Source organism: Sander lucioperca, chromosome 15 (assembly GCF_008315115.2).
Source record: "Sander lucioperca isolate FBNREF2018 chromosome 15, SLUC_FBN_1.2, whole genome shotgun sequence".
NCBI classification, from domain to species: Eukaryota; Metazoa; Chordata; class Actinopteri; order Perciformes; family Percidae; genus Sander; species Sander lucioperca.
In genome coordinates this window covers 1,336,081-1,480,259 of record NC_050187.1, presented here as the reverse complement: position 1 = coordinate 1,480,259, position 144,179 = coordinate 1,336,081, and the positions used below count along the sequence as shown (strand labels likewise).

Here is a 144,179-nt window from a genome sequence, read left to right as displayed (position 1 = left end):
TATCTTTCAAAGATTTATTCTCTCTCTCTCTCTCTCTCTCTCTCTCTCTCTCTCTGTCCCTCCCTTGTTGTCTCTCTCGCATATATCATATAAACAAAGGACAAAAAAACACACATTCAATAGCTGTATGGTAAAACCGCCAAATGTTTAATTAAAGTAAAAAGAGAGGCATTATCAGCATGCTGGATAGTTTAAGAAATAATAATGCATCATATTTTATTTGTGATATTTTGAGTAGAATCTGGATCTGCAAGGTTCTCTGTCAGGTAACTGTAGTAGTACAATGTTTTCCTTTGAAGTACAAGTACACAGTAAGGAAGTAGTATACAGTTAGTTGCATATTAAGTGCTTTGGGGTCCTTCTGTAAGTGATTTCGGGGTAAAATGATTCTGGAGTAAGCTACAAGCAGCAATACAGGAGGCCAAGCAATCAGCCCATTCCAAACATTATGCACTAGTTGAAATAAAACCTTACATGAAGAGCATTACATTTTTAACCAAACATTAGTTCAAGGTGGTGTATTTTACCATGTGTGTGCATGTGTTTGTTTGTGTGTGTGTGTGTGTGTGTGTTCGTGTGTGTGACTTAAACAGTTGCACTGGAATGAGACTGCAGTCAGCTCAGTTCTGGAGGGTCTCACTTAACTAAATGATATGCGTTAGTGGGCGTTGTATTGCTTAAGTTCTCTTGGAGTGCATTAGTGCAGGTTGACTGACTGTCAATGAGTGGTTACAGCTGGGAAAAGACACAGTCTGTCACTCAATTATGATATCATTAAAATGAAGAAAGATACTGGCCATCCAGTCCTTAATGGCAGACAGAAACCCCTGTAAAGGTTTAAAAGATAAATACAATTGAATATCATCCACGTAGCAGTGATACGAAATACCTTTAAATGTACTGATAATGTTTCCAAGAGGATAAAATTGGTCCCAGAACCGAGCCCCGGGACACCCAATATGATAAGGCAGCACACTCAGACATACAGGGCCCACAGCCATTAACACAACAAGGTCTGCAACTGCTTTGTGAAAGGCAAAGTGACTGACACACTGGTGTCTGGGCAGGCAGGTTTGAATCACTCAGGGACACTGGCCATGTGTTCCCAGTGAGGGCAATCAGAGCAATCACACCTCAGCTCAATTAGACCTCAGCTCCACCCAGCAACAGCCTGGCTCCGCCCTCCTACGTACTTCCGCTCAATTTTCATTTTCCTTCAGTACATCATCTGGGTTTGTGGTATATTCTGGGGTTTTCTCCAGCCAAATCTTAACCGGGCCAATCAGTGAACAGATGGAGTGGCTGAGAACGATGACGTTGAGATTGTGCGCTAGTTTGAGTTGTAGTTACGTAATGGCGGCGGAGAAAGATGTGAGCGAAGCCATTCGGTCCGTTGTGGCAACGCTGCCGAATATCCAGAAGTTAAAGCCCGAGCAAGAACAGTCTTTGCTGAGTTGTGTTGGTGGCCATGATGTTGTGGCCCTCCTCCCCACAGGGTTCGGGAACAGTTTGATTTTCCAGCTCGCTCCGTTAGTGGTGAAGGAGTTGGCTAACGCTAACGCTAGCGATGCTAAGCCGACGTCACGACCAAACGTTAGCCACGGTGCCTCTGCTAAATAGTCTCAGGAAGGAACTTGTTTTGGTGGAACATGTACGTTCAAAAGTAGTTTTAGTCGTGCAACAGAAAACTCAGATTGGACAGATAGTCTAGCTAGATGTCTGGATTTACCCTGCAGAGATCTGAGGAGCAGTCAACCATAGTCCTCAGAAATCCACCGGAGGTTAGAACGCCAACACAAAGAAAGCGGAAGGTAACGGACATCCGGACAAAATGAGGGACATCCAGAGGAACCTGAACAATCCGGGAAATGAAACGTCGTTGATATAGACTACCACACCAGTGACTCAGGAAAGCAGGAGGATTTTCCAGTTCTGTTATTTTTCTTTTTTTCTTGTCAGCGCCGATAGGCTACAATGGGTCGTGGGTCAGTGTTATGTCGTCGTTTTTCTCTGGACGTCCACGTGTAGATGGGGATGGAGAAAGAAAGAAATACTGTGGGAATCACCGGTCCTTTTGATTTTGAAAAATGCTTTGATGTGTTTTCTCTGTATTAGTTTTACTGTCTGTACATTAGTGATCTATGCGTCTTCGGTATCATTACTGACAGACATTTTACTGGATGCATATATTGCATCCTGTTAGGTGACCAATAATAAGATAATATGATACTGTGAGGTTGAGTGAGTTATCTGTAGAGGTCTGATCCAAGTTCTATATTTTCTGTGATGACATGGCTGTATTATCTTTATTTTACATCCTTGTGAATGCTAAGCATTCATTCTCTGTCTTGGAGGATATCCAAATGTAGGCAGGGTATTTACATAGCACTTCAAAAATTTGGAAAGTTAAACAAAAGTTTTTCAAGTTGTTACACATGTGTACTTGTAGTGGTCATAACCAAGTCCACATGGAATTGGTTATGGCAGATCCAGAGTGGCTCTGGTCAGATCCAATAGTTTTAAACTTCAACAGAGTACCCGCCTTCAAGGAAGTTAACACTTGTCAAAGGAGAGTGGCCAGACTCTCTGGACCAATGAAATGGACCAGAGTCTGGTAGGACCAGGCTAATGGACCAGAGTCTGGTAGGACCAGAGTCTGGTAGGACCAGGCTAACCCAGCAAAGGACCTGCAAGAAAAACAAGCACACGCAGTACTAAGGCAATATATATCAAGTAATTAATTAAACAAAAAATACCAAAATGTCTGGTAACATGATAATTGTGAATAGAATAATGGTAGTTTGTAGTGATGACAGATTTTCTGACTGTGAAATATAGTAGTACTTCCTGAAGGTCAATAATTCCAATAAGGCAGTTTATTGTTTGTGTTCACAGAGAGATACACTGCAGGTTTTCACACACACACACACACACACACACACACACACACACTGTGTACTGTGTGCATGCAACCTGCCAGGTCTCAGCAATAGGAGCTTGCTGCAGCTGTAATCCAATTACAAGAGCATAAGCGATTTGTTAGACACGTCCCATAATGTAGCAGTTTCCCAATAAGCTGAGCCTGTAATAACTGCAGTGAGCCAGGGCATATATGTGACAGGTTTGGGGAATACATGTATGTGTGTAATTTACAGTCTGCTGCTTCTGAGGCATATTCTCAGTCAGAGACAGTGGTCTGGTAACATCCCCGCTACTTTGGCAGTTTATCAGTATTTTATTTTTATACAGTTTAGTGTAAATTCCATTAAATTAATAAGGAATACTTTGCTGATATAGGAAAGGTTGTACAAGGAATAGGCAATCCAGATGATTTTAATTGTGTATATTGTCTTCACCAGGGTGCTACAGTATATCACCAAGTGCGTTATGCAGTTATCTTTCGGATTCACTTAGGGTTTTCTGAAATCACGAAGCTGACTCACATTTAACTGGTGTATTTTACAATGGTAACAGATGCTACACAGCAAACCTGCTCTGGAACAGGTACTGTTGAGAGGATCCCATTAAAAATGGTGAGTCCATTTTTTGTTTTTTATATATATAATTCTGTAGTTTCCCAGTAGTGTTCCTTATGAATTCAAATCCAAACATTAACATTTTGGTCGAAGTAAGTATGTTTTGTATGACTTCTTTGCCGGCTGGTAAAGAAGTCTGCCACCTGAGGCATCCAGAGCACGCCATCTGTATTTAAGCAGGCTGATGGCACGCGCACGAGAATGGACCTCGTTGCAGCGCATTTCCTCTGCGCTCTGCGGGTTCAAAAATGGGGTAGGGAGCAAGCGTCTGAGGGGGTAGCCACTGTCACCTACAGGTTATAATTAATACATAATTATAGTCAACATCAGGACAAATTGTTACAATTTCTACATGTTAACTCACCAAGAAGCCAGCCATCACGTCCTGCGCCTGCCTGTAGTCTGTTCCCTACACTGCTATTTATCAGGATAAAGGAATGTGTTGAGCCAGGCCAGCGTGCCACAATGTTTGTGAGTGTTAGAGTCACATATGACTTGCACATTAATAGAATGCACATGCTTTCAATTAACATAAACAAATTTGTTTTCATATGGAGCCCTTATAGCAATATAAGTACAGTCAATTGCGCCGATTACATTCGGGAAACCGGACATTGCTGCAAATTGCATTTTAATTTTGGCCTGTTCTCGCACAGTGTAAGGAAACCTGATGTATCTTCTACCTATATTAAATATACCTTCCAAAATGGCAGGCATTATAGTAGTCAGGGACGGCTGCGATATACCAGACCTATAGGATGAGATTTAACAGAATTAGATTATATCGAGACAAGGCTTTGTGATTAAGTTGAAGATTGTATATAATTATATAAAACACTTACCTGTCTGCCAATTCCCACTGGAAACAGCCAGTTGCCAGGAACGCCAGAGTGGTGAGGACCTGGATTTGGACTGGGATGGCAGTTTACGGCGTGTTGCCTTCTTTAGTACTGGACCCAATCAGTACATAGATCCAAGAGCACAGCTGTAGGGAATCTAAATTGGCATATTAGCCAGTCATCAACATGGGCCAATAAATCGTCATGGTCCCTGAAGTCTCTTTCTCTCCTGATTCTGCCATTGGCGTAGTCCTCCTGCAGTTCCAGCAGTGCCATCATGCAGCGTTACACACGGGGGTCACGGAAGTATTTATATGTTTACAACAATTAGAGTGATTGTTAACACCTTGCCAAAATCACAGCATCAATTAGTGGTATCCCCCACCCAGAGATACAATTTGAAAACAAAAGTGTAATAGGCAAACACATGTTTCTTTATACAGGTTTTGTTATGAACATGAAAGGATTTAGAACGAATTTTGATTTTAAATTTGAGTTGGATTTTTCAAGCGGTTTATGGAACAATTATCACTCAGTACAAGCCCAAATAGCAATGCTGGATGTAATCTTCATGATAACGTAGAAGATATAGATTGAAAAAAATGTCTGTGAGGCATCAATACTTATATTTATACTTACTAAATATTACGAGTAATCGTTCTTTCCACATTTACTTTTTATTCCATTTTTTTTTTTTTAAACCATTATTTATCCAGGTAAGTCGATTGAGAACAACTTCTCATTTGCAACGACGACCTGTCACATTCACACAGTTCCACATTCATACCTGGAAGCTGCCCAGTACTACCACAGTCTGATCTGATCACATTCATACCTGGAAGCTGCCCAGGACAACCACAGTCTGATCTGATCACATTCATACCTGGAAGCTGCCCAGTACAACCACAGTCTGATCTGATCACATTCACACCTGGAAGCTGCCCAGTACAACCACAGTCTGATCTGATCACATTCACACCTGGAAGCTGCCCAGTACAACCACAGTGATCTGCTGGCCACTGAGCAGCTCCACTGGAGCGGTTGGGGTTAAGGGCCTTGCTCAAGGGCACCTCAGTGGTGGTGATGAGGGAGGGACAAGCGCTGCACTTTCACTTTCCCCACCCAGATTTTTTTTATCCTGTCGGTCTGGGGATACGGCGACCTCCCGGTCACAAGCTCGCTTCTTTAACCTTTAGGCCACCACTGTCCCCTGCGTCACCAAAATGTGCTTACGCATGGGTCAGAGTTTGCGTGGAGGACCGCGCATTCTCCCTTCAAGTTTGTTTTTTATAAATCTCAAACTTTGGGTGGGAAGTGGCGTACACACATTTTCAGCCCCGTTTTGTGTGTACGCCATGTTTATATTGTTCACATCTAGTGTCCTGTGTGAACTTGGGGCTTGGTGTTTTGGACTGATAGGTCGGGTGAGTCTCTCAGCTCGACTACAAGCCTCACCTTCTGTTTATAGCCCAAGCTGATGGATTTCACTGGAAGCTTTAAGGAGGTTCTCCCAAACAGTGCTGTATTGGAAAGACATCGGAGAAGGCCCAGCCATTTGCGGATGTAATTGTTGGCTTTGTGTCCATCTTCAGACCTGTTGTTGCGGTGATGTCACATAACTTTAGGGGCCACATCAGCTGATGGTATAAGGTGAACTGGTAACACCAGACCTTGAATTTCCCAGGTAGAAAGCTTTGGTCGATTTTGCTCATACCCTCCAAAAGCTGGGATGTGACAAAGGCAGCAATGTGCTTGTCTGACAAGTTGGCTGTATAAAACCTTTTCAAGGCTTCACACAGGTTGGTTCATTAATAGCGGGATTTTCTCATCATTGACTGATTGAGAAAAATATGTTGTCATTCCGGACTCCTTTCTTGATCGAGAGGCTGCGGGACTTGGCTGGTTTTATTTTCATCCAGGCCCACGTTAGCAGCTCCCCAAACCTTTTCAGGACTCTGGTGGTGCATGCTGCATGTAGCTCCATAGGGCCAGGAGTTGCTGACCTGACTGGGATCTGACTCCACGGACCATCTGTCTTCCACCAATTAGGATGATCTCAAACACGTATGAAAAGGATGGGAGAGATAGAGCAACCCATTGCTTTCCCTTTCTCCAGCCAGTGCCAACCCGTTGAGATCTCCTGGGTTATAGAGCAAAGGTGGAAGTTGTTGAAGTAGTTTGCTGTAAGGCTCTGTTTGCACGATGGTATGTGGAAGAACTCAAGCAAAAGTGATAAGTTTGTGGGGAACAGACCCAAACTATGTGGAGATCTGATTTGCTGCGCTTAGCTGTCTGGATTTACTCCCAGATCGTGACCGAGTGCTCGAAGCAGCCTGGAAACCCTGGGACTCCTGCCTTCTGACAGCTGGTGTTGATGCAGTTATTTGCCAGAAGGTAGTTGGTCATGCGCTTTGCCACCCCCGAGAAGAATCTTCCCTTCCACATTTAGCAGGAAGGGATGGCTCTAAATTGGTTGAAGTTGCGGGAGACTTTTTGCTTTAGGATGAATAATTAATAATTTATGATAATTTATACTTTTTTTTATCCCCAGTGGGAATATAAAAATGTACAGGTCTGAAATACACACACATGCTCAGGTGCTATACAGTACATGCACAAATGGAGAGATGTCAGAGTGAGTGGGCTGCGACTGCTGGACAGGCGCCCTGAGTGATTGGGGGGGGGTTCAGTGCCTTGCTCAAGAGCGCTTTGGCAGTGCCCAGGAGGTGAACTGGCATCTCTCCAGCTACCAGTCCACAGTCCATACTTTGGTCCGTACGGTCCCAACTCCCTACAGACTGAGCTACTGCCACCCCATGAAGGTGGTGAGCATCCTGCTCCACTGGTGGGATTGATAGGGGTTTCCAGGAAACGTCCATCAGCTTCAACAAAAGCTTTAGGAGCCTGGGGCGGTTGTTGTAAACACTATAGCTCTACCACCTACTTGACCTTAGACCATTTGGGGGCAGTGATGTCAAACTGCGAGGAAGGCTCGGGTGGTTGAGGTACGTGCCCTGGTGATCCAAGGTCGCTCTCCTTTTGGTTGTCACGAGCTGGTCTTTGATGTATTCCCACAGCTCCTGCTCGGTGGTCTGCAGTGTCCAGGGCTTCTTCTCTTCCAGCAGGCATTGGGTGTACTTGAAGGGGTCCCACAAGCCTTGCGGCTTCTGTGTTTTCTGATCCTTTCTGCTCACCACCAGGTATGTGTCTTGCTTTGATCTGGTTCTTCAAGCCCTCCTTTTCCTGGTCCTTGGCTTTCCTCCATGATTTCTGCAAGAGGCGACGCTCCTTTACTTGCTGGAGGATCTCCCTTTCCTGTCTTCTGCGCTGTTTAAAAAAGGACGAACTAAAAAAATATATTTCCAGTGCTTACACTGCTACCTTGCCGCCAGACAGCCCTTTCCGATGAGGAACTGAAGTGGTTATATCACTCTCTTGAAATCCACCGGGCTCCATTGACATAAACAGTTATTTCACCTCGCAGAACACAGGAGTCGTCCACAATAATAACGTTATATTGCTTAGCTTCTGGGCCATTATTTCCAAATTTAACACAGCTAATGTTGACTTAGCTAATGCTGGCATTCACATCATTCATAGCTTTAATTATTAGTTTACTGTGGTAACCCACGTCACTGCTTTTTGCTGATGCTGAGTGGGCATTTCCATTTGAAAAACCCATAAATGAATGATAAATGGACTCTACCTTTAAAATGTGTCATGAGCCTGATTAAAATGTGTCAAGACTACTGACCAATCAGCTCACTGAGAAAATGCAGTCATCATTTCTACAGGATGGTTATGTGGAAATCACTACTGACTTTATAATAAAATGACAAGTACTCAAGAGGAAAAGAGACATTTTTATACATTATTATAGAATATCTTTGCTACTGTCATAATTATGTCAGGGATTCAAGATAGCATTTCTTTTTTTGTGCGACTGAGGTCTGGTAAGCTCACAAGTGGCATCATACCAGTTGTTGTTTTGGGTTTGTTTGTTTGTTTGTTTTCACCAAACTTTATCTTGGGTTGTTGATTATTGTTAATTTTAGTAATTGTTCTACATGTTCAGTTAACTGGTTTGCAAGTAAATGACCAACATTGATTCTGCTTAGGACATGATATCAGACCTCATACAAACATTACTTTAGAACTCTATTAGGATGTAATGTGGAAATCAAAAGTGAACCTTCAAAGGATGTCTAAAACACTGTTGTAGACACATATAACTAGTAAGTTCACTATTGATTATAAATTGATAATCCAATTTTTTTTAAAGATATTTTTTGGGCATTTTTATGCCTTTATTTTCACAGGACAGATGAAGACATGAAAGGGGAGAGGGGGGAATGACATGCAGCAAAGGGTCGCAGTCGAACCCGCGACCCATTGCGTCGAGGAGTAAACTTCTATATACGTGCGCCTGCTCTACCAACTGAGCTAACCCGGCCACCAATTTAGTTTTTCATACTCACTAAAAACTACTGTGCTGAAATTTCCAACCATATAAACATGCTTAGGTAATAATTCTGACACTTATTTAGAGCCTTAGCCTTATGCTTCATATTTGGACATTTTCAACTGTTTCTATAGCTTCTTACTCTACCCTGGTTGTGTGGTTGTATTAAATATGTTTTTAACTTGTGACTATCACTTTTTGCTGCCACGTAACCTTATTCCCTGTGGATATCACCATTTTATTTCTGCCCTGATTATGATTACGTTGGATATGATTTTGCGTGTGCCTCTGTCACATGGACATGCTCATTACTGGACCGGAAACCAAGAGTTAAATGAGCCAGTTGATAACCAGACTGTGACAATGGTTATCCAAAATCATCGATCTCTGGCTCAGTGACGCCAGGTAACTCAAGGAGAGCCAGACTGTGCTGAACATCTTTGTTTATGTCATGGTATTGCAGTAATTATTGTTTCAGAGAGGAAAACTTCTGTGTTCATGGAGCATATGGCAAAACAAGCCAAATGGAAAATGATTTAAATGTATCCTTAAATTGAAAATTAAATATGAACAAATTCACATTTTATTGTATCTGTTTGAAGCAATGTATGGCAGTCTTGTGTGCAGCAGTCAGAAGGCCAGTGTGCTGTCTTAGGCTGGAGGCTGTTCTCTAATGAACAGAGAGCAGCTCCCAGCACTACCAGTAGAGAGGGGACTGCCGTCCATATGGGAGCAGCGGTCAAGGGTGGAGGAGAGCAGGGTGGGGTTAATGAAGAAATGGTTGGTTGACGGTGCAAGACACACACACCTTTGTTTCCTTATATGACTATTGCTGCACCTGATGCGTGATTCAGAGCCACATGCTGGAACACAGACATGGGTAAGTAATAGTGCCATCACCTGCATGCACAAGGGACTGCTGTAGTGGGATGCAACAAACTATGCTAGAGTCAGCAGGAGCTATTGCATGTTAACCAGCATCTGAAATATGGGGCTCCCATTTGTATTTTATTATTAATTATTATTGCATTTATCTATACTGTGAAAATTGCTTATGTAATCATAATAACATGTTATTGTCAAAGTTTCATTCTTTTCAAAATAAGTTTTTAATCAAATCAGAGCGCATGTTAGTAATGTTTATGGTTGACAATAGCTATTCAATGTATTTATTTTGTGTTCTTCTTCATTGTTGATGGCAGAGTCTGTCATTCCTGCACTGGATATGCAGTATTTGCAGTAGGAAGAGTGCAATTTATTGGGCCTCCACTGTGGTGCTTTCTGCAAGTTTATAAAGTGCTACACAACCACAGGGACTATATATTTTATTATAGATATAATACCAGCACCACACGTGCAAGCTAAATTAAACTACATGTTGTCGCTGTTGGGTGCTGTCTGTTCCTTTTCAGGAAATGAAAAAAGGCTAAATTTGTTCTAAAAAGCTATTTACCTTTCGACAAAGTCAGATCAAATGGCCTCGCCACTGTTTAAATATTTGTAAAACCCACAATAGGGTGACATTTAGCTTTGATTGAGGAAAATAATTAAAATGACAAAATATAGAGATTTAAGATTTCTGCCTGCCAGCGACGATGTGCTTTTCATGGTGGAGCCCAAAAATGTACAGCTACCCCTAGCAGCACAATAAAGGGTAACTTCGTTTTATTTTTTCAACCTGGACCCTATTTTCCTGTGTGTGTGTCTAAGTGACTGATCATGTTTAACAATCTTTAAAATGGCTCCAGTATTAAGCAGGACCACTGCAGTTGGCAGAGGCAAAACAATGCTACGATGTAACGTTGATCGGCAATTGTGCTCCTTCAATTTACGTACACAAAAATGCTCGTTTTGCCACTGACATGCTTAGATTATTATTTTAAGTGTCTGACAACATTATTGAAAGGATCCCTACAGAGGTCGACCTTTTTGTGAAAGAGAGAGATCCTTTTTGTTTAACATGAAACATACCTGAAATCGCTATCGCGATAAACCCACCAGACTCCATTTAAATAAACAGTAATTTTATCGTTGAATAACACACTATATTAAAAGGTGACAAAAACAGAAGTAAAACTATTAATAGCTGTCTTGGTTCATCTTTCCACTATTCCAACAATCACCACTCTGGTTTGGTTGAAGTAAACCCTTAATTCACCCATTTACATGTGGAAATATGCTGGCTCTATACTAGAGCCTGGATCGGGCCGAATTTTTCCGTCCGAACCCGGCCTAAGCTCGACAGAGCCGTGACCGAACCTGGCTCAAGCCCGACAGGCATTATGATATTTATATCCGAGCCCGACCCGAGCCCGACACAATTTTCACATTTTTCTTATACTAATGACACATGTACGTTTGTTTGTGTGGAAAGCCCGCTTTTATTAAGCAACTGGAAGGCATTCAGAAATGTCAACAGATGAGCTCATCAGCACACACGGGGGAACAAGCGCAAGTTAATAAGCGTTTTTTTCCTGCTTGCTTCGATTGCGACCGTGATCAGAAAACCAGGGGTGACTCGTTACCTCCAGGGTTAAAATCCCGTTTCTGGTGAGCAGATGAATGAACTTGGGTTTCAGTCTAGGGTTTATCTCTCACACCACACACACTGTGTACAAAACTTAAACTGATTCCACCAACTCTGCTCCGGTCGCATCTACACGTCTGCTTCCTCTTTTCTCTATCTCTCTTCTGCCCACTTTACACACACACTGAGCTCTCTTAAAGGAGCCGCAGCACCATTTTACAACAAATGCCTTATCGCGTTGATGTGACCGAGCCCGGCCCGAACCCGACCATTATTTCTAAATATCTGTCCGAACCCGGCCCGGCCCGTCGGGTACCGTCGGGACCCGTCGGGACCCGTCGGGCTTGGGTCGGGTATCCATGCCTTACTCTATACACACTTAAATTATTGTTTATTTAAATGGAGTCTGGTGAGTTTGGCAATGGTGATTTCGGAGCTGTTTCTGATTAAACATAAAGGATTTTACTCTTTAACAAAAAGGTCTATCTCTGTAGGGATTATTTCCATAATGTTGTCAGACACTTAGAATAAAAACCTGAGTCTGTCAATGGCAAAATCAGCACTTTTAGTGGACAGAAATGACGATGCACATTTGCCCTATAGGATTACATTGCGACTTGGTCCGCAGCTGCTGGTAACAGCATTCTCTGACTGCTTCCTTGTCAGTTTTTTGGAGGCTATGTTTGGTCCAGCGAATCCGACCATATTCACTGGGAGCTCCCAGGCCGGCAGAGTCGGCAAAACCGCTAGCATGATGGCGATGTGTATACTGTATTCTCTGTCATCAAACTGGCCTTAAAACATTCAATGGCACTAATGACGATTCCAAATGGTTCCACTTTACTTGAGGTCAATGGAATTATCCACGACACCGTTATAAGAGCATTTGACAGTGTAATCAAACTTTGTGACATGTTTATGAAAAGTCAAAATTGTTTCACTTTACTTGAAGCCAGGAAAATGATTCATATTTCATATCACAATTATAATGGTCTTGTGACAGCCAATGTTGATATTCAATTCAATTTTATTTTTTAATCATCATGTGTCAACTCAAAACAGAAGTTATCTCAAGACACTGAGATCAACTCATTACAGAAGTTATAGGGTGGGGGGAGATAGTGAAATGCCTACATATATACATAATATATAGAGGTTAATGTCAAGTTGTCAGAACACACTGTAGCCTACTTATACAAAAAAAGTCAAATTGAATGCACTTTTTAATTTACTCAAAAGGCTCAAGACATGAGAAGTGCTGACAAATGGCTTAACTATTTTATCATCCCATCCAAATCATCAGCCAGTTTTTCCACAGCTTCTACACGCATATTTAACAGAATGAGGGCTAGAGATCATCTAACAGGATCAGATGTGGCCTGTCCAAAACCCACCAGAAGGTGATTTATCAATGTATTCATCAAGCACTGTGCGTCGATGGGTTCATTACCATCAAATTAGTGCTAGGAGTCATGGTGAAGCCTTGAAATGATGTGGAAAGACAGCACTGATGAGATTAATGATAAATACATTATCCAGTGCTAGCATAGTGCCAGGGTGATTGATCGTGTTGGCATTAGCTACATGCTAGCATGTAACATTGCTAAGGGGATCGATGGGTGTGTTAGCAACATTAGCAAAAAAAGCTGATCTTCATAAAGTGATGACACTTATTTGTCTTTAGAAGTGAAATAAAAAGCATTTTGTCTAATTAAGAAATGTTTGGTAAAAGACAAGGTATTTTTCTTGTCAGATTAAAAGGGATCAATCCCGATAAGAGCCGTCAAGCAGCATTTAACCTCTTTAGCTGTGCAGCTGTGTATGGAGAAAATGGAGGGTAAAAGTGGGGACAAAGCTAGATTTCACAGTCCAAAGGGTTTCACTGCCATGGCGGTTCATTGCTGTCATGGGGGGGAGAGAAAAATGAAACAGTAACAAAGGCTCTCTGCTTCACATAGCGGGAGAAGCTGCCCCAGGCCTCGTTCATCTGCCACCAAGACGGATCCAGAGAAAGCAAGGAGAAGGAGGGGGAGAACGCCAACAGAGACAGAGGATGTACAGATGAAGGGAATTGTTGCCCTTGGATTAGGGAACAGAAAATATTAAGACATTGATAACATTAAGAGTTCAAAATTTGATCTTTCATGGCTGTATTATGCCGCTATTTTACCTTTATTAGAGAAAAAGCATGACAAGTCTAAGGAGGAGTTTAGGAGAAGTTTTGAAGCCGGTAACAGATGCTTTAGTCGTAAGTGGTAAAGTTTAGTGTTGCTGCAAATAGTGTGCACGGTAATTATAGTTGAGGTCTAGTGAAATCACAGGAGCAGCAGGAGGGTGATAGCCTCTCTGCCCTCATCTCTTCTATTTCCCAGCCAGTGCTGATATACCTCACCACACAGGCACACAGGCGAGAAATTAAGAGCAGGGAGATGCTGATAGCTCTTGCTAATGTTAAAGGCCAAGAGGTTACGGACAACACACGCACATACCCTTTGCACATACTACTAGTAGTAGTATATTCTTGCAACAATGCAGTGCATTGGGATAGGGCATATGGATTTAAGAGCTCTTTTAGGAGCTTCTTTCTTCATAAATCTCAATGTGTCACACATGAAAGTTGCATACAAAATGACCAACTGGTCACCAGTTACAGCACTTACAGCTTGTACAGGAAGATGTGGAGTCGAAGTGTGGGCCAGTTAGCAAAGAGGATGTCATCAGCGTAATGGCCAGTCATTGTGACACTCTGTCTCTGGCCCATTGGCTTCTGTGGTCAGATTCAATTTCAGCCGAAGACTGTGGGCTGCTCTGCCATTAGCCGACAGCTACATCTCGCTGCAGACTTTGGGGGTCTGGCCAAATTTTAAGGCCAATTGACTTTTAATATGAATCACGCTGGGATGCCAAGGACTCATCCCATTGCTGGAAATTAACACCCTGGAGCACACACACACTTTTACAAATGGGCATGTGATGCACATAGACACATGCATACTGACGCAAACAGTTATTAATGGCTTGACTGAGTACTGTGATTGTTTTCCTTGCAACTAGACAGCCATCATGCAGTGCTGCCTATGACACTTGTGGTGTAGTTTACAGTAGAGTCAGGCCTTTCCATTTAGGGCTGTCTGCCCTGTACACTGCATGGTTCTAGCCTCTGGCTTCACCCTCCTGCTCTTTTGTTTTTAATGGCCTCTCTTCCAATGCCTCCTTGTCAGAATTATTAACCTTTTGATTCCATCTTTTCATCTCACAAGCCAGTTCTTGTTTTCTCATCTCGCTCAATGGAGATAGATTCTACCAAACCTAAAAAACCTCGGCATGTCCCTAACAGTTGCAGACCGGGAGCCCTTTTCAGAAAGCAGGTTTAGTGAAAACTCTGAGTTTGTTAACCCTGAGATGAGGGGAACTCTGGGTTTTACGTTTCAGAAAGGGAGGTTAATCAAACCTGAGAGAGAGCAGCCCAGTCTCATGGCAGTTCGTGAAATGGTGACGTTATTTAATCTATTGATTTGTGTACAGGGACACGTTTTTCTGTGTTTTATCGTGTTGGTGAGCACAAATTTTAAACTAATGTATTTAAATGGGAAGCATATTACGTGATAACAGCACGATTATGGTAGCGATTAGTATTGAAAAGCCGAAAATCTGCGTAAGGAGATTGGTTGGGGGGGTGGTGGATGGGTCAAAAAACACAGGACTTTCACCCCGGAGACCGGGGATCACGTCACATGTGTGGCAGTTCCTTTCCTTCTTCTCCTAACCACAACCTTTCCCCGTCTTTCTTTTCTTAACCACAACCGTCCCGTTGTTGTAGCGCGTCCCGTTGTTGTCGGCGTTGTTGTCGCCGTTGTTGTCGGCGTTATTGTCGCCAGTGTGCAGCGTTTAACTTCCCCGTTGTTGCGTCCCCCAGAGACCACAGATCGTGTCCCGGCGGCCGTTGTTGTCACCGTCTACCGCGTGTGGCTGCCCTTGTTGTTGCATCCCCCAGAGCAGCCCCATGTCATGGCAGTTGTCGCCGGTGTTTAATTTCCCTGTTGTTGTGTCCCCCAGAGACCGCGGATCGTGTTGTCACCATCTCCCCCAGAGCCATGACATGTCATGGCAGTTCGTGAAATAGTAACGTTCCAATTTCGTAGTGACCAGCACGAAATAAAGTAGAAAATCGTTTCCCTGTACACGAATCAATAGATCAAAATAACGTCACCATTTCACGAACTGCCGTGAGACCGGGTTGGAGAGAGGGGTAACTCCAGCCTAACCTGGTCGGGAGCAGGTTTTCTTCAATAAACCTCGAGTTTCTCTCAGTCTCCTCCCACAGACACAGCACTCTTTCATTTCCACATTCATTCATTCAGTCTGTATCAGGCACATTTTAGTTCAATCTTGTCATCTGCATGAATAATGAATTTATTTACTCTGTTTGGTAACGTTTTTTTTTGCAAACGGCAGTTTTCTTAACAACATTGGTGATGCGGAGCATATTAGTAAAGCCACTGTATGCAGAGCCTTCAGAAGAGTGTGCCTCGCTCTGAAAGTTTTTTTTTTGACGTTTTTGTAGTGTTTCCTGGACACAAACCAGTGAGAGACATTAAAAAGGAGTTCCAAAGGATTGCAGGTGAATGATGACCCTTTGAAATGAATAATTACTCAAATGCACATTCAGGAGCGAGGATCAAGGAGCCAGAGGGCTCCCTGGAAGAGCTATAATCAAGGATACACCGATGTATCCTCTGTGGAAGTCTTTTCACCCATTGCATGTAAACAAAGAGGCGTCACAGAAAGAGAGAGAGGAGAAGAGGGGGAGAGAGAGAGCGAGAGTGAGATAATATTGTTATATCTGCGGGCCGTAGATCGGCATATCAATTAACATTCTGATTAATAGCAGGTGGGTGAAATAACACATAATTGTCGAGGAAAATATTATGAATGTTCTCTAAAATGTGAACATAGCAGAGCTGCTGTCAGACAGACAGCTTCATTTGTAAGTGCATCCCCAGGGAGACAGCAGCTTAAATTAATTGATTTTAAAAGCTAAAGGTCTAGTAGTTGTTTCCTCTGTCGAGTTGATGACTACAGTTAGTTTTGCTGCTTAAATGTCCGACGATAGCTACAGTGACATCTCTGATTATTTAATAAACGTTATAGAATACACCCAAACTTAATGCAACACATCATTTAAAAAGCAAATTAGCCCATGGGGAGTGTAGAGGGGCATTGAAGTGTCCATGTGGGTCTTTAAATCGGAGAAAATTATTCATTCAGGTGGGTGGATTTTAAATAAAGAGTCGATCCATGCATTAATAATAGATAGATAGTTTGTTTGTACATAATATACTGTATATATTTGTTCTATATATATATATATATAGTTATATGTATGTAGTTCTTTTCATACAAACATTTGTAGTGCCTATAAGGCTATATGTACTGTATAAAGCATATATACATACTGTGTATGTACACTCACCCAAAGGATTATTAGGAACACCATAGTAATACCGTGTTTGACTCCTTTTTGCCTTCAGAACTGCCTTAATTCTTTGTGGCATTGATTCAACAAGGTGCTGGAAGCATTCTTTAGAAAGGTTAGCCCATATTGATAGGATAGCATCCCCCACACCATTACACCACCACCACCACCAGCCTGCACAGTGGTAACAAGGCATGATGGATCCATGTTCTCATTCTGTTTATGCCAAACTCTGACTCTACCATCTGAATGTCTCAACAGAAATCGAGACTCATCTGACCAGGCAGCATTTTTCCAGTCTTCAAATGTCCAATTTTGGTGAGCTCGTGCAAACTGTAGCCTCATGTTCTTTTTTTAGTGGAGATGAGTGGTACACGGTGGGGTCTTCTGCTGATGTAGCCCATCCGCCTCAAGGTTGTGCGTGTTGTGGCTTCACAAATGCTTTGCTACATACCTTGGTTGTAACGAGTGGTTATTTGAGTCAAAGTTGATCTTCAATCAGCTTGAATCACTTGGCCCATTCTCCTCTGATCTCTAGCATCAACAAGGCATTGCGTGAAAATCCCAGTAACTGAGCAGATTGTGAAATACTCAGACCAGCCTGTCTGGCACCAACAACCATGCCATGCTCAAAGTTGCTTAGATCAGCTTTCTTTCCCATTCTGACATTCATTTCGGAGTTCAGGGGATTGTCTAGACCTGGCCAACACCCCTTAATGCATTGAAGCAGCTGCCATGATTGGTTGATTAGATAATTGCATTAACGAGAAATTTAACAGGTGTTCCTAATAATCCTTTAGGTGAGTGTATATTATAAATATGTGTGTCGGTTAAATACAAACAAATAAAGCAAAAATGTTACAATGTACAACATACGTACATTCTTATCACACATGCAACGTTGTGAATTGAAATCAAAGTAAATATAGAAGTTGTCATGAACACTGTTCTGCTCATGAGACAGAGATCATAATATAAAGCATATGACAAAAAATTAACAGCTGATGCAGCTGTGCCGCATGTCATATTTAATTGACGTCGCTTTTAAACAACGGCTTTGCGGCAAAGATGTCTCACGTTTGTTAAATACCTGTTGCCTCGACAGTCTCTTCCTCGACACCTCGTCTTGACTCTCCTGTGGGCAGGACTAAGACCTGAGGAGAGGAATTGAGGAGAGGAATCGGGGATGCACAAACTGGGAATTAGGAAAGGGCTTATGTGTATGTGTATGTGTGCCAGGTGTAATAGTGCCAGCAGGATTTTAATGATGTATTTTTATCATGCTTTCTGTTGGTGTGCTTTAGAGTCAGAGTATTTTCAGTGAACAGTACTGAGTAGAAAAAAAAAAACAACCTGTGGAGCTCAGTTTGGGATTTAAGGCTAAACGTTTGGATTAGTGAGGGAATTAATGCTCAATCCCTTTATAATCCATACTGTACATGGGCTGATATTATATACCCCTCAATGGGCGCTTTCATCTAAAAGCTTGTAGAGCGTCATGACTACATGCTGAACATGATTCTGGTTCTCTGGCCTGCTGGGACATTAGTACCAGCCGGTATCCATAAAAGACCTGACTGCTGAGTTGGTCTGTGGGGTTACTTTCAATATGAAACCCCAAACATAGCTTATTACTGATGACCTGATTGTGTGGCTTTTTAGTCAAATCAAGTATCTCTGTTATCCTCTCCAATTTCGATTAGCCAGTATAACCTTTAGGGAGTTGACTGTGCACCTGGAAATAGTCATGCCATGCATTTAGGTTACTAGATTGGCATACACAGAGACACACACACACACACACACACACACACACACACACACACACACACACACACACCAGTATGCATGACATCTATCTATCTATAACAGTTTTGAGCTGATCTTGTTATCACACGGGTCCAATGAAGAGACACAGCATGGAATAAGCTCTTGCCAGACTTGGGTCAAGTCATTGTTTTCCAAGCCACAATAAGCTCTCAAGTCTCACTTTTATTAGAAAAAGGGATTTAAAAGACATTCTAGTCCAGGGCCTTCATTACAGTAATTAAAAAGTAGTATTCTTTTGTCTGTTAAGATGGTTTGTGTGTCAGATTAGGTTAATATAGCCATACATTCTTGCCCTGACTTAGACCATTCATGTAAAGTAAATTTGTGCAATAACAGACACATTAGTGGCTAATTAATGTCAATGTATTAACTCATGTCTGACAGTGTCCCCATGTGTGTTACTGACTGACATATGAACTAAATATCTTGGCGGAAAGACTTGCGTGTCGTCCGTGTGTGGCCTTCTCCCGATTTCTTCACATTCCCATGTTGCAGTTGAGAGGCCAAGCTGCATAGGAATGGTCGCAGTTGGAGGCACTGGAATCTCCAGCCAACAACTTTTAATCCCAGCTCGTAAAGTGGAGTGACAGCAGAGATATGTTTGGACGTGAATGAGGCCAACCAAGTGGCCTGAGGTCTATGTGTTGACAAAGCAGTTGGCTCATTTTAACTTCGAGCCTTTGTGACACCAGCAATAAGAGAAGCATCCTTTGTGTGTGTTGAAAGAAGTTTGAGCCAAATGCTGATGGACTTAATTGACTGTAATGATGCTGTGTTCTTGATGACAGCAGTTGCACAGTAGTAAAAGTACTTGTTAGACATGTGGAAAGAGGTGTAAATAGACCAGTAAGTGAGCTATGACCTACAGTAGGTGATTATGACACCTCCATTAACATAAAGAAAAATAAACTGAAGTAGGAAAACTGAGCCGAGATAAATTTCCAATACCACGCTGACACCTACAAGTAAACACTGAAAAGATTTTCTCCATTCCTCCAACTTTCTCAGAACCCAGAGCTTTTCCTTTGCGTGCGCAGTGAAAATGTTTTTTTCCGACCTCTCTCGGCTGTTAAGCGTTAAGCTGAACCATCAATGCCAAACTCCTGCACCTGTTCGAGGGACACAAGATCGGATAAACTTTCCCTGCCTGCAGTGACTCGAGCTCTCCGGAAGCACGGATTGCTGTAGCTATTGTAATGTGACAGTATCTGCATGGTATGCACAAAGGGTTAACACCAGGCCAGGTGTCAGATCATGTTTAAGTCCAAATGTCAACTTCTGAAGCATCCAATTGCTTGTGAACAAAACACCAAAACAAACTTGTTCTGAGATGAGTTTGATAACTAGTTACAAAGACTGGCTACCATGTCCTGTTTAGACTTCATGCAGGAAACAGAAAGGTCTTGTCTTTAGTTGTGGTGTTGGGCAGAGAGCTCTGGTACCAGGCTACAGTCTCTCTCCCTCTATGTGTTTATAAAAAAACAGTGCAGCAGATTTTAAACCTGCTTTTTAAGTGGCAATCCTTAAAGGAAAATTCCGGCGCAAAATGAACCTAGGGGTTAATAACACGTGTTCTCTGGGATATGTTTTCATGCTAATCGAATGTGACCAGTTTTAGCGCTAACCGCTACATAGCTTGTAATGCTAGTAGTCGGGGCACTGATAAAGTAAAAAGAAATCACTATTTCTATACCACTAACAAGGCTCAAAATAGCACCACACTTCAACAGTAGCATAATGAGGGTCCCTACATGTAAACCGAAGCATTGAGAACTTTGTAAGTGTACAGACAGTTTATTAAAAAGATAGTTTATAAAGACAGTACCGTTTGCGTATACAGGCAGTTAGCGCTAAAACTGGTCACATTCGATTAGCATGAAAACATATCCCAGAGAAGGGTCAACTTGACCTTTCGGGTAAAATTTGCCCCATTTTCAAAGTTTCTATATCAGTTACTATGGCTTTCTTTCAACCAAATTTCCCAAAAATAACATGGATGATCCTAACTATTTGTCAAAACAATTCATAATGTTTGCTTATTTTACTCAAAAATTAGGCATAATTTCATGTAAATGAGGTTTATTGGCCATCAATTCCAAAAATAAGTGTAAAACTAGTGGTAATGAGTTATAAAGTTGGCTAAGAAGATATAACACAGAATTGAGTGATAATTTATAGGCTACTTTATGCTTTATAAACAGGCAAACCAAAACGGAAGACAAGTGCATTGTCGTCAACAGCAAGACAATACAAGGGTTAAATTACACAACACAAATATCCATTATGAGATTAACGTGAGCCTGTGGTTATCTGCCTTTTTATATATATATATATATATATATATATATATATATGCCTTTTATGGCATATATTATGTAGACTTAACTGCTTTGTTCATGTAACTGAAAAAGTTTGAGCAAATGTTAGTAGTATAAGTGGGAGAGCTAAATCACGCAGCATCTTATAAAGTAAACATACATTGGTCATAAACAAAAAATTCAAAGCTTAATAAGTGGCGTGAGTTCATTTTTTGTCCAGAGCTTTAAGAGCTTAATCAAAGGCTCAGCCTGGCCTAGTATACTGTGGAATAAATCGATTTAACTGCATACTACTGATGAATGCATACTGCATTTGTCTGTAGTATGTCTTAGGGTATTACGAAAACGGCCATTCTCCTGTGTCATGTCTTCTTTTACTTCCTGCCTTGTGTATTTTCCCGCCTTTGTGATTATCTGCCCTGCCCGGATGTGTTTCACCTGTTCATCAGCCCTCATGTCACCTGTGTCTCGTTACTACCCTCGTTACCTTACTGTATTTGGTGTGCTTTCTTTGTCTGTTTTCAGATTGTTGTCATTCCCTGCGTCTCTCCGTCCTTGTGGTTTTGCTTTTCAGAATCTTCAGTTTTCTGAGTGGTTTTTGGATTTTGTGTTGGGTATGCCTGCCTGCCTGCCTCAGGACACTATATGTACAGACGGATTACGGCCTGGGCAAAGTGGGCACTTGCCCAGGGCCCTGACGCTCCAGGGGGGCCCCTAACGATCTGATGAATTGAAATTTGACTATGATTGTGCGACGCCAAGAATTCATTCACGGTATGATCAGAGCCGCCACTTGTCAACAGGCAAAACCAGGCAACTGCTTGGGGGGCGGGGTGGGCCCATGTCATTCCCTAGAAACACGATAACCAAACTTTTGAATTTATTTAACGTTAAAGTCAAACTTAAATGAAGAGGAATTATCCTTCTGGGAGTGAAAAAGGGAAGAGAAAAAAGGAGGATGATGAGAAAAGAAAGCAAGACAGTGGTAATTAGAGCAGATAGTGAAGATAACGTTGTATAACAGTAACTGTCTGAATGCTGTAATTTAGCCTTAACTAGTCTATGGGGGAGACACTTGAATAACTTTAGCTAGCTAGCATTAACGTTAGACTTATGGCGTTCACGTTTTTGTTAACTAGTTAACCTAGCAAGCAGTCCGCAGCTATGCTTGCTAGCTCCCCAGTTTCTTTTACCATACTAGAGGCCTATATCAGAGGGGGGCTGATGAAAACTCTTGGTGTGAGACTGTTACAGTGTGGGGAAATCTATCCAGTGAAAAAGTAAAAAACGATTCTCGTTGAAAGAGGGGCCTCCTCGTTTCACAACAGAGGAGCTAAATACCCCGCATCAGCAAGAGACTGTGGAGTAGGTGGTTGAGTTCGCTTGTTTAATAATGACATGTTGTGCAGCTGATTGCCTAATAGACTAGTGGCACCACGAGAATGGCTGTTATATACATTATCGACCTTTATAAATTGAAGGTAGGATATTTGTTTTCACACTTTTTCAAAATGGTAATCCACCACGTTTAATGTATTGGTTAGCATACATATCTGTACCCTATTAGATTGTGTGTTTCCCTGTGATGTGCTGTAAAGCACTGTGTGCTCTTTGCAATATTGGACGTGTAGGATACTACTTGCAGGTGCGTGCGTGCGTGCGTGTGTGCGTGTGTGTGTGTGTGTGTGTGTGTGTGTAGGGGATGGAGGGGGACCCATTCCGATTTTGTGTCCAGGGCCCGTGGTCATGATAATCCGTCGTTGACTATATGTAACTTTTTAATGTTTCTGAAACTGTGTAATTTTTCATCTAATGATCATAAATGACATGATACTGGGGCGGGGCCGTCACAGGTATGTAATATGTCTATTTCATTCATAAAATAACTTTACAAAGTGCAATGTGGTTGTAGTCAGTAGCCAACATTAAATCACGTCCCTCTTCCATTTAGCGCGGACGTTTTATTCCTTTTACTCTGTTTGTGTTGGCCTACTATTTTCTTTTCCCTTGTCCCCTGTACCTGTGTAAAGCGTCCTTTGGTTTCATGAAATGCGCTATATTAATCTAAGTTATTATTACGTTGGTTGCTACAACAATCTCGTAATGCTTTGGCTTGTGACACAGTGACAGTGATACCCGGTTTATCTCATGATACATCCAAAGTAGGCTAAGTTACCGTATGCAACACTTGAAATGCAACAATGCATTATAGAGTTCTCCTATCTCTATTCAAGAGCGCGTTCTTTCAATTTGAGAGCACTTCTCATTGATTTTTTTTAAAACTTTCACGCAAAACCTTGCTCTCACATTCAAATAGCAACTGCTCGCGCTTGGATTTGCTGTGCTTCTGCTCAAAGTTTCTGCTTGGACTCAGGTTTTTTGTTGCTTGGACAGATTTCCTGCTCTGAGCAACAGCCCTTCTCCTCGCCTTCAGGATGCTTCTGTGCGCTTGCAAATCATCTCTCAGATTTCTCCTGCACTCTCTGATTTTTTGTGTTACAACCTTGTGCAAATACCCCTCACCAATAGAATGCCAGATGTAGTGTTGACCAATAAAATGATCCCTGCCCAGTTGAGGGTGCGTTCGCTTTATGTTAGAACGTCCCTTGCGGGCGGCTACTCTGTAACCGGGTTTATTTAACCCCGCCGTTCAATGCTTTATGATCAGTGTTGCCACAGTTACTTTGAAAAAGTAACTTAGTTACTTTACAGATTACTTGATTTTAAAAGTAATTTAGTTACTTTACAGATTACTTGATTTTAAAAGTAACTAAGTTAGATTACAAGTTACTTTATTAGTTACATTCAGCAGCTGCTGACAACACCCCGCCGCCTCAACATAAAAATGACAACCGTGACAAAGCTGTTCTGTGAGGCAACTCGGCATTGACAGTAGTAGGGTTCTTTATTATCGCACGAAACAAAGGCGAGTCAACCGTGTTTAAGGGCAGCATTTCCTCTACAACATACTGCCCGACCAACTTCTTCAACTCTCCCCCACTTACTGGTTTTGCACTGACCTTCTTCTCTCTGCTTTGCACCACCTGGTGGGACTTGCTCTGTAAGTTTGACTGTAGTGCTGCGACTCCAAATGTTTCTTCAAATTTGACGTAGTGTTTTTGTAGCTAGATAGCACTTTGTCGCCACCAGCACAGAGTGTACCACGAACTTTAATATTGCCATCTTTAGCTGACACAAACTCAAAATAGTGACTGTATTTCCAGCTAGAAAACGCGCATCTCTCTTGTGTTTGTGTCGCTGGATGGTACACGTTAACTGTCCACATGCTGAAAACGTGACCTGTCCACATGCTAAAAACGTGACTTGTCGTCGCATACGTGACTTCACTCCCCGAGACGCAAGAAGTTAAAGCAAAAACAATATATAATTTTACTAAGGAAAATGACAAAAATAGTAACGCACAGTGAATTGGATACATAACTTTAATCTGATTACTGGTTTGGAAATAGTAACGCGTTAGATTACTCGTTACTGAAAAAAGTGATCAGATTAGAGTAACGCGTTACAAGTAACGCGTTACCTGGCATCACTGTTTATGATAAGTACATAATGTCAACAATGTGCACAGAATGGTCGACACGCTTTCACCTGCACCCACCAGCAAAAGGGAGAAAAGTTTGAAGTGGAACACATCAAGTTACGTCCACAATTACGAGGGTGAGTAACATAAATTAAGCATAAAGCATATAGCGTTAGCATATAGCCTAGCTTGATGTCTATAAACAAAGTTTTTCTTTATAGAGTTTAGCTAGATTGAATGACAGATGATGGACAGTATGTATATTTAATGAACCCACTTTGTATTTTTTTCTCATTTGGTTAACCCTGGGGATTTGGCTAATTTCAGACATGTTAGAGCCAATAGTAATATAACTGAAAGAACACAAGAAACTGGATTGTTTGTGTTGGATTTTGCATCACTGTTGTGTGTTTATCAGTTATTATTCTTCATTCATATAACATTAGTATGAAAATAATGAATTATAACAGTCTGTATAAAACATTGTAACGTTATCCTACAGTTTCACTAACGTTACTAAAATAAAACAGATCTAGAAATGTAATATATGCGTTTTTATTTGCTCCTTAAATAGCAGTTTAATACAAAGCAAACTGAACAGAAAACCAACTATTTTGTGTCACTTTCTTTTCTTCCAGATGGGGCTGAAGGACTTGACCAATGTTGAGCTGCTGCACCATAGCTGCACAGTGTCATATTACCAACCCATGAAGGCTAGAGGCCAAGAACACTGCTGCCCCCCCCCATGACCCTCCAGCAGGCCCAGATCTATCTATGGCTGGCTACAGACTACAGCCATCTGCAAGTTTTGTTTGTAGTGAACATCAATAGCTGCACTTAAAGTCTCTTGGGGTCATATGGGACTCAGTTGTTCACCATACTGCATCATGAATAATTTTTCTGTTTTGCTATATTAATACTGACAACATTAAGTATCATTACTTAATCACAGTATATTATTCTGGTGCATACTGTTGACATGACTCACTATTTATTATTCATCACTTTAACTTGCCACTACCTCATAACTTAAACTTTGCCTTAATTGCTCTTGTATAGTTAATTTATGTTCTACTCTTATACTAGTTGTATATACCTCCTATGTAAAGGTCCCATGGCATGAAAAGTTCACTTTATGAGGTTTTTTAACATTAGTATGAGTTCCCCCAGCCTGCCTATGGTCCCCCCAGTGGCTAGAAATGGTGATAGGTGTAAACCGAGCCCTGGGTATCCTGCTCTGCCTTTGAGAAAATGAAAGCTCAGATGGACCAATCTGGAATCTTCCCTTTATGACGTCATAAGGGGACAGGTTACCTCCCCTTTCTCTGCTTTGCCCACCCAGAGAATTTTGCCCACCCATGAGAAAGAGAGAGACATCATGGCTTGAAAACAAGGGAAGCATGACAGTTGGTCAAGGCCACACCCCCACCCTCCACCTTGCCCCCCCCCTCTCTCCTCCTCAATAGCATTTAAAGCTCAAAGGAAAGGAAAGCTCATTGTGGGACTGGCTCTAGTGGCTGTAATTCTGCACCAAGGCTGAATTCCGGGAAAATATATAAAATAGACTTTAGATACAGTATTAGGGGACCACTAAGGCCTATATAAAAGAGACTTCAGATACAGTTTTAGGGGACCACTAAGGTCTATATAAAGAGACTTCAGATACAGTATTAGGGGACCACTAAGGTCTATATAAAGAGACTTCAGATACAGTATTAGGGGACCACTAAGGTCTATATAAAAGAGACTTCAGATACAGTATTAGGGGACCACTAAGGTCTATATAAAGAGACTTCAGATACAGTATTAGGGGACCACTAAGGTCTATATAAAAGAGACTTCAGATACAGTATTAGGGGACCACTAAGGTCTATATAAAAGAGACTTCAGATACAGTATTAGGGGACCACTAAGGCCTATATAAAGAGACTTCAGATACAGTATTAGGGGACCACTAAGGTCTATATAAAGAGACTTCAGATACAGTATTAGGGGACCACTAAGGTCTATATAAAAGAGACTTCAGATACAGTATTAGGGGACCACTAAGGTCTATATAAAATAGACTTTAGATACAGTATTAGGGGACCACTAAGGCCTATATAAAGAGACTTCAGATACAGTATTAGGGGACCACTAAGGCCTATATAAAGAGACTTCAGATACAGTATTAGGGGACCACTAAGGCCTATATAAAAGAGACTTCAGATACAGTATTAGGGGCACCACTAAGGCCTATATAAAAGAGACTTCAGATACAGTATTAGGGGACCACTAAGGCCTATATAAAAGAGACTTCAGATACAGTATTAGGGGACCACTAAGGTCTATATAAAAGAGACTTCAGATACAGTATTAGGGGACCACTAAGGTCTATATAAAGAGACTTCAGATACAGTATTAGGGGACCACTAAGGTCTATATAAAAGAGACTTCAGATACAGTATTAGGGGACCACTAAGGTCTATATAAAATAGACTTCAGATACAGTATTAGGGGACCACTAAGGCCTATATAAGAGAGACTTCAGATACAGTATTAGGGGACCACTAAGGCCTATATAAAGAGACTTCAGATACAGTATTAGGGGACCACTAAGGCCTATATAAAGAGACTTCAGATACAGTATTAGGGGACCACTAAGGTCTATATAAAAGAGACTTCAGATAGAGTATTAGGGGACCACTAAGGTCTATATAAAATAGACTTTAGATACAGTATTAGGGGACCACTAAGGCCTATATAAAAGAGACTTCAGATACAGTATTAGGGGACCACTAAGGCCTATATAAGAGAGACTTCAGATACAGTATTAGGGGACCACTAAGGCCTATATAAGAGAGACTTCAGATACAGTATTAGGGGACCACTAAGGCCTATATAAAATAGACTTTAGATACAGTATTAGGGGACCACTAAGGCCTATAAAAAGAGACTTCAGATACAGTATTAGGGGACCACTAAGGTCTATATAAAAGAGACTTCAGATACAGTATTAGGGGACCACTAAGGTCTATATAAAATAGACTTTAGATACAGTATTAGGGGACCACTAAGGCCTATATAAAAGAGACTTCAGATACAGTATTAGGGGACCACTAAGGCCTATATAAGAGAGACTTCAGATACAGTATTAGGGGACCACTAAGGCCTATATAAAATAGACTTTAGATACAGTATTAGGGGACCACTAAGGCCTATATAAAAGAGACTTCAGATACAGTATTAGGGGACCACTAAGACCTATATAAAAGAGACTTCAGATACAGTATTAGGGGACCACTAAGGTCTATATAAAAGAGACTTCAGATACAGTATTAGGGGACCACTAAGGCCTATATAAAAGAGACTTCAGATACAGTATTAGGGGACCACTAAGGTCTATATAAAAGAGACTTCAGATACAGTATTAGGGGACCACTAAGGTCTATATAAAGAGACTTCAGATACAGTATTAGGGGACCACTAAGGTCTATATAAAAGAGACTTCAGATACAGTATTAGGGGACCACTAAGGTCTATATAAAATAGACTTTAGATACAGTATTAGGGGACCACTAAGGCCTATATAAGAGAGACTTCAGATACAGTATTAGGGGACCACTAAGGCCTATATAAGAGAGACTTCAGATACAGTATTAGGGGACCACTAAGGCCTATATAAAATAGACTTTAGATACAGTATTAGGGGACCACTAAGGCCTATATAAAAGAGACTTCAGATACAGTTTTAGGGGACCACTAAGACCTATATAAAAGAGACTTCAGATACAGTATCAGGGGACCACTAAGGTCTATATAAAAGAGACTTCAGATACAGTATTAGGGGACCACTAAGGTCTATATAAAATAGACTTTAGATACAGTATTAGGGGACCACTAAGGCCTATATAAAAGAGACTTCAGATACAGTATTAGGGGACCACTAAGGCCTATATAAGAGAGACTTCAGATACAGTATTAGGGGACCACTAAGGCCTATATAAAATAGACTTTAGATACAGTATTAGGGGACCACTAAGGCCTATATAAAAGAGACTTCAGATACAGTTTTAGGGGACCACTAAGACCTATATAAAGAGACTTCAGATACAGTATTAGGGGACCACTAAGGTCTATATAAAAGAGACTTCAGATACAGTATTAGGGGACCACTAAGGCCTATATAAAAGAGACTTCAGATACAGTATTAGGGGACCACTAAGGTCTATATAAAGAGACTTCAGATACAGTATTAGGGGACCACTAAGGTCTATATAAAATAGACTTTAGATACAGTATTAGGGGACCACTAAGGCCTATATAAGAGAGACTTCAGATACAGTATTAGGGGACCACTAAGGCCTATATAAGAGAGACTTCAGATACAGTATTAGGGGACCACTAAGGCCTATATAAAATAGACTTTAGATACAGTATTAGGGGACCACTAAGGCCTATATAAAAGAGACTTCAGATACAGTTTTAGGGGACCACTAAGACCTATATAAAAGAGACTTCAGATACAGTATCAGGGGACCACTAAGGTCTATATAAAAGAGACTTCAGCTACAGTATTAGGGGACCACTAAGGCCTATATAAAAGAGACTTCAGATACAGTATTAGGGGACCACTAAGGTCTATATAAAAGAGACTTCAGATACAGTATTAGGGGACCACTAAGGCCTATATAAAAGAGACTTCAGATACAGTATTAGGGGACCACTAAGGTCTATATAAAATAGACTTTAGATACAGTATTAGGGAACCACTAAGGCCTATATAAAAGAGACTTCAGATACAGTTTTAGGGGACCACTAAGACCTATATAAAAGAGACTTCAGATACAGTATTAGGGGACCACTGAGGTCTATATAAAAGAGACTTCAGATACAGTATTAGGGGACCACTAAGGTCTATATAAAATAGTCTTTAGATACAGTATTAGGGGACCACTAAGGCCTATATAAAAGCATCCAAAAAGCAGCATGTCATAGGACCTTTAATAATTCTCATTTTGTGTTGCAATACCTGAATTTCCCATCTTGTGAACACTAGGCTTATCTTTATTTTAGTTCATATCATAACCCTGCTCACCAACTCACCTGTACCTGGGTCATCTGTTTGCCAATATCAATGTTCCTGCTACAGTAAATCCTACAGGCAAAGCGTACTGCTTCACAGGAGTATGAACTACATGCTTTTTAGGTTTTTGTGTTAGATATTGGGCAGTTTGTTATGAATTACTCACTTGTTTTGACAAGATAAATTAAAGCCTTAACAACCTGCAAGTGTCAGCTTTGGTAAATTTAATTGTACAGCATTTTTTTAAAGGTTACAGACACGGGCGTAAATCTCATTTAACAGTTGGGGGGGACAATAAACATAACGTTTCTGAAGAGCAATTTCTGAAGGGGAAACAAATAATACAGCCACAATTATACTTGTAGAGGATATGTGTACACAGAGGAAAGCCTTAATACTATCATTAGTGTAGCATGGAGACTGTACCATTATCCTTATTTTCAGTGTTTCTCTTGATTCAATGAAAAAGCTGACTAAATTGACCAAAATATTCTTTTTTAAAACCATTTATTTTTAAGTTGTTTACAATCAACCCACAAAAATACCTTAAAACATAATCACTTATTTTGAAAAAGTGCCCCCATATAAAAGAAATGCAATGCTTTTGTAAGAAATACATGTATTAGGTTATAGTCACTGCTCTAGAAGTAGAAATAAAAAAATAGCTTTAATTTAAAGCAAACTTACATGACGGGACAGGCACTAAACAAAAGTAAAATGAATTATTTCTGTCATTTTATCTGGACAACAACACAAATCTTTAACATCAGATGTTTATGAGTTAGGGTCATAGGTTCACCACAAAATCCACATAAATATTAGGTTTCGTCTGGCACAGAGGATATATATTTAACTGCAGCAAACCCACAACTGTAGATCTTCAATATTAACCCTAGTATCAGTTCACACACAACGTTAGTCTTATCGCTGTGTTAAAGTTAGTTGTAGTGGGTGCAATTCTATCCAACAAGCTATTAAACAAGCTAGGTAACATTACATTATATTACACTAACATAGCAAACTTTTTTGTCATGACTAATTTATGACTTACTCAGCATCATTTCTATTTGAGAAAAGAAAACTTTCATCCGGTGTTTAATATGAATAAAATAGCCTTGAACAGCCTACTTACTACAATCCACAACTAACGTTACTGTAGCAAATCCAACTACCAGTTATGTTCTCTCATTGTCTCCTGTGGTCAATGGACCAACAGATCCCGTTGCTCCGGACGGAGACCACTGAAGTCTATACATGGATTTCTCGGCAACGTCATTGCTGCTTGCGCACGCAACCGGGGGCAGAAAGAAGACGTGTTTCGTGTAGCTAGTAGTAGTAGCAGCATAGCGTAAGTCAAAATGCCAAGGAGTTGTTGCGTGGTTAATTGTACAAACAGAGCCAGTGATGGGTGCCTGATGTTTAACATACCTAGGGGGAAGCATGCTTTTGCCAAAAACCGGCGGAGGTTATGGCTTCAAGCTATAAGAAGGGCAGATTGGGGTCATATACAAGAGTCAGGCTCCCATTGTATCAATCAGAAAAGTTGCAGCTTGTTCAGTTGTTCAGCTAAGTGATATCTACCTGTCAGGGCTGTAGTACTCGAGTCCGGACCATAGCAGTTAAAGGTCCGGACTCGAGACAAGTTTAGACTGCTAGCTAAAGCTACGCCGATGTTTTGCTAACGCAACAGCGTTAGCCTAGCCTGCTGGGTAAATATTACAACTGCCTTCGGAGTTTCTTATATCTGCGTCCACGTTGTCAACATAAGACCTGTGGCGTTAGTGCTCCTTTTGTACCATAATTTTATTGAATGAAATATTAAGCTTCGCTCCTACGAGATGGTTGGGTTTTTATTACGTTACACACAAAGCTAACTGGCTATAGTTAGCCTGTACGTATGCTAGTGGACATTAGCTAACGTTGCCGAGACAGCGGCAGTAGAGTTTCGGCGAGCTAACCACGACAGTGTTGTCGCCCTCTCACCCACAATCAACCTCTGCTGCTACCTTTTCTTTTTACAAAATAAATTGTATAGAACGACTTACATGTCCCTGTTCTGCAGGTATTCCACACAAAGTTGGAAGTGCGCCCTTGTTTAGAAGAAGTCTCTCGGCTAATCCAGCCTTGTACAGGCCAAAGTTGGAGAAACAGCTAGCTAGCTCATGTAATCCTTACCTAGCTACTGAGCATGTGCGCCTCCCAACAAAGATGTTACAGAAGTTGAGAAGTCTCACTCTGTAGCTAAAACAGAGACCTGAACACAAAAAGGAGAAAAAACCTGAAAAGAGGAGCTGCAGCAGTGTGCAGTACAACAAAAATATGGTGTTTTTTGAAAATGAAACCATGTAAACCTACTCTGATATAACCTCTAAATACAATTATGAACCTGAAAATGAGCATAATATGGCCACTTTAACCATTTTTTGTCACAAATTGACAAATTGATTTAATATAATACAATGAACTATGAGAATTATGATTAACTATGACCCTTACAAATAATAATGTCAGTATTTATTTTTTTAACCTTTATTTATCCAGGTAAGTCGATTGAGAACAATTTCTCATTTGCAATGACGAACTGTCACAGTCACACAGTTCCACATTCATACCTGGAAGCTGCCCAGTACAACCACAGTCTGATCTGATCACATTCATACCTGGAAGCTGCCCAGTACAACCACAGTCTGATCTGATCACATTCATACCTGGAAGCTGCCCAGTACAACCACAGTCTGATCTGCTGCCACTGAGCAGCTCCACTGGAGCGGTTGGGGTTAAGGGCCTTGCTCAAGGGCACCTCAGTGGTGGTGATGAGGGAGGCAGCTCAGCCCAGCCAGATTTTATCCTGCCGGTCTGGGGATCGAACTGGCGACCTCCTGGTCCCAAGCTTGCTTCTTTAACCTTCATGCCACCGCTGCCCCGTGTTAAAGGAGCTCAGTCAAATAATGTTAGGTACTGAGGTGGTTTAACCCAGAGTGATCTGGCTGATGCCTTGCCCTGATGTTAACATTGCTGTGTAGCGTTAAAAAATCTCCAGGGGTTTGTTGTGTTGCAGAATAACAATAAGTTTATTTTGTTTTACCGTACAGCATGAAAATGTCCACATTCTCTCAGTGTTCGGCAGTAAATCCATAAACTGTAAGAAAGCATTTTAAAGAAAGGTTCGGTGCCAATGCGCCACAGCCTTACAGTGTTACAGCGGTCAAAAACCCTTTGGCCTTCCCAACACGTTCTCACACCCATCTCGTAAAATATGGACGCTTGGTCAGGTGCCTTTGTCATTCTTATTGACGCTAAAAGTCTCCTTTAGCGCTTTAAGTAAACGCGCTTGGTCGGGAGTATTGCCATCCCTTTTGACGCAGTTATGTTAAGGAAAAGGTTGTAGGTGGGCGTACGGTTCTGTGACTCGTGGGAGGAAAGAAAAAAACAACTATAGCAAGCATGACAAGCAGGACGCGAACCCCGCTCTCCTGGGTGAAAGTCCTGTGTTTGTTTGACCCATCCACCACAACAAACAACCTCCTTACATACTACTCTCTAAATCCTATTTAACAGCTGCTCACCCCGGTGCATTAGACAAACACTCTGAAAGACGCCTTTTTCGTCGCATCAGACGCTGACAGCCACTGTCCAAACATCCTTATTTTACGAGTTCGGAATGAGAACGGATTGGCCTTCCGGACCAAACACCTGCCGACAACAATTTGGATCCCCCTTTATAACCTTTCCCCAGGTAAATGAATAGTGACACCCAGTGTACACACAAGAAACAACACCTAATGTCTAAATACTCAAAATAACATATTTGGCTCCTACAGTCAGTGAATGACTGGTAATTATGAAATATTATGCTACTTGACCGTATAAGTCATTATACAATTTCTTAAAATGTGTTATTAATATGGTTTTAATGCATTATAAAAGAGTTATACATGCTTATAACTAATTACGAGGTGAAATGTGCAACATTATAGCCCATTATAAGTATGTTTACTTACATGCGGTGTTATAAATAATTATAAATAATTGAGTGCTTATAACTATACTTATACAGCGCTATAAACAGATTGTAACACATTATGCATTATGTGTTTATAATGTATTATAGACATGGACAATAGAAACTGTTACCACAATATTCAACTCAGTCTTAAGTTACACTGACAAGAAATCCACTACTGCTTACAGTGTTCTGGTATCATGGCCAGCTATGAGGTCACCGAGGCCTGGACCGCGGTAATTATTTACTAAAAAACCCACTCTCTCCCTGCATCTGAATAACGTAAAACCGCTTGAAACTGACAGCTATTAATAAGTCAGCTATCCGTGCGGGAGAGACTGGCCATGCCACATTGCCTGAGCGTGTGAACCTCTTCCTTTTTTCATTTCGGTGTCCATGTTAACAGGTTAGAGCAGCCACACACCCTGCACATGAGCAGACGCGCGCACACACACACACACACACACACACACACACACACACACATACACACACACACACACACACACACACATATACACACACACACACACACACACACACACACATATACACACACACACACACACACACACACAAGTATACTGTATTCCCAGTTTTTGGACCCCACAAATGTAATTAAACAAGAACACACACACACACACACACACACACACACACACACTCTCAGGTTTGTGGCACTATCTTTGTGGGGACCCGTCATTGACATAATGCATTCCCTAGCCCCTTACCCTAACCTTTACCATCACAACTAAATGCCTAACCTTAACCCTTACCCTCACCCTAACCATAACCTAATTCTAACCCTAATCCTACAACCCAGTCTTAATCCTCAAACAGCCCTTTAAACTTGTGGGGTCCAGCATTTTGGCCCCACAAAGCTGTCGGGACCCCACAAGTATACTGGACTCCCGCTTTTTGGACCCCACGAATATAGTTAAACAAGCCCACACACACACACACACACACACACACACACACACACACACTCACACTCTCTTAAAGGCTGTCTCCCAGCATAACTAATTGGAACATTTCATGGTGGTGACCGCGAGTGGCATGTGTGTCTGTCTGAGCATTATGGCTGTTATGATAATAATGAGAACAAATGAGAGCCATCCATTTCCTTTCTGGCAGCTGATTGGTCCTGATGGCCAATATGCGCTGGGTAATCCATCTTCGAGCCCCTCCCCCTATTAACTGACTGGCGACCCACTGGGAGATCATCAGCCAGTGGAACAGCAGTACTGAGAGGAGGGGTTAGGGCATAGAATATAATAAGTGAAAACACAACAACTTAACATAGCACTGAAATGACCTCATTATACCATCATCAATGCTATTTCTGCTACAACTACTACCAGTGTTGGGCAAGTTACTTTTAAAAAGTAATTAGTTACAGTTACTAGTTACTTCTTCCAAAAAGTAACTAAATTACTTATTCAGTTACAAATTATGAAAGTAACTAGTTACTTCAGAAAGTAACTATTACGTTACTTTCAAGTACATTTTTAAATGCTCAAATGTGACCCCACCTCCACCCCTCTTTAATGGAACATAAAATACATGTGCATGTTCAATTATTTATGATAAATCTGAATATTATAATGAAATGGAACCTTAATACAATACATTATTAACAGAAACAATGTACACAAATCTAAACTATTTTAATGTTGCTGTGGGACAAAGTGAGACTAGCCTCCAATCAAAAGCCATGTATGTAGATATTATGTTTATATAGTGGATCAATACAAATAACACAACACCTCAACAAGCCACAACTGGGAAAAATTCAATTATGCTTGTTAAGCACTATACCAAAAATAAATAACAAATATATACACTCTTTGTAGTGCAAATAACGTAAGTGGCCTGATGTTTATACTTGTGCGCTGGGGTGTGCGTCGAGCCGGATTCCTGTGTGTGTGTGTGTGTGTGTGTGTGTGTGTGTGTGTGTGTGTGTGTGTGTGTGGGGAGTAGGTGATAGAGCGAGGGAGAAGTGAGAGAGTGACGGCGATTAGCTTCGGAGCGAGTAGTGACTCTAGAGTCATATAGTAAGAGAAATAAAGTGTCTCCCCTGTTCTTTCTGACCACAGTGGGAGATCTGGAGCAGGAAAGGTTAACCCTCTCCTTGATTTCATAACGCCATACCTGTCTCTCTCTCTCGTTGACTGACTCGCTTGTGTTGTTCTTGTGTGTCTGACTATGCGTGCTTTCGAACATCCGCCCAACTCTGCCTCTGATTGGCTTAACATGACATTTTACTCAACCTCAGCCAATCGTCAGCATTTATGCGCTTGTGTCGTGCACTGCACACTAAACAAAGAAGAACAGTAAAAAAAGTCTTTGCCTCTCGGCTCAGACTCAGAGATCTAGTTGGTCTGATGAAAAAAACAGCTTCAAATATAGTAATGCGCCGCATTTTTTGGCAGTAACGGTAACAGCGTTATTAAAATGGGAAGAGTAATCAATTAGATTACTCGTTACTGAAAAAAAGTAACGTTAGTAACGCCGTTATTTATAACGCCGTTATTCCCATCACTGACTACTACTACTACTACTGTCACAACAACTGCTACTACTGTGACGATAGTTACGTATTGTAACTCCAGATTCTATGAGTATAGACATAGCTCTCTAACAGCTGTTGCTGTTGGGTTTATCCTTCGCGCATGCACAGTCATAAAGATTTCTTTCATGCCCAGCACGTGCCTCCCTTACATCCGCATATTACAGCTGCGAGACCAGAGATCTGCTCCCAACATCAACATTTTTCTTCAGCCAATGTTAGTGAAGCAGGTGGCCTGGATCTTAGAGGGCTATGCCTATACTCATAGAATCTGGAGTTACAATACGTAACTATCGTTCTATTTCGTATAGGCTTCACCCTCTAAGAGCTGTTGCTATTGGGTTAAGGGTGAAGCTGATGTAGTCAATGCCACCTTTTTTTAATGTAACAAAATCATATTGTTTGTTTGAAAATCTGATAGTGTATCTCCATGACTGGCCTGCTTAATGTTGTGAGGCCCTGCCGCATGGATTCTGAAGGTGCTCCATAATTAAGATTAAAATCATCATTAACTAATGCAAAGCACATTCCTCACGGCACTCTGGTGCAGGAGGATGGAGACATGGCATACCAGATCTAAAAGTGCGGATAAGACCGAGTGAATCATGGAGACACATCGCGCAATGAAAACGGATGAAAAAAGGCACGGAGATGCCCAAGACGCCTTTGCGCAGATGTCAGCCACTGTCATACCTCTGAGGAGTGCCGTGGGTGCTGATAATGCTCTCGTGGAGTGTGCCCGGATGCCACTCCCTTTACACTAAAAGCATGGGTGGTAACCTCACACAGCCGGTGAGACAGCTGCTGTTTCGAAAGAACAGCGTGAGTGTCATATAGTGAATGAACAGCTGCTCCGCCTGATGTCTGCCGTGCGTAAAACATACTGAGATACCACACACACTGGGCAAACTGGGTGATACGTTTATTCCACTTCTCTGTTATGAGGCGGAAGGAAGAAACCCTCAAGGTAAGAAATTCACGGCCGAAAATAGTTCATTTCGACTTTCGGCATGAATGAGATCCGTGTATTCACATACAGCATATTGGCTCACACAGTGGGCTCTACTGTTACAGATCAACATACCCAATTTAACCACAGGGTGGAGCTGTTGCCTAAGTAGCCCAACGAGACACCCTAACCTCTCCAAGCGCTCCCGTTCAGCGGCCAGTGCAACAGTTGTTGGCTTATCACTGATGACATCCCCCCAAATTGGAAAACATGGTGCGTTTGTGTGTTCTAATGCCACTAGAATGGCTGCCAGGCTCTCTTCCTAAATGCGAGCCAGGAGACGAGGAGTCAGGGGGACAGGGGTAAAAGTGAGACCTGTTTTGCACCTTCATAGAGGAACCATAGTGTGCACTGTGCATTCTCTCGTGAGGCGAACAGATCCACTTTCGCCCTCCCAACCTGTTCCACAGCATCTGAACAAGAGTGGGATCTAACTTCCACTCGTTGTGAGAGGGACCCCCGCGACATCAGGTCTGCCGCGCGGCTTAGTAACCCCGGAGTGTACGCCGCTCTGATTAAGAACAGGTGTCTGGGTGACCACGGGCTGAGTGCACCTGTCACGTTGTCTGTTCTTATCAACACGTCTACCTGACAGACAAAGTGTTTCAGCACTTTAGCACCGTGGCAGGCTCCAGGCAATGTGGAGAGATGGAGGATTTCCCCATCTCCCTCCCACAGCCTGGGACTCAGACTTGCCCTGCCATCCAACAAGAGAGGTGTCTGTGTCTGTTACGTGTGACGTCACCCTCCCAAGGGGAACCCCCGACGATAGAGCACGGGGGTTTCCGCTAGGCCAGGTTTGACACGTGTGTGTTTACTCTTGTCCTAGAGGAGCCACTACGTGACTCGCGGGCTTTAACACCAGCAGACGCGTCACTGACAGCGCTGACACCACCCTGTGAGGCGCAATCTGTGACAGCAGAGAGTTTAATGCATCCATCCTGGTTTTCATAGTGGCGGAGTTTATGTCCACACCAGATAAACTACCAACTGTGAGGGGATGGCGAACCCTTTGCCAGTTTATATTAGTATAATAGTAATTCAGTGTTTGTAGATGCTGCACAGCCTCCACGGTGTGGAGTGCAGCTCGCTCTGAGGCTGTCGTAAGGATTAGGTCGTCTAACAGAAACATGATCCCCTCTGCGTAATATTGGAAAAAAACGCCTTGATACATTTGGAGGGCGTACGATGGGCCAGAGAGTAGCCAAATGTCTATTGAACTCCCAGGAATGAGAAGCACAGGAAGTTTCTGTGTTTGAAGATGACCGGAATGTGAACGTGCCCTCAGATCGATGGAAGTGAACCAATTGCAGGGCGCACGCACTGCGACGCATGTACAGCAGCAACATGTGGATCGGTCACTCCAGGATGCACCGGTTGAACAAAGACAGGTCCAGCATTGGACTCATCCCTCCTGTTTGAGGAAATAACGGGAGTAAAACCCGTTGTTCTCCTCCTCTGGAGGGGCGCGGGAGATTAGGCTATAGCATATTTTTCCAGCAGCTCCGCCAGCTCTGACGTCAGAGCAGTTATCTGAACTTGAGATAGCATGATAGTATTTATCACGCTGGTGAACCAGGGGAGGGCTGGCGAATCAAAGCGTATAGCCATTTGTGATTAGCTTCAACATCCATGTGCTCATCATGGGTAAAATGCTTTTCCACACAGCACAGCGTTTCGAGAGCATGTCTGTGTGTTGTCTGTTTACATAGCAGTATCGTGCCCTCCCCGCCACTGTGTGAAGCAACTTGTTCGTTTCTCACAAGCCTTGGTAGGCAGAGTCCATAGTGCGGCTGCCGCCCGATATATGCTGGGAATGCATGGCAGGGTCAGCAAACGAAATGTGTATTCGGATCAGAGTACCGAAAACAAGGCCCGCTAAGGGGGGGATTCAGGACTCTCACCAATCCGCATAATCAGCTGGGAGGTGGAGAATAACTGAGTAGGCTACGCATTTTGAATGGGTGTTTGCGTCTGTTAATTCTGACACAGTGTGGCTGGGCTTCGCCTTCGTTACTGCATGGGAGCGAGCTTGTCTGTGTGTCTGTGTGTGTGTGTGTGTGTGTGTGTGTGTGTGTGTGTGTGTGTGTGTGTGTGTGTGTGTGAGGGGAACGTGTGTCTCAATGGACGCAAGATGCTCAGAAGGGACAAAAGCGGACTGACTGAGAGGAAACTGCTCTTTAGGAGAAACTGAGTGGCCCATAAAAGAGCCGTTATGTTTTCCAACTCTCAGCTGGCGTGAGACATGCGTTCCCGGTGCCCCGTCACTGTCACTGCCACTGACGCGGCTGTTTGCGAGTCGGCTCAGGGGTGGATTGGACCAGGTGGATGCTGCCCGCAGGGCCTTATGGCCCCGTCGGTTTGATGTTTGGCGGGGGATACCGCCGCGGGGGAGGAGGGCGGTACAGTGGATCTGGAGCCGGGGCTTGGGGAGGCACAGCCGCAGCCTGCGGGGCGCCGTCTCCTCGAGCTGACATCTTGGTGCGGCTGTTGTGTCCTCGAGAATGCGGAGACACAAAGAGTGGATTGGCTTGGAATATAAAGGCTGGTCGGTGATTAGAGGTGTGGTTGAGGCGTGGCCCTGCTCCTGAACATTAATTCATTAACTTCATGAAAAAAATGTGGCAAAACAAAGGCATCAGGGGAGATTATAAGCTTGCAACAAGTGAGGAAAGCAGAGACATCAGGAGAGACTGAGAGCTGGCATCAAGAAGGCAAAGCGGAGACATTAAAGACAAAACGTTTGCATCAAAGAGGAAAATCTGAGATATCAGGACAGACTAAAAGATTAGGAGAGAATAAAAGCTTGCATCAAGGAGGCAAAGCAGAGACATCAAGAGAGACTGAAAGCTGGCATCAAGGAGGAAAAGGAGAGACATGAGGAAAGACTTTAAGCTTGAATCAGGGAGGCAAAGCAAAGATATCAGGAGAGACTGAAAGTTGGCATTAGGAAGGGAAAGCAGAGCCATAAGAAGAGAATAAAAGCTTGCATCAAGGAGGCAAGGCAGAGAAATCAGGACAGCCTGAAAGCTAGCATCAAAGAGGAAAAGCGGACACATCGGTAGAGACTGAAAGCTGGCATCAAGGAGACAAAGAGGAGACGTCAGGATAGATGGAAAACTGGCATCAATGAGGCAAAACAGAGGCATCATGAGAGACTGAAAGCTGGCATCAAGGGGCAAAGCAGAAAAGAGACTGAAAACTGGTATCAAGGAGGCAAAGCTGAGGCATCTGGAGAGAGAAATCTGGCATCAAGAAGGCAAAGCAGAGATATCAGGAAAGGCTGAAAGCTGGCATTAAGGATACAAAGCGGAGACATGACGAGAGACTGAAACCTGGCATCAAGGATGCAAAGGTAAGGCATCAGAAGCGACTGAAAGCCGGCATCAAGGAGGCAAAGCAGAAGAGAGACTGAAAGCTGGCATCAAGGAGGCAAAGCGGAGGCATCAGGAGAGACTGAAAGCTGGCATCAAAAAGAAGGCAAAGCGGACATATCAGGAGGGACTGAAAACTGGCATTATGGGGGCAAAACAGAGACATCAGAAGAGACCGAAAGCTTGCACCAAGGAGGCAAAGTTGAGACATCTGGAGAGATTTAACTCTGGCGCACGGCACAGGACAGAAGAGCATCAGTGCTTGCACAGAGCCCAAAGAATATTAGAAGACAATGCCCTCCCACCCAGCAACAGCCTGTTCACCCTGCTGCCATCTGACAAGAGATACTCAAGTATCCGCTGCCGTACCACCAGACACAGAGCAGCTTCTTTCTTCAGGCTATGAGCGTCCTTGACTCCACCTCATCCTCCACTCTCCACCGTGAAACATATTTGTTCTTGTTTGTGTAGTATAAAGGGACTACAAATGCATTTTGTTGTGAAACCCTGTTTTTTTTTTTTTTATTATTTTTTGGGCATTTCCGCCTTTAATAGATAGGACAGCTAAATATGAAAGGGCAGAGAGAGGGGGAGGACATGCAGGAAATTGTCACAGGCCGGACTCGAAACCTGGACCTTCTGCGTCGAGGAATAAACCTCTCTCACTAACCTGGCCACGTGCAACCCTGCATTGTAGAAACTAACAATGAACTTAAAGTACCACTAATACTACTATACGTGGTACTATGTGTGGATATTCTCCACAGCCCCATCAGCCTTCAGCCAGACCAGCTGCTCTTATTAGAGTCTAATTATGACGCCAAAGGGCTGGAAGCAAGTCCCAAGAGCGTCAAATAGTGACGCCAAGAGTCCCGACCCAGAGCGTCAAAAAGTGCAATAGCAATATAAACCAGCTAAAACAACAATATTACAATATATTTCACATGCTTTGCAGTAATGTTATCTTACCTGTCCAGTAGGATGAAAGCCAGCTCTGGGCCCCTTCATGAATCAAATGCCCTGCCAATATTAAGCCTAATTTTCCTCTGACGTCGGTCACGTTCCCATTTCAGTAGATACAACTTGTATCTTTTTTTGTGCTTACATCGACTTTGTGTTGGACTCTGTGTCATGGTGGGTACCGGTTGTTTGCTGACATTAGTAAACTCAATTTCTTCTAAGCTAACACTAACTTGTGTTGCATACTGTTGGCGCTGCAGGGGAGCTGAAGACAGGCAATGCACTCGGGCAACCCAGAATATCAGGGAAGGACTTCTTATGTTACAATCCGTTCACATATTCTCACTGTAGATTTAAAGGGGGAGGCAAGTCCAGGTTTCCAGGGTGGAGAACAGGTCAGGTGAATTCCGGGAAGGAGCGGGTCTGTCAGAGAGAGACAGTAGGTCGGCTAGCGGCAGGGGTCCAGTGGTGGTTCCGGTTCGGTGTAAGGCAGGAGTGGAGCGGTAGCAGGAGTCAGGTTCCAATTGCAGCTGGAGGCACGAGAAAAGGAATCAGGACAGGCAAACATACAAGTAGGCTTAAACAGAAAGGCCTAGGCAAAGGTTAGTCTGGAGCGAGACTAACTGTGGCAGTATTGTCTATGATCTGACGCAGAGTGGAGGAATGATATATTGGTATATGAAGCAGAGGTTGATTGTGGTAGATGAGAGGCAGCTGGAACCCTGACTCCTGCACACCTGACTCCACTCCTGCAATCAGGACAGACAGAGGGAGGGAGAGAAGAGAACAGAGAAGCTACCTAACAATAGTGGGCCTAACAATAACACGTAACAAAAAAACAATGAGGCAACATGAACAGTTTTCAACACCCGCTGTAGAACCTTGCAGTTAATGGGAGTGCAACTGCCATACCAGGCGGTGATGCAGCCAGCCAGCCAGGGTACTCTTGATGGTGCACCTGTAGAAGTTACAGAGTATCCTGGGTCCATATTGAACATCCTCAACCTGCGGATGAAGAAGAGCCGCTGTCGTAGCAGTCTATATGCTGTCTAGCAGTTTTTGTGATGGGGTCGATGTGGTGAGTCCAGGTCAGATCCTCACTGACGTGAACCCCCGAGGAACCTGAAGCTGCCGACTCACAATTAGCTTTGTTTTGCTTACATTGAGATGGCGGGTTGTTGTTTTGGCACTAGATGTCAGGGCTCTGACCTCCTCCCTTTGGGCCGTCTCCTAGCTGTCGGTGATCAGGCCGATGACGTTTGTGTCGTCAGCACACTTTACGATGGTGTTGGAGCTGTGTGTGGCCACACAGTCGTGCATGAAGAGGGAGTACAGGAGAGGGCTGAGAACGCAGCTCTGGGGGGCACCGGTGTTGAAGGTCAGGTGGAGGATATTTGTGGAGCCAATCCGCACTGCCTGGGGTCTCCCCCATCAGAAAAACTTAGCATCCAATCACAGAGGGCAGTGTTGAGTCCCAAGTCTCTGAGCTTGGTGATGAGCTTGGGAGGCAGAATGGTGTTTAATGCTAAACTATTGTCTATGAAAAGGATATTCACATATGACATGAGACATACAGGATTGAATGTCTCAGGCCAGCTCATGGAATTTACAAATGTATAGTTATGTTGTAATAACCAAGTGTATAGTGTGATTAATTGTAGGCTAGTACAGAGAATATTAGTGCCAAAGGGCAGGATTTTCTGAACAAAACCAACCTTTCATTAAGCAGCATTGGAGGTAAAGTCTTTGGATTAAGGAATGTGTAATGCTAGTCGGGTGATTGTTCCCAATAATTAGTCACAAAAACCCACTGCTCTGCTTCTGTCAACTGCGACTCGACAAACGATCAGTGTTTGAGTCATCTTTTTCCCTCCTTTTCACCCCTATTCTTCTCCTTGTTCATTTCTTCTCTTCTCTTCTCCTCTCCTCTCCTCTCTTTCTTTGTAAATTCACTTAGAGTTAATTGCTTCCAGCAGGCTTTTCTCTCAGTCTGTCACGCTGCTATCCGTCATGTGAGGACAGTGTGTAGGCTTGTTATCGGGGCCTGTGGATTGCTGCTGTGAGGAGGAGAAGCCTGGCACACAACACATAATTTGGCTTGTCCATTTTATCGTGGAGTTTCGTGGACCTTGTGTGTTGCTGCTACAGCCATGAGATCCTTTGCAGTGTAGAGATTTTCTGCTGTTTGCTGTTTGGGACTGGATGACAGATTTCTTAAATGGCTGAGGAGGTTTTAATTCCATCATCAGGGAAAATCACATCGGTAAGTTTAGACTGACTGCATAAATCAGGTCAGCCAGGGCTGTCAGCTGACTGTTTCCCTGTTGTTTTAGACAAACCTTAAAATCATCAAATGTATTATGGTAAGCGGAACCCACACTGTAAAAACTTACTTTGATTTTACTTGAAATATGAGGCAAGTTTTCAGTAGGGTGAATAATATACAATAAACTGTAATTTCAGTACAGCCTACATGAAAAAGTAGTGTAATTTGAATTAAATCAGACTTAATTAAACTTTGAAACTTGCTAATAAAATAAATTGTACTAACTGTAACAGTCAATGTTTAATATTTTTCCCCAAATCTTTTGTGCGTTGTGTCATATCTATTTTAAATAATTAGTTATTATTAAATATATATATATATATATATATATATATATATATATATATAATATATATATTTACCCACTACACTAGCATGTATAAAAGCCTGTTGTAGCTAGCACAAAGCTGAATGGCTTAACATGGAATACAGCCAAACACTTAATCATGGTTAAGTGTTGAAAGGTGAAAATGAGCTGCAGGTCTGTGTAGGGCCCTAAAACTGGTCTCCTGAAGAAAAATCTGACAGGCTACAGTCCCATCCACCAACCTGACCTCACCCATACTTTTAGATAGACAGAGATAGATGCATAAAGCGCACATTACTTTCTCTATTCGCACTGAACGTCAGTATACAACATCAATAAAGAGGTGCAGAATAATCCAGTACAGATGTAATTGGGATACTGAGCCTAGCTGGTCGTTTAGGCCAGGGGTCTTCAACGTTTTTTTAAGCCAAGGACCCCTTAACTGAGAGAGAGAGACGGAGCAGGGACCCCCTACTACATATTAAGTTTCATAATAAACTGGGCCTACAATAACGTGTCGGCTGCCTAAAGCCTTCATACGTACCTTTTTAGTACATTGACTAATAAGCTATTCAAATAATAATTGTTGGCGTGATTTTATAAATCATGTTTTAATGTTAAACATACATATGGCACAGTGAATCCTTAATATTAACTGTATGGCTGTCTTAAAGATTTTCTTACCTATAGGCCAGTAAACCTTTTATCCATGTTTTTTTTTTTAAATAGGCTGATTTATATTTGATAATAATGTGTTGGATTCATGTTAAGACATTTTAATTTTTTTAAAAAAATTAACAATAACTTGGTGGCCCCTCTGCAGTAACTCTGAGGACCCCCTAGGGGCCCCGGACCCCCTGTTGAAGATCTCTGGTCTAGGTGTCAGCTAATGGGGATCCTTATAATAAACTCAACTAAACTAGTACTGGGCTGTCATCTTTTAGTTAGGTAATCTGAGGGGCACAAACTGGTAATTAACATCTACAGCATTACCATAACATTCAAAAGAAAGTCCAATAATTCAACCGTGTAAGATATGCTAATGTGAAGTATTATGACTATCTTCCATTAGTGCATGTTTAAATGCTAGCATAGAGAGTGCATTTCTATAGCGTATAGCATAGAGATATGCTGTATACTGTCCGCAATGAGTTTCGGATTTTTTTTAGTGCACGCTTCCAAATTGCCCCACGTTGGGCCACTAACAAAATCCTCTATGTCAAACTCCATCTTAGGCAAACCAAGCAGTAGTAACAATAATACAGCAACTCCCTACACCAATAACAGCACTTTTCAACAACAGCCCTCTGGAAGGCATCTCCACACAACGCCACAAACCAAGTATACACCAAATCAAAACCACACTCCAGCGTGTTACATACCAGACTGTTTGACGAGCCCCCCAAATATGTTACGGCCACAGCAAACAAACACAACTGAAACGTGACCGTCAACATATCGAAGAACACCAAACCTGAGGATTAGTTAATGTAGATTAAAGTTTATTCACAACTTAACTATTATTGATTAAACCAAAACTATGAGATTCTGGAGATCTGGCCAAAAAGAACAAAATAAGGGAAGAAGCCTGATCCAAGTATTATGACTATCTTCCATTAGTGCATGTTTAAATGCTAGCATAGAGAGTGCATTTCTATAGTGTATAGCATAGAGATATGCTGTAAGATTTGCTATGCTATTATAGAAATCTGTATACTACAGCATTAGTGTGAACCATGGAGATGAGCTACTGTCCAACAGTATTTTAAAGGTGCAATATGTAACACTGACAGCTAGTGTTCAAAATAGCTACTGCAGTACAAATTCAAAATACTGGAGAGAGTCGTCTCCCCCGCTAAGTCCTCCCCAGACTCAAAGTTCACGGAGGTTGCCAGGCTGAGACCCCAGCATCCATAGTTTCGCTTTGTCAGACCCTTTTCAAAGTGCGCTGAAGGAGCATTCACAACAATGTTGCTTTCATTACTTCACAGCACAGTGGAGCAGCTAACGTTATATATATATTGACAGTCATAGAAGCCCGTACTCACGCAGAGATCTTTACCCAACTGACAGACACTTTTTTGGCTTAGAATTACAATAGGAACCGCTAAAAACACAACAACCTCGCCGTCCTCTCCACACGACGGACAGACGCACTTCCTAGGCTTAGAATTACGATAGGAACCGCTAAAAATAACACTACCTTGCTGTCCTCTCCACCCGACTGAACACACTTTATTGGCTTAGAATTACAGCAATAATAGCTAAACACACTGCAAACTCACGATCCTCTCTTTCCGGTTAACAGCCCCCCTCTCTTGGCTTCAAATAACTCACCGTCATTAGCCTGAGGCTAATGCTTAGCTACCTGTTCAAGAGGAAATTAGCCAACTCGGCGTCCTTTTGGTTTCTAAGATGTATCCATCTTTCAGCTACATCTCCAATAGTCACCCGGGGTTTGTTACGTCTCTGGTCACGCAACTGTTAGAAACATGCCGGGGTTTTTAAGGTTGGGTAGAATTTATCTCTGTTGATCCTGTTTGTTTGAGTGCTGATTTCATGGCTGTACTAATGTTACAGCTGTAGCACGCTGGGTTTAGGTTTTTACAGGTATATCTGGCAACCCGGCCTGGCTGTCAAACTGGGCAGTTGATAACAACACACAGGCCAAAACACAAAACAGACATTCTGTCACGGAACGGAAATTTCAAGAGAAAATACTAGCTTTAGCATTGTAGATATTATTTCAACTTAGCATGTTTCCTTAATATCTGACGACGCATTGGGGTCATTTTGGGATTTATTACAGTAAATATATTGCATATTGGACCTTTAAAGTAAACCATGGTGCATTTTGATATATTATTTTTGATAACTTCCCATGTAATGAAAATTAACTTGATCATTTCATTTAGTCACTTGGATTTCATGTCATTCATGTCATGTCATATGTCTTTCTTTGCCTGGCATCACTTTCAATCAGCCAATATTCAAATAGTTTCCCAATGCAGACATTTTAAAGTTTAGCTGGATATTACTTTCTTGAGATACTGGTCACACTGTTAGGGAAAGCTTCTGTCTTTGACTCTCAGCTCCCTCAGAATTGGCAGCCAGCCACGCGCTCTGATTTGCTTACAGCAAGGAATGTGAACAATGCAAACAAGACATTTTAGACTGGAGAATTAAGAGCTTAATTTAAATAAAGACCCAGGGGTGGATCCCTGTGGACAATGTAAACATTCGGGGCTCAGCCCAAACCTAGGGTGGTCTGGGGGGATTCTTTTCCCATTTACAGAAGCTATAAGCACTTTTTCAAGCCATTAGATAATAGAATTTCTAAAAAGCTATACCTCATTTGGGGAAATTGTTCCCCAACTGTCTTCATCATTTTGAAACCAGATCCCAACACATATTAGGTATGACAAATTTTCATTCCCGCCATATAAAAAGCGGCAACAATTGTCTGATGTCACTATTTTTAAATTAAATTACATTGGTAGGGTAAGAATTTGGCATAAACAGCATTAGTCATCTTGAAACCTATTTTTGTTATGCTAGAGTAGAGTTCAAGGAATTTATGTTTAGCTGACAAATCTACTATATTTGAATTCATCCAATAATAATCTGGGCTGGACTAACTGCAAAAAAGATCCCCAACAATGCCAAGTAAATGTGGTTTTGTGAATTGAATATTAAGCAAACAGAAGAACATTCATTTAATCATACTAGATTTTTTTAAGGAATGCATTGGTTGACATGACATGGCCTTTTTGTGGTCCTGAGTGTCAAACATAAGTAAAGGAATGTCTAATCTGCAAATAAATGTGGTTATATTGTTCAGAAAAAGCTGTTTTATATTAGCATATAGACAATTCATGCCATTCATGTTCCTGTTTTTCACAATTTTCAGCCAAACCAGGAAAAGCTCATATGGCATGTCCCAAGTCCATTTCATAAAGTTTGATTTTGAATAAAACTAATAAAATTTATATATTTTCCCCTTATTTAAGTACATATTAATACCACAGATGTCTACTTGTAAGTCTGCTGTTTTAAAAGTCCAGGCATAATATTTTGAACCAGCCCTGAACAAAAAGATTTTGTCCCAAAATCGATATCATATGGTGTGACCCTAAATACTGTTTTTTAAATATGCCATTGTCTGGAGACCTTTGGGGATAGGGGGGGTCCTTCTTCATGCAGGAAGTATAACAACATATCAGAAGGACATTGAAAGTTTTCCAGGTGAGTTATCTCTCATATTTCTTTCAGGTATTTCTAACACTCCTACTTCAGTACCCCTTTTCACTGTCTTTTGGTGTGACCCATTTTACAGGAAAATGTCAAAAGTAAATTATGTTTTGTCAATATTACCTTTAAATCTATGTTACCATGCTGCAGTGAGCATATCATTTTGTGCTAGCACATAGCCACAAGACTCATTGTTCTGCTAAGTGCATGAAACTTCATATGTTGTGACCCCATATCATATTGTGTGACCGGGTTTTCTCGTCACACTATATGATTTATTTGTCACACTATATGGTATAAACTGCACATATTTGACATTCTAAATATCAGTAGTAGTCTGAGAAAATAAATCCTGGTGTAATTGCAACAATTTAATCTGATTATAATGCAGGATATGTTTTTTAAATATCTGAATACATTGTTGAATTTGTCTTTTAACAGATATGAAGAGAATAAACTCAAAGGGGAACTACAAACATTCAGATTGAAGCCCACCATTGAGAAGAGAAAAACTCAAGTGCTATACAATATTTTAGCCCAGTCTCATGGCAGTTCCTGAAATGGTCACGTTATTGAATCTATTGATTCGTGTACTGAACACGTTAATGTCGTTATTTTCGTGTGGTGAGCACGAATTTTAAAGTAATGTATTTCATGGCATGGCAGTTTGTGAAATGGTCACATTCGAAAATCGTGACCTGTACACGAAATAAATGAGAAAATCGTGACCTGTACACAAATCTATAAATCTAAATAACGTGACCATTTCACGAACTGGCGTGAGACCAGGTTGAATATTTGCTGGCATTCTGTTTTACACAGTTGTGATTTTTAACAGTGAACCTTTATGTGATATACCTGTCTTAAACTGTCTTTTGTTGTTTGTGAAATACATATAATACACATTTTTGCATTAACAGATTGTTATGTGGTGTGGTTTATCATATGGCGTGAAACCATATCATTTGGTGTGACATCCAGAAATTATTAAAATAAAAAGGCTTTTGGGGTCTAAATCATACAAATCTCAATGGAACAGATATGAAATAGGGTCAGCAAAAGTCTCAAGCATTTTCTGTCTTTTATATCGAGGTATGTCAAAATTAATATGAAGCTTATTGAAAGATTGAGGACAAATGCCTTACTTTGTGTATTGATGAAGAAATATATTGTAAAATGTAATAAATTTGCACAAGGAAATGCTAGATCTTGATGAAGTAATGATAGAAGATTATGATACATTAACTCACATAAAACAAATATACCTTATTATAATTTTACACACAATAACTTTCATGTCACACCATATGACCATTTTAGTCACTAACACAACAAATTAGTGAATAAATATGAATTCCAATACAAAATCTAAAAGACCATACATGTTTATGGGAATGGGAGAGTCAGTACAACAGGAGTGATTTCCAATGCCTAATATCAGATTTTTTTCTTTTTTCAGCCTAAAACGTCAACCACCCAATAGCAAAGTAGAAGTAAGAGTAGTAGTAGTGGTAGTAGTGGTAGCAGCTTAGAACAAGTCCCCATGACAGTGTTAGGGCGGACCTATAAATGATGATTTCCCCAGTAATAGAACATTTGCTCCAATAATTTTCCAGTCCAGTCAGTGAGACTAAGGGGAAATGACACAAGTTGAAAATATATTAAAAACCGAAAAAATTCGGGGCTCTGTATCCAAGCGATGCTTTTAACACTCCCTGCACTCCTCGTGACATCAAACAACAGCATGAAGCAACAGTGACTGATAGTGAACAGTGAAAATAATAATTTTGAGGGGGTTGTGATGCTAAAAAAAAGATGTCTCTTTTAAGTGGCGCCCAGATAGCTCAGTTGGTAGAGCGGGCACCGATATATAGAGGTTTTCTCCTCCACGCAGCGGGCCCCGGTTTGACTCCGACCTGCGGCCCTTTACTGCATGTCAGTACCCCCCCCCCCCCCCCTCCCCTTTCATGTCTTCAGCTGTCCTATCAAAAAAAAATAAATCTTTAATTTTATCTACAGACGTGTCTCCTTCAGCCGACTCGCTGCTTCCTTAAAAGAGCATAACAACAATCTGTAGCCTATCAGGGTTTTACAAAATGCTTTAGCAATATATTTTCATGAACTGATCAACGTGATATGATCATATTATAAATGTATGCTCAGTGTAGGAGGCACACTCCCTCCTACAGTAGGCTACACATCAAATATGATAAGAGCAGCTGATTTTAGGCAGTAACCCGCTTCAGATTCCAGAATCACTGCTCCTCTTGGTGGATAGATACACCATTTCAACTGCTGTCCACACACAGGCGCTTAGGGGTGTTATGAGTTGGCCCCGTGTTGACTTTGAAGGATTTTATAATATAAGATAAGATAAGATAGACTTTATTAATCCCACACTGGGGAAATTCCTGTGCTACAGCAGCTCAAAAGAAAAATGTACACACATCAGAATAACACAAATATGCATTAATTAGACATAGGAGAAAGAAATATACATAAACTATAGGAAATGGAAAAATAGAATATAATTAGTTATAATAATAATAGTAATAAAACAACTGTATTTACACAATAAACAACCTTATATAACAGACAGTATATAAACACAGATATACAGAAGAGTAAGGTGCGAATGAATAGAGATGACATATTGCACAGTTGGAGGTGACACAGAGTAATAAATAGATAAATGTGCAAAAGAAAATATTGTCCATTGATGGCTCATGTTGCAGAAACAGCTAGCAGTGCTACATTATGATGTTGTATTAAAGAGTCTGACTGCTGCTGGTATGAAGGAGCTGCGGTAGTGCTCCTTCTTGCACTGCGGGTGCAGCAGTCTGCTGCTAAAGGAGCTATTACCTTATACCAGCTAGATTTTATGCTTTCAATAGAGACATGGTTAGATAAAAGCTGCAGTGCAACGCTTCTCATTGAGCCCCCACATTTTAACTTTTTAAATGTTTCTAGACTTGGGAGAAAGGTTGGTGGTGTTTCTGCTATTTTCAAAGATACATTTCAATGCAAACAGATTTCACCAGGTGAATTTAATTCCTTTGAAAATCTCTGTACTGTTGTAAAAACCTCACCAAGAACTATTAAGTTACATTATTGAGCCCCCCCGAAATACTTTGCAGACTTTATTGACGACTTTTCTGAAATGCTGTCAATTATATGTATGTATCTACTTTAATTCTTTTATTTTAACTGTTGAATTCAATGTTCATATCAACAATTCCAATAATAACACTGCTAAATAATGTTGGGCCTAATTTGATACTTTGGAGCTGTCGCAGCATGTGACTGGCCTGTCTCACACTAGATGTCATACGCTATAGATTTGGTTCTTAGTAAGGGCCTTAGTTTTCCTGCTGTAAATGTCAAGGATCTAGCTCTGTCTATTCTTTGATGCATTCGTTTCTCAAGCTTTTTAGACTAGATCTAAACCTGTCAAAAAAGGCACATTACTGAAAATACCTGTGCTCTATTTATGGAAGCGCGACCTAATTCATCAACCATGTAGCAGGGTCTGTAGATAAAAAAATGTAATAATATTAATTCTAAAACACTCAGGGTTGTTGATGCATTAGCACCTGTTAAGACTAAAATAATGTCCGGCAAACAGAAAGCGCCATGGAGAAATGTTACAACAATAGCATATCAGAAGAGAGAATGCAGGAAGTCAGAGCAAAGTAGGAGCTCCAAAGTAGGATAGTCTATGTCCTTGACCTTCCACTTCACAGGAAATGCATGTATTGAAACGGATGCATGTATTTTCTGTTTCTGTGGACTAGCCAGCTAAAAAATGTAAGGAGTTTGCAGTTTTCACAAAACTGAAAATATACGATTTAGTTTTAGCTCCACTCAGCCGAGCAGAGACATTATGACCTTACCACCCTCTGCAAAAAGAAGAGTCTCTATGTCTGAATTCACTGCAATTAAAAACCATCCACATGTTCACTAGATATTCTGCCTACAAGCTTTTAAATTTTTTTTTTAGCAATTTCGCAGCTGATTCGATACATATTGTAAAACAACTGTCTTAAAGGCTCATTACTCTCAAGCATCTTTACAGCATTACTCTTTTCGGCTGGATGTCCGTTACCTTCCTCTTTCTTTGTGTTGGCGTTCTAACCTCTGGTGGATTTCTGAGGACTATGGTTAACTGCTCCTCAGATGTGGAGGGTAAATCCAGACAGCTAGCTAGACTATCTGTCCAATCTGAGTTTTCTGTTGCACGACTAAGACAACTTTTGAACGTACGTACGGTTTAAAGAAATGCCAATAAACAAGAGCACATTTTTCTGTTTCGGTTCAATTTAGAATTGATTTCAAGGCCCTACTTATTGTCTTTAAGTCATTCGATGGTCTGGACCCAACATATATTGCACATATGTTTGCTGAGTACAAGCCGTGTAGGTCATCTGCAGAGACTGATTAGTGGTGCCCACTGCAGTCAGTGGTTAAGACAGGCCCCAAATGTAGCCATTTTTAAAACTAAGTTAAAGACTGTTGGTAATTGTTCTTGTTGGTCTTGTTTTATGGTATCATACTTATTTATTTCATAAATTTGGTTTTAAACTTCTCTGCACCTTTATAAAATGTGTCTTTGTACATGTACAAGTCTATTCATCTCATTGAATGACCTCTGTGTATGATACTGTGCTATGTATATATATATATATAAACTTGGCTTGCCTTGCCCTGCCTAGAAGTAGGACTCACTTCCTCACCATTCTCTGGATGAACTTCCTAACACATCTCTCTCTCTCTCCTGCTGTCTGCAGCAACTGACCAGCTCTTTGTTGGCAGTGGCATTTCTTACCTCCTTCGGGAGCTCCATGCTTTATGGCTACAATCTGGCAGTGGTCAACTCCCCTGCTGTGGTAAGATGCATGCACACTCTCTCTCTCACACACACACACACACACACACACACACACACACACACACACACACACACACGCTAATTTAATTAGTTGCATTTGTTAGGGCTTTGAACCACTGAAGTACAATGTCAACTAAGGCAGACTTGCAGTTCTAGCTTATTTTGTTGGCCTGTTGTTTAGAGAAGCCCTGTGCTCACATGGTACATACCCTTAAATAAAGTGGTGTTAATGTTAAAATCAACTATGCATTTATAATCTTTGACTCAACAATCATTTTACCTGTATGTTTTACTTACATGGTTACTGTTTTTGAATGCACTGTAAGGCGACCTTGCAACCCGTTCTCACTCCCAACTCGTCACATACTGACGCTTGGTCTGTGGCTCTTAATGTCACAGACCGATGCAAAAGCCTTTAGCGTCTGTATGGACCGCACCGGGCATAGCAGCAGCTTGACCGCTACAATGTGAGGTAGCCAGTAGTATGAAAGACCTAAAATCCATGTAAAGAGGCAGATTGGGGTGGTGGACTTTCACCCAGGAGACTGAGGTCGGTGTCCCATTCTTGTCCCATGTGTTACGTAAACGTACATTTTGTAACCCCACCCACAATCTTTTCCTAACCCTAACTAAGTGGGTTTACCCTCCATCTTAAAAAATTTCGCCAAATCGGTCCTGACTGAGAGCATCAAAAAGTGACGCCAAGGGTCCCGACCAAGCACGTTGAAAAATCAGGCAAGTTAAAAGCCCCCAGCGTCTGACAGAGGCGCTAAAGGAGACTTTTTGCGTCAGAACCTAAAGCCAAAGGCACCTGACCAAGCGTCAAGTTTTTGACGCGGTGGGATTGAGACTGTGTTGGACCTTGGGTGTCCTGAAAGGTGCCCTAAAATAAAATATATTATTATTATCAACTGCAGAAGACTTACATGGTGTAACAGGAAGAGGTGGAAAATTCTTCATCCATCATCTTTACTTTCACTGAGCCAAGACAGTCGTGCATGTTTGCAATAAGCGCTTTCTTAGCTGCAATTTGTCCATCCAGAGTTGCAGTAGCAAGTTTGCTAGCAGAGTTAGCAGAGTAAGCACTTCTTAACTTCACTCTTTCTTTTCTCTGAGCATTTAATTTAGCTTTTCTTGCCGTTAACCAAAAGCAGCAGGATAGAATTACTGTCGAAGTACGTAAAGACAGTTGACTTATTTGCGCTATAAATTTAAAGGAAAACAGGTTTGCGGAGTTCATCCAAACACGTCTGCTCAGAGCGCCATTTTGGATGTCCCCCCCCCCAACTTTATACAGCGAAATGTTCAATGACATCATCCTGCATAAGCCATGTGCTTTTGTTTACTGAGAAACAACGTGAGGTACCGTGTGGAGAATGAATGAAATGAAACATATAGCCTATGCCTTGAAGATTTATTAATGTTCTTATTTCACACCGTGCTCATTAACAGCAGAATCTCACCATGTCTCAACACAAGTAGCATGAAGCAAACTTAAGAACTTAATCAAATTGTGTAAATAAGCCACAATCCTCAATTTATGTTTTCATAATTTCCTCATTCAAATATGAGCTTCACTTTATAACAATATAAGTTATAACATTATAACGTGAAACATTTAAAATTATAACAAGATAAGTAGTATTTTGTAGTAACTTTGTATGTCGTAATAATGGGAGAACATATTATTAGAACGTGAAAAAACATATTGTTGGAACAGTAAACTTTTCACGGGATAACAATAAGCTGATGTAGAATTCCAATCTAATTCGGTTCTATATCTCTCTTTTTTATCCTACAATTGGTGAAAGACCTTTTCATTGACATCACTACCGATATCCAACCGTTTTCTTGCAACCAAAATATGCCTGGTGAGACTTTATTTTAGAATAAAAGAGCCCTCCTGAGGTCTTTGTCATCAAAATCAGTCTTTGAGGTAAGAGCAAGTCACATGCATAAAAGCTTTTAGTGAATTAAAAGCATGCGTCTGCTCGTCTTCCTCCTTCAGTTGGGGTAATTGATGCTGGTCCACCAACTCGTGCTATAACATGGTAAACTGAGGTCAAAAAAAGACTTGATTTGATTAGACAGGGAGCTGAAAATTCTGAAAAAAAGAGATAGAGATAAAGATTGTGTTGGTACTGGTCTCGTGAAACCAGGATATCTTGGCCGCATGATACACAAAGACAAGGTTTCCTATCTTATCAGGAAGGAATGCTCTCTGATTGACTCAAATCCTTTCTATTGGTCCAATACAGCATCTGATCTGTGAGGATTAAGTGCTGAGTTTGCTTTACCTGTAGTAGGTGAGGGAATGAGCTAACCAGTGTTACACACATTTTCCAATTTCATCCGTGGATTGGAACAAGCAACCAGTGTTGATTTCCTCAAGACAAACTATGACGAAAAAATATTCTTTTCCAATGAAAACAAAGATTAAAACTAAATAAAAGTAACCATTGAAAACGATAACTATGCTCAAATATATTACATTCATACATCAATGAATAGTATCTGAAAGATAATGTCAAAGTGGGAAGAATGGACAAATGAACTGTTTTAATCCAAAGTGGAATTCCGTGTCCTGTAGAATTACACACTGTAGTTCCTGATTGATCAAACTACCTACTCCTCCACTACCCAAAATATTCTTTGTTTAGAAGTTGATTTGCTGTTGACCTGTTGGACTTCTGTTAATAGGCTGTTAATAAGAAGCATCTTACATTCAATAACTTTCTGTCTCTGTCATTCATGTTATCTGACATGCTTAGGAAAAACAGATTTAGGGACAGAATGTAACTACAATTCACTGAGAGTTAGACAAGAGGCAGCAATATATACTAACCGCTGTGGTAATTTTCTGTAAACAGTGTAGGATGAAGGCATGTTGGGTGGAATTAGCTTAGAAAACTTTGCAGAGACAATGGATGTCCGCTGTCATCCTGCCGGTAGTGAAGCAGAGGGACCATAGGCTCTGTTTGGTTCTGCTGCTGCTGATTTGAGCATTCGCAGTTTGTTGTGGGTATCAAAGCAACGTTTGTATCCGGTTTCCCTTTTTGAATGATGAATCGATTACTGCCACCTGCTGGTATGGAGAGTTATTTCCTCTCATGCAGTGCAGAACGTACGTGGTACTCTGCCGTCGGCTGTAGTCTGTGCGGTGTGTTCCAGTGCTAATTTTTGGCTAAGACAAAGGCTGAAGTGGGCCAATAGTTCATCGCCGCTAGTTCTTGGCTGTCGGCTTGGTGTGTCAGGGTCTTTAGTTATAGTGCATACACCTAACCAGAACTTAAAGGACAAATCGGGCGCAAAATGAACCTAGGGGTTAATAACGCATGGGTACCGAGTCGACCGTTCTCTGGATATGTTTTCATGCTAATCGAATGTGACCAGTTTTAGCGCAAACCGCTAAACAAGGCTCAAAATAGCACCACACTTCCACGGTAGCATAATGAGGGTCATTACATGTAAACCGAAGCATTGAGAACTTTGTAAGTGTACAGACAATTTATTAAAAAGATAGTTTATAAAGACGGGCGCCACCTTGGGAAAACCGTTTTATAAGCTAATTAGCGGTTTGCGCTAAAACTGGTCACATTCGATTAGCATGAAAACATATCCCAGAGAATGGTCAACTCGGTACACATGCGTTATTAACCCCTAGGTTCATTTTGCGCCCGATTTGTCCTTTAACCATAGCAGGGGAGGGGTGTTATAACTTTGGGAGGCACTCAAAAATGATCCTGCTTACAGAATCACCAAGTATTTTTTAAAGTCATTAAGAGAGATGCATTTGGTTATTGAGAGATTAACTTGAAGAACTTGATTACTCGCGACTGTCGGCAGATTTGAAAGTCTGTTGAAGATGGAGGATCAAACCTATTCTCGAGGACATGTAACGGAGTCACCAAGGAAGCGAAAAAGATAACGTGACAGGAAAAGCAACAACACCAAAGTTAATATTGGAGTGGCTAGAACAGCTGCGGGTAAACGATGGAGATATTAAGAGCTAATTTCGGGTTCGGCCACTGTAAAGTGCAGGGCTAGAAAGTAATATTCAGTTGGTTGTCATATACAGTTTCACTGCTAGATGGGAGAAATTCTTACACAATGTAGCTTTAAATATGTAGAAATGTAAATTAAAGCGTTATTGACGTTACAGAGCGGCCTTGGTTGCTGCCTGTTTATCTGATATAAATGTTGTTGTTACTACCGCATTGCATTTTGGGATACTTAGGCTATGCCGGCTTAGTGTACATACTGTAGTATTTCACCGGAAATAGTATGCAATTCAAGAACTACTGGTTTCATGCTAAGGTTCCGTACATACTAAAACATGTCACGTACTGTTTTAACCTACTAAATAGCATGTTAGTATGGAATTTTGGACACAACCAATGAGTTACTGCTTTTTTCTTTGGGCCCTGCAGTCTACTCAGTGGTTAAATTAAAGAGGTTTAAACTGCGACGTGTCAGCTTGTTTTAGGCTGCATTATTGTGCAGTTGACACTAAAACAGGACCTTGTTCCTATTTAAATCTGCACACATTTTATTCTACAGTAGCCTACTGTAAGTTTATCCGGTGTCCAAATGGCCAACAAACAAACATAATTGACAGAGCTCCTGCAAACCTGAATTGTCATACCTGGCAGTCACTGCACAAAGTGACTGTCACTATTTCAGTAAGTATGGACTGAAGTCAAAACTTTGGTATATCTGTAATTATTGAATTATCTTTCATTCATACATCATGAATGATCATGTTTTTTTTTTTTGTATTGTTTCTACCATCTTCCTCTTCTGACCTTTCCTACATCTTGTTTCTACTATCCCCCTTCTCCTCTCAGTACATAAAGGATTTCTACAACAAGACAGTGGTGAGTCGTACTGGAAAAGGACTCAGTGAGGAGACCCTGACCCTCATGTACTGTCTTACTGTGTCTGTCTTCGCTATTGGAGGTCTGCTGGGCTCCCTTATCGTGGGCATACTGGTCTCTCGCTTTGGCAGGTAAGCCATTTGTTTTCACAGAAAGTTCAGGAGAGGATACTAGATTCTAGACCAGTTCTACAACAGACAATGTTGGATTCTTTGAACCATGACTACAGTCTTTTCCTAACTCTAACCAATGAGTTAAGGCTCTGATACGATATACTGATGTTAGATTTTTGTTACATTACATGTCATTTAGCTGACGCTTTTATCCAAAGCGAATCCCAATTAAGTGCTTTCAACCTTGAAGGTACAAACTCCAGACAACAAGTAGTAAGTGCAAGTACATTGGCTTTAAATAAGCAAAACTACAAAGAGCCATATGAAAGTGCAGCTTTAAGAATATTTATATTTCTTATTTTTCTTGGTTTTCTCTTATCCGAGGTGCAGTAAATGTATACTGATATACAAAACAGAAATGCATAAAGACAGCTCAGCCACAAAAAAACTGTGTTAATACCAGTGATTTAGTTAAGACCACCTAAACTGAGACCAGAGTGTATCGAGACCGAGAAAAGACCAAGACCAAGGCAGGGCGAGACCGAGTCAAGACCAAGACCAAGACCAGACCAGACCAGACCACTGTGAGTCCCGCCTTATGTGACACAGATCATCCGATTTACATGAAATTTACATGGAATTTACATGGAATTTACATGGAATTTACATGGAATTTACATGGAATTTACATGGAATCTACATGGTGCGGTCTAAACAGGATTTACAGCAACATGACAAATAATTAGTCTGTGTTTTCTAGTGCCACATAGTGGACAGAGAAAGTGGTTAAAATGTTTCGCCTGAGAGGAAGTCATATTTTATTTTGCACAAAAACTTTTGCACTAGGTTGATGTACTCGAAAACTCACGGAAGTTGGCGTATACATCAAAACCTGTGAGCATTGCAAGACTATACAGTGATTTGTTTCATGCATGTTTAGCAGGCTCCATAGCACCCCTTTTTGTATGCCTTTTCACTCTTACTTATTTAGTTGAACCTAAAGGGCCTTGGGTGAGTCGTGAGACCCCACAGCGACCTCAGTACAGAACAAATTTTCAGACGAAGATTCCAGGGAGACACCAGAGATTGCTGAAATGCACTCAATGCTGATTTATTTGCAACAATTACATGTTAACAAGTAAACCGAGCTCTCCCGGACACATCAACTGACTACAGACACAGTCACCAGAGTAAAGACCATTATGCAAAATTTTTACGTGAATTCTCTTTTTAAACAGTGGAGTGGTATCAGTTTAACACATTTAAGCTTTGTTTATACTAGATTAGGCTATATTAAGTTCTGACGTACGTTAGTCAAACAGGTATTGCCCTTCAAATGGTAACACAACATTTCAGCTATTTCTGGAGATTAAGGATACTCACAATTTCCCATGTCAACAGATTATATTTGTAACTGATTATATTATTCATTTACTAAAGTAAAATACAATATGCATGTTGAAATACCTTAATTCCTGTGTCAGTCATCATATTACCTTGGAATGGAGACAATACTATGTGGAAAGGTTGCATGGTGGAGAATCTCTGGTCGGGTGCTGAGACACCATAGACCAGAGAGCATAAGAGCAAATAGAAAGCGCTTTCAAAACAGTTTCTACCCAGCAGCCATCAGACTGCTGGCTAAGGACATTCTATCTGGTTTGAAGTACCCTGTCCCACCTCAGACTCAGACTCTGATAGACTGAGACCACATATGCACACACACGCCCGCACACACACGCACACTTAGCTCATCTTTCTGTGCAATCATCATGGGCACAAGTTTGCACTTTGCACTTCTGTATTTATTGTACTTATTGTTATTTATTAGTATGTGGAGTTTTTTATTTTTAATTTATGAGTAATTTAATTATGAGTGTATTTTATTTACTGACTGAGTGATCCGCACAAGTATTCCAATGCGCCTGTACGTTGTACTTGAGCAAATGGCAAAAATCAAAAAACATGAACTTGAACTTGCATGCTTAAAATGCAGTGTACTGAATACATAAAACATTTTTATCACCCCAAATGATCATACTCCAGCCCACTAGTTATTTACCTGCCCTTACCTAGTGTGATGCATCCCTACATTCTACAAATGTTGTGATTTGTCAATATATTATGATAAATATCATAATGATGCCTCTTTAGACTGCTTTTGTAGAACAAGTAGAGTTTGAAATCAAGAAGTAAATATTTGTCTTCAGAAGCCCTCAGAGCTGTATTTGGATGTTGGTTCTGCTCTGTCCTGACACCCTACCCAATAACCCCAAAAGACTGCCCATGCCCAACCATGAGGGTGGATAGTGGCCAATTGGCATTGCCAGCCTGAGAGACACTCAGCAGCATCTGGTGCTGCCACTAACATCAACACCTGAACACCACTAACACACAATCACAGAAAGCAACATACAACACTCTTTTTCAAAATTCTGAAAATGACACGGATAAACATTGTCCAGTTTACGTCATGTTTCGTATACAAAGGAGAAATAATCTTTGGATAACACAAGTTTAGGAAATAAGACCGTCAGAGACAGAAATACCCAAACTCACACACACACACACACACACACACACACACACACACACACACCTACACTGGCACAAATGGCACTTCATCAGGGTGTTCTATCAATCATGCCTCTGTCCTCTATTCAGAGCTGTTGGTAACCCCCTCCCCCGAGGCCCTGCTGTCCTTCAGAGTGCACAGTGTCATCTCGTCCCCTCTGCCCTTCAGAAGTTTACTAGTCCTCAAAGTGCAGAGACAATTTATTTTGTCTTCAGTGCAAATCATCTGAAAGCTCCATTCATCTCCACTATTTAATAGAACTTCGGTGGGCATTTAAATGCAAATGAAAGCAGGCACTTTATAAACCCATTTACAGGCTGATCAGTTTCTTCACACAGCACAGTTTTATGGTTAATTACAGCTTATGAGCAACCTTGTGAGCTGTTTTATGGCTAATCAGGACATACAGGCATACATGTCTATCAATATGTGCGTATATCAGCCGAGGGGGTTACTGCTGTCGACCATATACTGCTGCTGTCCTCACTGTTTCATAAACCTCTGAGTCATATGCTTTTATGTATATTCATAATGTCTGCCTACTGCCTGTGTGTGTGTGTGTGTGTGTGTGTGTGTGTGTCCACTTTCAGGAAAGGCACAGTGATCAACACAACAGTGCTGGTGTTTATCGCTGGCTCATTCATGGGCTTCAGCAGGATTTGTGGTTCACCTGAGATGGTCATCATTGGCCGCTTCATCTCAGGAATTCACTCAGGTACACACACACACACACACACACATACACATACACACACACACACACACACACACACACACACACACACACACATATATATATATATATATACATAGCCTACCAGGGCTGTTGGAACGAATACCAAAAGTTGAATATAATTTGAATAGTAAAAAAGTCAATACTATTCGAATGCTGAAATTACTATTCAAATGTGACATTTATTATAAATATGTTGGCTAACGTTAGCTAATCTCCCTCTTCTCACCTTGGCCTACCCGCATGTTTCACTCACGAACTCCAAATTACACTATGAAGTATTCATAGAAAATGTATTTTAATCACTGCATTGTTCCATAGATCTTTTCTTTTTTTTTTTTTTTTTACTGCAGGCATTTCTCTCAGTGTAGTACCAATGTACCTGGGTGAGATAGCACCTAAGAACCTGCGGGGCTTCCTGGGTCTCGTGCCAAGTATCTTTATCGGCACCGGAGTCTTCGCCGCCCAAATCCTCGGCCTACATGAGCTTCTAGGAAAGGTAGCCAACACTGCTTTCCTAACATTAGTGTGCTTACTCTTTCAAGCTAAAATCCTGACAAAGCGCATCTTGGACTGATTAAAGTTGGCCTGAGCCTGACCTGAAATGGCCTTTATTCATTAGAATGTATTCAGCGTTTCTCATAGACAACCAATGTTGTGTTCACCTATACAATAAATGCAGGTGTGTAAGTATAACTGCATTGTAACTGTTACAGGAGGAGTACTGGCCCCTCTTTCTTTCAATGATAGTGGTACCCACCTTCGTCCAGTTGATGATGTTGCCATGGTTCCCAGAGAGCCCCAGGTACCTGCTGATTGAGAAGCACAACGTCCATGCCACCATCACAGGTCAGTGTTGTGGCACTGCTGCACATTCACAAGGGGACACTTTACAGTAAGAAAAGAACACTGAGTTCTGCCAACATTTTGGAGGAAGGCGGACCATTTGAACTAGAGTTAATTACTGTTAATTGGTTCAATAAAAATAATTCATCTATTGTCACAGTTTAGTAGTAATACACTTTGAGACGTGCATTCTTTTATTGCACTATTGCAGTTTGTGAATTGTGTCTTCACAGAGGTATTACTATTAAAGAGAGATACAGCTGTGTGTCATCACTATTACAATATTTAGAGATATCAGAGCTACAGATCAGAAGCAGCATGTACACAGAACAAGATAAGACCAAGAATTAAAGGGATAGTTTGGATATTTTTAAGTGGGGTTGTATGAAATACTTCTCCATAGTCAGTATATTACCTACAGTATATGGCAGTCTGCACTCCTTCAGTATGAAGAAGCAGACAGAAGTACCGACAAGGAAGCTAAGCAATGCAGCTAAACGTATTTTATCCACCTAAAATAAGGCCTTATTAAAAGAATCACTATCGGTTCACGTTTACGCTATATTTCAGCTGTTCAGTCTCCCTCTGCAAAAAATATTCTTCTGTTTACTCTGGCTCATAAAGGTTTGCTCTTCTATCCAAAGTGAACGGCATTTCACTGTTGCTGTCATATTCACTCTTTTTTATATTCCCATATTTGTTGCCTCTTTCATAAACTGCTGAAAATCGGACCCAAACAGCTGATCTGCAGCATAATATAGTTGTGCTTTTGTGTAGAAATACGAACACATTCTAGAGTTGAGAAAATGTACTGCCAAGAGAAAGGGCTGTCTGACAAAGGTAAAGTGGAAACACATTCTAAATATAGCATACACTTAAACTGATGTAGATGTTTTTTGGTAGTCCTTTTTTTAGGTAGCTTAGATACGTTTAGCTGCTGCCCCCGTTTACAGCGGTACATTGCTTTACTTTACTAAAACAGTCATGACCAGTCGAACGACGAACGCCGTGTAACCAGTAACCAGTAACATAGCTCTAGCACGGCGTTCTGGCGACTGGTCATGACTGTTTTCCCAAGATTAGCATGAAAACATATCCCAGAGAACGGTCGACTCGGTACACATGTGTTATAAACCACTAGGTTCATTTTGCGCCAGATTTGTTCTTTAAAGGTGTTGATGACTGGTGGACAGACTTTCTGACTGACATCACACACTTAGGCAGGGCAAAATTCTGTATCCACACTACTGTTATCTTGTCTGGCTAGTTAGCTTGTCCGACTTTCCAAGTAAAGTGTGTGCTCTTGTCTCTTTCCCTGATATCCTGTGACCATGCTGTTTTACTGTCCCCTGTCTCTCAGCCCTGAAGTGGTACAGAGCCAAGTGTAACATCCAGGCTGAGATTGAAGAGATGCAGGAGGAGCAGCGCTCTCTTTCCTCAGTGGAGACGGTGTCAGTATGGAAACTGCTGCTGGATGACACAGTCCGCTGGCAGGTGCTCAGCGTGATGGTCGTCAATATCGGCATGCAGCTGTCTGGCATCGATGCTGTAAGGACTCTTTGAAAACTGAGTAATGTATATGAAGCTGTGCTGTCTGCCACAATGTCTTTTTTGATAATACGAAATACTTTTTAAAGTAAGTCTAAAATGTTCACATTTTCGCCAGGTGCTTTCTCAAAAAGGAAATTCCCTAAACTCGTTAGATGTCCAAGCACACATAAATATGGGCATATTTGGGCACTGGGAGGATATCAAGTCATTCCAAAGTAAAAGATAAAATCCAAGTGAAGTCACCAGTCATTGATGAAGTCTTTTTTTGATTTTGTCATGGCAAGGCTAAAGTGACTCGACTCTATGTGACTTAAGCCGTTATCTATGGTTCTGCAGAGGCTCCACGCAGAGCTTTCGCCGTAGCCTACATAAGTGGCCTAAAGTTTATACTTGTGCGTTGGTGTGTACGTTGATCTCTTTAAGATAACAGCATGGCCGTAATGTGTATTTATTTGACAGTCTATGGTATGTGTTCTTGGGGAGTGTGTGGTAGAGCGAGTGAGAGAGTGACGGCGATTAGCTTTGGAGCGAGTGCCGAGAGTCATAGTGAGAGAAACAAGATGTCTTTCCCTGTGCTTTCTGACCACTGTGGGAAATCTGTAGCAGGAAAAGTTAACCCTCTCCTTGATTTCATGTTGGTTATGGAGAAGGAGAACCAGGAAATGAGTCGGGGGAAATGTAGTCTATATCCTCGACGTTCCACTTCCGGGATTGCTCCGGTGCCGCAGGAAAGTCCGCCGGATGCATGTCTTTTCACCGCTGTCCGTTTCCTTCCGCTTTTTTGTTTTGTAATTTTAAACTCTGGTGGATTTCTGAGGACTATGGTTAACTGCTCTTCAGATCTCTGCAGGGTAAATCCAGACATCTGTCCAATCTGAGTTTTCTGTTGCACGACTAAAACTACTTTTGAACGTACACGTTCCACCAAAACAAGTTCCTTCCCGAGGCTATTTAGCAGTGGCACCGTGGCTCTGTCCGGCGCTTAGCACCGCCCAAGACTATTGTGATTGGTTTAAAGAAATGCCAATAAACCAGAGCATGTTTTTCTCCCATCCTGAAATGCTGTGTGGACTAGCCAGACCCCCCTCCATCCTCGTGGCATTTCCCTAAAAAGGCGGCCAAAATACTCGATCATATAAAATAGTGTTATTGTCCAGAGGGCATTCCAAGGTTTAGCAGGTGTTTGCTTTAAAACGGTATCAACAAACATGTTCTGTCTCTATATCCCCTATTGTGCTTGCTAACCATCAGCTGTTGGATGCTAAATGGTCTCTGTTAAATGGAGTCTTTAGGCTACAGTGATGAGCAGCACAAACTCCTGATACAACAGCATCAGATGGTTTAAGTCAGCTCCTTTCACTTGCTGTTCTGTTTGCTTTTTTATTTCCATTGTCCACCCCGACCACTCCCCCTGTTTTTACAGCTCCCATTTCTGATTGATCTATCTTATTAGACAAAGACACTGAGATGAAAGTAAGCCTAAATGATCCCTCATTGTTTTATAAGCCCTGTGTGGTCTCGTCTCATCAACAAAGCCAAAAGCTGGTGTCATCATTTTTCTGCCGTTACGATTAGCCAAATTCCCCCTCTGAATTATGCCCCGAAGATTCATCAATTTTTCAAATGATTACCAGGGCGCCTGGGCCAGAGAGTGCACACTGTAAGCACTAGAGCTGGACTCATTAGCACGCCTTTCTCCAGGCTATATTTTTAGCTGCTAATTAACTCTACTTAAACAAAGGTAAGCAGTGCCTAAACTAGGGCTGCACGATATTAGGAAAATATCTAATTGCGATTATTTTGACTGATATTGCAATTGTGATATGTAACTACAGTTTTTTTCAACCTGGACCATATTGTCCTATGTTTTTGTGTCCAAGTGACTGATGGGAACAACAATCTTTGACATTGGTCTGGTATTAAGCAAGATCGCTGCAGTCGGCAGTGGCGAAACAAGCTACAATGTAAGTTAATAGGACAATTGTCCAGCTTGTATTTACCTTCAAAAAAGTGCTCGTTTTGCCACTGACAGACTCAGATTATTATTCTAAGTGTCTGACAACATTATGGAAAGGATTTCTAAGGAGATAGACCTTTAAAACCTCTTTGAGACCTTTCTGTTTAACCAGAAACAGCTCTGAAGTCGCTAGCGCTAAACCCACCAGACTCCATTTAAAAAAGCAATACCTATAGCAATAGCAATTTTCTCAGAACTCAAAATAAATTTTTCACATGTGGCTCTAATCCTCTTCCGTACAAAACAAAGAACAAAAACAGCAGTAGTGAGAAGTGAGAACTGTGAACTTACAAAACACGTTTTTTGCCATAATAAGAATTCCTACGCTTATTATGACAAAATTTGTGTCTAAAAAGTGTCTAATAGGTAGTGCTAGTGGAAACAACACAACAGGCACGCCGCACACACTTGTTTGGGCTTGCGAGCCGGCCAAAGAGTAGTAGGCTAACGTTACGTTTTGAGTGGATGGCGAGAGCGAGACGCCGAAATGGATGCCAATAAGATTCTGAATGGAAAGTTTACTTTTAAAAAGTTGCCAAATGGTTCCATTGACAAGACCAAAGTGAGCTGTGTGTTTTGTCGTTGTGAACTGAGCTATCATCGCAGCACGCCCAGTCTGAAATACCACTTGATGGCCAAGCACACAGCTGATGGCCAAGCACACAGCTGATGGCCAAGCACACAGCTGATGGCCAAGCTCACAGCTGATGCCAATTCTCCGCCCCCTCGTCAAAGCCAGGCAACAATGGATGACTTCAGACAGAAGCACATGGATACCACAACTAAGAACAAACTTACTGCAGCCATAGCTAAATGGGTGGCTACTGCATGTAGGCATTTTCCATGGTGATAAGAGCATTAAAATGAGAAAAAATAATGGGACAAAAAGAAATCAAGGGACATTTAGAATAGATAAAAATGTGCGATTAATTGCGAGTTAACTATGACATTAATGCGATTAATCGCGATTAAATATTTTAATCGTTTGACAGCACTACGAATAGGATAAAATTCAACTTCACTGTGACATCATAATGTTCTGCAAAAACGCTTTGCTCGCTATTATTAAATGCCATAACTCAAAAGATGAAGATACTGATTTAGTGACACTACACTTGGGTGCCTACCTTAAAACTGTGGCGATTGTATAGATTTTGTGCTGCTGCTGTTGTTGATGTGTGTGAAGCATCCATGCAAAACAATACACTCAATACCTTTCATTAAATTTCTTAAAGTCTTCACTGCTAGGGGCGTCACGAGTTTCGCGTCATGAAAATTTTAAATCCCCCACTATTTTTATTTCTCTCCACCCCCGCCTACTTGCACACGCTTGAAGAAATAAAAACTGAAAAAAAGACAGTGTAGCTTACCAGCTGGTATCATCAAGACACAGGCTAACGTTAGCTTAACAGTTGGCTACAGCTGCTCTTTTCTAGACCCCATGGCCACTGCCGGAGTTGGAGATGACAGAGAAACAAGAGAAAATCCTCGTGCTTCCCTGAAGTCACCATGTGGCAACATTTTTGCCCTCCCCCGTGAGTGAGTGAGGAAACAAACAACAAAGGTGAAGCATGTGGGCTCCCAAGGGACTCCTGGGTGCCTTCAGGTACACGTCGTGCATTCAATTGCACCATTAAAAAAACTAAAAAAAAAAAAACCTTAAAATCAATATCAAAATCGAATTGTTGATTTGGAGAATCGTGACAGCCAGATTCAGCACAGGTATTATGTAAGTCTGGACAGACAGAGATGTAAACTGCACTGGTTGGCGGAGACATCCAATCGCAAGGCGGTAATTCAAGTTTTCATTCGGTTATTTTTCTTGAAATACACACACATGCATCAAATGTGGAGAGATGTCAGAATGATGGGTGACTACAGCACAGCACCCAGAGCAGTCAGGGGTTTGATCACCTCGGAAGTGCCCAGGAGGTGAACTGGCACATTCCGTACCTGGCCCGTCCGGGACTTCAAAGTGGCGACCGTCCGGTTCCTAAGCCAAGTCCCCTACGGACTAAGCTACTGCCGCTATCGATGGTGATTGTGATGATGACTGTGATGTGGCAGAGGCTTGGGGTGATCTTTAGTTCTAAGTAGATGTGACAGTTGGCAAGCCTTGGCACAGTTCTTCCTCTAACCATCACCGTCTGCTGTCAACAGTTAATACACCTCCTGTCCTGTCCTGCTCCCCCGGAGGCCTCAAACTGAGTTGAATTGAATGCGAGCAAATGTCTGCTGTCTCTCCATGGCAGTGCTGTGCCACCTGTGCAGCAAAGTCCTAAATGTCTGCCTCCTCATTTAGATTTTCAGATTAGATTAGAATTTCTTTTTGAAGCATATGTCACATTATGGGGAGAAATACAATGAGAGTAGAACAGACATTGAACTGTTTGCTCTGGCCATATGACTAGTTCAAAAGAAAGCTCAGCACTTTATTAACCATTAAATAGATTGAGTTGGCCTTCTACAATGACCACAGTTCTTTGCAATGGCAACAGTACACAAGGAAATAGCCGCCGCTCTGGATTGTTGATTGTAATGGGAATGTTTAATTCTACTCTCATTCTATTCCTATGGTTTTACTCTCTACTCTTGATACGTTGTTTTAGCCAACAAAAAAAGATAAAAGGCAAGGAGCGATAGTACTCAATATCCCTGTGACTTTGTTGAAACTGTCAAATTGAGCAAGACTTTTCAAAGCGTTCCTTATGTGTCTTTGTCACTACCACATCAGAACTGATACGCTTTATTAGCCTAGGAAAACCCTGACGAACTTCAGGCAAATTTGGTCAGTCTGGCCAAGAGCCCATTCAAGCCCATTTCCAATTTTTCCAAATCGAGGCACCAATCAACACCGTTGAGGCGGGCTTTACACGATGACGATAGTGCAGCAACGGCAAGCAGCTTCTTGTTTACATTCAACATGACAGCCACCGAAGCGCAGCAACCCGTTGATGCCGCTGTCGCTGTTACGTCACCCGGATCGTTGGTCTGATTGGTTGAAGGTCTTTCCAATTGCACCCAGAGGCATTTGAGCAGCGTCTGTTAGTGACGCCCCTTTGGAAATGGGCTGTGGATGAACCTTTCCCAGAACCACTCTCAGTTACAACTGAGAAGGGTCTGATGTCAACCAGGGTAACGCTTTATCTGATCAAATGTAAAAATCCACACTGAATTTCAGTGTCGTGTACAATGCATAACTGGGACACGGTGGATTATTTTGTCAGAAGAATGACTGGGCTTGTCAATATGTAGAAGAGGGTGCTCCCTCTGTTTAACTGCATTGGCTGGTTGTAGGGAGGTGTAGGTTTGGTGTGGTTTAAGGTCCCATAATAGGAAATCATTACTTCCTAATGTGATGTCTCTCATTGTGACTGATGGGAACAACAATTTTTGACATTGGTCCAGTATTAAGCAAGATCGCTGCAGTCGGCAGCGGCGAAACAGGCTACAATGTAAGTTAATAGGACAATTGTCCAGCTTGTATTTACCTTCACAAAAGTGCTCGTTTTGCTGCTGACAGACTCAGAAATCCTTACCATAATGTTATCAGACACTTAGAATATTAATCTAAGGAGATAGACCTTTAAAACCTCTTTGAGACCTTTCTGTTTAACCAGAAACAACTATGAAGTCGCTAGCGCTAAACCCACCAGACTCCATTTAAAAAAGCAATACTTTTAGCGTGCATATTTTCACATGTAAATCGGTAAACTATGTGTTTATTTCAACCAAAACTACAGGTGTTATGGTTGGAAAAGTGGTAAGACGACCCAAAACGGCTTTTCATAGTTTTATTTTGTTTCTGTCGACTTTGAATGAAGTGTATTTTACGATGTTAAAATGACTGTTTATTTACATGGAGTCTGGTGGGTTTAGCGAACGCAATATTGCGGATGTTTTTACATTTTAAAAAGGATCTTACTCTTTAACAGAAAGGTTGACCTCCTTAGAAATCCTTTCCATAATGTTGTCAGACACTTTAGTGAAGGTAAATACAAGCTGGACAATTGTCCTATTAACTTACATTGTAGCTTGTTTCGCCGCTGCCGACTGCAGAGATCTCACTTAATACTGGACCAATGTCCAGAAAGATTGTTGTTCCCATCAGTCACTTAGACACAAAAACATAGGAAAATAGGGTCCAGGTTGAAAAAACTATAGTTACCCTATACGTGTAAACCAAGTGGCTATTTTTATAGAAACAGACAGTTTGATGGTATGAGAAGAAAGGCGAGATTGTTGACACCCACTAGAGCAGCATGAGGTCATCACAGAAGGCAGTAGAAATTCTTAGCCAGTTCAAAAAAGGCACAGTGCGGCAGACAGCACTGCATGACACTTTGAGCACTGAGATGCCACTTATCCAATGTTTGTTGAAAGCAGAAAGCTGACAACGTTTTGTTAATTCAACTTTAGAACTTTTGATTTATGTTTAATCTGGTTTAATCAGATGGATATATTTTGGTGTGAACACCTGTGTTCTGTAATATTTTTGGTCTCTTTTTGAAGTTGCACCCATATAAACCCCTTGCTTTTCCTCTTTTTTTCTACATTTTTCACAAGCCGACATGTGATCACACAGAACAATAAAGTTTAAATAAGCATCAAATGGATTTCACCTTACTTATCTTTAGTGTCTTATTTTTCTACCACAGATCTGGTTCTATACCAATGACATTTTTAAAAATGTGGGTATCCCAGCAACACAGGTACCGTATACCACAGCAGGAACAGGAATTATAGAGATCATCGCTGGACTCATTGGGGTAATCTTACAAATTAGAGGGGTGCAATTATATTGTAGCCCTATCTTTATTTTGTGTCTAGAATGTCTTTTTTACTATATTGATTTGACATAATATGGGATAAGAAGATTGATATCAATCTCATGTCTGTGTGTAACAGAGCTAGATTCAGGATGTGGTTAGCTTAGCCTAGCATAAAGACTGGAAGCATTTGGAAACAGTTAGCTTGGCTCTGTCCAATGTTCAAAAATACACCTACGGACACATCTAAAGCTCACTGATGCACACATTTGATCTCATTTGTTTAATGCATGCACAAACTAAATGGTAAAAATGACAACTTGTGGTTTCAGTAGGAGTTATGATCTGGAACTATTTCTTGATCAACAAAAGTCAGGCGCAGTGACTGTCCTAAACGTCGTCGTATAAGAATCCGTCACTGTGGAATTCCCACAGTTAGCCATACATGGATGTAGAAACGCTCTCAATCACCAGTTCGTACATTGACGTTTCTGCCTGCTGGACTGCTCGTTAGACCTATCACTGAAAAGAAGAGCAAAGAAGTAGCTCTATACATCACCGCGCCAATATGTCATCCATAGAAGTAGCTCTATACATCAGAGTGGCAAAACGTCATCCAAGGGAGGCTCTCATCCCCACTCCCCTTTCTGGGGGAAAACAATCCCAAATTCCCCATCAGTACAGGCATTATGCAACATGATCCCACACAAACTGCAAAGGAAACTCTTTCAACTGATCTAGTCTCATAAAAGTCTCCTCTATAACATATGAAAAGTCCTAAGAAATCCAAGTTGTGGAAAGTTTTGAAAAATGCTGAAATCTGACATGCCAATTTCCCATTGCAGCCCATGTTACGTAAGTGGAGCCACGCATTCACATGAACGGGTCCGTATGATATGGTAGGAAAATGTATGCACACCAAAACGTATGATATATCCTACGAAATTAGGAGACCCCGGGCTGGTCACGTGACGCCGGCTGGCTACGAGCTCCATGATGCCGAGCGGCAGTTGCTAGTTGTTTAAGCTGCTACAGAGCTTCGTAACGCCAGCTACAGACCTCATGTATCAGCGGTAGTTGGTGGTTCAGTTACCCAAGAATCTGTGACTTTGAGCCGGGTACAGAGCACCACGAGCTGCCGGTCTTTACAGCGGACATTACGGTTAAATTTAGTCCACACAATATGAGCGTTTTGCCGCAACGAAAGTTAAGATTAGGCACCAAAACGACTAGTTAAGATTAGGAAAAAGATCATGGTTTAGATTAAAACACTCCTAAGGAACACACATTTCCTGGGTGAAGGGCTTTAGTTTTCCCCTGGAAGCAAACTCCACTCTCTGGCTTGAAAGTCCTGTATGTTAACGCCCACTCATCTACCCCTACCATCTCTATACACGTTCTTAAACGTGCGGTATACTAGCTGCAGCTGACCTGTCGAGCGCCAGCGTGATGTCATGGGAGCGCCGTAACTGTTTATACTCGCGTGTGGTGGTCGCGACACTAGTTGCAGTCTTCTCCTGAACAGAGGTGGCGCTAATGAGGAAAGGCTACCAACTTTAGACTAGAAGAAGAAGAAAAAGGTAAACAACGGCAGAACTAGCAGCAGCATTGCCGTCAATGCTTCGATTTGATTCGATGACCTACTTTGTCGGATCAAACCTTTCATTCAGAATCAGAATCAGAAATACTTTAATAATCCCAGGGGGAAATTATTTTTTGTTACCACTCAGGTATACAACAACATATACAACAGCTGGAGCAGGAACAGGCAGCATGCAGCTTTCGCGCATGCGCACTTAAAACTCTCTCTTAACTCTCGCAGGGACAGATACAGCATGACATGAAGGAGAGGAGAGGGAAAAAAAGCAACTCTCAGACTATCCTCATAAAGATAAGAACAGTGTGGGAACAGGAAAAAACACCTTAGCACAAAAGGACACAAACAGTACATTTGCACTGCAGCACCTAACATAACTTAAGATAACATAACATAACATAAAGTTAACAACAGACAAGACGAGACAAGATAGCAAGCAGGGTAGGCCTGGGAGGGAGAGGGAGAGAAAAGCGACCGCCTTCGCTGAGAGCAGGAAAGAGAGATTCGCCATAAAAGAACTCATCTTAACCCAGTAAGTTTACAAGAGAGACTTGCAGTCACTCTGAGAGTCCTGGCATCACGTTGTCCTCAAACTCGTCTATGCTTCCTGTTTCCGCTTTGTCGCACGCCGCAAAAAAAAAAAATAGAGTGGTGCTATCTGGACGCTCACTCAAAATCCTCGTGTAGATCTGCTGCTCCTTCGCGTCGAAAGGAGCCAGTTGAGATGGTTCAGGCATCTGGTAAGGATGCCCCCTGGGCGCCTCCCTAGGGAGGTGTTCCAGGCACGTCCAGCTGGGAGGAGGCCTCGGGGAAGACCCAGGACTAGGTGGAGAGATTATATCTCCAACCTGGCCTGGGAACGCCTCGGGATCCCCCAGTCGGAGCTGGTTAATGTGGCTCAGGAAAGGGAAGTTTGGGGTCCCCTGCTGGAGCTGCTCCCCCCGCGACCCGACACCAGATAAGCGGACGAAGATAGATGGATGGACGTAGTGTCTCACCTTAACATGGGCTGCAATGGGAAATTGGCATCACCAATTTCAGTATTTTTCAATAGTTTCCATCAATTGGATTTCTTAGGACTTTTTATTTGTCATAGAGGAGACTTTTATGCTTGTAGGCTACTACATAGACGGCAACAGCATAAACAGAGGAAGTTGAACATAGCTCCAAATGTTTTACATTAAGAAGGCTACACAGAAGAGTGGCTTTGTTCTTGGTTGGACCAACAGTACATCCAATAACCCTGATCTCTGATTTATTCCCCTGCCATGTCCTAAAAAAGATCCTGATAGATGGGCTTTGGCTCCAAGCTATACACCAGACTGGCATCGCCGATGCTCCCTTGATCTGTCACATCAGGAAAGAAACCTAAAATGCCAGTACCAGACTGTCGTCTCAGCCTATAGATCAAACAGTTGGCTATTACAGTAATAATAACTGCTTGTCACATTGAGGTTGTCAGGTTCAATTCCATCATATCAAAACTAAAACCTGTACTCACTGACACTTATCTGGCAAACTGTGCTATAGAGACACAATGCATAGAAGTTCTGAGAATACGTGGATGGATACATTGTTGTTTGTCAAGAGAATCTCCACACGTAACTCTAAAAGAAACATGTCATGTTTATTGGTGAGCTTTAGAGGTGTAAGTATGTGTATTTGTGAACTTTGGACAGAGCCAGGCTAGCAGTTTCCACCTGCTTCCAGTCTTTATGCTAAGCTAGGCTAATCATAGCCTGACTCCAGCTCGGTGCTTAAAGGCCCTGACACACTAACCCGACAGCCGACCAGCAGGAGGAGAGACAGTCGGACTGATCAGTCTCCCCAAGTTGCTCAACAAAGTGCCTCAGAACACTCCGAAGCGATGCCGACTTGGGCGTACGTTCTGCGCGTGCGCGAGACGTAATACGTCTCCATAACAGCAGGTGGCGCTAATCTGTATTGTCGGCAAAAAAAATTTAACCGACAGCTGATTGGACGAACGCGTCACGTGGGTCTGGCTGCTCCCGGATTTTACAACCGAGCATAACGGCGGCTCGGAAGATAGTTCACCGAAACGTGTTTCTGAAAACATTTTAAGCGAGAAATAGGCTGTGCAGTTGCTGAATCTGTCTTCATTTCAGATCGACAAAGGTCAGTTTAAAAGATTTTTGTCAGATTTTGAGAGCCGTTCGTCACGCTAACATAAGTGCGCTGATTCGCTAGTCAAGTCACTGACCTCGCCAGACTGCCCAACAGCCGATTATCAGGTTGGTGTGTCAGGGTGTTAAAACACAGACATAACATTAATATCCATCTGAACATCTCACTCTCAGAAAGAAAGCATATAAGTGTATTATTCCTTCAGATACAAGCTCACTAAGGTATGTTCTTGCATCTGTAGTGTGTATTTATTAATTTAATCGTGTCTGACATGAGCTCTGTGTCTCCTCCAATAGTGTTTCTCCATAGAGAAGCTGGGCAGGAGGCCTCTCATGATCGGGGGATTTGCCATGATGGGCTTCTGCAGTGCTGGCATCACAGTAGCCCTCATTTTACAGGTGTGTGTGTGTGTGTGTGTGTGTGTGTGTGTGTGTGTGTGTGTGTGTGTGTGTGCACGTGTGTGTGTGTGTGTGTGTGTGTTTCCCTAAAAGTCTTGTGACTCCTTTCCAGTACAGGGAGAGTACAGGGTGAAGAGTAGGGCTGTTATTAAAATATTTAATCGTTATTAATTGCATGAATGTCCATAGTTAACTTGCAATGAACAACAAATTATTTGCACATTTTTTAATTGTTTGTAAATGTACTTTAAAAGGGATATTTTTCTTCAAGTTTTTAAGTTAGTAAGTTCAAGTGTAATTTGAGACTCAACATACTCCAGTAGTAACTCAGTTCACATTGACAGTGCATGCAAATTTAGTCTTGTTGAGAGAGCCATCTGGAAGGGCTTTGAAACTGTACTTGCCATTCAAAAGACCTTTTTCTAGAAGGGTCTAGAATATGTATGATAGGGATATCATACGAATTTGTGTTCATAAGTTTTGGTACGATATCATACAAACCCGTTCATGAGAATGCGTTGTGTGGGGAGGAACAACTGTGTCTCTTTCACTTTCAGTTGGCAGAAAGCACTGTGTTTCTGCTTTGCCCTGTGCAACAATGGATTACATGCAGGGCCATCATGTAGCAGCAGGCTAAGGGGTGAAGCAGTGTTGGAAAAGGATGGGGTCAAGTTTTTCATTAGAGAAAATAGCTAAATGTGATCAGACTTCTCCTTGTCATGCTGTTTCTTCTCTCCCTCGGCAGAGTCACCTATCATCCATGCACTACGTCAGTGTCTGCTGTGTGGTCGGCATCATCGCTGGCTTTTGTATCGGCCCAGGCAAGTTGCTCTATACGGCATGTTGAAGGACTGTGATGATGTGGATAGGACAGATTTCCAGATTTTTCCTTGGGATTTTGAATATTAACTATGATGTCTAAACCAGTGATTCTCCAACTCTTTTCAATAATATTCCCCCTTTCAATTGTGTTTTTAAGCCAAGTACCCCCTGACCAGCGAGAATCATTTTTGGTAGAACAAAAAGTCTATATAAAGAGGGACAAAACAGCGATGTAAGCGATAGATTACAGCCTTGTAACTGAAAAACATTTAAATGCTAATTATAAAGGCGACAAAATATTTTTTTAAAACTACAAAACCTTGGAAAAAAACAGTAGAAAGAAGGAAGGAAGAATAGGTCAATAATAGTAACATACACTTCAAAAAAGCAACAAACACAATGGTGGTGGTGATGGCGCAGTAGATATGACACATGCCTTTGGTGTGGGCGATATGGGTTATGTTAGGATTGTGGGTAGTGTAGTACTTATCCATGATTATGATCCATTATTAAAACAAAGATGATTTCATATGGACTTGTGGCTTCTACAGGGGCATAAACCATTGTTTCACAATCTCAAAGCTGGTGGTACATCTACCCTGGATGGTTTAGACATCATAGTTAATATTCAAAATCCCGAGGAAAAATCTGGAAATCTGTCCGACAGGAGATGAAGCATTCCCGAGTTAAAACAAGACATCACCACTAACCATTGCATTAAGATGTTCATGGTATAATTTTGCTCTGGTTATTCTTCATATCACATGGTGTCAGAGGAGCTGTGAACAGATTTCAAATACACATCATTTTCATTCATTCATTCATTATCCACTATTCTGTTGATTACATTCTCAATTTAATCAATTCATTATTTGGTCCATAAAATATTCAAAGCTAGTAAACACTGTCTATCCCACTTTCCCAAGGCTGAAGCTGACATATCCCATGTGTTGTTTTGTCGGACCTGGGTTCAAAACCCACATCCACTATCTGAATCTAAGCATGCTAGTCTTCTCATCTGAGATGAGCTCAGACAACATCGTGTCTAGCCACAGATGAACATGCGGCTATAGTGTACCATGTGACATATGCAGGGTGGGGTACCAAACTCTGTACTTTTTTTCGAATTACATCTGTACTACCGTGGACCGATTCACGCTAAATAAAACGGTGCCAAATTTCGGTACCTGAGAGCGAGTAAGCACGAGTTTCTCTGCCCTCTCTGCATGTTGATAGAGAGCGGGGGTCCGAAACACACAGACACACACACACACACACACACTCTTGTTTAAGTCACAGAGCGTCACGGCAATGCTGGTAAAGGGGTTGCACTTTTCAAAACTTCACGCAGACACCGTTGACAAGTGTAATAATGTTTTTGTTATTACAGAGCAAAAGGTAAATGTGAACGGTACCCAACCCTAACTATATGTAACACTACACTACCTATGTTGAAATGTCTTTAATATCCCCAAGGGGCAATTTGGTTCACAACAGGTAGCCAACATATACCCAATCGCACAAAAACACATAAAAACATGAGATAATAAATAGATAAGAGCATAAATACACATGTACACTATACTTAAATAAATGAAAAAATATGTGCTGTGACATGGGCAGGGATGGCAGATGACCTATAGTTTGTTGAGAAACCCAACAGCGGATGGTACAGATGATCTCAGGTATCTGTTAAGTAGCATGTATGAGCAAATATAGACCTTTTTCAAGGCAGACATGTTGACATGTCATAGTAGGAAAAGCCTAAAACCCATTACTGATGGCTGCATTCCACTTAGGAGAGGCCCTGGTATTGTGCATGCTGACTCACTAAAATAGCTTACTGGGACACTTGATGGAATTGAGCCATCGTTAAGGTTATCAATCTCAGCTGTGCTTTTCCTACTATGACAAGTCAAAAATAATGTCTGCTGTGAAAAAAGGTCAATACAAACCCCACCAGGTGAAAATGCCCAGACTAATAGCGCCCATACAGGCATATTCAACTGATCCCAACGAGGCAAGCACATGCAAGACAACACTGAAAGCTTAACTGCTACAGATTAATTTCATTAATTAATTAATTAATACCAATGCAAATGAATACAACATGACCTTGCAGAGTAACAGTGATAAAAGACGCTATACACCTGCATGAATATAATTAAATGTTATTTGCCAAACAGGTGTCGATGAGCCAATCATCGTGAAGCATATTGCAAACAGCTGGTTCCAATTAGCCAACACAAGCACAACGGCAGTGCTCTGCCTGAAGGCTATGCTTCGGTTGACAAGCTGCAACATGCCACTTTTTGTCATTTTTGCTTTAAAAAAAAGTATGTAAATGATTTATCAATTGCCAAAGCAGTTTCATTTTCTGTCAATCGAGTAATGGATAATCTCATTTTAGCGCCAATGTAGACTGTCCTCAACGTGTGTCTGTGGGTGATCCAAAGCAACCAGGACGTTGATTCTGGATTTTTTTTTGAATGTCAATTATTCCAATTATTCTTTACATTGCATTGATAATAAAACCAACACTATCTGCATGGAGAGATAACACTAGATGGAGGAGAAGAAACATTTCATATTATTTATAATATAGTGTTTGTACTTTATTTTTTTAAGTGCAACAGATTTTAAAAATAAGGTTTTCTTCATCCTGCGCTTTTTGTGTGGCTTCTGCACTTTCCAGGTAGTAAACAGCACCACTGATGTGATTAGTCTGCAGAGGTTAAAGTTGCTTTGTGTTATTAAATGGCTCCCTCTAGGGTTCAAACCCTAAATATTCTTAAGGGGTCTTTAATTTGAAGAAAGTTTGAAAGAATTTGAAAGTAAGAGTCCTAGAGTAGCTTAGGCTATTAATCTTCCTATTTACATACGGTTTGTCAAATATGTAAATTGATACCTAATTCATAATATTTACAAGTGTTAATAGCCATAGCAATCACATAATGTACATGCTGTTCTACAGCATCATACAAATACACTGAATGATAAATATGCCTATTTTATTTTTTTCAGTTCTGCACACTGACAAATCCATGTTCTACGGCCTCCTGTAAGAGAGACAAACAATGGAGTTTTAATTATAGAATATAATAATAACAAATTAGTCATATGCATTCTTTGATATATGACTGTGCACATGCTGGCCTGGCCCTCAACTGATTCCATTCTCTAATTAGCCTTTCATAAGCCATATTGGTGTAAAATGAATTAACATGAATATTTTCCTTTCACAGGCAGTCATCAGTACCATCAGTATCTGCTTGCCCAGACATATCCTGTTAGGAGATATTCATTTTTTATTAGAAAAACAAAAGCAAAAAAAAACACAAGGTGCTTGATTTGTAAAAACAAAATGCTACCTTAACTCTAAAAAATGTAAAAGAGTCTACCTCTGCGTGGCTCAATATGGGTCTAAAATGAGGTTTAATTTTTCAAGTACTAGAGCAACTTTACATTATTAGATATTCCACAATTAGTATCATCAATTTCTTTATGATGTGACAGGAGACACCAGCTCTGTTGTGGTGGAGTATGAACAGAAGAGGTATTATACACTGTTATCCCAAACTAGTTGACTTTACTAGAAATTTGCATGGAAACCCGTTTGCCTTAAACCGTTTACGTTTTTAATCAAGGTGAAACTTAACATGTTTAGTTGTATTAAAGCTATAGTGCGTAGATTCTGTCTCCCCCATGAGGAATTCTAAGTAATGACAACAGTTCAAATGACCCTGCCCCTCCCATACAGAAACTTAAAGGTCCTATGACATGCTGCTTTTTGGATGCTTTTATATAGGCCTTAGTGGTCCCCTAATGCTGTAAATGAAGTCTCTTTTATATAGGCCTTAGTGGTCCCCTAATACTGTATCTGAAGTCTCTTTTATATAGACCTTAGTGGTCCCCTAATACTGTATCTGAAGTCTCTTTTATATAGGCCTTAGTGGTCTCCTAATACTGTATCTGAAGTCTCTTTTATATAGACCTTAGTGGTCCCCTAATACTGTATCTGAAGTCTCTTTATATAGACCTTAGTGGTCCCCTAATACTGTATCTGAAGTCTCTTTTATATAGACCTTAGTGGTCCCCTAATACTGTATCTGAAGTCTCTTTATATAGACCTTAGTGGTCCCCTAATACTGTATCTGAAGTCTCTTTTATATAGACCTTAGTGGTCTCCTAACACTGTATCTGAAGTCTCTTTTATATAGGCCTTAGTGGTCCCCTAATACTGTATCTGAAGTCTCTTTTATATAGACCTTAGTGGTCCCCTAATACTGTATCTGAAGTCTCTTTATATAGACCTTAGTGGTCCCCTAATACTGTATCTGAAGTATCTTTTATATAGACCTTAGTGGTCTCCTAACACTGTATCTGAAGTCTCTTTTATATAGGCCTTAGTGGTCCCCTAATACTGTATCTGAAGTCTCTTTTATATAGGCCTTAGTGGTCCCCTAATACTGTATCTGAAGTCTCTTTCCCGAAATTCAGCCTTGGTGCAGAATTACAGCCACTAGAGCCAGTCCCACAATGAGCTTTCCTTAGGATGTGCCATTTCTGTGTCTGTAGCTTTAAATGCTAGCTGGGAGAACTCATATTAATGTTAAAAAAAACCTCATAAAGTGAAAATGTCATGCCATGGGACCTTTAAAGCTTTAAGGCTCTGACACACCAACCCGATTATCGGCGCCGCCTGCTGTTATGGAGACGTATTACGTCTCGCGCACGCGCACAGAACGTACGCTCAAGTCGGCGTCGCTTTGGTGTGTTCTGAGGCACTTTTTTGAGAGGGTTGGTGTGTCAGAGCCTTTAGTGCGTAACTTTTCATATTAATGAACGTCCGTTACATTCAAGCCATTGCCAAATGAGTTGCTACAAAGCTAATTAAGACTATCAGCTCCACACAACTCTCTCTGTATTTCTCAGTATGGCTATGTTCATAAGATTGTGTCATCCAGAGACTTAGTAATGAAAATGTTTTTTAACAAAATACAAAAGAATAGGTAGTGGCCACTAAAAAGTTTAATTACAACTAATTCTGGGTTTACAGTGTATAGAAATAAATTAAAACAAATGTTGGGTTCTCTTAGTTTGGAATTGGAGATGTATTACAGAGAGCCTGCAGAACTAACACATGCAAGTCATGTTGCATTGTGAAAAATGTAGGATCAAGACTTTTGGGAGCTTCACCCATACAAGGGACTAAAAGTCAGGATATCTCAGCCTTTGCTGAACAGATATTGACCGTTCTTTTAAAGGAACACGCCGACTTATTGGGACTTTAGCTTATTCACCGTATCCCCCAGAGTCCATACATACCCTTCTCACAGGGGTGCAACTACCCAGTGTCAGAGGGGTATGCAGCAACAATTTTAGCACAACATGTAAATAAGAAAATGCTGGTGTTATTTTGTCACTTATTCGGAGCAGTAGGCTAGATGGAGCCAGTTACCTCCAGGATCTGTGCTAAGCTAGGCTAGCGGTGGGGGCGTCAGACAGACTTACAACACGCACGGAGATGAGAAGGGTATGTATGGACTTATCTAACTCTGGGGGATACGGGGAATAAGACAAAGTCCCAATAAGTCGGCGTGTTCCTTTAAATCTGTCTCTCGTGAGCAGTCCAATATTAAATCACTAGCGTACCTCTTTCAATCAACTCATTCAACAGAAGTGTATGATTTGCACTGATGTTTTCATATTTTTTGTACTTCGTTCTTGTTCTAGCGGGGGTTTCCTTCCTGATCACAGCAGAGCTGTTTAAACAGTCCCATCGTCCAGCGGCCTACATCGTCGGAGGATCACTGAACTGGCTGTCTAACTTTACTGTGGGCTTCGTCTTCCCCTTCTTACAGGTGAAAGCTGTACTATGTGCTGCCCTGCTTGAGCATTTCTCTTTCCTAAATGTTAATACTACTAGGCGCGCTCTGGCTTTTTAATAACTGCAAATTGAATGTGATCTGAACTGGATAATCTGTTCACTGACCCGCTGCTTGGTTTTGTTCCAATCACAATTATTGTCTTTTCTTTTATATCATTTTTAAAAAGCTCCCAATATAAAGTGCTTGATCATAGAAATAAAACAAATAGAAAGGCCATTGAACTGTTTCCCGTGGTCATTTGATTGGTACACAACAAAATTGCGATTTGTCATAGTGTCAGTGGGGCCATAAACTGTGTCACAGCTCGCTGGGAGGAGAGCCGGCCGACGCAGCTCGGGATATGTCCTCGGTGTTGTAGGGAGTGAGGAGGGACAGTTAGACGCAGTGCTAATGTTATATCCAGCGCAAGTGGGTCCGCGGACCGCTAACGTTAGACCCAGCCCGCTGTTCAGCTCATTCTCTGTAACCGATGCAGCATAAAAGCACGGCGGTGTTAGTTGGCTAACATTAGCTTGCTAACACCGCCGTAACGTTACCCCTTCGCCACATCGTTCACAGAAAACGAGCCGAACAAAGCTGTCACTCGTGGCGATAGCAACGTGCTTTGTGTGGCTGAAACATTAAGTTAATTTGACTCGTTTAGCAGCTGACTCTCTGCCTCATAACGTAACTACTCCACGGCTCGTTTGTCCGTTGCTGCAAAACCACAGCTCCGCAACTTGCCGCAAGTCGGCTTATTATCGGAAGTTTATACGTTACTATGGCAATGGTACACATAAAAATGGCTCTTGCTCTGACCATTCTGCTACGTTGATTTGAATGGAAATGGCCTTTCTATCCATTTAAAATCCCTTTCAAACATCCTGTTTTTTGGCTCCAGAAATCAATCTGGCCTGCTGGCAGTAACACAGTCTTACCCTTGTTCCAGTCCCACCAATGTCTGTTGATTTTGCAGTCACAGAACTGCACGAGAGAGTGTAAGAGTAGCACAGAACTGCTCAAAATCTAAGTCTGAGATGTTGGCTTACAGTGTAGACAGACAAAGGTAGACATTCAAAAATGTCAAAGTTCAATTAGCTGCATTTGTTCCATTTGCTCCGAGTACAGTATGCTATCAGAGGCCCTGGCACTATAGGCACTGAGGGCCTTTTTCCACTGCAAGAAAAAGGATACTTGAAGTTGAATTAAATAATATAATAATAAAGAGTTATGTGGCTTTTCCATTTTTGGGTCACTAACATTTTGACTGTTGTAAGCGTGTTTCCCCAAAAAGTCACCCTTTTTGGTGATTCAAAGGTTCAGGGTTTGAATCCCACAGGATTTCAAAATCCTACTAAACAGTCAGACGGTCAGACTTAACTATAACATAATTGCTGCACTGTTCAGCTCTGTTTTCATTTGATTTTATACAATTCTACTTCTACATCTTGCCAGCAGAAAGGATTGTTGCTACTTGTGTTGTGCTAACATCAACAATGTAAACTAACAGTGTCATTTCAGCCTGCTGTGAAATGCATGTTAACACACAACCGGATGTAAGAAATGCATCAAGAAACACACATCTCAGTCGATGCATTAAAGCATAACTCTCACCAAAATGCAACTTAGGGTCTTTTTGTGAATGTACCCGAGTCAAACTTTCGTTCGTTGCTCAAAACCTTTCTTTTTAGTAAACTCTGTGTACACAATGTTCTCAATGCTCAAGTTCATGTGTAGAGACCCTGGTCATACTTCGAACAAAGTTTCATATTGTGTCGAGCCTTATTAGTGTTTTAAAAATAGCTATTTTGAAGTTAGCATAAAAGTTCCCCTAGCACTCCCATTCAAAAGGCCATTTGACCGAAAAACGAAAATACGGTAAATCTTAAAAGTGACACTTCCGTCCTAAATATGCTTTTAAACGAAAGTTTGACTCGGGTACATTCACAAAAAGACCCTAGATTGCATTTTGGCGAGAGTTACGCTTTAAGATTAGCTTGATTAAAGTGGGCATGGTTTATTACAAGAAATCTAAAGTTCAAGATACGTCCTGCCGAGCTGAACTTTTTTTCAGCACATCCCCTAAATGGTGACAAAAGTTTTCGTTTGGAGCACCACTAATTACAATGTAATAATGCAGCGTCACTGGATAGTAGAGGTGAACAAGATTTCCATGTTCTCGTTCACATCACAGGATAACTCAGGAGGGTTGTATGATTACAGAGTAGGTCAAATGAGTATTTAAGATCCTGTGTATTAACTATATTACACAGTACACTATTAAAGGTCCCATATCATGCTCATTTTCAGGTTCACACTTGTATTTTGGTTTTCCACTAGAACACGTTTACTTGCTTACATTTTCAAAAAACACATTATTTTTGTCATACTGTCTGTCTAAATATACATATATTCACCCTCTGTCTGAAATGCTGCGTTTTAGTGCCTGTCTCTTTAATCCCCCATGCTAAAAACGTAGAGTCTGCTCTGATTGGTCAGGGTTTCTGGGTCTTTAGCATTTGTGCTATCAGCGTCTCTGCACCATCATTGCAGCCGGAGAATGACTGTAATGGCACTGTAGCAGCACTTTCTACCTATATATAGTATAGCTGTGACATCACAACTGTACGGAAGTCCTGACAACTAGTTTTAATGCACTATTGGGCTGTGTGCGTTTCTCTCATGAAAATCTCACTTTTTACAATATGGGACCTTTAAATAGGAGTTTAATTAACTTGAACAACAGAGTTTGGCTGATGTGATGTGTGGTATGTGCTTAATTTTTAGGCACTTCTTTATTATGACTCTCCAATTCAGAAAAGTTGGAATTTCCTCATAATTAATTAAAATCATAATTAAAACTTGGATGTTGATTATTTCCAACCGAGTGCCGCATCATGTCTGTTCTGTGTATACAAATCATTAATTCGTAACCCTTTCCTTTGCTCTCTGTTTTGAGTCCTCTGCTTTTAATCCGAAATAACTCTTTCATCTTTGGATTGACAATTCATACATCACTTGTTTCATTATGTCTCAATCTCATTTTTTATTCCTTATCTTTTACTCCTTCCAATGATCCTACGTCCATCTGCCACATCTGACCATCAGATGTCAGCGGGGTCTTACTGCTACTTGGTGTTTGGTGCCATTTGTCTGGCCGTGGCCGTCTATGTCTATATTGTGATCCCAGAGACCAAAAACAAGACCTTCATGGAGATCAGCCGGATGTTCTCTAAGAAGGAGGCAGTCCTGGAGACCCAGGGCCTGTTGGACCACCTGAAACTGAAGAAGATGAACGGCTATGGTTGTATGGAACATTCTTCACTGGAGTTCGACAGTTCTTCATCTGTACCTTAACTGAGCTTCAGGCTCTCACTGGGACTACAAAACCATGCTTTACTTCCTCTTCATTATACTGTTTTGATATACACACATCAGTCAACACACCGCCTCTCCCCAAAAGCATTCTCCACCACACCGGTCCTGAAAACCTCCTCCTCCCAGCATTCCAAAGCTCCTCTGCTAGTGATGTAAACATTAGTCTATATCCTTTAGTTCCACTTCTGGGATTGCTCCATTGCCGACGGAAATTCCCCCGGATTTCAATCATTTAGGCCGGATATCCGTTGCCTTGGGCTTCCTTTGTGTTGGCATTCTAACCTCCGGTGGATTTCTGAGGACTATGGTTAACTGCTCCTCAGATCTCTGCAGGGTAAATCCAGACAGCTAGCTAGACTGTCTGTCCAATCTGAGTTTTCTGTTGCACGACTAAAACAACTTTTGAACGTCGTACACGTTCCACCAAAACGCGTTCCTTCCCAAGGCTATTTTGCAGAGGCACCGCGGCTTTTCCCAGTGCCTAGCACCGCCCATGACGATTGTGATTGGTTTAAAGAAATCCCAATAAACCAGAGCACGTTTTTCTCCCATCCTGGAATGCTGTGTGGACTAGCCAGACCCTCCCCTGCAGCGCTGTGAAGGAAGGTCTAGCAAAGCGAGACTATATGTAAACATTAACAATGCCCTGTGCTAGGCACTCCCAGTCCTGGCAGCACAGCTAACTAAGCCAACCAGCTGATGGCAGCTATAGTTAGCAGCAGTTAGCGGTTAGCCTTAGCACTAACTATTAACCACTTTAGCAACGAGTAAAGCTTTCTGTCAATCTGAAAACTCTATAAATCACTGGGAGTCGAGGCAGAGGAGCCAGAGGACATCAGACAGAAAACCAGAAAACAGTTCCACCATAAAATATGATCCAGTTTCATCCAAATATTGCCTAACAGCGTTACTGTTATTTTAAGGTTAAAATACTTACATAATGTTGCTTTTACTAACATTGAATTAACTGTTAATTTACCATATATGTAGGTGATTGTTATAAAGTGTTACATTAAGGGTAAATTGAGTCTTAATTTCATAGCTTTGGCCATTTTGCTTATCAGTACTAATGACATTGTATTCACCAAGCTAATAGCTAAGATCTGGGACCAAGGGGACATCACTGAAAATTAGTCTGACACGACAACAAACAGACCATCAGACATGTTAAAAAAAACAATCCTCCATCACAGTTCACAAACTAACTTCCTGCTTCATCTTTGACTACATCAAGCAGTGGGGACAGCGGCCGTAATCCTGTACGCACCATGCATACATTTGTTTTTCTGAGACACTCCAACACAATATTAACGTATTTTTTTTGTCTCCTTGGAAAAAATTCATTTCTTTAAGTTTTCTCGGCACTGTTTTGAGTGGTTTAATAAACCGGTTAATGGGAGAACTTTACTCTTGTCTCTGACTTGTAAGTGGAACATTACAGTGAAGATGTGTATACAGAACAGTGAATAAATGGATTGCCGAATCCGAAATAATACAGCGCATTGGACATTGGTTTATTTTTAGCCCAGAACACACAACACTCCCCAGGTGATCCACGATGTCTTAACTTCTTCAATGGGCTTGTTTTGGGAATTTCATTCCTTTTAAGTCAGGAGGAGAGAGGACAGATGTACAGTGAAAGCCAGGGCATTTCCATCCATAAGAAAGAGCGAGCCACCCTACACAGTAGCCAGGCTGGTCAAAGTGTTGAGAGGTTCTTTGTCTATTTAGGGCTAGAGCAGACGTTCTCAATCCAGTCCTATCCTTAACATTTTCTACAATTTTCCTGTAGCACATCTGATGCAACACATGCAGGGCTTGATTTTTAACTGAATCTGAAATCAAACTAAACTGAAGCTGTATGAGCATTAGGGAATGTAAACCAGTGACATCAACATCCTTTTAAATGGACTGGACTTTTGGACTCCTGAGCTTAAGTATTCTGTTACACATAAACAGCAGATTATGGTAGATGCCAGTCTCTGTGTTACCTTCCAACAGAATAAATGTCATGTCAATGTGAGCAACTATCATGTTGTGAGGACTATCTGTCCAATCTGATTTCTCTGTTGCACGACTAAAACAACTTTTGAAAGTACACACGTTCCACTAAAACAAGTTCCTTCCCGAGGCTTTTCCTGGTGTTTAGTTTTCTAGTGCTTAGAGGACGTTTTTCTCCCATCCCGATATGCTGTGTGGACTAGCCAGACTCTCCTCCGCTGTGCTGTGGAGGAAGGTCTGGCAATGTGAGACTATTGACAAAGTAATGTGCAACTGCAAAGTTGGCCTAGGGTTACTATACACACCTCTTTTCCACATACCTGGCAAATCCATTAACCCTCAATGGGTTTACCCCCCCCCCCCCCCCAAGTCCATACATTTAGTTGAAATCAACAGAATAATGCCACATCAAAATGACTTGGCCCCTGCTACAAAGATACCGAGGCAAGGTGTAGTCACCTTCGTTGTCCGGTGTCACTTCCCTTTCCTTGTAAGGACAGATTTTGCGGAGAGGCTGCAGAAAAATCTGAATGAAATAGGAAGTACGTGCCAGTTGCTCACACTGATGAACTCATTGTATATCCCGCCACTGTATGTTGATGTTCCTCTAGGGTCTGTCCTGAGTTACCGCACCCACACTGCAGAGAAGGCTGGTCCATAGAAGCAGAGGAGGTTGCTTCTTCTCTATTTTTGAGAGGCAAGAGAGACATCAAAATATTAAAAAGAGTAATTTGTTGAATTAAACCATTACCAAATCTCACTATCATTTACAATATACTTTTCCAAGTCAAGTCAAGTGGGTTTTATTGTCATTTCAACCATGTACACTGTATATAGTGAGACGCAACGTTTCACCATGGATCAAGTGGTGTTACACGCTGAGCACGCTGTTGCATTTAAAATATATCAAAACAACATGTAAGACAGGCTACATTTAGTGCACACACATTATAGTTTATACATAAAGTGCAATTACTACTTAAAGTAGAGCATTTAAGACAGGTTACAGGACAGACAACAGACAATTAAAGACAGCACATAAGTAGACTTGTAACAGCACTGATTGTTATAAGTTAGGTTCACCGTGACGTGAAGGTAGAACATATAGAATTTAGCAGCAGAAAAATAGTGCAGGAGTGCATTTCAGTTCAGTGTTTTTCTCTCTGCTCTCGTACTTCTAATTACTGTAAAATGTTTCAACAGCGACACCTGCAGGGCAAGAGGAGAAAGGGCAGTCTGGGGGGCAGAGGAGGCAGAGCCCTACAGAGCTCCTGCTGTCCTTCGTAGAGCAGGATCTCCTATGTCAATTCAACCTTCTGAGGTCTGAGGGCCTTTTCTTGATTTTTACACATCTTCTTAAATTCACTTTTTAAGGGTATTTGCATATAACCTGATACCCATGTATTTTATATCAAAATGTTTAGAAAAAAACTCAGCTTTAGTTTCCTAGAGCAAGGATCTTCAACAGGGGGTCCGGGACCCCTAGGCGGTCCTCAGAGTCAATGCAAGAGGGGGCCTTAAGTTTTTAAAAAATAATTAAAAAGTCTTAACATGAATCCAACATATTATTAGCAAATGTAAATCCCCACTGTTTACTGGCCTATAGGTAAGGTAGTCACTAAGGCCATCCACAGATACAGTTCATCTCAAGGATTCACTGTGCCACATGTATGTTTAACATTAAAACATGACTTAAAAATAATGCCAACAAGTATCAGGCTATTTTAATAGCTTAGTATTCTATGCATTAAAAAGGTACGTCCAATATATTCGCCACAGCCGACCTGTCGTGCGTCAATGTGACGTCATGGGAGCGCCGTAACTATTTATACTCACGCGTGGTGGTCGCGACACTAGTTGCAGTCTACTTCTGAACGGAGACGGTGCTAATGAGGAAAGGCTACCGACTTTGCTATTTCTACGGACTAGAAGAAGAAGAAAAAGGTAAACAACGGCAGAACTGGCAGCAGCATTAACGTCAATGCTTCGATTTGATTCAATGACCTACTTGGTGGGATCAAGCCTTTCATTCACCATAAAAGGACTCATCTTAACCCAGTAAGTTTACAAGAGAGACTTGCAGTCACTCTGAGAGTCCTGGCATCACGTTGCTCTCGAACTCGTCCATGCTTCCTGTTTCCGCTTTGTCGCGCGTCGCTGTAAAAAAATCCTGGCGCGCCAGCGAGATCTACGTCATTTTGACATCACATTGGCATGCGCCAGGTCGGCTGTGGCTACTGTAAAAAGGCCTTAAAGGTTTTAGGCCACTCAAACGTTATTGTAGTTATACAATATATGTATTAGGGGGTCCCTGCTCCATCTCTCTTTCAGTTAAGGGGTTCTTGGCTTAAAAATCATTGAAGACCCTTGTCCTCAAGCAATGCAAGAGATAAATTGCCCCTGAAGCAAAAAAAGAATACCTTTACTCATGTGGACGAATTGTTTTGGTGTTTAAATTGAGTTTACGTACAGTATTGTAATAAACTGTCTTAATAAAATAGTAGATAAATGTATAATACATTTCTAAAATGACTGAAGTGTCACTGTCACTCAACTTCCACCTTAGAGGAACTCAATAATGACTTGATACTGCATTGCAAGCTTCATAGGATGTGTGCAATCACAGACAACCCAGTCTCACGGCAGTTCGTGAAATGGTCACGTTATTTAATCTATTGATTCAGGGTGGCCAGCACAAACATTTAAACTAATGTATTTCAATGGGAAGCATATTTCATGATCACAGCACGACTACGGTAGCGAGTAGTATGAAATGCCGAAAATCCGCATAAGGAGGTTGGTTGGGATGGTGGATGGGTCAAACAACACAGGACTTTCACCCAGGAGACCGGGGATCGTGGCCCGCGTGTGGCATTTTGTTTCCCCGTTGTTGTGTTCCTAATCACAACCGTCGCGTTGTTGTCGTGCGTTCCCCGCGGCTGTCTCCCGGCGTGTTAGGCGTCCTTTTCTCATTCATCTTTTCCTAAACCCAACCTCCGCCGTCCCGTTGTTGTCGTCGTGTGTCCCCCAGAGACCGCGGATCATGTCCTGGTGTGTGACGTTTGCTTCTCCCGTTCATCTTTTCCTAAACCCAACCTCCGTATGGATGGTTCCCATTTTGTGCTGGCCACCACGAAAAAAACGAGAAAAACCTGCACGTGTACATGTTGACGCGCCAACAGTGTTGTTGTCATTACTTAGAATTCCTCATGGGGGCGGCAGAAACTACGCACTATAGCTTTCAGACAACCCATTATTTTTTCCAAAAAACAACGAAATTGACTCACATGATAAAGGATGCCTTGAATGTCCCAAACATATAAACTCATTTTCAACCAAAAAACGAAGTTGCTGCCTTTTGCCTGTGCGGGGCAGTATTGTTCTCACTACTTTTCTCCTTTCCTCCTCCAGATCTACTACCCATATCATTTCACACCAAAGAGGAACTCTACCCTTGAACAGAGATTTCCACAAATTTTACAATCAGTATAGAATCACACAGATGTATACTGTACATAAATAAATACAATTACAAAGTTCATGACTTTGATACACAAATCCTTTTCATGCATTACACACAGATGCAGCATGTCACACTTTTACGCACCGTAAAGAGACAGAGAAACAGAGACCCAAAATGGATAGAATAGAATAGAATTTTCAGATTTAGCTGACTTAAATGCAGTCTAAACTGTGACCCGCTAAGAGTATAAAAGGAAAATATGATGCATTTTTAGATGTATAATTGTACTGAATGCTCCCTGTTAGGGATATTGTGATATCTGATTCCCTGTATGGAGTTTGGAAAAAGTACAGTTGATGAGGTGATGGAGCTAGCTTCATATATTCTGCTTTTAATCTCTGAAACAAGGAAATCTCTATTTTCTTTCTCGATTTCCACCTTTACTCTAATAATTCTCTTCTCACACTACAAAAAAATGTTTGCAGTTTCTTTGCTACCTGTCCCTTTTTCCCGTCGTCCATCTCTCTCTCTCTCTCTCTCTCTCTCTCCATCTCTCCAGCTCTCCATCTCTCTCGCTCTCTCTCTCTCTCTCTCTCTCCCCATCTCTCTCCTCCCCTCAGTCCTCTGTCTCAGAGCTGTTGGTGGTGGGTGTGTAAGTGCTCTGGCAGATAGCTGATGAATGTGGCACTTCTCTGCTACAGGCTGTAAGTGTTTTGTCACAGAGTGTGTTACGACTGGGCCGGCCTATTCTTTATGCTTTAGCACGGTGCTGCCACACAGACGGCTTTGTAGCCATGCATACATTTTCCCCTCACATAAATACACCAACGTGCAGACAGACGCTGAGAAGTGACCTTCACTCTTTGGTTGAACTGCTTTGGTTGCACATACACAAGGGCTCACGACTAGGCATGGTCACAAGTCCAAATGACTGAGAGTAGCCTATACACATGATCTGGTTCTCTCAGTTTCAGCCCTCCATCCCCCCCAAAATGGAGTTTTACCAAAACAGCCTCCTGAGTGTGTAAATCTTAAAACACCGCAGTTATACCCAGGCTTAGATCCACGATGTTACCGTTACTCTCAGATCTATCCCAAATGTTTTGGTCATGCTCTGCTTTTCAAAATGATTGGTCTTTGGTTTTTTGACACCCTTTCAGATGTATTGTTATCTTGCACAGCAGCAGAATTCTCACAAAACCACCCAAACAAACACCTGCCATATTTTGTACTTTTGGAAACTCGTGGATGTGCATAACGTTCTGTACGTTTGACCAGTGCCTGCTTGACATGAGTTTGTATTGATGGAGACACCAGTGAGTAAAGAGGAATTTAAATACCGCACCCAAAAGAAACTAATGTGGGAGGGAGGGGGGGGGGTGTCCTGTCCCTGGCCCTGTTTTAAATGTTAATCATCACTGCTTTGCCCCGGGGCCACAGACATGGCCATAGATGCTGGTATGCTAACGTGGCCGGCCAATAAGCATCTGAGCTGTTTTCTCGAGCTGAGCTGGTTTCTGCTGACCGCTCCACTACTCACTCACATGTTTATTCTCCCACATCATTAAAGGCAGTCACATGTTGATTGCCGCCTTTCATTCCTCAATGTGTATGTGTTAGGGCGGTTTTTTCCACCTGTTGGCTTTGATGTGGATGAGCAGTGTGCGTGTGTTGTAGGTGGAAATGTAAGGCTATTGGCAGGGTCAAAGGTTAATGATTGACTAGTTCATAGTATCCTAACTAAGCTGAACATTTGTGTTGTTTTGCCACTTTTATTGTTTCTGATATATGTTCTTCCTCTGTGCCACAGAGCTCCATTGTTGTTAAAAACACATCAGTGAGCCACACTGTTGCACTGGGTGACATGCTCCTTCATAAACTATATATGTGTGAGGTGTTCTTACAGATTTACGTCTTCAGTAGCAAATACTGAGCTTGGAGCTGCAGACACAGACAGGGTAGAGAAGTTAGAAAGTATTGACAGATTAGCTAACATGTTGTTGGGTTGGGTCTTTTATGAAGAAAACAAAATTAAACATAGAATAATGCCAGGATTATTCTTTACTGACACTGCTTCACTTGATTTGTCTGTTCATTAAGACAGTTGTGTTATTTATGGGAACAGCAACTACAAACTATACTCAGATGTAGTAATGATGTAGGCCAGGAAATAGGGTCACCTAGAGTTGTGACCTCTCCAGTGGTGATGTAGTCTGAACCAACGTCAGGACAATCGCCACAACATCTGGCACCGCCGATGTGTGTGTTGCCGTTGTCTAACTCCGTTCTCTTTGGGAAACAACAACAAACTTCGAGCTATCGAGCTACACGCTGAAAATGTCACGTTTTGAAGAAAATTTGGATCTTGCAGCAAGGTCGGCCTGCTTGGTTCTTTTGTGAATGATTGTAAAGATTTTACAAAGAATATGTTTAGGGCATTTCCTCTCTAACTGGGATGTTTGGTGGGATTGCTGTAGACAAAGTACACACTGGTAAGAGGAAATTACGTTTAACCATGTATCCAAATGTTCCACTAAAACAACTGTTCGGTGCCTTGCTCAAGAGCACCTTGGCAGTGCCCAGGAGATGAACTGGCATCTCTACAGCTACCAGTCCATACTCCGTACTTCGGTCCGTACATACGGGGACTTGAACCAGCGACCCTCCGGTTCCCAAGCCAAAGTAAAAGTATGCATTTTATTTAGGAAAAGTAGTGGAGTAAAGGTGAAAGTTTCCAGAAATATAAATAACAAAAGTAAAGTACAGATACGTGAACAGTGTACATTAACAAAGTAGAAATACTTCGTTACATTACAACACTGGATATAAGGATATTCGTAAAACAGTTACAGTTGATTATTAAACCTCTGAGGACAAAAGCCGCATCGGTCAGTCCAAGCGATGTTTGACAACACTCCTACTCAAGAAGTGACATTACAAAATGTCTTCCCAATTCTGGGCGTCACTATACAGAAAGCTGAGTTTTCTCAGGGAGAAAAAAAGGAGAATTCAAGAAGATATCTTAAAATGCCCTTAGACCTCAGAGGGTTGAGTTGAGTTCTACTGCACTTGACAGAAACTGCCACTAGAGGACACTAATGATGTATTTAAATCTGCCTCATGATACAGAAGAACAGCAGGTGGAAGGAGGACATGTGCTGTTACAGCAGTTCAGTCAGACCGTTAGTCTGTCCAGACCCTGAGACTCTATTTGATCACAACGTTGCTCTGCAGGGTCACAAAAACATCACCTGGCCCTCCTCCATTCACTGGCCTTTCACTGGCAAACGTGGCACAGACATCGTATTACTCTGTTCATTTACGACTCTCGAAACTCTGAAAGCAACAAATTACCAATACATGGCTCAATACGCAAGGTGGCCTTTAGTGTCTGTGACTTGACGGGCCCAAGCCCTTCTATTGTGCAGAGGGAGTTTACTTTGAAACCTATTTGAAGTCATTGTACCTTGCAGCAGGTCATTGTGTACTAGGCCCTCATCTCAACAAGTAGCAACAGTTCGCAACTACCTGTAATGGTGGATCCCCCAACAGCGCTCAAAAGGGAGACCTGAGTGTCTGCCTCTACGAATAACAATACAACTGTTTCCCAGTTGTGGCCCCTGTGCTTGGTCCCTGGGATCTCACAGTAGGTCTATTGGGTCCTATATGAAGGCTCTTTACGGTCACTAATACACAAAACACAACAATAGCAGCTCCTCCAGATGCTGAGCTGTGACTTAAACCAGGCTGTAAAAATACCGTCAGCTCCTTGGGGTTTAAAGAGCTGAATAGTAGTTTGATTGGGTGTTAATAGTGGTTAGGTTACTAGAAGTGCATGTTTGAGCTAATTGTCCAGAATGGAATGGTTTTAACTGCTTTGTTGATTAGACGGCTTGGGTTTCTGAGAAGTTAGATTAACATGTGTGTCTCATGTCACACTGCAAAACATCTTTAAAATCAGCTACTGCACACGTCGTTCACAGTTCCAGGACCACTTTGTTGTTTGGAAAGTCATTTTCTGTCTTTTATTCCTTTGGAAAACTGACTGTGTGACGACAACATGGTAACACAATCAGGACATATGCAGCCAATGGCGTCACTTTGTGTTGAAAAGTGGTGGGGGTATAGTGGCTCAGATGAAAAAACATTTTTCTATGTAATGGGGGGGGGGGGGGTCGGTATGAGGTCAGAGCCGATAACGTGGACTGCAAAAAACAGTCGTCTATACAAAAGCGCAGATTTGATTTTAACCCTCTGAGGACAAAAGACACACCGGCGAGTCCATCACTCCTACTCAAAAAGCGATATTATAAAATTTCATTTTAGACATTTATTTTCAAATGCATTCATATATTATGCCACTTTTGTCAACCCAAGACTTTTGTAATCTCATATCAAGCACCGAAACAATTGAGTGTAGGTTTTTTTTTCATAAGAGATCTGAAAAATATGTCACTTTAGGGCCAAATTATCTCTTTACACATTGCTCTGGAACAATTTAGTAGATTTAAAAAAGCATGGTTGTTTATTTAATATTTCTGTCTTAAGTGGTTATTAGCAGACACACCGTTTCCCAAGAGGGTTACAGGTTAAAGGTCACCAGCCTGACAGATTGAGGTCAGTCAAGTGGTGAGCTATGAGAATGGACAGGGAGGTGTTTTTTAGGCAGTAGCAAATAAAGCTCAAACATTGGGAAGAGAATACATACATGTACACGGTTTTCACTGGACAGGAAGGGGATGACAAATTATAATCTGAAGTAACTTGTTACTAAAGCTGTCAGACAAATAGTAGTGCTGTGAAAAGTAAAATATTTCCCTCTGACATGTAGTGGAGTAGAAGTATGTAAGTAGAATGTACTTACTTGAAGTTGGTACTTGGCAGTACAGTACTTGAGTAAATGTATGTGGTTACATGCCACCACTGGAAAGTAAAATAAATGTAGACCAATAAAGTTAAGGGAAAATGGATACACCAAAGCAATTTTCTGCAGCACTTCATGACATGAGTAACTCCTGAAACACGCTAACAAACTATCTTTAGTATCTATTCAACTGGCAACATTGATACAACAGCTTTCCAAAGAAGATTTGAGGTTTACAGGAGTATAACGTGAACTCTTAGAGCTTGTGCATTAATGATGTTTTACAGTTCTGCACGGGGAGCACAGCCAAGGTGATAATGCCTAGGTGTGACTGTGCTTGGCCAGGGGAGCTGTGGTCAGAGGTGTGTCCAACCTTGCTGGGTGGAGCACGGTCCACGTAGAGCCTTGCGCAAACTGACCATCTGTAACCTGTGATTTCAGCAGCGGCCACATTGTGGACCTGGCCCGGAAGATATGTCTCTGATCTGTGAGGTTGACCTAGGTCAACTTTTAGCTGTCTGTCTTAAACCTTTTACTGAACACTTGTGTTGCACTCCCATCCAACTGTTGCCTGGGTCCAGACCTTTGAATCTGCCCACTTCACCGAGTTGACTGATTTGTCTATCATCATGACATGAAACAGTGGTTTCTCGGCTGTAAAACAACTGATCCAATGAGCGCCGTGGGGGGGCTAACAATGTTGTCAGGCTTTGTCACAACCCATTTTCACTCCCAAGTCGTCACATTCTGACGCTTAGTCGGTGGCCCGACGTACAAGGCACCCTATAGCAGCAGCTAGACCGCGGCGCTGTATGATGACTTAGTATAAAGAGCAACGGTAGTGAGTAGTATTAAAGGCTGAGGCAGGTTGGGGTGGTGCACGGGCCAAACAACACAGGACTGTCCCTGACACCCCTGACCCAGGAGAGCAGGGTTTGTGTCCTCTTCTTGTCCCACGTGTCACTTAAATGTACATTTTGTAACCCCACCCATCATCTTTTCCTAAACCGAACTGTCCCGTTTATGTCCCGCGTGCCACTTAAAGGTACATTTTGTAATGCCGCCCACAGTCTTTCCCTAACCCTAACTAAGTGGGTTTACCCTGCACATTGAAAAATGACGCCAAGGGCTCCTGACCAAACGTCAGTATTTGACGAGTAGTTAGTAATAACAGCAATGGCGACCAATATAATAGGCCCCTTTGTTTAACCTGTATGTCGGCATGACGTTTGTTAAGCATCGGTGTTGACTAAAAATGATGTTAGATTCAGGCGGATACATTGGTCTCTAGTGGTTGGTTAGGGAAAATCGAATCCGCCTACCTCATGAAAATCGGTTAGAGTGGAGACAATGTCAGACTGAAGATTGAAACAGAGTGTAACGAGGAGACAATTTTGTCTCATATCTGGCAAATCCAACTGCATTATGTAGCCTGTGAAAAATGTGTCACATCAGGTGTGAAAAGCAAACACCAGGCCAAGCTTTCAGAATACAGATACGTGGCATACAGTGCTGCACATCAGACATGGCCATAGCTTTAGACAGCCTTGTCGGGATGACTACTATGTAATATTCTTTTGAAGGCCACAACATAGGTAGCCAACAATGTCGGCTAATTAATTTGTAAATCGCAAATGATAACAGTATAGCAAAGTTCTCAATTAAGGTACAGAAGAAAGACCAGTAAATTAAGACAAAGGGTGTAGCCAAGTGACAAAACATACAGCCTACATAAGAGAAGCACATATTTCCAAACTGATTCATGTAGCAACATTCTTATGAACAGAGTAGTATCTTCAGCAGGGTCATCCAGCACACTGACTGAGTCAGTATGTACCTGCAGACATCTTGTGTATTCACAACTGATATGAAGTCTCAGTCAAAGACTTGCAAAACTTGTCAGCAATTAACAAAACCATAGAGGTGTTGAGAGCAGACATGCAAATATTTCATCAATATACCTATGGTCTTTTTCATGTTAATACAGGGAGAAACTATGCTCCTTCAAATGAATCTAAATAAGTGTAAGATTTCATTGTAAGATACTGGAGCAGGACTTGGATATTACATATTTCTCAAAAGGAGAGCTTCTTTGGTGGCCTAAATAATCAACGATGTTCCCTGTTTCAAATTAGCTGGAGCCCAGTGAAAATGGCAAGTGGGGGAAATAATCTAGTTAATATTATGAAAACTGGTGATTGTATCAAAGTGTATCAAACAAAAAACCAACTGTCCATGCTAATGTAGCATTTAAGCTATGGTGGCACAATGGTAAGAACGGGAAAAGCTCTCGTTATTCTTACGTGGGAACGTTCAAGCATTAGTCTGGTAGCTATTTCCTCAACAACAAGTGAAAGCAGATTTATATGGGATTTTAGTTAGTTGTAACTGCCAATAATGATGACTTTGCATCCATTTTACCAGCGATTTGTAGCTCACATGAATTATATTTTGTCAAACTTTGGTCTATGTAGGATTAGCGCATTAGCCTAGCTAACCTAGTGAAACTAGTTATCCAGGTAAGCTAGTTTGCCAGCCTATTGAAAGTAAAGGACATATAAGCCTAAATAATTTTCAAACAGAATACAATTTAAAGTCCAACTTACAGCTAGCTAAGTTCCATGTTAACGTTGTGATTGTTTGGCAGAGGTTTAGCGTGTTTAGCTCCAAGAAATGTTAGTCTAACTTACAATTGAAGAAGACATACTTCATTGAACCCCTGGGGGGAAATTACATTTTTTCTCTCTGTTGTTACTCTGTTGTTATTACACATTACACACAGGCCTGAAATACACACACACTCATGCACAAACCCCAACAACCAGCATGCCTTCTTAACAACAACCACAAGACATTTAAAAGTACATCACGCTCTCTATCTTTCACTGACAAAGAGAATATTTCCCTTCCCTAACAAGTCCATGTTCTTTTTTTCCTAATCCAGATCCATGTGTCCCAACCAGTGTTTTGTTACCCTTGGAGAAGCAAAGACATCTCATTGCAATTTGTCCAAATCACAGCACAGCCCTCATGTAATGAGCGGGCCACCACAGCTATGATGATTACAGTGTCGACAGTGGCTAGCAGGCCACAATAATAACTGGTGGGAGCCAGCAGGATGTGTAGGAAAATAGTATGAATGGAAGATAAAGGAGATAAATATGCTGTAGAAGGAGCTCTGCTTGTTGCTGTATTTATTGTTATAATAGTTTAAAAAAAATCCAACGTGATCTGATATGTTTCTTTTTACCCCCAGAATTATAATGAAGATATTTGCTGAAAAGCAAGCAGTGTCAGTGTGAACAGGCTACTGTATATTTGTGTTGCTACGTGTGAAAATGAGAGATTCCTATTATGTTGTCAATTGTATTATATTTATAATGTAATAAAGGGGCACTTTGCTGATTTTACATATAAAGTGAACATGTCATAAGGAGTACTTCTTATTGTTGTGGCTCTGGAGGAGCTTTGTCAAGTCTGAGAAAAATTAAAGTTGTGGTTTCAAACTGCATGACAGGGGGTCACACAAGATCTTTCACCAGATGGAATCCCCGATAAGTATGTTTGATCTCCAAACTATGTTTTGTCACGAAAACACAAACTAGAAGTGACACAGGGAGGATGAAGAGTTAGTGACAGAGGACCGAAGAGGAATGGAGGTATAGAGTCAACCCGGACACAGAAGGGAAATGGACGGAGGCTGGAAGGGCTCCACAGACTGGAGACAAACAGCAGAGAGTGGCTGTAACCTCAACACAAACACATGACCACACACACACATGCTACCCAGTGTTTTCGACTACACAATCAAGTCAACATCAGCTATTTCAGCAATGTATGCTATGCTCCATGTCACTCCCGTTCATCACACACACGTACAGGTACGCACACACACACACACACACACACACACACACACACACACACACACACACACACACACACACAAACACACTGCTATTTCATTCTCTCTCTCTCTCTCTCTCTCTGACTCTCTGGCATTAGCACTCACAGATACTCATTCACAGTTTGACTGTGCTGACACACTGGAGCCATGCTGCACAAAGCATGGGCGATTTTAGATCCTTTTTAAGGGGGCTCAAGCCCCCCCTAAATTTCATCTCAGCCCCCCTAAAAATTATAATAGTAAAAACTGTATCCGTGTCACATTCTCATTAGGGGCTGAGCCCCCCCTACAGGTCTGATCCTAGAATCGCCCCTGGCACAACGTAAACTCAAGAATTAAAAAAGTCACACAGGAACAGGAATGTTATTTAAAGTTGAATAAATAATAACATATGGCTGGTTTTTCCACTCACTAGATTTCTTATGGAGCTCTCAGCCACCTCGCCATCTCACGGCCTTCCTTCGCAAAGAAGTTTGCTCAGTTGTCATAGAGATGGTTCAGTTGCAAGAAACAGAAGCAGAAATGGAAAAGAGAAACCACTTTAGATTATATATGCATAAAGTCCACCCTGGAAACACATACAGCCATAGTTCAGTCAGGAAGCCTGTAGTTTTATTTCTCATGCATCATGCCATTCATACCTCTCATGCATGCTTACGTATTATTTCTTTGCTGTCCTGTCTGGGGCTGTCAGTCATGATATCAGTGACACACCTACATCGTTAGCCCCAGGGCTAATGGCCCTGACACACCAACCCGATAATCGGCCGTCGGACAGTCTGGCGAGGTCAGGTCTGTTCGGTGTGTTCCGTGCCTTTGTTCGTTGGAGGGGCTGGCGGCCTTAATTTTGGCCGACCTGACTTGCTGGGTCGGAGCGCGGGCAGTCGGACTCAATGACCAATCTGATTGGTTCAGTGCTAACCTGGAAATGACCAGCGGGATGAGCTTGACTAAGCCTCTCAAAATCTGACGAAAATCTTTTAAACTGATCTTTGTCGATCTGAAATGAAGACTGATTCAGCAACTGCATGGCCTATTTCTCTCTTAAAATGTTTTCAGAAACACGATTCGGTGAACTATCTTCGTAAATTATGAGATCGTATTCCGAACGAAGCCGCCATTATGCCCGGTTGAAAAATCCGGGAGAAGCCAGACCCACGTGATGCGTTCGTCCAATCAGCTGCTGGTTTTCATTTTTTGGGTGACAATACAGATTAGCGCCGCCTGCTGTTATGAAGACGTATTACGTCTCACGCACACGCAGAACGTACACTCAAGTCTGTGTCGCTTCGGTGTGTTCTGAGGCACTTACGTACCTCGAGATGCCGACTGATCAGTCCGACTGCCTTTTCTGCCGACGGTCGGCCGTCGGGTTAATGTGTCAGGCACCTAGGACTTCTGCCAAGACTTAATTATCACATATATTCTGTTATAATTCATCTTTTCTTCATTCACTTGTCTATCCTCATTGATATGTCCGCACTAGCCTCTATGGGTTCAAAAGCACAAGTTGGTTGAACCTCTGACACACCCAACACTTTTTTTCTCTGAGGTTTACTCATACAAGTGCTCACAGTTGGATTCACCGAACCCTCTTAACCGCACAAACATTTTGTAAATTGCTCGTTTCAGCCTGGTGAAAGCCACCTGTTCATCGGGAGGTGTGTGTTCCTGAGAGTTGATCATTTGCTCTGCTCTGTGTGTGAGCAGGTCTCATTCACAAAAATGTGACCCAAGAATAAGAAGGTGAATATCACAGAGATCTGGGAATCTGGGATAATGTTACAGCCTACAGTGGGTGATGTTACACCGGATGCAACAGTGGATGCTTCTGGACAGCGACCCTGAGGCAGCTGAGTGTGGAAATATCAGAATCAGAATCAGAATCAGATTTATTGGCCAAGTATACTTACATACACAAGGAATTTGACTTCGGTAGGTGTTAACTCTCTATACGTTCAACAAATAGACATGTAGTAGTAAACAGACAAATAGTAATATAGACACATACTGTACAATAGAGACAACAGTATACATATAGGCACATATCAACATAATATACAAAAATACAAACATACAAATAAGACATAATATCAAGACAAGTACACATGGAGTGGGATGTAAAGTGAAAATGGTAATAGTGCAAAGTACTGTGCAAGATGCATATTGGAACGATAAGTATGCCAATAAAATCATAAAAATCTACAAATAAATCTCAGTAAATGGAAAAGGCTGGAATGATGATGATACAATGAACAGAATATTTAGTTTGTCTTGCATATTTTAGTCATTTTTTAGTAAGTATCATATTGAAACTCCTAATGCATTCAAATAAAGACATTCTAATTTCCCATTTGAGGAAAGGCAGACAGGACTGGTACGGCAGGTCTGGACCACTTGTTCACCAGTCTTCGGACCAATTTCATACAAACTTGGGAGTATATGAGAAAATTGGTGAATTCCACAAATGATCTGAAATTGCTCAGTTTTTTTCTCACAGCAGCAGCTGAAGTTTGTGTTAGCAGTGACGCAGTGACTCCTCTCATTAGCATACAGCATACAGCCTCAGCGATGGATGGATTGTTCTTCTGTTGCTCTCATCCTACAGGTGATTGATCTGTTAACAACTATTTCCCTTACAGACCTTTGATTGAGTGCTGCTTGTCTTTGCCTTAAAGGACCTGTGTGTGTGTGTGTGTGTGTGTGTGTGTGTGTGTGTGTGTGTGTGTGTGTGTGTGTGTGTGTGTGTGTGTGTGTGTGTGTGTGTGTGTGTGTGGCTGGAGGCCGGCCCAGAGCAGCCTCAGCTGGGTGTCTTTCAGCTCTCTATTTATGAGCTCTTCTTTACATATTCATTCTGCTACTGTTAAACAAAGGCCACAGATTGCCTTTCTCCCTCCGTGACTGTGGAGCAGTGTGTCAGTGTTGATAACAGAAAAGAATGAGAGAAAAGAGGAAACGGAAACAGGAGCCCATATTGCTCTAAGTTCTTTGTCTTTCCTTCCATCATTCCACAGTCCAGGTTTGATCCTGATGTTTGTGGATTCATGTTCATCATGGATGATGTTTTGGATACTTAATATCAATTCTTTGTTATGTCCTCCTGATGTATTCCTGGCAGGGTGGAAAAGAATCTGAGCGAGCATGCAGTTAATAATACGACTTTTAAGGTGGGTAGTGAGCTTGTAAGGTGGGGTCACTGTAGGTTTTGTCATGTGAAGCAGTTTTATTTGGCAAGGCCGAAAAACAACAACAGCCTCACCCAGAAGACAATCATATGAGTCCATTATGCAGCTCATAACGTCCAGCAAATACATTTCTTGTTAGGCGGCAAACTCTCGTGGCTGTGGTGCTTATCCCAAGAGCAAACCAGGAAGTGAGGGGACAAAGTATAAGAGCGCTAAATTCCAAGTAATGAGGCAGGTTATGGTGGTGGATGGGACATTCACTCAGGAGACTAAGGTTTAGGTCCCATGTGAAACCAAAAGTCAACTGTCATTGACCTACTGATTTATGCATGCATTGATGTTGACCACATTTGCTTTGCAAAAGCAGGGCATGACCGTATAATCAACATGCAATCTTCCATCCCTGTGGATAACCTCAAGAGAACAATTAAGTTAGACAGGGCTGCCAGTGCCAATGCCGGTTAAAGTAGAACAGTAGCATAATTCAAAGAAGATAGCGTCATCCTGTTATTGCCACGCTAGTCAAGTTTCTATCCAAACCCCCTACCAAACCTGAGTGAAATATACTCAAGCCGTCTTCTCACACGGGCCACAAACATCAGGCAGGACACCTCACACCCCGGACACTCCCAGTTCACCACCCTCCCCTCAGGCAGACTGAGAACCCCCAGCACACACACAAATAGACTCCAGAATAGCTTCTTCCCCAGAGCTGTGAACATATTCCAGAAATCATACACACATCTACACATGCAAACATAAAAACATACACACATCCCTTGCCCCTTCAGTGCAATCGGACTCTATGCAATAACTGTTGTGTTTACTGTTACTCTAGCTATTGAGAACATGGAATGAATGTGTATGTGTGAGATGTGCTTGGGTGATAATGTGCTGGTGTATGTGTGTGTATATATATATATATATATATATCTTTTTTACTCTATGCTGCTATTTGGAGAGGATGGCTCCAACAGAATTTTGTTGTACTGCATACAATGACAATAAAGATCTATCTATCTAAATGTAGCACAAATTTTAACCAGACTTCCAGAAAATCTGCAAAATAAAACATCCACTACTGTTGTGTGAATATGAGATCATTGGTTGATAGAAATAAACAGCTGATGGACCCAGTCACTGCAGAAGAAGACATTAGAAGAGCTCCTGTGAAAGCTTAAAAGATGATCTTTTTTGTTTCATTGACAGTATGTGAGGAAGGCCGCTTTTTCATCTCTTCAGAGCCGAAGCTTCAGTATGTTAAAGTTACATGATTCATATACCATCAACATAATGCTGTTTATTTTTATTTTTTATTTAACCAGGTAGGCCGTTGAGAAACGGCGACCACATGTTGTATTTTATTGATATCGATACATCATTGTTTCCACCTCAGCTGAGCGTAATAACTTTTTTGTGACACTTCTACTTTTTATTTACGGTGTTTCAACTCAGTTTATTATCGTGCAAATTTAAAATGTGCACAAAAATAGTTGAATGGAAATGCACTGACTGCAACACTAAACTGCAGCTTGTGCTTGAGAGTTTCAGGTGACACACTTTTTGAATGCCACGTTTGAAAATCTTAACTCAAGCTCCACTTACCTGCTTTTTTGGAGCTTTCGGCCACAACTTATGGTCTTTTGAGTTTTTTCTGTTCCGTTTTTATTTTCATTTTGTAGTGTCCATACACAGGATTTGAATATATTTGTTGTCACAAGCTCTAATACAATTGGTGTCAACTCTGATATGATGACGTTTTATCGATTATTGAGTCATACAAGTTGAAGGAATTTTATTGGGATTCTCAATTAGTACACAATATACTCAGAGTGACTAGGGACCAATCAGCTTTGTTGATTCAGTCCCTCATTAGTCATTCTTCATGTCTGGTATCTCAGGAGTCTCTCATCAGATTTGATAAGTGGTGAAATGATATACTGTTTCTCGCCACTGCACATTTGTTAGGACAGGCCCAGAGGGAGGCTGTCCCATCATGTTCTACATTTTGTTTCTGAAGCTTTTCTCTGTCTCTTAGGGTTATTGAGAAGCAGTGGCTGTTTAGAAAGTTATTATTCTTGTCGGCAGGACTAACAGGACTATAACCAGCTTAAACTATACTTTAAACGGGCTCGATTATAGTCCCAACTGGACAGCCGAGAGCTGACAGCTGTGTAGATAACAGGGGCCTGGTTGCTATGGTGAGGGAATTTGATTGGCAGCTGGGGGGGTTGATTGATAAGGACCCCCCTGCTATTCCAGTGACAGCTCCTGTCAGAGAGCCAGAGTCGTCTCACATCAGATGTATCAACTGGTACAGCCCACTCCCACCCCCAAGACACACACGCGCACATACACACACACACACACACACACACACACACACACTGAGAGAAAGGCAAAAACATTTAGCTTACCAACCCACCTCTGCTGTCTGTCTCTAATCGTTTTCTTAAAGGAGAATGACACCAATTTGAGAATTCTCATCTCTTCAATAAACAAATGCATCCATGGTCATCAATACTGTAATGTTTTACTTTGTCGCACACTTACATACAACGAACGTGTACATTGGATGTCCACATGTGAAAATGTCTGAATAACTTAGAAGAATTGGGGTTCAAGTGTCAATATAGACATTTTTGTATTAGAAAGCTGCAACTTGTTTGTTTTATACTCATTATCTTCAAAATGTGCTTAAAGTATTCGGTGTTTTCCCCCCAACTAATCTGAGTACAAAGACAGGCATTTAGACCATTGTGAACTGTCAATTAAAAACAAAGACTATTGTGACTGCATTAGAGCTGTTCGCTACTTTAGAGCAGGTGACCCATCATGCTGAAGAGAACTCTGTTACACATTGCTGCATTTTGATCAATTATATTTTTGAACAATGAATTTGTGATTCAAATGTGCAGCAAATTAAGTGTTTGCCATGTTTTCTAGATGATTTTAGATCAGTGGGTGTGCTCAGTCAACAGAGGTTGATGATATACTGTATATGTTCAAAAAAAGAATGCATTTTTCCAAAACATCCAGCACACCAGTCTCTCAGTAGACTAGTTTTGAGGTCAGAGAGTGGTGACTGGTGTCAGACTGAGCTACTTGTTAACCCCGGTAGCTATATCAGTCTGCTGATAGGCACAAACACAGGCAGAGGTTCCTACAACGTGTTCTTGGAAGGTGAAGAGAGTTCACTGTTCAAATTAGAACAGGCTGGGTGAAGACAGACTCAGTCCCACTTACTCAACCATCATCATTTTTAACTTACATTCCAAATCTCTTTGCATTATTGTGATCACGATCCGTTTGGACAGATAGAACCAGCGTGGTTGTTGTAGCTTAGCACAGGCCCGGTCATACTATCGTCTCAATGAGGCTGGACTTAAGCACAGTGGTGCTTTGAGCAAAACGTGCTAAAATGCTCACTATAGCCCTATTCGCACGGGATTAGTGTCATCTGGGGACCTTGTGTGATTTACAAATTAGCCCCACACATTTTGTGGGCTGAGTTTCATGGGGCGCATTAGCACAGGATAAGTGGAGCATGTTTTTACTCAAATGTACTGACATCATCGTCCTAACCGCAGCGGCAAACACACAGCATCACCATCAACCCGTGGATGAAGCGTCGGCGTCAGGGGTCTCCGGTCGGGGGTCTCTGGTCGGGGTCTCTAGTCGGGGCCTCTGGTCGGGGTCTCCGTTCGGGCAGTGGTCCAGACTAGGTCATTTGCGGTGGAATTTCTACTTTACAAATCACAGACATGGCCATATAGCACGGGATTAAGATTACAGACAACCTCCGTAATTATTACAAATGACTAGAGGTCACCAGGTAATACTAATCCTGTGAGAAAAGGGGTAAAGACAAAGCTACCAAGATAATGTTAAATCATGCCATTTCATGGCCAATCCTTCATGGGATTATAAAACACCTTTGCGTCAAACTTAGTTTCCAGCAGAGGGATCACATATGCATTCAAAATAATCATTTATAAGAAAGTAAATATATCTATGTATAAATCATCATCATCATCACCACCCACTCAATACTGATACAAGGCTCTCTCCCTGAGCTCCATTGCATTTCTTATAAAAGATGCCAATTTAAATGTCTCTGGTTCAAACAACCATTTTAGTCCTTGTGAAACATTCAGTCATCTCAGTCACATCCTTTATATTATCATTAAACAAAACAAATGCCAAGGTTTCCGTACAAAGGATAATAATGCCAAAATCCTAATCATCCATTTTCACCCATCCATTAGCTTTACCCGCTTTTACTTTTGGAGGGCCATGGAGGGCTTGAGCCAATGCCAGCTGACATTGGGCAAGAGGCGGGGTATACCCTGGACAGGTCGACAGTCAGTCACAGCGCTGAAACCTTATTCACACCGACGGACTAGTTAGAGTCACCAATTAACCCTAATTAACCTAACATGCACACAAACTTCCGAAAGCCCAGCAGGTCTGACCCCAGACTCCCCCCAACTGGACAAATTGGACTTTTTTCTTCCAAAGCATACCTACCCGCTTCAAAAAGAAGTTCTCATTTGGACACAAATGGATGTTGTTTTTCTTTGATAAACTAAAAAGTACATAATTTTCAGTAAAATGAATAAAAATTTCACAATAAGTACGCAACTTTGATTTAATCCAAATCTTGTTTGCCCAGTCATATTTACATCCATGAAACACCTTCTCTCCTTTATGGATACTATATAAATGATCTGCAACTCCTTCAAACCCATATTTATAAAATATATTACAAATCCGTTATCCAAGGCCCATGTGGTTGTATATTCTATTTAAATATTTGTTTGAATTGCCTGGTGTCAACCACAGCCTGGCAATACCAACCTTCTAACATGTGCATGATAGAAATATATATTATATATATATATAATATATAAAAAGCGCTAACAGTGGACGTAACAAGTAATATTGCCATTCAACATAATCCACAGTCAGAATCATCCAATATCTACCTTGTATCTGGCATTAATACAATTGTGTGTAGAGTGCTTGGAGTTTCAGAATGAAAATCAAAATATGATATATCTCTATGAATCTTTCAAAATATAGTTAGTATCGACAGACTTCCATTCAGTTAGAGTGCTCTCACATTGAAAAGAAGAGAAAGACGAGAAGGTGTGTGCGGAGTGAATGTGCTGTCAGTCCGTCTAGCTGGACAGTGATGGTCTCTGCTCTGTGGGTCCTCGGGGGTTATCAGCCTTTCTGAGATATGAGCGACCTTCTCTGTCGCCACCCAGGGGTGATAGGCCCGCTGACAGGGCAGAGTGGAGATAATGCACCCGATTGACAGCCTCATCTTCCCCCGCTCAACTCTAGCCCTCCTGCCCCGTGAACCTTCCACACCCTCCAGCTACCCAGTCCAACCACAGGACATTCCACTGTGGCTCTAGTGCTGCCTAAATACGGACTGGTGACTGAAGAGGGCCAACCTGATCTCACAGAATTCCGTTAAATGAACACGGCCCCTTAACTCAAAATCTGTGGCAGTTTCATGGAATCGCAAAAAATTCCATGATGGGCCCACGGAAGAATTCAATGAAATGAACAATGATCGCCGAAAATTCCGTGATGGGCCCACGAAATCCATCCATCCATCTTCGTTCGGTAATCCGGTATCGGGTCGCGGGGGGAGCAGCTCCAGCAGGGGACCCCAAACTTCCCTTTCCCGAGCCACATTAACCAGCTCCGACTGGGGGATCCCGAGGCGTTCCCAGGCCAGGTTGGAGATATAATCCCTCCACCTAGTCCTGGGTCTTCCCCGAGGCCTCCTCCCAGCTGGCGTGACACGCGGGACACGATCTCCGGTCTTCTGGGTGAAAGTCCTGTGTTGTTTGACCCATCCACCACCCCAACCAACCTCCTTACGTGGATTTTCGGGCTTTCATACTACTCGCTACCGTAGTCGCTCCTAATGTTACATCATCTTCTCATTGACTTTACATTGGCATTGTTTTCCGTGGTGGCCACACGGAATTTTCACACATTCCGTGCCACCACCACGTAATGCGCTGTTAACAGTTCGTGATCATTTCACAGAATTCTGTGAGACCAGGCTGAGAGGGCATCGGAGGCGAGAGGAAAATTATTTTAAATATGCCTGTACTATATATATATATATATTAGGGCTGTCAACCGATTAAAATATTTAATCACATGATTAATCGCAAATGAATCATACATTTTGTATCTGTTCTAAATGTACTTTAAAGGAATATTTTTCAAGTTTTTGATGCTCTTATCAACATGGGAGCAGATAAATATGCATGCTTTATGAAAATGTTTATAATGTTTGTTTATATGGTGCTCCGTCAGGTCAGCAGTAGTTGGTGGTTCAGTTACCCGAGAATAGGTGACTGTGAGCCCGATGAAGTGGTGGAGCGCCCAAAACTTTTACACAGGGATTTTTAAGGAGCTGAACACGAAGCTTGAGAAGTGCAAAAACGGTGGTGTTTATTAAAAAAAAAAAAACATACTAGACAAAGAGCACCAAACGAGGCAAAATAACAAACAGATAAAACAGCAACCTCCCAGCAAGCTGCCAAGTCCTTTATCCCTTCCCCCTCTTCAGATCCTCTCAGCCTCACATAACTGGACCCTACCACCTGCACAGGTGAATATGGGGTGAGCTAAACCGAGAAAGCATAATTAACACACTGTATCTGAAAATACCATTACAAGTAGATGGAACAGTTACTGCTGACATTGCTATTTATACATATATGTGCACCCAAAACAATAGGCACCCCAAATATTATAAAAATATCATTTACTGCAGAACTATCTTACCTATTGTTCTACATCTTAGGAGTGACCAGCCCCTCAGGACCTAATCAGGCACACCTGTATGTACTCTCCTTGATTAAGCGGTTTGAATTATGTTTATATTTGGTTACACTTTACTTGCAGGTATCTACGTAAGAGTGACATGACACTGTCATGAACGTGTCATAAACATTATAAACAAGTCATAAACATTTATGACATAACGCTTCTTTTAGTAAGTGTCATTCGGTTTTTGTCATGACAAGTTATGGTTAGAGTTAGGGTTAGGGTTCATGTGACATGACTGTCATGACAGTGTCATGTCACTCTTATGTAGATACCGTCAAGTAAAGTGTTACCTTATATTTTTTATTTGCTCTCACGATCACTTTCCACTGCCAGGGTTGCAACTGATAATATAATAGGCTAAAGCAACGATAGTTTGTGGAGAGCGCAAGTGTAATTATGGTAACAGCGACTGTACTGCGTTTTGCCTGTAAAACCGTGTTTGTGTTCTTCGTATTTATGTAGAATTATAGTTTGCTCTTCTTATGAAAAATATGCGGCTCTGGTAGATGTTTGTGATTGGTCGTGCTGTGCAAACACTGCCTCTTTTATGTGAACGCGCGCGTCTCTGGATTGGGAAACCCTGGGTTGACTGAACTAGTTGTTAACCACTGTCATGACACAGCTAATGTGGGACCGTGGTTGTTAGGTTAGGTGAAGCCGGGTAACTGAAATAAATCCAGGGCATGTTGATCTTGCTTTGTAGTACAGGTCTCTGGACACTTCTCCATCCCTGCTCCTGCTTGTAAGCCTCTCTTTCCTGCACTTGCATCTGCCAGAATCAAGGCGTACAGCTGGTCGAAGCCTCCTTGGTCAGGACCCCTTTGAACACCATCGTCTCTAGCCAGGGTCTGGTCCTCCATGGCTCCCTGGTCACTCTGCATGGCCTCCTTCCTGCTCCTGGTGTTGGGGCAACTTGGCTTCTTCAGGTTCTTCAGCCTCAGAGACAGAAAAAAAATCCCACCACTGCCACCAAAAGTCAAACCCCCCACCTCATGCCAAAGCTGGTGAAGTAATGGGGTGCCCGATTTTTAAGAAGCTGACAGGAAGCTGGAGATGTGTAAAAACGGTGAAAAAAAAAACACTGAACCCCGAGAAATACAAAAACTAATTTGAACTGAGGCAAAATAACATCAAACAAACAAAACGGCAACCTCCCAGCAAGCTGCCAAGTCCTTTCTATCTTGAAGAAGGGCTTCAGAAGGCACTTTTAACCTCTTATGCTACATTTACACGTGGCCGGCTATTTTCATAAACGGACATTTCAACCTCTCCGTTTTCAAAAATAACATTGTGCACAGCTGTCAGTTTTCAGAAAAGTGTTCGTTTACACGTACCTGAGTATATATGCCGTCAATGCCGTCAACAGCACGCCAAACCTGTAGGTGACAGTGTAACGAGAAGCTCAAGCCCACGTTAGCCAATCAGAATCCCGAAAATAGCAACAACAGCAACGAATCACTTCCTCTCTCTTCTCTTCCTCACTTCCTCGGCTGCCTAAACCTCCGTTTGTCTCAGTTTACATGCAAACGTGCAAACGAAGTTTTCCAAAATCTCCCCTCTGCCCGGAGTTTTTAGAAAGAATCATTTTCAGAGGCGAATTCTCCGTTTGCGTGTAAACGAAGGGCACAAACGAAGGGAAATGTCTCCGTTTTTCAAAGTAACCATGTACGTGTAAACGGGGTATCAGCCTCACATAACTGGACCCTACCACCTGCACAGGTTTAAGGTTTACATTTACACTCTGTATCTGAAAATACCATTATAAGGAGATAGAACAGTTACTGCTAACATTACCATTGATGCATATATGTGCACCCACAACAAAAGGCACCCCAAATATAAAATTGTCATTCACTGCAGAACTACCTTACCTATTGTTCTACACCTTAGGAATGCCCAGCCCCTCCCTGCTGAAAGGACCTATTCAGGCAAACCTGTATGTACTCTCCTTGATTAAGCTGGTGAGCAGCTGACATCACAGAACCATAGAAAAAACACTATGCACCCAAAAACCCACTAAACAAGGCTATGTCAATGATAAAGTAGCAAATAATCTAAAACATTACACTTAAATTAAGGATCAGAGGCTAGTGAAAAGGGAGAAAGGCAGCCTTCTCACAATGACGTCACACTGAGCCGAGAGTAGAACAAACTGCTGAACCCAGAGTGTTCAGAACACTGGGAAATCTGAGGTTTTGGCTCACAGAAATTTTCTTTTAAATATGTTTACCTCATTATTTAAAGATTTGGCCACATTTAATATGATCATCCAAAATTTCAAGCCCTCACAAACTCCTATGGCTGCAGATTTTCAAAATTGTGTCAAACCTTGTCACCTTTTCACTCAAATGAATGAATGAATGAATGAAATTACAACACAAGAAAAATAAAAATAAATCATACAAAAAAACTAAAGAACATATACACTTACCCAGATAACTCTCTACATACATGCATGCATACAGTGTGTTTGCATATGAATACATACACTTACCTACATATATACATACATACATACACGCCTACATATACCCATAAGGGTCAGTATTTACAGTATATACAGTACATTGCCACCATAGGATGAATAATATCCTAAATAATGATGATAACCATAATAATAATAATGATGTTCATTATCATCATCATCACCATTATCAACATTCTCACAGAATAATACTACTCAATGTCTATACTTATCTAGTGTCATGTCTTTGAACCCTTTTTTTTTTTTTAAATTTGAAGACATTCCTAATATGTTAAATCATTTTTAAGCACACACTCAATCCAGTGCAGTGGCAGTCTTTCAGTCTCTCTGTCATCAGCAGGCAACCCATCAGCGTGCTGTATGTCTGCAGGTTCACCTGGAGTGCCAAGCCGAAGCTGCCTGCTAAACCCCGTCTGGGTCGTCATGAGCCCCACTCCCTGCAGCTCCAGTCCTGCAGGTACTGTGCAGTGCTGTGCTTCAGCTTTAACCCCCAGAACAGTGTATGGTAAAGCCATCAGGGCCAGCGTCCCTTTGAAGAGGGGGACCGAAAGAAACACAACAGCTCTGAACACGATGCCGCGTCTCCCCTTTCCACCAGCCCTTTTTTTTTCCTCTTGGAATAAATTCCTGCAAGACCCTGTATAACTCTCTGCTTTTTCAATTTATTTTCCCTCTTGCTCGCTGCCTGATCTCTCCCTACCACTCAGTCTCTCACTCATTACACTTAGCCCTCATTACCTGCCTTTTGATTCTGCGCTCACTTTCAGTCTCAGTATCTTTCTATATTAACACTATTAACGCTGATAGTTTTGCCTCACCGGTCACACATATTATTTGTTTTCTGATAGCAAAAGCTGCACTAAGTCACATTTTTTCACTGCATGTGCTACAAAATCACTTCACAGCTTCACTATGGAACACTTTACACATGTGCCTACAGATGCACTGGAACAGAAGCTGGAACTGGACTGAAGCGGCTAAGTCACTGCCACAATCAAGATTATTTCTTTAGAGCTACTTTCATTCCGAATACAAACACATTTCCAGTGATTATTGTTTGTCATGTTAAATATTTCCAGTGTTTGTGTGTGTGTGTGTGTGTGTGTGTGTGTGTGTGTGTGTGTGTGTGTGTGTGTGTGTGTGTGTGTGGGTTGTACACAGAGTGTCAGAGATGTCACACATGCTGCTCCACTCAGCATCAGACCCATTTGGTGGTCATCCTCTCAGGAATGCGAAGACTCCAGTCAACTGATGTTGTCCTGCGTGCTCACTAATGTCATTGTCATGGCGATATTGTCATGAAAATTTTAGGTTACACATATGTGTCGAATATAAGGATAAGTCTGTATCAGTGCACAAAATGTGCATGCTTTTGTGTTGATGTTTACTGTGTTAGAATTTACACATTCCCATGCTAAGTAACATTATTCAATCATTATTCATTAAAAAATTTAAGTATTGACACTTTCTATGAAGCCTGTCTCTATAATGCATTATAAACACAGTTCCAATGTGTTATAATCTGCTTATACTGTTCTATAAGTATAGTTATAAGCACTCATGAATAATCATAATGCTTCATAACTTGAATCATAACACATTATAAATCATTTTTATAATGACTTATAAGGTCAAGTATCGTAATTCTCAGTCACAGGACCGCCACAGAAAATCATTCATACCATAAGCCATAAGACTCTTCAACATTTCACCGCTGAGTGTGGGATAACACTGTCTTACGTCACTGATTACACTATTGCACTAAGCACAAATTGCACACTCGTGTTTACTTACACCAGGGATCTTCAACAGGGGGTCCGGGGCCCCTAGGGGGTCCTCAGAGTCATTGCAGGGGGGCCTCCAAGTTATTGTTAATTTTTTAAAGGTTTTCAAAAATGAAAAAGTCTTAATATGAATCCAACATAATTTTAGCAAACATAAATCCCCACTGCTAACTGGCCCATAGGTAAGGTAGGCACTAAGGCCATCCACATACACAGTGAATCCTATGCATTCACTGTGCTACATGTCAGTTTACCATCAAACTATGATTTATAAAATCATGCCAACAATTATTAGACTATTTTAATAGCTTAGTATTCTATGCAAAAATGAGAGTGGGCACTAGAGAGAGTGGGCATTGCAAATATTAGCTAAATGGCATGTAATGTTATGTAATGTAATGTAATGGATTGTATAATTGTATATTTTTGGATTGTTTATCAAGTATACACCACAATCATGTAGCCAGTTCATAATTAGGTCATAAAAAGGGTGTCTCTTGCTGTTTCTTAAATTTGTGTGACGATTTCGGCATCTGCCCTTACCGACAGAAGTTCCCGAATCTCGTCATCTCTCCAGTTAGACATTACCATTCCCGTCTTTGTGTATATCACCCGTCTCCACCCTCTGATCTGGTTTTGCGAGCCGGTTTTGCAAAACGTCATCAACACACCCAATAGCTTGCTCGCACAATGAGCTGCTCTATTCACACATGGGCTCAGTTGGAGATCACATGGTCTTTTTGGTCTTAATGTTGCAGGCCAGGGTGTTTGAGCGAATATAAACAGTCAACACACACACACACACACACTTTTACCATGTTTTAACAATGTCGAAAACCAGTGCTTCGGTCTATTCACTCGTGTCAGTGCTTTATTATCAAATCCAATCAGCTTGCTACTTGCAAGAATGCCCAAATCAATGAAATTCCACAACATGTTTCCAGCTCAACCTAGCACCCAGGCAGATTCTCACATGGCATGCACACACACACACATCCACCCGAGCACGCCGCTAATGGATTTACTCACACACACTACTCCAACCTATGCCACTTATGAGTTCAAGACTATTGCTTTTCATCAAATGTTGCAGATGGTTGTTATATTAAGGTGTTTTGTCATTAAATAATATGTGGAGTGTAGTGATGCGCAGGTCAGGTTTTTTTTTTATTTTCCGTACCCACCTGACCCGTTTTGAGAGCCAGCCAACCAACAAAAATATGCGTTAATCAACCACCTGAACCCGACCCAACCAGCAAACCACCAACTTGCACAACAATGCATTATTTAACACAATTATCAGGACTGAGGACAGAGAAGACAGAGCACCGTGGCGCTCCCCAAGGTCTGTGGGTTTGAGAGAGGGGAAGAGAAGGTGGAAGGTGCACTATTGCTCTCAATGTTTTCTCTCTGGAGTCTATCTCGCTCTCGCTTTTTAGCGTGTTTATCAACGCCGTTTGACCTCCATTGACTTACATTACCTTGCGATTGCGTGTGAATTTACGCCGTAGCGAGTGGTATGATCGCGAAAATCCGCGTAGGGAGGTTGGTTGGGTCAAACACAGGACTTTCACCCAGGAGACCGGGGATCGTGTCCTGCGTGTCACGTTTCCTTCATGTCCCGCGTTTCACGTTTCCTAAACTCAACCGTCGCTTTCTTCTTTTCCTAAACCCAACCAGTTCTTCTTTTCTTAAACCCAACCTGCATGTCACGTTTCCTAAACTTAACCGTCGCTTTCTTCTTTTACTAAATCCAACCCCATTGTTCTTTTCCTAAACCCAACGCAGCTTTGTTCTTTTCCTAAACCCAACGGGTTCTTCTTTTCCTAAACCCAACGGGTTCTTCTTTTCCTAAACCCAACCCGTCCACCATATACAGCGCTCAAAATGTGTACAGATAACACGCCACTTGGCTTTAGAAAGTGGCGTGTATGTTTACTCGATAATACACCACTTGTAGAAAGTGGCGTGTATGTTTACGTCTGCTGTATACAGCGGAGACATACACGCGGATAGCTCAAAATGCGTACAGATAACACGCCGTTTGGCTTAAGAAAGTGGCCATGTATGTTTACGCGAAGTCATGATGTCATGTTGCCATGTGCATACATGGAAAGCCTTAAGCGGGGAGAGCAGCAGTGCAGGATCTCCCTAGGCTACAGAACAGACATGACATTGATTAAGTCAGACAATATAAATTTAAAAGGAGGAGCTGGGGTGGAGGTGGGTTGCAAGCGCTAGCAGAGATGCAGCGAGGTAGGCTGGGAAAAGCAGTTAAAAAGAGCACTCCATTTGACAAATTCAATCATATGCTCAGGAGGGAATCAGCTGAGCCATAGGAACTGTCAGCTATGAGCTGAGATAATAACCGAGCTTGACTCCGTGACCTGCCAGAACTTATGCTATGCTTCATTTCATCCCACCCATATTTTGAATGCTTCCTACGCCCATGGACCATCGCGTGGCACATTGGAGGCAGAGGACTCCCGAGTTTAAAGGTGCAAACGGTAATACTGACAGTTAGCATTTAAAATAGTTACTGCAGTCCAAATTCAAAATACTGGCGAGAGTCATCTCCCCCGGTCCCTCCTCCCCAGACTCAAAGTTCACGGAGGTTGCCAGGTTGGGAACGCAGCATCCAACAATGTTGCTAGACGCTAGTCTCACATAGCCAGCCATTGGGGCGGCTGTGGCTCAGGTGGTAGGGTGGTCGCCTACCTATCGGATCGATCTCTCTGGCCCTGCAGTCCCACATAGAAGTGTCCTTGGGCAAGACACTGAACCCCGAATTGCTCCCGATGCTGCACCATCGGAGTGTAAATGTGTGTGTGAATGGTTATCTGATGAGCAGGTGGCACCTTGTATGGCATCCTCGGCCACAGTGTACAAATGTGTGTGAATGGTTCCTGTGCTATGCAAAAGTGCTAGTCTTTTCTAAGACTAGAAAAGCACTACATAAATACAGTCCATTTACATTTACATTACTCCACAGCAAATCGGAGTAGCTAACGTTAGATGCAGGCTATGTTGACTGTCATAAAAGCCCATGCTCACGCGGAGCTCTGTACCCGACTGACAAAAATTACTGCAACAACCGCTGAAACACCACTACCTCACCGTCCTCGCTACCCGACTGACAGACACACTTTCTCGGCTTAAAACTACTCACCGTTGGTCGGCTACCGCCACTGAACAGGCTACACGGTTGTTTTGCCAAAGTTAAATTGCATGTTTCATTATGAGGAAGTCAAGCTTGCGGCTTCTGTCATAGGTCTGTCAAGGTGGTTGTAAACATCCGTGGCCCGCTTGACTGGTCCTTCAGTAACGTTAGCAGTTAGCAGGGTTAGCAGGGTTAGCATGGCGGTGTTAGCCAGGACCAGTCGGGATCACTTCACTGGCTGTATCTCAATTGTTTTTGCGAGTACCTAACTTGAGTAATCTATATTATTCAATGTGAGTACACAAATGTTGAAATGACTGGAAATGCCCATCCCTTGTAGCTGTGAAAAATTAGCCTGAAGATTAACGCTTACCCGTTGAGCAGAAAATTAGCCAACTCGGAGTCCTTTTGGACTCTAAGCTGTCTCCATCTTTCAAATACATCTCCAAAATTTACCTAGGTTTTGTGACGTCTCTGGTCACGCAACTGTTTAGAAACACTGAGGTTTTTTAGGTCGGGAAGAATCTATCTCCGTTGATCCCGTTTTTTTGTTTGCTGCTTCCATGGCTGTACTACAGCTGTAGAGCGTTGGGTTATGTGTTTACAGGTATATCTGGCAACGCAGCCCGGCTGTCAAAATGGACAGTTGATATCAACACACAGGCCTAAACACAAACAGACATTTTGCCACGAAATGGAAATTTCAAAGGAGAAAATACTGGCTTTAGCATTGTTCTCAGAAAAGATAGTATTTCAACTTAGCATGTTACCTTAATATCTGTTGACATATTGTGGTCATTTTTGGATTTAATACAGTAAATATATTACATATTGCACCTTTAACCTGTAACTATTAACCATTGGACCCCCCTCCTCCTCACTGATAGGTTGTCGTAGTTCCTCCCCACTGATATTGTATGATCTTAGAGTATGATGTCATACACACACACATACACATGATGTGTACTCTCTCCTTGACATGCTGTAATCTCGTTTTATACACAGAGGACAGGTAGTGATGTGTTTAGTTGCAGCTGACAAAATTCAGCTGTAACCCAATTATCAGCCTTCTGCTCATACACAGACTCACTGAATTGATTCCACTCACAGAGGTGTGGTTGATCAGAAACACCTTTCTCTCTCTACAACACATACACACATATGCATAGAGCTATGGCGGGAAAATTTAGGACCAGTTGGGATTCAAATCAATTGGATAGACCCCACCTCACACACACACACACACACACACACACACACACTCTCTCTCTCTCCTCAAACCATGTGTCCATCAGTGTGAACCAAGCAGCTTCCGCCTTTACTCACCACCTGTGGGAATAGTTTCCCACGCTGGTTTAGACTCGTCGACCTCACCGCCCCGCCCACGCCTGCACATGTGTGTGTGTGGGTGGGCTGGTGAGTAGTACTATGTGTGTATTTGTGTTTTTTAGTTCTATATTTGAGTATGTGTGTGTGTGTTTTAATTAATTATTGAATACCAACGTGCATATAAAATGTTTGATTATGTCTTATTCGTGTGTTAATATGTACAACTTATGTAAAAATGACTAACTCATGTATACATTTGGAAGCATAGTAGAATATTATATAATTATGACGTAATAGTTTAAACGTGTCTTTTTTGCATTTTAGTCTGTGTGTGACTGCACATGGTTATGTATGTTTAGGTGTCTTTGATAAATGCATGTTCATTTGTTTCCACACATGTGTTTCTATATATGGCATTCATGTATGTACATGTGTGTTAGTGAGCATGTATGCATGCAGTGTGCCCACAATCTGGTTGCTGCAGCGCTCTCAGGCATTCTCTAAGCTCAGCTAATTCTTAGCAGTAACAGGTTGCCAGGTATTTTACTGCCACACCTCTGTGTGTGTGAGTGTGTGTGTGTGTGTGTGTGTGTGTGTGTGTGTGTGTGTGTGTGTATGTGTGTGTGTGTCAGTGTGTGTGTGGAGGATGTGAAAATCAATCCAGCTACATCCAGAGGACCGAAGTGAAGGCAGAGAACATGGCAAAGCCTGAAGCAGAGCCACTCTCTAACTTTTTTTGCCTCAGTCAGACACAGTGGGGCTGTCAACTCATTCCAATGTAATCCCACCCGCTGCAATATTTGACGCGCTTGGCTGAGACTCTAGGCGTCACTTTTGGACGCTCTGAATCGGGACCGATTTGGTCGTCATTTAAAATCTACATTTAACTGACATGCGGCACAAGAACGGGACAGTTAGGTTTAGTAAAAGATCGTGGGTGGGGTTACAAAAAATGTATGGTATCCTGAGTTAGAGTGCCGCATTTTTCTGTCCGAGCCCGGCCCGCGTCCGACAGAGCAGACCCAAGCTCGACACAGTTAAAATCTAATTTTTTTCTCATACTAATAACACATGTACGTTTGTTTGTGTGGAAAGCCCGCTTTTATTAAGCAACTGTAGGAAGGCATTCGGAAATGTCCACAGATCAGCGTACACGGGGCAACAAGCGCACGTTAATAAGCTGTTTAATTTAAAATATTCAGTGTGTTAAGAATGCTTCATTTCTGACCGGATTGTACAGCCCCTTGAGGAAAATATGTGATATTGGGCTATATACATAAAATTGACTTGACTTGACCAAGGGGACATCTTCCACCCTTGCCCAGTATCCTACTAGCCGATGTCCAGCCTCTAAAGAACAAGCTGGATGACCTTAGAGCCAGAATAAAGTAGCAGAGAGACATTCAGGACTGTACCATCCTCTGCCTTACGAAAACATGGCTGACCTCCTCGGGACCAGACCATGCCATCCAGCCAGCAGCTCACCACATGGACAGACGGCAAACTTGGTACATACAACATGGTAAAATAACAACTGGTGCCATAGCAGTATTATCATGTCTCTCACAAGCTTCTGTTCGCCTAGTCTATATCCACGATGTTCCACTTCCGGGATTGCTCCGTTGCCGACAGAAATTCCTCCGGATTTCACTCATTTTGGCCGGATATCCGTTGCCTTGGGCTTCCTTTGTGTTGGCATTTTAAACTCTGGTGGATTTCTGAGGACTATGGTCCTATCTGTCCAATCAGAGTTTTCTGTTGCATGACTAAAACAACTTTTGAATGTACACGTTCCACCAAAACAAGTTCCTTCACGAGGCTATTTTGCAGCGGCTCCGTGGCTCTGTATGGCGCTTAGCACCGCCCAAGCTGATTGTGATCAGTTTAAAGAAATGCCAATAAACCAGAGCACGTTTTACTCCCATCCCGGAATGCTGTGTGCACTAGCCAGACCTGGTCTGGCAATGTGAGACTAGTCACAAACCGACACTGATGCAGTCTAACTTTGTGTCCTTTTCTGTGGGAGACTATGTCTCATTAGTAATACACTACACTGAGCCGCTGTCAGCTCACTTCACTCGGTGAAGTGCTGTTGTTCTGCTTCGCCTCAAAAACAATTACAACCATCCAAATAATAGACACAGCTGAGCCTGAAGTCTCAAGTAACTCTGTGGTTCTCTAGTCACTTTCTCAGGCCCCAGTCCAGTCATTGGGTGTGTGTGTGCGTGTGCCTTCAACTGTTTATCCATCTGGAGAGAGCGAGAGAGAGAGAGAGAGAGAGAGAGAGAGAGAGAGAGAGAGAGAGAGAGAGAGAGAGAGAGAGAGAGAGAGAGAGAGAGAGAGACACACATTGGCATTTATGAACATACAGACATTCCCAGTCTCAAATCCAGGACGTCTTTGATTGCCCTGCTGGGTTTGACCAAATATACCCTCCTTCATGGAACACATGCTAGTAAAACTCATTCCATATGACCACTTAAACCCAGCACAGAGGCTACAGCAGCAACTCCTGTTTGCCTCTGCTCTAACACCTGGATCTATTCAACCCTGAGTCTGACAGTGAAGCCATGTTTGCAGGAGATGATTCTGCAGAGCATCTCCATCCTGTTGTTGCTGTTTCTCTGAAGCGCTGACCTGTAGTACACTGTAATAAATGAATCTGTAGAAAAACGGATAATGTCCTCTCAGAAAAGAGTATGAGTGCGTTCCATTTACCTCGGAACTCAGAATCATAATAATGATTATTTAGTAAATTAGTATGAAGTGCCACTTTGCACGAGGGTGGATAAAAGAGTAGTCTATATCATGAGCAATTTTAGACCCATTTTAGGGGGGCTCAAGCTCCCCTAAATTTCCTCTCAGCCCCAAAACATTTTTTTTTTTTTAATTTATCAATTTTGGTGCTTCAAGTGAGAGTTTTTGAACTTGTCTGTTGGTGACAGAGGACAAACAATTACAGGTCCAAAGGGCTCGAAACTGGTTTAATATCATGTGTTGCTGTCGCCAATGCTATGCACCTGTAACCCCATCAATGAAAGGGTTAACAGAAACGTAGTTTTGGCCAATCAGAGTAGGTTGTGCCAGACTCCCGCCTTTGGCTGAGTCTCTATCTGATCTGTCAGAGGGAGAACAGGAGACGGTTGTGCAGTTTAACATTGGTAGTCCCCGGAGATGAAGTTGGTCATTTTATGGCGCAGATTAGAACCCAAATTGAAACTAAAGCAACTAAAATTGCTGAATGTTAGAACATTGTGTCAAACTGGTCGTTATTACTGTGATTTATAGCTCAGAGATTATCGGCCAATGAAATTACTGATTTAGCAGGGGGGGGTTAACACTTTTGCAAGGCACTGTATCCGTGTCACATTCTCATTAGGGGCTGAGCCCCCCTAAAGGTCTGATCCTAGAATTACCCCTGGTCTATATCCACTACATTTCACTTCCAGGATTGCTCCGGTGCTGCAGGAAATTCCACCGGATGCATGTCTTTTCACCGATGTCCTTTTGCTTCTGCTTTCTTTGTGTTTGCGTTCTAAACTCTGGAGGATTTGTGAGGACTATGGTTAACTGCTCCTCAGATCTCTGCAGGGTAAATCCAGACAGCTAGCTAGACTATCTGTCCAATCTGAGTTTTCTGTTGCACGACTAAAACTACCTTTGAACGTACCCATGTTCCACCAGAACAAGTTCCTTCCTGAGACTATTTTGCAGTGGCTCTGTGCGGAGTTTAGCGCCGCCCATGACGATTGTGATTGGTTTAAAGAAATGCCAATAAACCAGGGCACATTTTTCTCCCATCCCAGAATGCTGTGTGGACTCGCCAGACCCTCCTCCGCAGCGCTGTTGAAGAAGGTCTGGCAAAGTGAGACTATGCAGCCAGCTACTAAATAAATAATTGTAGGCCTTATTGTCCCTACTGGTGTTCTGTCATTCTTTGACCGATATGATTGTGAAATGGGTATTACATTTCATTTAATGTGATATTAAAAAGGTCTTAAAAGGTGCCCTTTTTTCACCTGAGCAACTGCCGCCTGAAATGTCTGAGACCAGGTATGTTTTTACTTGGACCAACAACGAGTTGGAACTATACTGAAAAGGTATGTAAGCCTACCTAACCGATAAGACTGACTGATGTGGGTGTCTGTTTTGTCGTTTCCAAAGGTCTCCCTTTCTGCCCGTCCAGACTACAAAGCAATTCCAAAATTTAAACCAAAATGGGGCCAGCAGTGTTTCCAAATGCACTACCTCTGTTTTAGGGGCTCGGAAATGCCAGAGTGGTGTGGACGCAAGGCGTAAACGAACGCAGCAAAAGGATACACGTTTTTAACCCCCAAATTTTAAATGAAAACTTTTTTTTCAACTTTTTGTTGTTCTTGTTCGACACTTTTCAACGTTTCCCGATGTTTTTGTCTTTTTTTTCCATGTTTTTTGTCACCATTTGACGTTACTGTCAATTTTTTTCAGCGATTTTTGTTGTCGATTTTTTTTCTGTTTCTGTCGATTTTTCCCCAGGTTTTTTGTCACCTTTTTGTGACGTTTTTGTCGATTTCTTTTCAGCGATTTAAAAAAAATGTTTATGTTGACTTTTTTCCCCACGTTTTTGAAGCTTTTTCCAACATTTTTGTCACTTCTTTTCAACGTTCTTTTGTCATTTTGCTTCTTCAAATGCTATAAAATTAAATAAAACACCCAAATTCAATAAAAGTAGTGAACTGATCATTTATTTTACCTGTGAAGAGTAATGGTTGTATGGAACCATCAATGTTAGTTTCTTTGACAATTTGGTGGAAAGAAACCCAAATTTCTGATATGGAAACATTTTTAAAATGGGTCAAATTTGACCCGAGGACAGCAGGAGGGTTAAACACAGGCATATTTTTGTGGCTGTAGCCTGAGACACTAAAGCACACCTCAGCTTGACGAGGTGAAGGGAAGAGAGAGAAATGATGGAGGGAGGAGGAAGAGCAGAGGGAGGAGGGAAAATGGCAGATGGCTGCACATTGGAATGCAGAGCGGGAATGATGGAGGGGAGAGAGAAGTGTAACCAAGGTAGTAAATTGAAGACAGGGGGGTTGGATAGGAAAAGGAGGATGATATTTAATAAAAGGAGAGCATGTGAAACTTCAATGTGAACACATTGCTAACGAAGAAATAGTTCCAATGAAACTATTGGAATATCCAGAGCAAGAGAGACAGAGATGCTGCTGTTGATTTTTTTAAATGTTATTTTCCAATACTGTGAGGACCACAAAATAAATCCCAGTCACCTGTTGTACTGAGGTGGAGGCAGAAATGTCAGAGGATGCGGTCGTGTTCAGATCTCTAAATGTGCTTTTCCACTCTCAGAGCAGCCGGCAGTTTAATTTCATTTCACTACAACAGTCAACAGTCACAGTCACAGTCAACATTATGTCAGCTTTTATTTCTATCACTTATATTATTGTTATGTAGTACTGCAGTACAGACTTTTCAAATCAGTCTCCACGTTGCGCTGCATTACCACACAACCAGCATGGAATTTTGAAAACACAAGATGTTTACAGTTTCAATTTACTGCAAGATGATTTTAGAGCATAACAAAATGAATGGAAACCAATGGATGCCAAAAAAGTCTAAAATTGAAATATGTTTGATAATGTAAAGCATAAATAATTGGTAGTAACAGTCCGAAACATGTAAAACACTGGAAGCTTACAGGTATTTGGAGTAGTGTCGCATGATGGTCCAAATGCTTGTTACATGACAGTAAAAATATGTTTTTCATAACCCCGCACTGGTGGATCTCTGGTCCTGAGTGTAGGAACAGAAAAGAGAGAGGGACAGTAGGAGCAGAGGGGGAAGGGTGTTGGCCCCCTGCAGAGCTGCTGATGGATGCAGGGCTCCTGGGGTTAAGGGGAGGGCAGCCAGGCCCTGAGCCAGGGTACAGAGTGGCAGCTACCTGCCGCTCATCACACACACACACACACACACACACACACACACACACACATGTACACACGCACACACACGCACACACGCACACACACACACACACACACACACACACACACTCCAAGCTTTCGATACAATTTTTTGTCAAAAATCAACACTCTTATGCACCATCACATTACACAGATCTACTTCATGTCTCACATGGGGGTTACATTTTTAACTTGTATCATCTCACACACACACACACACACACACACACACACACACACACACACACACACTCCAAGCTTTCGATACAATTTTTTGTCAAGCGTCAACACCCTTATGCACCATTCCTTACACACACGGATCTACTTCATGTCTCACATGGGGGTTACATGTTTAACTTATGTCATCTCACACACACACGCACACACACACACACACACACACACACACACACACACACACACACACACACACACAGAGCAGCAGATGCTAATGGGAGGAAGGAGGAAACCGAGAAACAAACCATGTGAAAACATGAAGCCTGTCAGCGGAGCAGACAACACATGAAGTGACTCCGGCGTGTAATACAGCAGACAGCGCAGATCTGCACAGTCTTAAATTCTGTCATATTACACCATCAAGGACACTGGGGGGGGCAACTGACTCAGGCTCCACTTAACCACCTCCTCTGGAGCACCCACTGGTGGCTGCACCCTGTATGACAGACTGACAGTCAAACTGTCTTCTCTCATGGGCTGTTTCAGACGTCAGTTGGGATATTCACCTCTAATAAGGCCTATCAACAGAGCTAATATGCACATTATGGATTCATAATTCTGCAGCCTATCAAATGACCCTAAATAAAAACTTTTTTGTCTGGCTCCAGATCTTCTGGCCTCCATCTTTTAGGTCCTTGAGTGGGCTAATCTTAACTCTGCAGACTGTTCTTTTACACTATGGACCACTTCAAGCCTTTCCAGATAATTTAATGACACCTTAAATGATGTTTATTAATCACGCCGTGCTGAGTTTCTGTGCCCTTGTTGTGGCCGATACTGAACAGTCTAATTAATGGTCAAACAATCAATAAAGTCTAACTGATAATGAACGCGATCAATGCGGCCATTCTACACTAAAAGGGCGCGGTTTGCGTATAATTAATGTGGCGCATCTCTTATGTCAAAAAAGAAAATGGGCCTATTTCATGTCATTAACCAGGCCGGGAGGTGTGAATGCCCCTCTTGTCCACACTGCTGTCTGCTTCGTCTTAATGAATTCATGTTTCACTGTGTCATCTTCCGCAGCGTTGCCTTCCACATATTCACGTCTTCCTTTCCGTGGATGAGTCTTAAAAGCCTGTTTGTCTCTGCGGCTCAGTTAAACCTTTCTCTCTGTCAAATGAAGGGGGGGGGGGCTGTTTTAAAAACGCTAATCGCCTGTAATCCTTTTAATATGTCTCACACTTTGCTCTGGCAATACACAAAGCTGAGCAAGCTCAGTGCGTCCCCAAACTGGAAGAGCAGAGTATTAATGGACATGGGGAGCAGAGAGGAGTGTGGGGGGGGCAAGGGTCATCAGGTTACTGCTGAAGATGCAACTGTGTAGTATGGTGATGATGAGAGGCGGTCATTTTGTATTTTTAGTGTGCTTTTTTTTTTTTTCATTGACAGACTTGGAGTGCGCGCAGAGGCAGCCCAGGCGCCTCCTCGCCTCTTTTCTTGCCCCCTTTCCAAAGTGTGGACCGCTGCTCAGGTAGAGATGTTTTAAATCAAGGGGGAGGGGGGAGGGGGGAGGGGAGAGTGGGGCTGGGGCTGGGGCTGTCCGCTTTTGTTCTGCAGGAAAGAACAAAAAAAAAAAGGGGGCTTGTTCTTAGGAGATCAGCCTGCCATTTTAACCGAGGGGGTGTGTGAGCGCCGATCGAGAGGCTTGACACGGGAGCAGTGTGGGATGGGAACAGAGAGAGAGGAGAGACGGAACGTCCAGTCTGCAGTCCTGACACAGCCGAGCGGAGCAGCAGCAGCAGCAGCATCGAGTTTCCTCTACAGCGGGATCACACACACACACACACACACACACACACACACACACACACACACACACCTGAAGGCCGCGGAGGACCACGGGGATTACAAAGCACGAGGAAATAGTCTGACAGCATGGACCAAATTGTTTGCAAAATAAATAATTAAGACAAATAGAAGAAGAAAACCCTGCTGCGTTTTTTTTTTTTTTCCCATCCACGAAACTTCAACGAACAGCTCCGCTTCTGCAAGTGCACTTAGACTTTGCTGTAGCCTTCTGACAGAAACAGGTTTTTATTTCAATGAGAAATTGTCATTTGTCATCACTGCTATTCGGCTGTTTAAGGGGAGCCTGATAATGGACATTTATTTAATGAGGAAAGTGCGCTATGTGCATGTCTGAGCCTCTCTGTCAGCACCTCTGACCTTTTTTTGTGGATTTCGGTGATTTTTTTTTGGACGTGTTTGATTTGTACCGAGATCAGCTGGACTTTGCCGCTCTGAGAGGGTCCTGGAAGAGCTTTTCACCTCCATCCAACATGCGACCCATCCCGTCCAGACTCAGCTATCTGTGAGTGTCTTTCCTCCCTCACTTCCACTCTTTACGCACTGTAAATGCATCCCTCACGCAGCTCTGAACTAACTCCATGCATGTTATTCTTCTTCCTTGCAGGTGTCTACACTTATTCGCATTTTGCTACTATGCTCAGGTATGTCACTGCATTCATTTATTGCCATATACATGTTTTACAATGTTTCGTTTTTTTATTTTTATTTTGAGCGTTAAAAAATTAATCTTCGGAAACCTCTGAAACACAATGGCAATCAAAGCGCGTGATGCACCGGCGCAATGACAGCGAGAGGAAGAAAGGTGAGGGATCATCATCACATTATGTGATACAACAATATCGGATGGCTCCCAACGGTGCGCGACGGGCAGCGGTGCGCGCGGCCTGCTGGCAGGTTGCTAATGAACATACCGGCCCTGGCACAGGACGCGCGGGCACAGACGGGGCATCGAGGCGGAGGGAAATGCTCCCGAGTCGTGGGGTTCAAAGTAACCAGAGCCCATTTTTTTTCTTTCTCCCCGTCAGCAGCAGTCATTCCATCACAGTGGAGCGCTGCGGATAGAGACTTTTAAGTAATGTTCTGTAGAAGTTCATTTATCCCGTTCATAAAGTGTGTGTGTGTGTGTGTGTGTGTGTGTGTGTGTGTGTGTGTGTGTGTGTGTGTGTGTGTGTGTGTGTGTGTGTGTGTGTGTGTGTGTGTGTGTGTGTCTGTGTGTGTGCGCTCTGCGCTGTGGCGCGCATGCATTCTCCTGTGCGCACAACCTGTAATCACGCCGTGCGTCTGTTTTGGAAGCTGTTAATTTGCCTTGGCAGCAGCGCGCCTGGAACTTGTTACACTTGTCACTCGGGGGAAAACAACAACAAGCTGTTGTTGCGTTAGGATATCGTTCCCCCTCTGTGTTTAAGTCCCTCAATCATTTCCTACAGTAACCCGAAAACACACAATTTGGCTTCACTCTCAGTCCAGATATATATATTTTTTTTTTTTTGCGTAGTTGTATGTCAGTAAAATGAAAGAAATTCATAAATAAGACAAATTGTACACATTGATGATTGTGATGACGTCTAATTTCTGACAGGTAACCAATCAGTCCCCGCCTAATTTCACGCAGCATGTAAGCGAGCAGAGCGAAGTGACGGACCGCGTGAGCCGCAGGTTGATCCGGATCTACCAGCTGTACAGCCGGACCAGCGGCAAGCACGTGCAGGTCCTGCCCAACAAGAAGATCAACGCCATGGCCGACGATGGAGACGTGCACGGTAAGAAAAGAAAAAAGCCCCCGCAATAACTCCGTCTGTGCTCGATCCTCCGAGGTCGCTGAAATGTTAACCCGCTGTGTCAAATTTGACCCCGTTTTCAAAGTTTCTACATCAAAAATATGGGTTTCTTTCAACTAAAGTTACATACATGAAACATGCTGTAATAACTAACTAACTAAAATAATTGATCATTTCTTAATTCCAAAAAGAAGTTGGAATGAAGTTGGCTGAGAAGACCGAACACAGAATTGGGTGATCATTTATACTTGATCAAATTTGACATTGATGAGACATTTGCTGATGGGAAGACAACACAAGGGTTAAAGTGGATCACTTTTTCTTTTTCTTTCTTCATTTTTGTTGATATAGATTTTAAATAATTGATATCATTCGCATTCAGTGTTTACTGTACAGTAATAGGCCCACTTTGTTTTTTGAAATTTCGAAACCAATGCAAAGGATAATTTAGATTTTTTAAAAAAACCCTCCATTGTGTGTTCAGCGCGGACATTTCAGATTCAGGTTTGATTACATTTCGCCATGCATTTCAAAACAAAAAGTAACTTCATGCATATATCTCATCTGGCCTGCAAATTTATACTATTTTACACTTCCATTTTTATATTCAAAAACTGTGCTTATTATTCGTTTTTAAGGATTCGGTTTTTTACCTTATAAATCTACATAACATATCTTTTTTTTCTTTGTGATTGAAATGATTCCCAGCATGTTTTATTTTTTATTTTTATTTTTAAACGGGGCTTAAAGCCAATATTATAATGTCATTTAACCCTCATGTTGTCCTTGGGTGAAATTTGACCCCTTTTTTTATCAGAAATATGGGTTTCTTTCAACCAAATTTCCCCAAAATTAACATACAACACTAAAATAAAAATTGATGATCACTACTTTCATGGTCTGCCCGGGTCAAAATCTGTGATAATACATAAACATATGTTCCTTTGAATTATTACTCAAAATAGTATTTCATGTAAATGAGGTGCAGTGACCATAAATTCCAGAGAAGTGTAAAACGAGTGGTAATAAGTTGGAATCAAGTTGGCTAAAAAGATGTAAGCCAGACCTGGGGGGACTTTACAGGCTACTTTATGCTTTATAAACAGGTGACAATACAAGGGTTAACTATAAGAAGAAGGCCTGAAGAATTTAAAGAGCAACATGTCTGAGATATGAAATAGGCTAACTCGTAACCTTTTGAATTTCTTTCATAAAGAGTGTGTGAATCAGGAATTGCTAATGCAAATCGGGATATCTGCAGAATGTGTCCTCTTGCATTCAGTTCTTCAAAGATTTGTCTATTTGTGGTCTTGTTTCATGATACTGAAAATATCAAAGACAAAAGTGGAACCCCCCCTTATCGTCAGCATTTTCTCAAAGTCTTCCCCTTTAACCAGAACAGTTAGCTGGTGCTGGAGGTGGTTTATGATCTCAGTCTCTACTGGTGGAGGTGGAGGGGAAACTGTCCGCTGGATTGTACACTGTGCTGGAGGCGGTTCTCCAGAGATCCCGCAGGTCTGGAAGAGCCATTAGAAGTCATCTTACTTCTACCTTCCAAACATTTCCTGCATAGTTCCTTCCACCCCCCCTGCCTCAAACCCTATACCTTCATCCCCACTCCGTCCAGCCTGAATCAAGCGGGCCTTGTCGAGCTTTGCAGCCACTCTGGCCTGCAGTTTTTGTTATATTCCGAGTAAACTGAATTCCACTAAAACATCTACTGATAATGGGGTACAGGGAGGTCCAATGTAGTTGTGCACGTGTGGCCTCAAATGAGTGTGCAAGCTATTCAGGTCATCTGAAGCAATTTTACGTGTATGTATGTGTGTGTGTGTGTGTGTGTGTGTGTGTGTGTGTGTTCTTGTTTATTATTTGTGGGGTCCAAGAAACGGGAATACAGTATACTTGTGGGGTCCGGACAGCTTTGTGGGGCCAAAATGCTGGACCCCACAACTTTAAAGGTCTGTTTGAGGATTAAGACTTGGTTTTAGGATTAGGGTTAGAATTAGGTTATGGTTAGGGTGAGGGTAAGGGTTAAGGTTAGGCATTTAGTTGGGATGGTTAAGGTTAGGGTAAGGAGCTAGGGAATGCATTATGTCAATGACAGGTCCCCACAAAGATAGTGAAACGCAGTATTTGTGTGTGTGTGTGTGTGTGTGTGTGTGTGTGTGTGTGTGTGTGTGTGTGTGTGTGTCTCCCATGTCTGTCTTTGACTCTGCCCTTCATTCAGACCACCACTGTAACTCAGACGTGTAACGGTGATACAGTGGGTGGGTGACCCCGGTGACCCATGCGTTCGACGCCATAGAACCATTTTTATGAGACAATGTGGATTAGAGATGATATTTATGAAGAAAAAGCTCATCTCCTGTTGGCTTCTAATGTTCTGGAGAAATAGACATGACAATGTGAAATGACTGCAGCGTGAACTGAAGATATACGCTACAGTTTTTTGGATCTTGTTGCACAGCAACTCCAAAAAAAAAAATGCACAAACCTCCCTAAAGTCATGCTGTCCGTATGGCCCTGTGTCTTTCAGATGGTCTCGGGTTCTAGAGGTAAATGTGAAGCTTTACGCGTGAGATCAATGCAGATCTATTTGAAAAAGAATTCTTGATGGGCCTGCCAGGGTTGCCTCTTTAGCTTTCAAAGAATCAAGAGACACATGCTTTTATCATTTTGCAAGAATTTCAGCTTGCATAAATCCCCAGGAATGGTCCCACAGGTATGTGTGTGTGTGTGTGTGTGTGTGCGTGTGTGAAAGAGAGAGAGAGAAAGAGAGAGGGGAGAAAGAGTATGCTTGCTTGGAAACACACTCAAGCATCAAGTGTGTATTGTCGATGCTTTTTTTTGTCCATACATGCGCGTGGACTGTCATTAATTCAGGTTTTTAATGTTTTAGGCATATTTCAGAACACACATTAACCTTCTACCAGCCACACTGCTCTCAGCTGTAGTTCCTAACAAGACTCTTTTTGTTTGATTCCTTTAGCTAAACTCGTTGTGGAAACGGACACGTTCGGGAGCCGAGTGCGCATCAAGGGAGCCGAGACGGGCTTCTACATCTGCATGAACAAAAAGGGGAAGCTCATCGGCAAGGTGAGGAGAAACGATGACCTCAAGCAGCTGAAGCAGAGGCAGCGAGAGGAGTTAGAGTGTGTCTTGTGTGTCTTCTGCTTTATAAAGGCCAAATCATCCATTCATTTTTGGTATGTCATTAGCTGTGGTGCTCCATGCTGACATCTGAGACTACATGTTGTGAAAAGTGAATACAAGATGTTGTAGAAGCTCTTAAAAGTGATGTGGAATGATTTGCAGCTAGGTCTAGGAGGTTTGTGTTGAAGACAGGTCACATGTACAGTAAATAGAGCATATTAGCATCATTTTTGAACCAGCTGGGTTACTTTCCCACTGTGTACAGTTAGATATCACTGCACAGCAGATGAATACATTATTCCTCACCAAAAAAAGTTCCAAAGATTACCCAAGGTACATCAGCATTCATGAGTTTGTAATACTGTTTAAACAATAGCATTGGTAATACTGTTCATCTAATCTCAAAACATCTCATTACAAGACCAAAACTAACAATAATTCCATCATACCTCTTACTTATAGCTCATTCCTCTTACCAAATGTGTATCAGTCCACGGCTGAAAATAGTCCTCAACACATGCACCATTTCCTCCTGTTTATTTGATTAAAAAAAACTACAGTGAACAGCTGTTTGTAGGAAATTACTGAGCTCTTTCAAAACTATATACTTGCGCAGCGTTTTGAAAGATGAACCTCTTCAGTAGGAACCAATGAGCTTGGAGCTGAAAGCCACAGACAGGAAGTCATTGTGTCTTTACGCGGGACATGTGACAATAATTTCAACCTGCAGACCATATCTTCAAATCCCCTGCAAGCTTTTGTTTTCCTTTAGACTCGTGACTTAAGGAAGACGACCTGCTAGATAATCATTTCATGCTTCTAAAATCAGTACAGCAGCGTGTTTAGAGGCTATATTATAATTAATAGTTAATAGTGCTCCAGGTTAGGGTTTATTCCTTGCTGCTATGTGAGTGTTTAGGTGTGTGTTTCAGGCTGAGGCTATCTCAGTACCCCTCTCTCACTGTGATGGCTAATAAACAGAGCTGCCAGCCTCTCTGCAGCCCCACCTCCCACACACACACACACACACACACACACACACACACACACACACACACACACACATACACACACACACACTCCCCTCCACCCACCCAGCACCCTGCCTCGCACACCATCTGCCCCGAGCTACCGGCCCAGTCACAGCCTGCCCCGTGTGTCCGTTGAGAGAGAGGAAGAATGACCAGAGAGTGTGTCTTTTGGGTGATGTGTGCACATGGGTGTATCATGACTATTTTTAACACGCTGCGTGTTACAGTAGGCTATACTGTGTCCAAGTCCAGTTAATGCCGTTTCAGCTGACCTTACTGTACATTTGTTCGCTGATGGAAAGTGTGTCATGTTTTCTTTACAACTAAAGGGCCACACTTCACCCAGCTGTTTATTCACCGTCTCATCCTTGAGCTGCACATTTGTCCCGCGGGGCTTTACTGTAACTAAACTCAGCAGAGGACTGGGGAGGGGTATTTAAATCGATTGGTTGTTATTCAATTCAAGCAGAGCATGCTCGGTTAAATTTCACCACAAATGCAACAGGAGATCAAACCAGCAGTGAAAGTGACACGTGAGGGCTGATTAAGGCTTTATGGCCGGAGGATCCGTCCTGCAGCTACTGACCCACAAGGGCTGCTGGATGTTTGCTGGAGGGGAGAAGAGTCATCGCTTACTGTCATTCCCCCTCTCTCTGATCTGTAATGACTGTAGCATATGCCGCATGTATGAGGGGAGGGCTGTGTGTGTGTGTGTGTGTGTGTGTGTGTGTGTGTGTGTGTGTGTGTGTGTGTGTGTGTGTGTGTGTGTGTGTGCCAGGCAGCACAGGGAAGCCTTTTTTACATCTGATATTTCTGATATTTCCCATCTGTAAATCGTCTCTGAACATACCCAATAAGTGCGTTTCTTTGTCTGTGTGTGTGTGTGTGTGTGTGTGTGTGTGCAAGGCAGCACAGGGAAGCCTTTTTTACATCTGATATTTCTGATATTTCCCATCTGTAAATCGTCTCTGAACACACCCACTAACTATGTTTCTCTGTGTGTGTGCGTTTCTGCAGAAAAACGGACAAGGCCGCGACTGTATCTTCACTGAGATCGTCTTGGAGAACAACTACACGGCGCTGAGGAACGCCCGCTACGAGAGCTGGTACATGGCGTTCACCCGGCGTGGGCGGCCACGGAAAGGCTCGCGGACGCGCCAGCACCAGCGCGAGGTCCATTTCATGAAGAGGCTGCCGAAGGGGCAACAGCCCGTCCATTCGAGCCACCACCGCCCTTTCGACTTCATCCACTACCCTTTCAGTCAAAGGACTAAACGCACACGCTACTCGTCCGAGCGCTGAGGAGGAGGGAAAGAGAGAAGGGACAGAGAGAAAGTGGGGAAACTGACAGACTGACCAGAATTACAAGCAGCCGGCACACTCCTCCGCTCTCCAAAAAAAACAACAACCTCTAAAGACATTTTTATACTGAGCATTACTATATCTTAATACGTAGGTTGTTTTTCTATTTTTCCTCAAAGTCAAAAGAAAGCTGTACATAAACAAAAATATGAGAAATCTATTTTTGTACTCTAGACTTAGACCTGTGTAAAAAAGAAAAAGGAAAAAAATAAGTTTTTAGATGCACATAACTAATTGTCTGACTTATCGGGACATCTTAGTACAGCGCGTAATGTTTTTTTTTTTTTTTTTTCGATCAGTAGAGTCTTTTTTTTGGGATTCTCGCCTGCTGCTCAAGGAGACTTGAAGGGCCCTGATTGGCCGCACTGCCAGGAACACAAACTGTCACACACTGTGTGGCCGTAACACTGCAGTGTTGACTGGGATCATTCTGTATCTTTCTCACACAGTGATGGAACAATGTGGCAGCTACATTTGATAATCACAGGTTTCCGTTTCTGACTGTAATGTTGATGTGTAAAAAATGCAGTGTGTAAGGAACCCCTCACCCTCCTGTGTTCTTCTTGCCCCCTGAATGTCTGTTTTTATACATATATAAATATATTTTTTATTTGAGGATATGTACAATAATTTTAAGGATGGAATATTTATTTAAAATGTGTAATAAATGTACATTAAAATACTGATATTAAACTCTTGTTTGGTACATTTCTGCTCTGGGCCCTATTTCTGACACAATGAAAAGAGTCACACCAGTTTGCTGAGCAGCCTAATCCTCTATACACACACACTGAGCTGTGTGTAAATACATTAAAGGACAATTCTGGCTCAAAACGAACCTAGGGGTTAATAACAGATGTGTACCCACGCGATCGTTCTCTGGGACATGTTTTCATGCTAACATCATGTGTGTTTGTAGCTTGAAACAAGCTAGCGTGGACCGCTGATTAGCTTCCAACGCTGGTATTCGGGGCACAGGGAGTAAGTAGTAAAAATAAATCACTATTTATACCACTAAAAAGGCTCAGAATATCACCACACTTCAACGGTAGCATAATGAGGGTCCCTAAATGTTAACTGACGCATTGAGAACTTTGTAAGTGTACAGACAGTTTATTAAAAAGATAGATTAGAAAGACAGTTGCGTTCTGGTATACAGGCGGCCGCCGTCTTGGGAGCTACTGTCTTTATAATCTATCTTTTTAATAAACTGTATGTACACTTACAAAGTTCTCAATGCTTCGGTTAACATTTAGGGATGTTCATTATGCTACCGTTGAAGTGTGGTGATATTTTGAGCCTTTTTAGTGGTATAAATAGTGATTTGTTTTGACTTTCCCTGTGCCCCGAATACTAGCGTTGTAAGCTAATCAGCGGTCCGCGCTAGCTTGTCCCAGAGAACGACAGAGTGGGTACACATCTGTTATTAACCCCTAGGTTCATTTTGCGGCGGAATTGTCCTTTAAGCTCAGTGTCTGATAGCACCTGTAGAGGGAATACAAAACAAACCATTTATTTTTTTTATCTCAGGTTATTACGTAAGTTGTGTGCAAAACACAGCATTAAATAATGTTAACATTTGAACATATTTCTAAGGGATATCAAAGATTATACAATGTTTGCACCAGCACCATCTAACCATGGACAATCTCATCGAAATGAGTCAATTGGATTCAATACAACATGTCTTCCCGTCGACATGTTGACATGAACTTGTTGGCCATTTCAGGTCAAAATTGAAAATGAACTTTTTTTGGCGCTTTTTTCAATGCTTTTGGCGCTTTTTTAAACCTTTTTTTTTTTTTTTTTTTTTTTAATTCATGGTCAATAAAACTAATTTATATGAAATTATACCTCATTTTTTTCTTTAAAAAAGGCATACCTTATGAATTATTACGACTAATCGTTAAGATCAGAGGATGTTGAGTGGCTCACAGACTGGTATATGTCAAAGTTTAATCGGGATACTGTTGGATATAATGGTTGGGATACTGAAACCATTTAAACATTTTAAACACCCAAAAATCAATGGAAGTAATCATTAATTTTACCTGCGAAGAATGTTGTATGGGTTCCATACCATACAACGTGCATCCATGTTATTTTTGGGCCATTTGGTTGAAAGAAACCCATATTTCACATAGAAAAAACTTTAAAAACAGTTAAAATTTGATCCGAGGACAATACAAGGGTTAATGCTATGTCTTGTTCGCAAAACATAGTTTGTGTGTGTGTGTGTGTGTGTGTGTGTGGGCTCCTTGGTGCACTTGCCGCTCTAGATGTTTTCTAGATGCGTCTTTTTCAGGATATCCTGTTTTAATGATAAAAAAGTTTCAATGGGCATTCCCTGAAACAGAGGCTAAAACGGTTTGGAAAATCTAAAAGAGGGGAAGTCAGAAATGGTGGTGGTGTTGTTATTGTTAAGTACACAATATAAATATGTACTGTCCAATTACAACACCATTTCTTGACTATGTCTTGACTTTTTCTTGACGAACAACATCCATCCACACATAAACATAACCATTTTTGCCTCCTAAAAGTTATGCCATGAGATTCATGTACAAGCCAGTAGCAGGTGAGCTATTAGTAATCCTAAGTATGTTAGCCTCAGCTGCTAAATCTGGCAGTATGCAGGCAACCCCTTCAATTCTGACAGCGCTCTGGTTGTCATTTTGCCAAATCTACACCACTGATAATTCAATTAGTGTTTGCATAATGTCAGCTTGTTTGTTAGTTAGCTGTATGGGGTCAGCTATCCATCACTGTCTTCTTCTTCTGGCTGGGGCTCAGATCTTCAACCTTCAACTGTCCATCAACAAGATTGGCGGTTGGATCCCTAGCTCCTCCGCCCTCATGTCAAAGTGTCCTTTAGCATAGTCTCGCATTGCCAGACCTGGCTAGTCCACACAGCATTCTGGGATGGGAGAAAAATGTGCTCTGGTTCATTGGCATTTCTTTAAACCAATCACAATCATCTTGGGCAGTGCCATGGTTTTAGACCCTTTTTTGGGGGGGCTCAAGCAAGTACTATACCTGACACTGAAATAGCCATTATAAAAAATACAAACCCAACTTGGACAAACCAACAACAAGTGGACCAATGAGGAACCAGGAGCCAAACGTCCCAAAGTGACACAAGACCCCAACGTTTGCTTTTCTCTCTTCCTCCAGTAGTATCTCTCCATGTAGATAGTTCACTTTTATTTGTTCAGGTTTTAAGATATCTGTCAATACAATGGAGGAGAGAACGGAATTCAAGACGTAGTGCTCACTGTATTGAAGTTTATTTATTACATTTATGACATTTAACCGGTTACCACTCCTGTAATGCTGGATCAGTGTGCAGAGTCGGAGTCCTCCAAATCATAAAAAATCATTTTATTTGGTGTCTCATAAACTGAACATTTATTACCGAGGCTGCTCTGCACCCCTGTAACACAGGCCTACAGTCTATTCTAGCACCAAGCTCTGAGCCTATTTCATTAACAGACCCAAACGGAATCTGCATATTTTTTAAATTATTATTTTTTTTTAAGTTTGCAGCGGTGACCCTTGGAATTTAGTGGAATTTTCCATGCGCCATCCGCAGATTCCATGTGGCCCTGTTCATTACAGACCAGGTTGTACGTCTTACACTACCTTAGTGTAAGGGTATCTATCAACTTGTTATCAAAATTGAAAATGACCAAAATTTAACGTTTTCGTCTCTTTATTTACCCCACTACCATTACTATTTATTCTTGGAATTCATGGTCAATAAACTTTTTTACAACTAATTTACTGTATATGAAATGATGTCTAATTTAATCAGTTAAAAAAGCAGAAATTCTTCATTATTTTGACTAATAGTTAAGATCAGAGGATAACAAGTGGGTGATCACAGACTGGTATTAGTGAAAGTTTAGTCAGGATGCAGTTTTGAAACCATTTAAAAAAAAATTCAAATGCTATAAAATTGAAATTCTGATCATTAATTTTACTTGTGAAGAGCATTGAGTGGAACCATCCATGTTATATTTGGGCAATTTGGTTGATGGAAACCCAAATGTCTGAAATCGAAACTTTGATAATGGGTCAAATTTGACCTGCACAAGAGGCGTGATCAACAGGCATAGTTCAAATGACTCTGTACGCAATCGGATAGTCCTTCAACCAATCAGACCAATGATCCGGGGGACGTAAACAAAAAGCTGCTTGGTCACTTCTCTATCGTCATCGTGTTAAACCCACCAATAGCGCGCCAGGTCGATAAGCCAGTTTGTGATTGGTTCCAAATTTGTAATGGAAGCAAGATAGATAAATGTACAGGTTTCCAGCCTGAGCTGCAGGGCGAAATCTAATTGCCCGCAGATCGGGCTGGGTTTACCCAGTCTAGCTGAAATACGTTTACACGACTCTGGTCACGTAACTTGTCTTCAGTACCATTTCCTCATTTTTCATAGCATACAGATTTTAATTGCAGGGTTTCTCAACCCATTGTATACCTCATCTGTTTATTTACTTTTACTGAGAACATTATTGATGGGATCTTTTTGAGTTTGATATTATTTTTGGCACATTTGTTAAAAAAAAAGAAAAGAAAAGAAAAAGAAATGTGTGCTTCTTATCTAGTGTTGGTGTTAACCTTCCTACACCAGCACCTCTTAACTGAACAGAAAGAAAACGCTGCGGCCTTTGGTTTCTCCCCATATGAAACCTGACCAGGGAAAGCTAACAGGGTAGGTATTCTTAGTCTGATCCCAACAGGGATAACAAGGTCACCCCCCTCCCTCCCTTTCTTTTTTTTAGCAGATAGCAGCATGTCAGTGTCAGAGCACTTTGCTGTTGTGGGGATGATACTGCTGTGTTTGTTTTTAGGCTTTAGCTTCCATCAGGTTCTGTAACTCTCAGTATCTCCACTGTTATTCTTTCATCTCCCGCCTTTTAACACCCCGGCGTTTAATCTGATTGGACAAGGTATGTTTGTGTGAAAGAGAGATGGATCACTACATGGATTTGCCAGCGAACGTGTTTGATATTTTACCTTGTATTGGTCCAGTTAGTGTCATCTACTTCTGATATGACGCGTTTTGTGATCAATCAAATTAGGTTATTATACTTTAACGTGAACTCCACAGCAGTCCAAGAAAACCAATGTTGAATCCTTGTGTGTGTGTGTGTGTGTGTGTGTGTGTGTGTGTGTGTGTGTGTGTGTGTGTGTGTGTGTGTGTGTGTGTGTGTGTGTGTGTGTGTCTGTTTGTTTGCCAGCAGGAGAGCAAATAATTCCAGCACTGCTGATTGAAAGTTGGCCATACATTTTCTTCAAGAGGACATTTGTTGCAGACCTCTCTCACACTGTCATGGAGTTCCGAGGAAGCCAGGGACTGGCAACTTATGCTATCAATTACATAATCATGTTCAATGTTACAAATTATTTAAAAAAAAATACAAATAAAACTAGCAGCGTAGTTTAGGTCAATTTTAGGTGAATTTGAAAATAATTTTGCACTGTAGTGAACTTGTTCACGTCTAACTCGACTGTAAGAAACAGTGGACGTAGCAGCAGTGTGTGGACGTCCGTTTTGAAGCCTAGAGTTTGGGAATATGGCCGTCGCCACCTTGATTTTTTTGAAACTGGACGTGACTATCTCGCATTGCCAGACCTTCCTCCACCGCGCTGCGGAGGAAGGTCTGGCTAGTCCACACAGCATTCTGAGATGGGAGGAAAACGTGCTCTGGTTTATTGGCATTTCTTTAAACCAATCACAATTGTCTTGGGCGGTGCTATGCACCAGGCAGAGCCACGGTGCTGCTTCAAAATAGCCTCGGGAAGGAACTTGTTTTGGTGGAACATCTGTACATTCAAAAGTTGTTTTAGTCATGCAACAGAAAACTCAGATTGGACAGATAGTCTAGCTAGCTGTCTGGATTTACCCTGCAGAGATCTGAGGAGCAGTTAACCATAGTCCTCACAAATCCACCGCATTTTAGAACACCAACATAAAGAAAGAGGAAGGTAACGGACATCCAGCCGAAAAGAGTGAAATCCGGCGGATTTTCCGGCAGCAACGTAGCAATCCTGGAAGTGGAACGTCGCGGATATAGACTACATAGGACATAACCATATTTGCGCTGAGCTAAACGCTAATAAGGGAAATGTGTCGATTTTCTACTGGCTGACCTGAGGTGTACGGTCCGTGACTTCAACCAATAGGAGCACAGAGCGCTCTTAAAAGCACAACTGTGATGTTGTTGGTGTTTTTTTTAGGCTTTTCCCGAACACAAGCAGTTATGTTCAGGAAAAGGTCTGTGACATGCGGGAACAGGACGGTTTAGTTTAGGAAAAGGTCGTGGGTGGGCTTACGTTTCCGTGACACACGGGAAGAACGGGACGGTTAAAGAAGAAAGCAACTTTAGGAAACACGCAGGACATGAACTCCGGTCTCCTGGGTGAAAGTCCTGTTTTTGACCCATCCACCACCCCAGCCAACCTCCCTATGCGGAATTTCGGCCTTACATATAAACCCTGTGTAGATGCTGCTCTCCCCAGTACGTTATACAAACACGCTGAAGGGCGTTTTTTTCGTCGCTTCAGACACTGACAGCCACTGTCCAAACGTCCGTAATTTACAAGTTCGGAGTGAGAATGGGTTGTAGAGATAGGTGTAAGACAGGATGTTCATTCAGGGTCCAAAATGAAATGGTTCTCCAGGGTTGAAAAAGGGCAAAAGAGAAGAGACAAATAAAGAAGAACGGAAAGAAGAGAGGAGATCAGAGAGGTAAGTAAGAGCATGAGGAAGACAGAGCCCAGGGCAATTTGATTGAAAGAAAACAAAGGACACTTTTCTGGGCTCCTTTTCAATTTGTGATCTGCAGAATAATCCAAAATGAATCCAATTCCTTAATAATTTAGCTGTTGGAGTGTTTGTGATTGTTATCCAGCCAATCGATGACACTTCATCGGAGAGTGTGTGAGTTAAAGTGTGTGCATGCAACAGAGCAGCACTGGTTTTAAAAACTTACTGGGAACTCCTATTTTCCTTTACAGTAAATCTTGACTTCGTACATTCATTAAGATGTTGAATGTTGATGAGATGAGCCCAAGGGTTTGTGAATGTGACACCACTTCAACTCTTCCCACTTATGTTCCCCAGTGTGAACACATCTCCCAGCAGCCCGAGGGTCTGAGGGTGGCACAAGAAAAAGCTATGGAATCATCAGTACTGTCAAAAGGGTTTTATATCCTTGGACATATAAATGTTTACCCTGGAAATCCAGAGTTCTCGCAAGAGCACAATTTGAATTTGCTCAGCGAGTCACTCTGTCATTCAGTAATGGTGCTCATTAACTATGCCCTTGTAGCCGAGCTGCACCAATCACATCGGTGTATCTGATATAGGCGGGCAAGAGGCGAGCTAAACAGATGAGGACAGCGCTGCGACGTCCAAGTCATTAGTAAACATTGCAAGATGGCTACGGATGAACATGATGTTGTTTGAAACGGCTTTGGCCACTACAATGAACGAGTTAGACTTGACTTTTTATCTAAAAGAGGAACAGAAGACGGCGCTCGAATCGTTCCCTTGCAAGAAGGACGTTTTTGCTGTTTTGCCGACCGGATACTGCAAGAGTTTAATCTAACAGTTAGCTCCTCTGGTAGCTAAGAGTTTAATCTACCAGTTAGCTCCTCTGGTGGCTAAGAGTTTAATCTACCAGTTAGCTCCTCTGGTGGCTAAGAGTTTAATCTACCAGTTAGCTCCTCTGGTGGCTAAGAGTTTAATCTACCAGTTAGCTCCTCTGGTGGCTAAGCATATGGGGCTCTGGATACGTCACCCCGTGTATTGTTGTGATTGGTCGTAGTGTTATCCAATTGTGTGCAGTGAGATTTTCAAATGCATGCTTGGTGCCGCCCCTCGAGTTGGGTCATCATTTTCATTACTCATTGCCAGACCCTTAATCTTTCGGATTTGGGTCTGGATTTCCAGGCTAACAAATGTTGCCAATAAGTAAGAAAGTGAAACTGAATGATGAGTTCTCAGCCTATTACCAGATAATAAAGCTGGTGATGCAATGAGAGACCTACAGGACAGTCAGAGCTGATCCAGGCAGATGGAACACAAAGTTAGCCTTTGTGAGTCATACATGTGCATTTACATACAAAGATGTAACCAGGGTGTGGGTTCTACCCCGGTTAACTTATTGACCCTTCTGTTGTCCTTGGGTCAAATTTGACATGTTTTTTTTTTTAAGTTTCTATAGCCGAAATTTGGGTTTCTTTCAACTAAACCAAAGCATCAAAAACATCCTGGTATGTCTTTAGACTCAATGTGGGCCAAAAATGTTGAAAAAGCACCAAAAACATTTAAAAAAAAACGCCAAAAACATGTAAAAAAAAAAAAATACCAAAAACATTTTAAAAAAGCACCAAAAACGTTTTAAAAAGCAATAGAAAAAAAAAAATAGGACAACACAAGGGTTAACCGGGTTATGCCAGTTATCCCCGTATACTTGAGTGGGGAAGAATGGGAAGAACGACAGGAGTAACTCTACCTTCGGTACAGTAGGTGGCGCTCTGTCAACGCACAACTGGCTTTTTCTTCCGGTTGATCTATGTCAAAATTACACCGATTGGACTCTCAATTACAAAAAATGTAACAACATTTTAATTTACACACTCTTGTCACAGCGTGGAAACGCACAGTGTTGTCGCCAGTTGACTGACATCTTGTTCGGCTCATTATATCAGTAACGTTAACCAGTGTCGGGTGGAGTTAGCTAGGAGAACTCCGATTTTAACTGGGGTAAGGTGTTTACATGGCATTTGAGAAATCAGGGTATTGCCTTGACCCGAATATAATCGGTTTTTTAAACTGCATGTAAATGCACTGATTGACTCATAGAATGTTTTTGATGTTAGTATGTACAATTGATTGGGGCTGCAAATGACGATTATTTTCATTATAAATTAATCAGTTGATCATTAATCGATTCATTGACTAATTATTTGGTCTATAAAAATGTCAGATGGAAATGTCAGAAAATGGTAAAAAAGAGAAAAGGCCATCACAATTACCCCAAGCCAAGATGACATCTTTAAATGTCTTTTTTTTTGTCTGACCATTTGTCTGAGATATTCAAGACTAAATAAACATTGCTGTATGCTGCATGCTGCATGCTGCATGCTCATCTTAACAGCTCATTTGTTGTCATGGAAATCCAATTTCATCCCATTTTCAAAAAATATCTTTGTCATGATGAAAACCCTATTGTGACCCTGCACTTCTGGACGAGTTCCTTCACTACTTAATCCTGACCTATGAAAAGCTGTTGAACCCAAAGCACACTGAATTAAATGGATTAGACAATACTTGACATTAATCTGCTTAACTCCTTCCACATTGGATTAAGGGAGGGATATGTCCCTTAGGACTTCCCACAGAAGCTCACAGACACCAAATCAATCAATTAAAGCCAGTGCTTTGGGATAACTCAATGATGTAACCTGATAGCAATTGAAAAATACTGATAATATACAATTTTGATAGTTTATAATGTTGCTTCTATGGAGCCTCTGAAAGACCAGTAGACATTGTGTAAATTGATTCAATTAGGGCCCTAGTCTGCCCTCTCCATTACAGCCCCCACCACTGCCTCCAGTGTCTGTAAAGTCAGAGTGAACCTCAGCGAACCTTAGGGAACTGGCTTGTGGGAAAAATCACACCTTCTGTGTCGCCAATGCTGCCATGCAAATGTGGAGCAATTCCAGTGCCGAAAAACGGGGGTAACATCGCTTTCATCCATTTTATTGAGTCGCAACCATCATTCTTAACCCCGGATAAACAAACAGAGCTACCTTCTTCATTTGCTTAGGGAGCAATTTAACCCCTGCCTCGACCCCACCACCCCACACCCCCATGGAGGCCGTAGAATAGCAGGGGTGACCAGAGAACACAACCCTGCCTCCCTAAGCACCCTGAATGCCACAAGCCAACACAGAAGCAGCCCCCATCAAAAAGCACTTACAACCTCCAGCCACTTGTATGTGCTCGGAAACATTCAATGAGTTGAGGATTTTTCCCAAGGAGCAAACCGCTCTGGGCTGACTTAAGCTGTAGACAGTGGGAGAGTCATATAGCCTAACAAGAGTAATCTGAACTTCTTAAGGACCTTTGCCAGGAATATACTGAAGTATGAAGATATAATTTTTTCTTTAAGTAAACAAGTCCATTAAAGTCTATCGACTGCTTCAGAAGTGAATGGGACATTTACAGATAACAAATCTGAGTCACTTGAATGACATTTGGTGCACGTCATTTTGAAACTGACCAAAATGACGTGCACCAAATGTCAATATATTAGTTTGTTCCATTGCTCACCTTTCTCTCCCTATTATTGATTTAATGTTCGTTTTTTCTTATCGTTCTATCTGTTGTTATGTGTTTTGTCACATAAACTAGGAACAACAGTCCTATTGTTACAGTTTCATTGTTTGATTGTTTTTTATGCCTGGGATCCACTTAGAATTCTTGTATTGACGGAATACAGAATTGTATTAGAATAGAGAATTGTATTGAATTCTCATTTTACGGTACAACTAATTTTCTTATACATTTTAAACAAGGCGTATGTGTGTATGCATTGTTGGTAATGCTTAATTTACAAATACATTCCTTGATTGCAACAAAAAAATGAAATCTTTATATACTCTGGTGTGTTGAAAGGTTTACTCATGCATCAAAGTGGTCGTGTAATCTTAACATAGCAGCGACAGGATCACAGAAGGCTTGTATCATGTGGACGTGCCAACAGTTTTGTAGAATTCCTCATGGGGGCGAAAG

General features: G+C 41.8%; 2 protein-coding genes across 4 annotated transcripts; both read left to right on the top strand.

Moving 5' to 3' along the window:
* The first annotated feature begins 43,300 nt into the window (after nucleotides 1-43,300).
* slc2a15a (solute carrier family 2 member 15a) lies at nucleotides 43,301-85,184 on the top strand. Its single transcript, XM_031304726.2, has 12 exons — nucleotides 43,301-43,775; nucleotides 53,184-53,282; nucleotides 58,132-58,292; nucleotides 61,440-61,564; nucleotides 61,936-62,081; nucleotides 62,299-62,431; nucleotides 63,789-63,976; nucleotides 70,655-70,765; nucleotides 74,804-74,905; nucleotides 75,651-75,726; nucleotides 81,464-81,591; nucleotides 84,706-85,184. Exons 1-12 carry the CDS (start codon nucleotides 43,731-43,733, stop codon nucleotides 84,952-84,954), a joined length of 1,563 nt encoding a protein of 520 aa, XP_031160586.1. The 5' UTR covers nucleotides 43,301-43,730; the 3' UTR covers nucleotides 84,955-85,184.
* Nucleotides 85,185-125,775: 40,591 nt separating this feature from the next.
* Nucleotides 125,776-133,484, top strand: fgf8a (fibroblast growth factor 8a). 3 transcript variants are annotated; one of them, XM_031304710.2, is made up of 6 exons: nucleotides 125,778-126,534; nucleotides 126,637-126,673; nucleotides 127,612-127,792; nucleotides 130,803-130,909; nucleotides 133,015-133,326; nucleotides 133,358-133,391. In XM_031304710.2, exons 1-5 carry the CDS (start codon nucleotides 126,503-126,505, stop codon nucleotides 133,297-133,299), a joined length of 642 nt encoding a protein of 213 aa, XP_031160570.1. In that variant the 5' UTR covers nucleotides 125,778-126,502; the 3' UTR covers nucleotides 133,300-133,326; nucleotides 133,358-133,391. The 3 variants fall into 3 exon arrangements, with proteins under 3 accessions (XP_031160571.1, XP_031160570.1, XP_031160569.1); XM_031304711.2 differs by having other exon boundaries at nucleotides 125,776-126,534; nucleotides 127,645-127,792; nucleotides 133,015-133,484; XM_031304709.2 differs by having other exon boundaries at nucleotides 125,779-126,534; nucleotides 133,015-133,484.
* The last annotated feature ends 10,695 nt before the right edge of the window (nucleotides 133,485-144,179 follow it).

Coding starts and splice junctions, on each gene's coding strand:
- slc2a15a (XM_031304726.2), top strand. CDS start 43,731: ATGGCTGAGGAGGTTTTAATTCCATCATCAGGGAAAATCACATCG. Junction 43,776..53,183: donor CATCAGGGAAAATCACATCG/GTAAGTTTAGAC, acceptor TGCTGTCTGCAG/CAACTGACCAGCTCTTTGTT. Junction 61,565..61,935: donor CATCTCAGGAATTCACTCAG/GTACACACACAC, acceptor TTTTTACTGCAG/GCATTTCTCTCAGTGTAGTA.
- fgf8a (XM_031304709.2), top strand. CDS start 126,503: ATGCGACCCATCCCGTCCAGACTCAGCTATCT. Junction 126,535..126,636: donor CCGTCCAGACTCAGCTATCT/GTGAGTGTCTTT, acceptor TCTTCCTTGCAG/GTGTCTACACTTATTCGCAT. Junction 127,793..130,802: donor CGACGATGGAGACGTGCACG/GTAAGAAAAGAA, acceptor TGATTCCTTTAG/CTAAACTCGTTGTGGAAACG.